Source organism: Indicator indicator, chromosome 15 (assembly GCF_027791375.1).
Source record: "Indicator indicator isolate 239-I01 chromosome 15, UM_Iind_1.1, whole genome shotgun sequence".
Taxonomy (NCBI): Eukaryota; Metazoa; Chordata; class Aves; order Piciformes; family Indicatoridae; genus Indicator; species Indicator indicator.
Window position 1 is genome coordinate 8,542,050 of NC_072024.1, and position 144,179 is coordinate 8,686,228.

The 144,179-nt window shown below is 44.1% G+C and overlaps 1 protein-coding gene across 1 annotated transcript; it reads right to left on the bottom strand.

Moving 5' to 3' along the window:
- Positions 1 to 2,840: 2,840 nt before the first annotated feature.
- Positions 2,841 to 115,530, bottom strand: SYNPR (synaptoporin). The gene is made up of 6 exons (XM_054387304.1): positions 115,498 to 115,530; positions 115,344 to 115,409; positions 32,184 to 32,308; positions 13,413 to 13,611; positions 4,193 to 4,384; positions 2,841 to 3,285 (listed from the first exon to the last, which is right to left on the bottom strand). Exons 1-6 carry the CDS (start codon positions 115,513 to 115,515, stop codon positions 3,019 to 3,021), a joined length of 867 nt encoding a protein of 288 aa, XP_054243279.1. The 5' UTR covers positions 115,516 to 115,530; the 3' UTR covers positions 2,841 to 3,018.
- Between the last annotated feature and the right edge of the window lie 28,649 nt (positions 115,531 to 144,179).

The following is a 144,179-nucleotide window of genomic DNA, read 5'->3' on the forward strand; positions in this document are numbered from 1 at the left end:
GCTGACCTAGTTATTTAACTAACTGGCAGAGATACTTACTAATAATGAAGCAGGAGAGCAATCAGTCTGCCAGCAGCAGTTTCACAGAGGACGCTTGGGTTTACTTAGCTTTTTTTCTTAAATGAGAAACATAAATAGAGTCTTATCCATTTTGCTGCTCAACACTTTGCTACACAGTCACTATTCCCAGTTCAAATAAACTTCCAGTTTCTCAGTGATTGCCAAATGATGTGATAAGACTCGAATCCAGAGGTACATGAAGGAAACATTCAGCTATATTTTCTTATATAACACAGACAGGTGCATGCATCATTTTTGTTTTCACTTTTGCTGCTATCATACTATCTTAATCTGAGGAGCTACAGATCAAGAGTTTTTTCATCCTTCCTAATTCACAGTGAGGACTACAGCCTTACAAGGTAATCATCAGCTCAACAGTTCTGCATGGCAGCAAGGAGGCAACATACCTGTGAAGATCTGACTAACTGGGTAAAGCAAAGGACAAATCTTTCATGAACACATATGACTCTTCCACTACTTCTGCCATTTTTTCAACCAGCTCTGCCCTTCATAAGAAAATCTTATATTCAGACTTAAGAAAATAATACCCACAATAAGTGATGATCTTAATTCTGTCCCCAGCCTTGGGTTAGAAACTGCTCTTTCTCCAGGGGTATCACCTCCTGAGGATTTGAAAGCTGCAGTTTCTGTGCTCAAATGTTGGCACAAGAATTTCAGCCTGTTTGAAGTGCCCAAGTAAAACTCAAGTTTCTAGTCTTCAACATTGGACAGAAAAGTTTGGAAACGGAACCCTGCTGATCTGGATGGAAGAGCTCATGAAGAGAAAACTAGCTGACACAGAAAACTCAATCTATTTATAGTGGAGAGGCTTAGATAAACCAGCTTAGGAAATCCTGATGAAAGAAGGACTATGTGGGAGGGGCATGAAGAACATGCATCCCATCCCTTGCCACTCACACAGATTTCCCTTTCTCCTTGCTTGCCTGTATCTAACCTTTTCCAAAGTAAAAAAAAAAAAAAAAAGAAGAAAAAACCACAACAAACAAGGAACAAAATAACTGAGAGCCAAAATAATTTTCATTGGCCCAGAAATTGTATTTTGCTCACATTTGGAATACCATTTAGATGTTGTGATTTGTTCTCCTTGGAGCTTGAAGATGGCTTTCTAGCAATCCACAGTACTGGGCTGGTCCTACTGCTAGGTGGAAAGAGAGGTAAAGAGGCAGGCAGGTATTAAATTGCACAGTTTTAATTTTGTTTTTAAACTTCTGATACTGACTTTTAATGACAAGTGTCTGTAGAAGTGTCATACCCCACTGTACATTAAAACAATCCTTACAGAAGTGTTGGAAAGCAGTAAGAATATGACCAATAAGGTCAAGCACAGGAACAGTTATTTATCTTTAATAGTTACCTTAGTTAGTTTGCAGTGACATTTTAATATGAACATACTCTGAAAACATGTATTGTATGCAATAACTTTATTAGGGTCAAATAGATATCACAATATAGATTCATCCACCGAGTAGCCATTAATTGGTTACAACAATCAGAGAAGAGACTAAGCTGTTTTAAGCTAAGATGCTTTCAACATTACAGCTCATACAATAAGATTATATACTGATACACTTTGATTTAGAAATGCAGATGATCAGTTTTGATTATTACATTGTGCTTCAGGCTTTTGTTTGTGTCAGTGCTTCCCATATGGTGTAGTGAGGAAGGGCTGAATTTCCCAGGGAGAAATCTGAGCAGGCTACAAGTCTGGCTGTTTTCGGAGGGAGTTTCTCTGAGCCTGGGTTATTTGGTCAATCCAGTTACATTCTCCAGTAGCACCAAGCTAGTGCTCAGAGCAGCAACAGAACAGAGGGATATCTAACAATCTTGAAACAGCAGGGTTAGAAAGAGGGTATAAAGGAATATTTCTGCTTTGTAAGGTCATGACAGTACACGTGGTTTTGATGTTTTGCTGTGTCAAGCAACAGGACGTTTTCAGATAGTTTTTGTATACTGATATCTGCACCTCTGTTATCTTAGTTAAATAAATACCTTTGTAAACATATAACACAGTTACTTGGTCCTTATTCTCCACAGCTCACATTAAAAGATTCACAAAACATCCATAGAAATAGTGATTTATAGAATGAATACTTAGCTGAGTTAAATGGAATAGACATTTGTCAGGTACCATATATACTACTGAATGCCATTTCAAGGAAAAAAAAACCAAACCAAAACAGAACCAAAAACATTTTAGTTACAAAGCATTCAGAACTTGGGTAAGCCATATATTCAACTCTGCAAAATATATAAAAGATGCATACTTCTTTTAAACATACATTTAACAAAACATAGTGGCAGAAGTTGAGAAGTTCCATTTCACAGTCCAGACATCTGATAGTATGAAACTGTTTATCCATGCACTAAATTACAGATGACTAAGTTAATTGAGATAATAGTAAAATCTTCTGAAACAAAAAGGAATAACCAAAACAAATGCTCTGAAGAGTCACAGACAGGCAGTTTTGAAAATTTAAGGTGCAATGTTACATGCATGGATATACAGAATAATCTGTAGAAATAATAGTAGAACACCTCTGTTTTTCACCAAAATGCAGAAGGAAATTCAATTATATTATGCATGTTAAATACTACAGACTTGAGGCTACAAAATGCTTCTACCATCTTAACACATACAAAACTACCATAAAGTTATCTCTACAGTACATACTACGACACTGACTCCAGGTCACCCTCTGTGATGAGCATATCCCCTGTGTCTGGCTAGTCGGTTAGTTAGGGGAAAAAAAGGCCAACTCCAGCCCACTGGTCACCTCCCATCTTCCTCAGGATATGGGCTTAGATCTTCAATCAACACTAAACACTGCATTCTAGTATTAATTTATGTAAAACCCTTAAAAATCTGGCACCACTGTAACTTGAGACCTGTGAAACTCTCTACCTGTGAGGGATACAAGAGCTCGTGCTGTGTGAACCCTAAATTTGATTAGCAAAGGAGGTTGGCCCACTCTGGCTGTAGCCCTGGGACTGGCCATATTCATCCACCTGGCCATAGGAGCCTGGCTGGTTGTAGCCACCGGCTGGCCCATAGCTGTCTTGGTTGTAGCCACCTTGGTTATAGCTGCTGGGCTGCTTCTCCATGGTGTCTGCAGGGTGCCGCTGGCCCGAGGAATGCCAGCCTGTCTCCTTAAACACAAACCAAATGTTGCCTGCCCAGAGGATAAAGTTCAAGTAGCCAAAGACCTAGGTGGGGAAAAGAGGAGCTCGTCAGCCAACAGCCACAGTCTCACAGACCAGCCTGTTACTATAGATCCCACAGGGTCCTGGGAGAAGACAAAGCTGCTCCCAGTCCATCCTTCTCTCAAAACCTGCTGGAAAATGTTCTGAGTTTTGGAGCAAATTTCCAAATTCACATGCCTCAGCTATAGCTAGCAAAGTTGTCTGTTTTCCTTTTTGCTTCCAAAAAAGCAATTAAATTTTTAGGCCAAAAAGTGGGGTTTTTTTTTGTTTGTTTGAAAATGTAACCTAGTCTAAAGCAACTATGGAAAAAAATAAAATGAAAAAAAATCAAAGTGAGGCATTATTTGGTCAGCTGGCCTGGTCAGTAGCCTAGTTTAAAGAAACTGTGGAAAAAATAAAATGAAAGAAAATCAAAGCGAGGCATTAACTGGTCAGAGGGCCTGATGTGGTTTTTTGTTAGGTTGTTTTTTTGCTGTTGTTGTCGTTGCTGTTTTTATTTCTGTTCATTTGGTGGTTTGGGGTTTTGGTTGGTTGGTTTAGTTTTGGTTTTGTGTTAAACATTCTGAAGGCCAGTTTTATATTGGTTTTTTGAGGATTTTTAAAGCCTTCTATAAGGCACAAAACCTTTTCTTCCTAAGGGAGTACACAGAGCCCTTTTCAAAAGCATGGCAGCGAGCAAGTTGAAAGCAGACAGCCCAACCAACGCACTTGGACAGACACTTTGCTTTCTCCCCATCCCAGCCCTCAGCGGATAGCTGTCATGAGTCACGCTCTGCCCTTCCCCACAGCAAGCCTGTACTTCCAGTTAAATCATTTCAGCTAAGTGGTTTGCACCAGTCAATACATGGGTAAAAGAGATGAAAATATATCTGCAAGGTATGGGTGAAAAGTAGTAATCAAAGTGACTTACAACCGAAGTGTTGAGGCTTGACATAACTGGGCTGCGAACAGGCAAGCATTTGTTGGACTGCTGTTTGCAGGCAGACATCAGTAACAGCACTTCGTCTGGGTCAGTCGCAACCTTTACGTCTGACAGTCCTTTAGCCCAAGCAGATGAGCTCACTAGCCACAAGAATGAGAAGACCACTGTCACAATGAAATCCTAAAAGACAAATTAGTTAGAAGCATTATACTGGTGTGTCCGTTGGGAGGAGGAGAGAAAATAAACGAGAGTTTGTTATTTCATGGAAGGCTGTGATTACTGTCGTCACCTAGAGCTCATTTTCAGAAACACATGATCTGCCTTAAAGGGTAGAGCCCTTGAGCTGTCATTTGCATCTGCAACCTCAAGGCCAGATTCTCACAAACATGTGGTTGGTACCCAGGATGGAGTGCTGCCTTGGAAATGTGGCTGTTCATGGCACCTGGCTGATGAATTGGGATCTATTAAAAAATGTAGATGACTGGAAAGGACTTGGGCATTCCTGAGGGCTGGTTCTTGCCCTGGGTACTCCTACAGACAGCCAGGGTGGAATTCTGATAGGAAGTGTTTCTGTATGTGGCAGCATCTTGGGGAGAACCTGAAATTGGCTAATCCTCAGCCATGAGATAAGTTTTCTCACCAGCTACAGGTAAGGCCAAATGTTCCTGCTGAATGAGCTGTGCAGCCACTAATTATCACAAATGAACAAATAAACAGTAAGACTTGCCAAGTGCAGAGACTCCTCAATTCCTCTCTGTCCTGACATAACATTTGCACCTGATTCTCATCCATGTGAAAAGAGGGGAGAAGGGGTAGTGGTCCTTCCAGGATCCAGCACCTCTGAGCAGCTCTGCTCTGAACCACTCTGCTCACTTTTCCCTCGAAAGACTCTCAGGAGCACACACAGGCATAAACTTCTCCTTGTCTTAGCCAGAACAAGTGGCCAAGTGACACTGTTGTTGTGTGGGTTTGGGGAGAAAGGAGGGAGGAGGTGTGATTTTTCAAGCTTTCTTGTGTCTTGCTAAAACAGAAGAGCCTTTCTGCTGTCATATTTCATTCCATCTGTCAGCCTGCAACAGATGGTAGAGGTGCCAAAGTCTAACATGCCACTAACTGCATCGCTGCGTCTTGCTGTCCCACCTCCCATGGGGGCTGCTTCCCCTTCCCCCTTGCACAGTAAAGGTACACATGGAAGGAAGAGAAAACGTTCATTAAGAACACAGTGTTTGAGGTTGCTGCCTGAAGAAATAAGTGATCCCTAGGAAAGATCATTCTCATCTCCCACAAGAACGCCTGACGTTTGGGGATGGAGGACACAAGGCTCCATCACGATGGAAGAGACACCAGTCAAACCAGCTGCACAAGCAAGCCTCAAACAAAGGCTTTCTCTGCTCACACAGATGGGATTAAATTAACTGTGCTTGGATGCTTTCCCAAAGGATACATCCTTCTCTTCTAACAGTGCCACAATTTGTCGTCGGCAGGCCTGTGTCTGCCACTGAGCTTGGAGTTCCTCTGACCTCCTTTCATGCTGCCCAAATGGGCTCTCTTGAAGAGCATGAAGCACAGGAGCTGACAACCAAAGGAACTCTGGGTAGGCAAAGGCACATAGCCCAGAGTAATTTTGCATCTCAGAGAGATTTCCAGCAAAAGAAATGATTGCATTTTATATGTCCTGGCAGTAACTGAATGAGAACTGGACTCCTAGAGGCAACAGCTCAATTGCAAATATTTCCTAAGAATTCCAGCTGGTACAAACACCAGATATTCACTGAGCTGTGGATTATGATGAGATATGTTTTTAATTTGCTATGAGGCTTGACACATATTCTGCCTTTGTGGGGGTACCAATCCCCCACATAGGTTGTGATCAATGCAATAGATAAGGACACATCAGAGTTTTGGGGAATACATATTTCAAGTGGCAAGCAATTTTCTCTCAATGCCACCACACTTTTAGAGTTAACAGATTGAATCAAGCTTTTCAGTCAGGTAGAAAATTGAAGCAGAGACAAACTGACCCAACCTAGCACAATGCAGGAGCTTAAACTTGCTAAAAAGAGGGAAGTTTTAAAAGTGAGCAAAGTTCTGCAAGAAGAACTCTAATTGTTAGTAGCTCCTGTTTTGGGCTGCAAACTACAGCTGGGAATATTCAATAACACTGTGCAGTTGAGGGGCTGGTCCTAAAAGGGCTAAGTATTTTTTCACTGAAGGGTTATCAAGCTTTGGAGCTGGCTGTGCAGGGAAGTGGTTGTGTCACAATCCCTGGAAGTGTTTAAGAGTGTAGGTCTGGCACACAGGTACATGGTTTAGGGTGGACTTGGCTGTATCAGGTCTACAGTTGTACTCAATGACCTTAGAGGTATTTTTCAACCTAAGTGATTCTATGATTCTATGTTATTTCTCAGGTCTGGTCTTCTCCATCTCACCCCATCTTCCAGTCTTCTGCTGACTTCCTCTGCTTCCTTGCTCCAGGGTGTCCACACACACTGAACCTTGCCCAATCCTGCCCTCTCTGCCACCAGTTCCCCTTTTTAAGATCAAAGCCTTTTATACAGGAACACCCCAAAACTGGAAAGTCTGACTAGGTGGAAGAAACACACCAAGCCAAAAGGGAATGGTCACACAGTGGGACTTGGAGAATAAACCACACAGTTCATCCACCAGCCAGCCAGCAACTTGTCAAAAAGCTGGGACAGAAAGGCTAAGGAAACACCAGGACTTTTTCAGCAGGTACTCTCACCGAGGCTACGCTGCCAGACTCAGGCTCTTGCAGGGTTTGTTCCATCTCCTCTGCTCTGTGCAAGGTGCAGAATACATGACTAGAGCAAACCTGTGCCTGCCTGTTTATTCTGAATCTTTGCTAACCTTCAGCTTTGGCTGGAACTTGAACCTCACTTGTTTTCAAGTGGGTTTGGATTTCTGGCTGAACATTTTCGCAGCTCTGGGTGGAACAGAGTTACAAGATAATGACATGCTGAAAATAAAAGTGAATTTCAAGCTAAGCTGTTCTGTGGCTTAATGTCTATCTGGGGAATTTCTCTTTGGTAATTAAAGCCAGTGTGTCTGCATACTAAAACAAATCATACATTTGAATGTTTAATATCCCCATAGCATGGGTGGTTGGTTTCTTTTTTTTCCTTCTTTGAAACAAAGTAATTTTTATAGATGCTCTCTTGAAATGGTGTCTACAGATCTCTTCAGTGTATATTGTTGCATGATTACACTGTACTCCTAATTGCCAAGTTTCTTTCTCAGACCCCAGCTGAGATACTTTGGGTTGCCTACAGGTGCCTTTGGGAAGAAGGCAAAATAGGAACGTGCAGGAGAAAGCACAAAACAAGATTTAAAATATGCTGAATATCCAAGGAGGGAGGTTTTAAGAGCCTGAAGTATGTGTAACAGAAAAAAAAAATCTTGCTGCCTTTTTCAAGCTGAAACTTACTGAGTTTGCCAAAAATACCTTCTTGGAACAATTTTATATATTTTGTTTTAGAACAGAACTGTGAATGACTTTTCTTTTTGTGGTAACTGAAACATTCCTCCTTGCTCTCAAGCTACCAGCTTTTGCAAAGTGTCTGTCTTTGGAGGGGGCAATCACTTAGAGTGACTTAAGTCTCCCAAGCACAATTTGGAATCCTCCAGAGTCCATCACAATCTCATACAGCCAAAAGCATCTGCAAAAGCTTCTTGTTGGCCCAGAATGGGGACATGTTTCATCTGCACTGAGGAGGCTAGTGGCTTCAGCAGCCCCTGGAGTGCTGTAACACACGTGTCCTCACACACCCCCTGTGCCCTGCACTGCCTCCCAGCCACTGCAGTCCAAGTTTGGCATGACAGCCCTGGGCTGTTATGTTTGAAAATAGGGAAAACCTCAGCTCTGGCCTGGCTGGAGGGCACCTGGTATCCCTGCAAGGCTCACACTGCCTCCTCCCTTGCTGAACTGTAGCTGCTGGCCAAGTCCTCAGCTTCCACACAGAGCTTTCAGTGCCACTTCTCAAACATTTCCACCCACTAACACTGATGCTACAAAACCTTTTGACTTGACAAAACCTTCTCATAGACTTACAACATAGAAGGGAGCAACTTCTCAAACACCAAAGCCTGTAACCCTCCCAGCCAGAGCTTGTCTAGCCCAGAAGCACTGCCAACAGGTTTCAGGGACAGCCATGCAGGAGCAGAGGGATCTTTATCTGAGAAGGGGCAAACGACTCAGTGGATTTGCTTTCAGCCACAACCAGTCTAAAAATTCAAGAACCACCCCAGCAAGTGCCATAGCTCCAGCCTGGGAAAGTGGCCAACAGCAGGTTGCTGCAGGCAGCAACTCCTTCCTACAGTGACATTTTAGCTCTTTCTTTTCGTTTTGAATGAGGTCCCACCCCAGATTTCCTGACAAACAAAGCTCTGAAAGAACGACATGCTTCTTTCAATGGTGTATGGCCTTGCAAGCTTGATTCAGTCAGTGATGTGCAGAGCCCTTTGGGAATTACCAGCAGGTACAGCAAGGTCACTGTGGCTTGTGTTTCAAAAAGGAGATGACAACAGCATCTTTGAAACACAAAGATTTGAAGCAGCTCTTTGAAATACAAAGAATTATTCAGGTTATTCACCATTTCATTTTTTAACTGCAAAGGATCCAGTCTTTGTTTTACATTTTTTTTCCCATTCTTTTCCTATCTATATTCCAGAAAGCCAGACAAAGGGAAGGAAATAAAACATGTTTAATCAAAGACATGTCCAAAGAGTAGACTAGGACTGGACTTAATTCACTTGGTCCATAACATATGTAAAGAACCAAATGCCTTTCTGCTTAATGTGGTTATTCACAGGACTCCAGATGTAACAGATAGATTTCATCATCTTACAAGTAAGCACCTCTATGAACTGTAAGAATCAAGTCAACCACTGTTGAAAGGGAGTATCTCTTTCCAGGGCTATGCCACTCACTCTTGGCTAAATAATGTTATGCTTTTATATTGATTGAAATACTAATACAACGATTTACATTTCTACATGAATGCGTGTGGGGTTTCATGATCTATAACTTCCCAAAGAAAAATCTGAAGGTACATAAAGAGTTGACAGAGTAAGGAGTTTAAATAGAGTACATATGGGGTGTAGAAACTATGGACAAGTCTGAGTGATGAGTACTGATACACAGTGACTATGACTATCCTTTCCTTTATTTTTCCTCTCCAGAGATATATAAAAGCATCTACCTCTGATACCCTAAAAGTTTAGCACAGGACTAACTATTGGGTTGGCTACTCTCTGCTTGCAAGGAACTGCAAATGTAGAGATCTGGAGCAGGGCATAAAGAGAGGTACTTGGGGTGACTGTCCCAGGTTGTATCTCATTTCTGCTGGCACTGCAAACCAGCAATGCCTCCCCAGGGTACATGATGTTACACTAGTGGAAACTGGTTTAGGTTGGTCTGAAAGAAACAGGTATACTGAAAACTGGTGAGATTTTGTGCATCAGATTAATTAATATCTAAGTCACCATCTCCATTTAATATATTTAACATGTTTCTGGCTCTTGAGCAATAACCACTCACTTGAGAGCCTGGTCGACACTTGTAAAGTTCTGAGGTGAGCCACTGGCCCCTTGTTGTGTATGAACATCAGGCAGGTAAAAATCACAGCTGTGGTCTGCAGAGCTCAGAGACATTGCACCTGTCCATGAGGTATACAGTCCTTGCTGAACTGCTCCTCCTTCCTTTGGGGATTGGGAATCCAAGGTTCTCTCTTAGGTTTACCTATCTAGTATGAACCTCCATGAATGATCTCTCTCCACAGAGCCAGTAAGGCAGTGGCAGCAGCTTGCTACTGACAGCCCCATGGAAAGGGGTGACTCCCCCTCCATCATGGATGAGTAACACAGCCATGACCCTTTGTGATCAAAAGGGAGATTTTTATCCCCAAAATCTGACAGGCAACATTGGCAAGAGACATGATTCATTGCAGAGTGAATAAAATACACCAGTGCCATCCAAATATTTGTAGAAGGAGTTAACTGCTGCTTCTGCTGGAAACACTTCCTTGCCATGATGTCTCATTTCACACTGAACACTAAAATGTTTTTCCACAGTTAAAGTGATGTTTCTCTGAGATCTCAGCAGATGCAGTTGGGCTTCCCTGTATCTGTATAAAGAAGGTAAACTTGAAATATTTCTGACTGAAATGTTCTCTGCGAGTTTCTTCTGACTTCGTGGTCATTAAATTCTTTACAGTCATGCATTTTGCATCCAGTCAGGCTGTTGCAAGTTGGTAATGCGTTCATGGTGCTCTGACTGCCTGTGCAAAGTTTGTTTGGTTTTTTTTTTTTTTGGTTGGTTTGCTTTTTTTTTTATATTTTAAAATTTCAAGTGAGCTTTGTTTGTTTTTTGTTTGTTTTTTTTTTTTTCCCCTCTCTCCACTTCTCCTGTCATGCTCATTTTTCAGATCCTGAAGATTTGTCAGGAGAAAAGTCAGCCAGCTCTGAGAGGGTGCCACTTAAAGGCAGATGTCATCCCAGACTGAGCAAATCCCAAGCCAAAAGGAAGTATGAGGCGTAAAATGGGAATAGTTTTAAATACAAAATTGTGATCAGGCACTGTAGGAGAAGCAAGGATAGATGAAACTATCATCTTCTAGCTCTCCACTAAGAGATAAGAAATTGGTAGTCTGAAAATGGTGTCTGAAACACAGATCCTCCCTGATGATGAAAAAGGAGCCAGGGCTGCCCAGCCTCCTGCACTGACACATACTGGGGCTGCTGGCTGGACTCAGGCATCCACAAAGCACCTCAGATTTCTGCAGCACTTTTCCTTAAGAGGAGCAATCTCAGGAATGAGACATACTCACACATCTGATCTGATATATGTGTGATCTTGCTGGGCACATCAGTTCAGCATAGCATCTGCCTGGAGCTGGAGGATGCAACGCCTGCCTCCTTCCACAACACCTTATACCCCTGAGGTGAGCCCTGCAGCCATGAAAAGCTGGTTTTCACTCAGTTTGCTCTTGACCCTTGAATTCCTCCTGGCTACAGGTGCTTGTCTTTTCTCTGCCTGGGGCTCTACATCTCCACTGTACCAGAGGGACTCACACTCTGTCCAAATCCAGCTGTGGTGTTGCATCGTTGCATTAGGCAGCCCTCCAGGGAGACCAGCAAGGATGTGGTCCAAGTGAAAAAGGGTCTTTTGTCTAAAAGTACCCAACAGAGAGCTGGCAATGCAAAGCAGATGCTGGAAGACGTGGCAGATGGGACTCTACCCTCCTGGCAAGTGTAAGCTAAGCATAACCTTCAGCCACTTCCCACCAGCACTCATCAGCAGGAGCTGCTTATACTGTAGGACAAATTCAGAAACTCTGTCATATTCTGAGCAAGTTAAGTAATTTTAGCTTGGTTTAAAGACTGGGAAATTACGAGGAGAGGCTTTGGTAACAGACACCAGTTAAATTTGACCTATAGATTCAACTACAATCTATTACACAGAACAAACTCAATCAATGCCATGTGAGTGCTGTAGCGGATTGCACTGTGCATCACTGAAGTCCCAGACAACAGCAACCAGCCACATCATAATCTGACATATTACTGTTATCTTTCCCTTTCCTTTTGCTGTTTCCACACAGGATAATGTCTTTGGTCAGAAGAAAGAATTATTTTCCACAAGGAAATTAAAATGGCAGACCTCTGCAACTAATTTTTTGATGAGACAGTTTGAAATGAGATATTACTTGATAGCAACTGAATCATGCAGAAGCAAGGCACTTTATTTATTTACTGTTCTATAGGGACCTCTTTACCTTGCCTATTTCTGCCCCTCCTCTGTGAAGATTTCCTCTCATTTCCTCACCATTTTCTAGAGAGAGAGGAAAGGTCCCAACAACTCCCAAATGAAGAGGATTAATTTCCTTTGATGTGGAATGAGAACTTTCCCTTCTGTAACAATTCACCAGTTTTCAATTATGCAAACTTCAAACCTCACATCTCTTTGCAGCAGGAAAATCTTTCCCTTAAACCCCCTTGATGCTAAGATTGTTTTCCTGCAGTTTAATCCTTTGCTTACAGTTATGTAGTGATTTCCTGTAACAGGTACAGCATTTCTGCACTAGTGATTTCTTTTTCCTCTCTGTTTGGTTTTTCTGATGCTCTTTTTGGGCAGCTTTCAGTCAGTTTAAAGCACAAGTCTCAGCCTAATGTCTGGTTTCTGTCAGTCAAACATTAGACTTTTCTGAAATCCAGAAGTAATTCTTTCCTTGTGTTGGTCCTCACTAAAGTCCACCTGCCCTCTCTTTCAGTTCCTCTCTTTACAGCAAGGCTTCAGGGAAATATTTCCTCTACTTTAGTCTAACTTTGTGCTTGTGGTCATGGAGATCTGCCCTTGGAAAGGAGAGTGTGAAGCAACCCTACAGCAGGCAGATGCAGAGACCTGACCCAGATTCAGCACAGCAAAGGATCAACACAGACACCCAGCAAGGCCAAGGGTTGTGTCACAGGGTGTGATGCACTGACAGGTAATGGACATCTAGAACAAAATAGATCTCACTGGCTGTACAGTCTGGATTTGTGAGAAAACAAATGCTCACCAGTGCTTGATTTTTATCCCAAGTCTTCACTAACCAGTAAAAAGAAAGCTAAAGGCATAAATGGCCACATCTTGTTGGGTGCATTGAATGATAACTGGAAGGTAAAGAAACTCATAAATCAGTGTGGAAATGCAACCATGCAGGGAGTTCAGGACAATACTAGAGAAATCAGCCACCTAATTCTCCAAAGCAAAATAATTTGACTAAACCCAGTGGTAATTACAATAAGCAGTCTCCCTGGCCAGGCTTTGGTCAGGGGCAAAGTTTCATTTATCTGCTAGGATGATCCCTAAGATCTCTTTTTTACCCACCAATGAAGCTCTGCTGTCACATATGCACAGCTTGGACCCCAATCCTTCACATATTCATCATTTTTGTGACCATCATGACTGCAGGCAGTGGTAGAGAAGCAAGGAATCCCACAAGTACCTACAAGATTAGGACTAAGCTCCACACACACAGAGTTTCTGGTACTCTTGTTAAAAGCTTAAGTCACCATTAAGACTGAGAAATAACAGGTGATGCAGAGATGCTTTGAGCGTCGGGCCACTTGGTTCTCCTAGACCATGCCACAGCCTCAACCACCAAGAGGTTAAGATCTAAGCCTGAAGACACTGCAAAGGCACACTCACAATTAGAGGCCCTCTGTTGTTTTCACGGTACTTGTTCTGGAAGAAGATATAAACCACGGTGGCAGCCAGCGAGTAGAGGAAGGCGAAGACTGCAATGGTGACGAAGAACTCCGCCGAAGAGGAGAAGTCCCCTATCAAGGAGAGCTCTTCTCGGCGCTTGCCTTCACACGTGGGAACATCAAAATTCACTTCATGCAACCTGGAAAACATCCCAAAGAGCATTAGGTGAAGTACAGAAAAAGGAAACTGTTACCAGAATGAAGATGCAAACACGTTTGCTCTGTCTCATTCCTGATCTGCATTGATCTCCTGCTTAGGTAACTTGCCCTATAAGTAGTCTTGTGGGCTGTGCTCTTCAGAGTGGCTTGTACATGTGAGGTTACTTCCATGTGAGCATCTAGGTGAGGCTAAAGACCAGAACACATCTTTTAATCAATGTCAGAGGAAAGTTGACGTTCCAATGGTTTTTTACAACCCTCTCTTCCTCTCTGGGGTTTTGCCATGGCAACAACTGAAAAAGGATAACATGAGAAACAATTTGAGTCTCGAATTCTTACAATCAAGGTGACAGAAAACAGACCTTATCTTCTAAATTAAGGCCATGTAAGCTTCCAAATACATGTGTTCCAACTTCCTTATGTAAAAAATATCTTAGGGCACAGCTACTTGTGGCTGTTAACATGTTGGGCTAAAAGCTTTTAAAAACAAGCTGCAGCAGAAATACACATCTTGGGTGAAAGAAACAGTCTGCATGCCCTGGTTTAAGCAATCAATCAATGCCCTAACATTACATTCATGCACTGTTTGCAATCAGTGACAAAGCTAATAGATCTGTGGTTCTCTCTGGCAGCTCCTGCCAGACATGTTTTTGCTCTAATAATTTTAATGAAATTTAATCCAGAAACAAAAGGCATCCTTGGAGGGGTTTAACAAGACCTGTTGCATGGCCCAGATTAGCATCAGTGGGGACATGGTGTCTGGTGAGGGATCACCCTGTTTTATTCTGTGCAAGGTGAGTGGAGGGGCCAAAGGCAGCAGCAAGTTAAGAGTAACAGCTGAAGCTGGGATCTGGCGCAGCGAAAGGAGGAGGCTTTCTGGGAGACATTCCTCTGCTCAAGGGCAATTAATGTGTTCAACAGTGAGCCAAGTGCAGCAGCAGTCATGAATATAGGACTAAATAAAAAGTTGGGTTCCCAGAGGAAAGCAAAGCACCCGCAATAGAAATCGTAGAGGAAGGATTTAATGGACATTGGAGAGTTGCATGACTTGGCTTTTCCTAGTCCAGACTAAATGTACTCAAATGTGTGGGCAGAACCTTTTCATTGGTGGTTGATGCATAACACTGGTTATCTGCCTTAGGTATTTTGCTCCCTGAGCTTCCATGACTATAGTAGTGGTGGGATGAAAACAAGAACCGCATCTGCCTGGCTCGCAGAGATGAGCAGTGGCTGAGTCGCCTCCCTACACAAACACGGCAAAGTCTGATGAAAACTGAAGACAAGAGACACTCCAATGACCATGATCAATTTCTCAACTTGATTTCAAAGCTTCCTGCCATTAGTGTGCACACACTTATGGTCAAGATTTTTTGTTCTTTCTTAAAGTAGGGAGGGGGGGCGGAAAAAGGGTAAGGAAGATTTTCTAGTGCCTGTCACACCAATTTTGTAGCTTGGAGAGAAAGTGGCTTTGGTTTATCCATTGCCAGGATTATGTAAAGATTTAAAATGTGTGATTTGTGTGGGCATGAAAAAATATCTTTCTCTGCTTTCCTCATGCACAGCTGCCTGGGTGTTGTATTGACACAGCACTGGGGTTCTGAATCAGTGAGAAACTTGGTCCCATTCCTCTTTCCCCAGGTGGATGTAATGCTGTACAGCTACAGGCTGTACTCACAGTCATCTTCAGGTCTTGTGATTGGGTTCAAGACAGGTTTCACCTTCTACCCAGCCCATGGGGCTGCTGTCCAGGGCAGGAGGACACCTGAGATGTTGTGCAGAGCCAGAGCTGGGGATCCCCCTGTGCTCCCTGATCTCCCCAGGGAGATATCCAGACTTTGCAATTCAAAGGTGTTCAAGATTGAAGGGTTTATTTATTTATATTCCCTCTCAAACCAAACCACTTAAGTAGTATTTTCTGGTTCTTAAATAATTAGCCACATTTGCTGTGTTTGAATGACCACACTCAGGTATCACAGCTGCTTTTTAAGGGCTCTGCTGCTGGGTGTGGTATTGGCTTTTCCAGCTGACCTCTGGCCCCTCATGGGAAAGACAGGCTTTACAGTGATAATGGGAGGTCCATGATTTCATGTTACCACCTCACACTGGAAACAGCCTTTAGAGAATTGCTCTGGCCCTCACACTGCTTGCACAAGCAGCATGGAACTCAGATGAGCTACATTAAATATGATCAAATTGCTTTGAGGGAAAAAAAAAAAAACACCACAAAACCAAAAACAACAAAAAAGACCCCGAGGCAAGTCTGCATGCATTTTATCATGTAAAACACATCCTTAGGGTAGTTGGCTTTTTTTCCCTCCCTTGAAATTCTGAAATAGCACATTGGGAAACATGTTGCAAGTAGCAATTCAAACTCCTGTGCATACCAAAGATGAAATCAGAAATGTTTCTATCAAGATTTAGACTGGGAGTTGATGCCCACTCCCTGCCCCTCTGACTGACCTCAGTTACCACAGCCCCATCCAGTCTGGCTACCACCAACACACCAGCTCTTCTGAAACACAGTAAAGTAGCTGAGATCACTTTCCACTTCTATTCCCTGTTTTTCTGGCTTTTCCTTTAGTTCTGAGTCAGAATAAGCCAGAAAAAAAAAGTGTTCATAACATTCATATTAACATCTCACTTGTATCTTCCCAGCAGCGCTTTTGTGGCCAAGCATCTGTCAGGGATACCAGATCCGAGAAATCTTCTTCCATCCAGTTATTTTTGCTCACTTGCTTTTCTTTTTAGATTTCCCTAGCCTCTAAGATGATGTGCAGTAATTGGTGCCTCTTGTGGCCACCTCACCTCTGCCCAAACAATTGAGATCCCAGTTGTGCACAGTGCCCCAAAATAGACCATGATTCAGACCTGTGATGAGATGATGGCAGGGAAGAGAGGCAAGTGAGCCAAGCCCTGGGGTGGTTAGAGTGGATGTGCATTTCATAAGATACATTTAAAATGTTTCTTTAAAGCAGGGGAGGATCAGTGACAGAAAATCCAGTTTTATTAATTGAAACCTCTTTGATCTGGAATGGCATCTCCCAAGAAAGCTCTGATTTTTCTATCAATGTTGCTGAGTCAGGCTTTCTGGGGGCAGGACAGCTTGGTGATGACTCACAAAAGGTTAATTGCCTCTACCTCTGCCTCCCACTTTTGATGTAATTCTACCTGTTCTACTTCTTCCTCTGACTTACTCTTATCTACCCTTATCTCTCAGTCTTTACACCTTGCCTTTTTCTTCAAGTCACCCTTGGCTGATGTCTTCCTTGACTGCTTTTCTATCTCCAGCAACACCTTTGCCTTTTCATTTTGTGAATAAAATCAAGAGCCCCAGGAGTGCCCCTTCCCAGCCATGCCCTTTGCACTTCCTTAACATCTGAGTAGTACTGATGGGCTGCATTAGCAGAAGTGATTTTCGTTGACTGCTGGACAATGCAAATAAGGAACACTTCAGTAATAAATTTACCTAATTAGAAAAAAAAAATAACAAATCAAACAAAACCCAACCACCAAACAAACAAAAAATGACAAACCAAATAAAGCTTTCCTCCTCTGTGTTCCTCCAAAACCAAGCTGGACAGTGCTTTCTGCCTTGTATTGTGCTGAGTATGGTTCTTAATTCAGAAGTAAGGCTGATGACTAAGGAATGTGACCTTTCATCCCATACTCAGCAGAGCAATGCTAAGGTCACCCTTGCTGCTCATCGCTAGTCACACCATCCCCTTCACCTGCTGGGTCAGTTTGCTAACAATGTTCACCATTGCCAAGCCATCTAGGTCTGATTTCCCTCAAATTCACTCAAAATGGAACCAAGTCCACCCAAGGCAGTCAAGTTTCACTGAAGAAATAACAGTAATTAAGGGCTTCTGAGGTTTCCTCTACCATTTGGCAAACTTTCTGTTGCCATGGGAAATGTAATGACAAGACAGATGTATTGTCTAGCTTGACACAGTCAAAAGAGGGCAGGAATGTTTTACAGTGGTGAGAGTTAAAAAAAAAAAAAAGAAAAGAAAAGAAAAGGTTTTTACATTGTTCCACACTAGCAAAGAGCAGATAGGTTTTCAGACACTAATTACCCCTGCTCTGAAAACAATGCATGGAGCCAGACACTGAACAAAGCTACAGCTGTTAGATGTGCGTGGGGAGAGCAGAAGCTGTGCTCTCTCCATGTAAATGTGAAGTTGACTTTCCTTCCTGAACTTCCCTAGTACAATATTCAAGCCACAATTTGCTTTTAATTATAGTCCCTTTTTTTTTCTCCTCTTTTTTGAGCAGCCCAGTCCACCTGATGATCCTTGAGCACAAAAGAGATCAGAGGCAACTGTCCCAAAGACCTGTCTTGTCCCATGTCCACTCTACCAGGAGTCCACCTGATGATCCTCAAGCACAAAAATGGTCAGACCAACTGCCTCAAAGATCTGTCTTGTCCCATGTCCCACTTTACCAGCAGACAGAGGAGAGTATGCACTGAGTGATCTGATCTTGTGTGACTCACAAATGCACACAGGGCTAGTTTGAAACCAACAGAACATGCAATTAATGGCAAGTATGTGCCCAAATATTATTGATGAACCAGCACAGATGTCCCCTCCTGGGCTTTCATTAGTGTCTGGATTAAGTTCTGCCTCCAAAAATTCTCAGTGGGGGTTAGTGTTTCTCCCTTCCTTTACTAGTATGTGGGGGAAAACAGACAAAAAAGCTTTCTGTTTTGGCAGCTTGTCCTGAAAATAATATCTTGTATTGCACTCCCCACCACCCCCCTTGTCTATGAGATGCTGGAGCAAGATCTGCAACACCCACACACGTGCTTGCAAGAATCCAGCGATCCATTATCCTTTCATTGGGCTTTATTTCCTACTCACTTGTTTCTGATAGTCAAACTGTCAGTTGTGTTTACTGTCTGCCAAGCAAGGAGAGAAATACACCACTGGAAATTAGTTACTGCAGGTAGTGCTCACAAAGGAATCTGTTATGAAATGCTTATCTTGGCTGATAATCTCCAGAACAAGGGGAAAAATAAACTTCTACAATATAGCAGTGAAATGCTGAAAAGCACAGAGGCTCTTAGCAAGTCTAACTGCTCTGGTGAGGCACAAGAACATGACAGGGGTTTCAACTACCTTTCTATGGCATATGAAGTACAGGTCTTCCTTTCAGTTAGCCCAGGAAACATAGCAGCTCCCTCATTTCAGAGGTCTATGCTGATGTGCTTTTACACAGCCCCTGGCCAAATGCCCCTTCTTGAGCTGCTAAGTATGGATTTCTAATAGGTTGAGTGGAAGAACACTAATAAATGGAAACCTTTCCTCTCACAGCAGAGCTTGTCATTCCCACAAGACCTCCCTAGAGATGTTACCTGCATGAAGAAAAATGCTTTAAAAATAACCTTTAATATTCAGGTGAAAGCAGAAATCTGCCTGGAAAGGAAAGATCTTTTCTTTAATACAGTGAAGGCCCACTGATTCCCAGCACTCTTCTTAGCCTATTCTCAAGGAAGAAGCAATGCACAAAATGCTCCTCCCCTGCAAAGAGCATTTCCCCTGGCACTGGGCATCCCCACACGCTCAGTGCTAAATCCTGGCTATCTGGAAGGCTGCCCACACAGCAGTGATAGGCTTCCTTCCAGCTCTTGGGAGGGTGGATGTAATCTCTGCAACTTTTTCCTCTCCCTGCCAGATCTGCTCTCTGAAAACAGACTCTGAATGGGAGGAACCCTGCAGAAATGAAGCCACTCTACAAGCTCTCATACACACCATGAACTCTCCTAACAGTTGCCCTCAGTCCATAATTTTTTACTAATTATAACCATTATCCAGTAATTCTTGTAGGATCTGAATCTTTGCACCCAGACATCCTCAAGCTGTTGAAATCAGTTTCCTTTTGAAGCAGCCTGTTAATACCTCATTTGATCTCCTTGAAGCTGTTAATGCTGAAGTTCTCTCCAGCCTTTCAAAGTCTAATAGTTTACATTCTAATAGAGCCCTGAGGATGTGTTGGTACTAGCCCAGCAGTGGGACAGCAGATACCATGGAGGTGACTGGTCCCTTTGATGCTCTGGCAAAACCAGAGTATTCCATCCCTTTGCTAACACAGCAACAAGACTGTTTCTCACCTCGAGCCTGCTCTCTAGCAGCTTTTTCCCAAGATGAAGGAATTACCATTTACTTGAGCATTCCTGTCTCCCACCTTTCCCACCACCCATTTGCCATGATGTACATCCCAGGGTTGCCTGTGTATGCACAGCCATTCAAAATTATGAGGTGCTTAGCCACATTTCCTAATTGTCCCAGCAATTTTCCGTATCTCATTCTATCCACCCTCAAAAAGCAACACTTCCTCCAGACTCCATAGCATCCAAAGGTACCTTCAGTAGCCTCCTTTCCTCGGTCTCCTCCCCTTCCAGAGCAGCAGCACATTAATTTCTATCACATACCTATCCCTACAAATCAGTGCATTTTTCTCTGTAGGTAGGAAACAAAAATAAAAATCTCTGACTCATCAATCCAAGCTTGGTCTTTTGTTTCTTTGGTTTCTAAAGGAAGAAAGAATACAGTCTGGTGATCAAAGAGTATTTGAAAGTATTTCACTTTGAACTTCTGTCCTTTAAATGAAACCTCCCAATTTCTTGTAAAGAATATCCCCAACCCCATCTCTCTCTAGAATTATCCAACACTATCAGTAGTTTCACACAAATATATACTTTGTCTTGCAAACATTTCTTCCTAACTTCTGTCTTGGACATTTGAATATCCCAAAGATCTCCCCTTTGTCACAGCTGCCTCAGTAGCTTATACTCATTCAAACATATGTCAAGAGCAGCATCATCAAAGCACCCCAGAAGATGTTGCTGGGAAGCTGACTAGGAAACCTGTAGCAACCTATATTATCTTCTGGTTTATTTCCAACCAGAATAATGGAAAAAAAATATTTCCTCCCCTCATATTTTCAATTTCTTTACTTGTCAGGTTCCCAGCCTTCACTTACACAGAGCTGTTGTGCAAACATTTGGGCAGTACTATTTTCCTACAGTACTGCTTTTAATAGGACAAGCTGTCAGCCACAGTTGCTGTCTCAACATACTACACTGCGTGTGCTGCACTGGAAGAGGCGATAATTCCCCCAGCGCCAGCAGCTCGGAGCAGGCTCCCCATGATCCCTACCCAGAGCATCACAACATGCATGTCCTCTGCTCCATCACTTTCCACCTCTCTTCTGTCAACACAGCTAGTCAGAGGTCCTCTGAGGTGTTCAGGTCTTCAGGAAGGGACTCATAGAATCGTTAGGGTTGGAAGGGACCTCAAGGATCATCTAGTTCCAACCCCCCTGCCATAGGCAGGGACACCTCACACTAGATCAGGTTGCTCAGAGCCACATCCAGCCTGGCCTTAAAAACCTCCAGGGATGGGGTTTCTACCACCTCCCTGGGCAAACCGTTTCAGTGTCTCACCACCCTCATGGGGAAGAATTTCTTCCTAACATCCAATCTGAATCTACCCATTTCTATTCTTCTTCAAGGATGGGGTCTAAAGACATTGGAATAGGAACAACCCCAGCAAAAGTGTGGACAGGGCACTAGTATCATATCTACCACTGGAGATCACTCTTGCATGGCCTGGTCCCAGTGATTGTGTTCACCAGGCTCTTGGAAATCAGCCTGTGCAACAGCTTCATTACACTCCCAGGGAAAGAAACTTCCCGGCTGGGTGCCAGCCACAGCAAGGAACCTCCCCAGGCTGTGCACGCAGCGGCAGTGCAAAGCCTACGACTCTGCCGTAGCACCAAAAAGGAAACCAAAGGGCTCCTTATAGAACACGCGCTCGCAGAGCTGAGTGGGTGATCCCAACCCCACTTCCAAGCCTACAGCCAGACCCAGATTTATCTCTTGAGATATTTTCACAGCTCTTCTCAGAAACACAATTTTCCTCAAAGACATGCTCCACTGGTCTGTATAAACCCAAACATCTTCTCAGACTGAGCACTTATATTCTTTGTAGTAAGAGCTGGTGGCATGGCTCCAGTTTCTCTTCACTGAGCTTCCTAGTCAGTGGGAAGCTTAGCTACTATCTCTGAAGGAAGGTAACCCCTCCATCTTAGGAAATGTCATTGTGTCCATAGAACACCACAAATTGGGAGGCCTACAAATGCCACAAGGAAGTGTTTGCATTGCCACACTGAAGATTGTCCAACATTATTCTGTCACATCATGAGATCCTGACTGAAAACATGGCTCTGGTGTTCCTCCCGCTGCCCTCTTCTCCAGACAGAGGAGCTTCCAAACTAACAGACTCCTGTCAGAGCAGAACAGAAGCTTCCATTTGGAGGAAAAAACTACAAAAATCTGAACATGTAGAGATATAATATAAAGAAAAGAAACTATAAAGCAAAGGTCTAAAAACCAGTCATTGAATCTACTGTGAACATTTCCAAGAGGCAGGTGTATCAAAGCCCTTGGGCAGTGCATTTGAATGGAGCAATGTGGGACCACTGAGCCACTCAACATGCTCTGCTACTGCTCACATTGGTTTGTAACACTCACACTACCTCCAACCCACCTTGCTTTCTACAATTCCATAGGCTATGAACTCTGTGTAAAATCAAGCCAAATTCTTGGGCATCACTTCTTGTTCAACTAGAACCACCTGAAAACATAAATCCTTTGCCCCGTGAGAAGCAGAGTTCGTATACAGTTCAATCTAGGTCTATAAACCCTGAAAGCAGCAGTTTTACCTCCAAGACCAGCTGAGATAAATTCAAGAGCAATTAGAGAAGATGCAGCACTGTTTTCTCCTTTGTACTGTGTTTTAACATACAGGCTTTTAACTATAATTTCCCCAAGTATGTTCTCCTAAGGTACTTAAAACAATCAATTTAAAGTCCTCTAGAGTTTCACATCATGACTGCAATAAAACTCCCAGTCAAAATATTTTCATTTGAAGTACACCTCAAATGCTTTTCTCCAGCAGCACACAGGGCAGAAGCCACAGCAGATCTATGGGCTTGCTTATGGACCTATGGACAAAGAGCCATCACCTTCACACTAACACATGAAGTGCTGCTTCTGGGAATCCAGACAGGACAGTGAGAGGCACCTCAATGAGTGGGGCTATGCTGGATGGGTTTGGATGCTCACCTTCTCCACAGACTAAGAAGAAATATTACATTAAATCCTTGGCAAATAGGTTCATGCAGAATCCAGGTGTGAGAAGAGACCAAAGACATCCTAGATATCCAGTTCCCTATGGTCCTGGGGAAACCTCCAAGGCTGCTGTGCAGCAAATGTACATTTGGGAGGAGGACATGTTTGATTGTCCCCTAGCTGGGTGACCACACACTGCCTGGGGATGAGATCAAATGCCAAACAAAGCAAAGCCAAGGGGTTTCTGCTTTGGTTGCTTCTGGTACTGGCAGCATGAAAATGTGCAAAAGGAAATTTGCAAGGCAAGTTGTAAAAAGTCTGACTTTCAGAAAAAGTCTTTGTGGCAGGCACAGATAAAACACCATCCCTGCATAATCCCACAGAGACTATTCATGAATATATATTAAAAATGCAAATTGTGAAAAAAGCTGCATATATTAACAAATCCAAAAGCGACTTCCACTTTAAGAACAAATTCTGGCTAAAGTATTAATGAAGAATTTTTCTGGCACCAAAACAGTGTGAAGCATAAGATACAGCCTCTATGAAGCAAAATAAGCCAATCTGGATTAATGCCATCCAAATGCATCAAAAATCCATTTACTGTGAGTGCCAAAAGAAAAGCCTCTACAATTTAACAAAGATTTAAGCAGCAGCATTCTCCTTTCTCTGCAGGAGATACTATCTCCAGAAAGTAGATATCACTGTCCTTCCCCATTTACTTCCCAGCCAGCTGTGTCTATGAGCTGTGTTCATGCAATGTTTGTTCATGTCTTCTGTTATGAACATCCAACAGCTGACCAGTCTTAAGAGATGCAAGGAAAGCCAAGCCTCCACTATGACCCCAGTTCAACACTCCAGGTTGTGTGTCAAGTTATAAGAGATTATAAAACTATAAAGTAGAAGCTGAGGGATGTTAGGGATAGTGGCAGCTGAGAAGACCTCAACACCTGGAAAAGTCTGCTGGGTAGCTGCCCTGTGACAAGCCTAGTGGCTGGAGCAACCAGCCTCTCCCTGGTTGTGCAATGGACTGGGGACTTTGCAGTTTTACAGGTAGCAGCAGTCAGACCATCTCCTCTGACCTACTCATGCAGCGTATCATTGTGTATAGCCCAACACAGCAGTGACAGGAGTAAGAAAGACTTTGCCACTTACATAGCCACCCTTGGGCTTGCAAATTGTGGGGGTGGTGAATGACTTTTTCCTTCAGAAGACAGCACATTGATTGTGCTAAGGACCACATATACAGGGTCAGCTTCTAAGAGAAGGTGAAGATGTGTCTGTATCAAATTTCTGGTGGTTTTCTATAGATCTCAGGCAGGAACAAAGCATCAAATGACTGGAAGCATCATCCAGTCTCTCACTGGGGGGGAAGGGGGACTTCCGTCTATCCAGAGTTCAAACAGAAGCACAGACTGGCAGAAGCAACAATTCTTTGGCCAAGTTAACAGTCTCTTAAGATTTCTAACAAAGTGAATTTTGAAGACTGTAATTGGGGTCAGGAAGAGGTCCTCAAAACTAAAAAAGCCATGAAGTCATCCTTATTTTTATCTGTTTTAATCAGACCAGTGATGTTTTCAAACTCTCTGAGAACAGGAATTGAATTACACATTTTGCTCATGGACAGCTGCTGCTGCAGACCATGCCTGTCCAAGCACAAAAGCACATTTTCTCCCATTCTAATATCCTTTTGGTCTAGAGAGAGTATTCCCAGAGCCAGTGTGGTCCTTGAAGAACTGTGGACACTGGAGAACACTGATGTTCAGATTTTAATTACTTCAGTAGCCTGCAGCTATGCACAAACAAAAGTCCTGTCAGAACTCTGAACTGTGGCAGTCACTTTCCAATAATTACAACAGGTTACAAAAATGTGAAAGGGTTTTTTCCTATTAAAAACTCAGATTCAGTCAAACCCGAAAAGAAATATCTTTGTTCTTCACATCTGGATCACCTTTTTGCTGACCTAGGAGACAATGTAAGAACAAACAGCTCAAACTAAGTCAATAGCTCATTGATTAGAACACTTAACTTGTCTATGTGAGCACCACATGCAGGTTGTTTATGAATTTGCTTCAGTACAGAGACTTGACCAAGGTCTCTGATGCCTTCACAGTCAGGGAAGCCATGTGGTGGGACCGTACTTTAAATAGCTGTGATATTTAAATAGCTCAGAAAGTTCTGGTGTTCATGTCATTATGGAATAAAATCTTTTTACTGGGTTTCCATTAGAAAAAAAAAAATGTTAAGTTTAAAAAAATATGGAGCTGCAATTTTCTGGACATCCCTACAAATGATCAGAATATATCACTAATAAAAAAGATAATGTATTTCCTAGTGAAAAATACATCTTCATACTTCAGTCTGCTTTGCATCATTAAATCAGATAAAATATGAAGGGACAAAATACATCTTCATACTTTAGTCTGCTTTCAATCATTAAATCACATAAAATATGAAGGGACTTTTGTGAAGTTACCACAATTAGAGATATATGTATCCTGAAAGATCTATTTCCTGAATTTTTCTCAGCAGGATACAACCTCAGGCTCCTCACTCACATCACTTCCAGTATCCACTAACAACAGTTAAAACCTAAAAGTTCTTGCTAGGCAAATCTATTCAACAAGAGGCCAAAACTAGGTATAGAAAGCATTGTTGAGATCAGGGCTTGAAATTCTTGTAAAAGACACTAAAAGCTGAGAGAGTGAGTGAGTGAGTGCGTGCTAAAAGGTGAGTACTTAAAGCCCATCTTAAAGAACCAGTTTATATAATCAGAGTATTGATGACAATCTCCAGATTCACTGATGTATTACTGAAGACCTTTCCTTGTCAGTTCAGATGTTAAGCCCAGATGTGCAGTGCTAGATGAAAAGGGACTAAACTGGTGCCACTGTTGTGGACCACCCAATTGCAGAACCAGAAGGGACCACTGTGACCATGCAGCTTGTGCTCTTTGCTGAACTTCACCTGACCGTCCCTACAATTCCTGTTTGTGCAAAGACTTTTCAAAAGGCACCAAGTTCTGATCTAGGGAGTTTCAGGATGGTGATTGCTCCCTTCATTAAGCTGGAACGGGTCATGCAGAGTTTAACCAGAGCCTCTCACCTTCCTGGGAGCTCTGCCAAACCTGCCTGGGAACTGGGGCATCTACATTTTGGCACAGAGCACACCTAAAGCTAGTGCAACTTCTGCTGGCTTGCTTTTACTTTTGTCTGCCTACAGGAGTGTTATGACATCTCTATTTGCCTTTGCAGAAGGGGCATCTTCTATGTGATGAACATGTGTAAGATAAAATAGGGAGTTTAACAGACCAGTGGAGTTTATTCCTTCCTATCTCCACCCTCAACTTGTACAGCAGTCCAAGACAGCTGGGAGAAGAGCCTGCCATGGTTGTCTGAAAGTCAGCATTGCAGGCTATGACTTAGTTTCAAGGCTTCCTATTTATCAGCAGCTCCTGGTCTCCCAGCCTTAATAGACATTTATAATCTTTTGGACAAAATGCTTTCTACTGCATTCTGAAGCAAGATTTACTACTAATGGATAATAAAAAAGCAGGCTAGTACACTCTGGCACAGAAATGTGCTAATATTAACTGAGGCTTTTTCCAAAGAATGATAGTTCCATAGCACAAAGATTAGCTACTTTCTCCTTAATTATCATCTGTACCTTCTATGTAGGCAATTTAGATCTGGCTGTCATATTTCAAATAAAAGACCAGCCTCCCCATGGCATGCAGATGAGGTACATACTTTAAAGGGTGCTTGATGGGAATGTCTTTATTCAAATGAGACGCTCAGAGAATGAATGAAAAGCTCCCACAAAATACAATTTCCTTTTCCTTCAGAAGCAAGATTAGTTTAAGAGACAGTTTTACTAGCACACTGGAAAGATACTAACGGGTGATTTAAAATAAAATGGAGAACAACATTTGTTCTGCTCACTGCTGAGATACAGACATGTCTTTCACCAGGCTCCCACATTAACACCACCAAGCAATCCCATTTTGTTCTACCAGTAACTATGGCTCAAGTCTCCTAACACTTATTCCCATATTTACCTTCACCATTGGTTTTGGTGCAACTGGATTTAATTTTTAACCGTGAGATTATCTGGGCCAAGATTTCCCAAGAAGGTTGCAGGATGAATGGCACATGAAAAGGCAAGAGACATTCCAAATGCATTCCCATGCAGCATGGAACTTATGGATACCCTGTGTATGTTAGCTGGGCTAAAGCACCTCCAAAAGCTAAAGGTAAAAAGATTTTAGCTGAGGATCTGTCTCAAGACTTAACAGACAGCAGAATGATGAGATTGTTCCAGTACCTGAAAGGTGTTTACAGGAAAGCTGGGGAGGGACTTTATACAGAGGTTTGTAGTGATAGATGAGGGGGGATAGCTTTAAGCTGGAAGAGAGTAGATTTAGACTGAGTATTAGGAAGAAATTCTTTACAGCGAGGGCGGGTAGGACACTGGAACAGGTTTGCCCAGGGAGGTTGTGGATGTCCCCTCCCTGGAAAGAGGATAGGTTGGACAGGACTTTGAGCAACCTGGTCTAGTGAAGGTGTCTCTGCCCATGGCAGGGTAGTTGGAGCTAGATGATCTTTCAGGTCCCTTCCAACATAAACCATTCTATGATTGTACTGGAATGCTCCTCCTCCATTGCCCTGCAAATTGGTGCAGCCCAGCCCCTTGACTCCTGGTGCTCAGCCCTGTATCAAGGTCTGAGACATTCCTCCTTTGGTCAGGACAGGGATTTGCAGAAACAAGATAACCACAGAGAAGCAGGTGAGATTTCAGCAGGTAATATCTCTGGCTGGCAGCATGCTGCTTGTCTGCACAGCACAGCATCAGGAGAGCACTTCTGCTATGCAAAGTTTTACTGAAATCAGTAGCTGAAGAAGCCCAAACATTTCAGTGCTGCTCTGTCGGTTAGAAGAAAAACATGAAGGTTGTGACATGAACAATTATGTAGGAAAAAAAATCTTTAGTACAGACTCAGTATGTCAAGCCTGACAACTGAGCTGGCAGTCAAAAAAATCTGCTTTTAGGAGAACTGGTTTAAAAGCACCTTAAAACAATGAATACCAGCAACAAATACGTGCAGCATAGGTGTACTATTCATCCATCAAAGTGAAACTAATGAATAGCAAAGTAGATGATAAAAATATTGCTGGGATCAGAAGAAAATAATAAAAATAAACAAATAGGACCTTCCCTGAGACCCTTACTAAAGATAAATAATCTTGCTTCAGGGCACTTGGATAGCTGACAAATCTGAGTTGAAAGGGTGATGGACTGTGAGAGAAGCAAATAATTCCAAGATGCTGAGGTTTTTTTCCTTCACTCAAGGAATCCTTACTGGGGTGAGGGTCAAGCTGATGATCATCCTAATGTGTGCCAAATTTACAATAGATACTGTACCAAGCACAGATCTTAATGTTGAGGAAAACTGCTAGTGTGGGATCATCTTTTTCCGTATTTGAATTTGTAAAACTGTTGAAACAGATATACAGACATCCAGAAGAAAGGCTGAATCATGCTTTAAAGTATGAAGAGGTAGAGAACTCCTTTGTGATAAAAAAATAGAGTCAGGCCAAAGGAATGAGAAGAAACTTCAGATGATTATTTGAAACAGCCTTATGAATATCATCCTGGACATGTAAGAGTTTGTCAGGATATGTAGGATTATGGCAGAGCTCCAGGAGCCACTGCTGGGGGGGCATTCGGGTTTGGGTTACAGGTTTCTTTGCATAATACAGGGTGACTACAGGGTCATGGATGTGGGTGGCAGGAAGTTTAAATGAATCTGTGTAGTTGTAGATGGACGAGCATCCACCTTGCCACGTGTTCCAGAAGAGACAGTGAGGTCAGACTGGATTCAGTTACTCAACACTCATGCTGCAGTTACTGCATCCCAGCAGTGAGATCCCACCACAGGAACCCTGGCACAGGGCAACCCTCAGATGGGGAACAGCTCTGCCTCCCATATCCCTGACACATCACAGCCCCAGACAGGGACCCCTTGGGATCACATCTCCCAACCATGCAGAAGCACCACTTCACCAGGTAACTCTCTGATGGTCTTCTCTGGTAATTAATGTGCTTGTCTGTACTTCCCCACTCTTCTACTTTTTCAGTGGGCAAATGAATCCAGGTCTAGAATTAAACTGGGAAAAGAATATGATTCTGGCAGAAATGAGAAGCAACCACCTTGTGCAAGGTATTTCTTTGGTGTTCCACAAGCACCTGCTGCCAGAGTTAAAATGGCAGTAAGATAATGCAGGAGTCAAGCACAACTACCATCTTACCATAACTTTAAACTAACACTAATTCTTTCTTGACTTTAACTGTACTCTTAAAAACTCCCTGTCTTCTGAAACTAATGATTACCCTAAGTAATTTACATTGCTTGCTGGAGACTTTTGCAAGTTGCATGTTAAGGCTGAGAAAAGTCTCCCTAAGAGGGTATGGAGATACTCTTTGGTTTCCAGCATTCTGTAGAGCTAACTGCTGTGGAGTGCAATGCTTCTTCAGTACATTCAGGACTGGCACAAGGTTACAGGAATCACTGGTTTGACACCATCTTGGCAATTGGGTATGTTTTAATCACATATCCCCAGGCCCCTCCAGCACTGGTTTTGCCCTCCTGCATCCTCCTCCTTTCTCTAAGGTGGCCATGTGCTTCTGGGGCCCATCATAATTGTGATGCCCCCCGCTTCCAGTTGGCAAAACCCCCTCCCCATTCTGATCTTGCCTTAAAGGGAACATTTTCCAGTTCCTCCAATCTCATTTCCAAAACACCCAAGTCCTCTTGCTTTGCCAAGCTGTCCAGTTGAGCCTTACAATTTTGTTTACTTGCTTAAAGCCCTTGATGCTTTGTCATCAACTAGTCTTGTAGCTCAACTTCCAGGTGAAAACAAAACCTCAAGCTCACAGCAACAGGAAGGAAAGCAGCTGGTGGCATGGCTGAGGGCTTTTTTTTCATTTCAAGTCATGCTGGAAGGCACAGCTCATAAAAAGCAGTGCTCAGGTATTCAATTGCTTCAGTGTCACTGCTGACAACCACAACAGCACTGTGGTGTCAGATGCTCCGTAGCATCTCTCCTTCCACCTACACCTCCCTCAGCTGTCAGCCAATAATCAGAACACTGAAGGCATTTGAAAGGAAAATGCCATGTGAATATAGACTTATTTAGACCTGCATGCAAGGTAATTGGTAAGAAATTCATCCTACCTACACAAAGCCTACATGCCTGTGCAGGCAGATGAGTTTCAGGATCAGTCTTGATGAGGGAGCTTGAACTTCAAATGTCTGCTTTTTCCAAGGGTATCAACTGCTCTAATATGAGGTGTTACCTTTCCCAACTAATCTCACTTTTGTTTTTAGAGCATCCCCTCTCTATTCTTTGGAAGGAGCCCTGGAGAAAAGCAGAAAGAGCAAACTCAAAGGAAGTCACAGGAATATTTAGGCAAAACAGTAAAAGTTCCAGTGGTAGCCCTGGGCCAGAGTTTTCAGGCAGCCATCTCCTACCCCATGTAGTCTGTACATCTTTGGACATTTTTCATATGTGCCTTAGGTTTGGATGCAAAATTCCAAATTGCACAAAACCTGAGTATCTTCATGCTTCTCCCAAAGCACCAGCTGGCTAAGTGTCATCTCCCTTCTCACCTGCAAATTACAGATGTGTTTCCAGCATGTGGCCAGCCATTCCCCTGGACATGCCATGCACCCTGTCAGTGCATACTCACACCACCCACAGCTGGATGTCACACACACAGTTCAAGGGCCAGCTACAGCCTCAGCTGGATGCTTTCTGCAAATAAACCCTATTTGGCATCAGCTTTCCAAGATGCTGGAATGTTGCAATTACTCAGCAATTATTTCCAGTTTTCTAATAAGCAAGACTGTGGGAAATCACAAATCCAGCCACTGGCTTCTAGAAACAATGGTCAACATCTTTGGTAAAACACCAGTTGCTGGCTACTGCCTCTCCATTTTAATAGTGTTTTACATAAAGTACTATTTTATAATTAGGCAAACTAAAAGGTCTTTACTGTAGGGTGTACTCTGTAATGACTTCTAGAGAAATGACCTATTTGGAAATGAATCACATTACAAATTCACATAACTCAATTTTCAGGATCTCTCTCATGCATACTAAGCAGAAATGAAAGAACACACAGACAAGCTCAAAGCAGAAAAATAAACATTTGTAACAGCAGGAAATGTGCCTCTTTGGAGTAATAAATGTGTGTCAAGGAGGAACAACAGTTCAAGGAACCAAACTCAGTTTCCACTGTTTGGAAGCTGCTGTATTGTAGAACATGTTAAAGCAGTAGATGCTGTTACATCTGCTCTGTGCACAGCCATCACAAGCAAAACAGCATGTGATTTCCCAAGGAAGGAACATGATTTTAGAGTCATAGTGTACCAGACTTGAGATTGGATTATGTATTCTTTTCCTAATCATCTCAATTCCTTAAAGAAATCACTTATACAGAAGTGAAAGGTTTCTAGAGTGGATTTAACATATTTTAAAAACAGCATACTCTGGATATTCTTTTGAAGTGGGTTTCCAAAATGGCACGAACATTTACATATATACATATATATTTAACCTCACTACAGCTTCCAGACATACTTAAACAACACTAAAATCTGTTTCCCTCAGTCACTAGGTTGCAAGGTTAAAGCATTCAGGCACCAAGAGATACAGACAGGCAATTAGTAGAATTTTCAAAAACATTTCAAAATTATGGTTCAAACTTGTTTTATCTTTTACTTTCCCTTCCCCATGAAGTAGCTCTTCCAGGTCCTTGCTACTCCAATGGTTGGCAATCCTCCTTCATGTCCACCTTAGTTACACCACAGTTAATGGATGCTTTGTCTCTATTTTTGATTCAGGTTGATGTGTTTTTGTTCTTTTTCCTTGCCTGCTCTTTTCTACTTCCCGTGACTCCCTGAGGTGTCCTGGCCTTTAAAGGGCACTGCATGGCCACAATTTCTCTCTCTCCATAGAACTCCCATTCTCCCATCCCTTGTGACGTTGGAATGTGCTGCCCAGGGAGGTGGTGGAGTCACCATCCCTGGAGGCATTGAAGAGGGGATTGGATGTGGCACTTGGTGACATGGTTTAGGGGTCATGAGGTCTTGGGTGACAGGTTGGACTTTGATGATCCTTGAGGTCTTTTCCAACCTTATTGATTCTGTGATTCTGTCACCCCATCCACACAATTTCTAACCAAATTCATCCATCCTGCACACCCAGGGCACCAACACCACCATGAGGAGAATTCAGGAGTCCTAGATCAGTGCTCAATCAAAAGCTGCTATAAATGATGGGAAACCCTGCTGGGGAAAGTGGGCTTCAGATCAGCCTCCCTGCACATGACCCACCACGACCCAAACGGAGTTACCTGAAGGGGTAGGCAAAGGCTATGTCAATGCTGAAGTCACTCTCTGACTTGTTTGCACAGTCCACACTGAGGCGCAGCTCTCCCGAGTAGCCACCGCATGTTGCAAATGCAAAGATTGCAAAAAGCTGTCAAAAACAAACAACATTTTTCATTTTATTTCGTTTCAGCAACCACTACAAGCAGATCCACGCAGCAGCTCTCACTGCAGCACTGGCCCCCTCAGGTCAGCTTATCCATCACTGTGCATTCAGATCATTACTCCATACATTACTCCTGAACCCTTTCCCAAAGCAAATGAAAGAACCACAAAACTTGAAGCTCTGTTGCTACATGTAGATAGAAACATCACCATTTGTCTGTGCCAGGCCTCCCCTCCTGTCTTGAATCCTCTAGGTTTCACAACCTAGGCAGCTATTTAACTCATCCCACTGACAGGCATGCTTTGATAAGGAGAAGGATGAGTACTGACCAAGCATAATGAGCTAGCCTTAATCCAGACAAAACACTGGCAGAAGAATTTATAAGGAGCAACCAGGAATAGCAATGGCAGCCCAAGACAGTTCAAGTGGCTGCCATCCCATTACACAGCAACATACAGAATCGTGCTGTCTCTCTTCCATCTCACGTGTGACTCAGGGAAAAACACAAAAATGCTTCTATTATTTTTCCTAAATCACTACCATAAGCCAAGGTGGATATCAAGGTGCAGTAAACTGATGCTCAGCCCAACAGAATAAACAATAAATCAAGACTTAGGATAAACTCAGGCAAACCAGGCAGGAACAAAGGGCTTGGGTGGTTCTGATAACAAGCCCATATCACAAATGAATCTTCCAAGAGGAAAAGGTGAAAGAGAGTGTGCAGGCCAGAGACCCATTAGCATTCATATTTATATCAAGGGTTGAAAGAGGGGAATATGAAGCAGGCACATGTCTTAAAACATCATCGATGCAGGCTTCTTTGTAAGACCCTGAGCAGAAGTGGTGACAGTTTCTTTATGCAGTTGTAATTTAACTTGAGGGACAGGTTAGATTTTGTTGATTGTAGAACTGCACCTCTGAAGTAACCCCACCAGCTTTAACAGAGTTACTCTGAGATGTACAGTGGGGCAGATATGGGTAATGACAAGTAAGCACCTGATCCCAGTCACAATGAAATAAGCTAAAATCAGGAACCCAGAGGAAACAAACAATGCACACATGTGGCAATGAAAGCGTGTTCTTGAAGACTGAAACATTACACAGTGAGCAGATGTAATGGCAAAATAAAAGACTGCATGAGTCAGTAAAAGCAACACCAAAATATAAGAAAAAGAAAAAAATAGACCCATCCTTGCCACAGAATGCTGCCAAACACAGCACTAACCTGACTTCTTGCAACACACAGCATGAGCAAGGCTAGGCATACCAGCAGCCTCCATGAACTTCCTGTCTGCATGTGCATCTCTTCCCCAGATGCAACCAGGTTATAGGGATGACTCCTGAGCACTGGGGCAGGGACCCTTTCTGGATGCAAGGTGACACACTGAGCACCATGGACCACAGAGAGCAACATCCTGCTACTCACTTCCAGTGGGACCAAGGCATATCACCAAGAATAGATTTGCAAAGGTATTTAGGTGCCCAATGATAAGAAAAATTGATAAAATCTTTGATTGAATCAATTCTTCATGATGAGCTCATTGAAAAAGAGGAAAACTGAATTTCACTGTGAAATGACTTGTTAAATATTTGCCATGAAATAAATGGGTTTCTACTACAATATAAAGAGTGTTCCTTCATCCTAAATGAGACACTTCCTCTACAGATACAAAAAGCTTATGCACTTATATGTAGCACAGCACTGAATATCAGTATTAATCATCTCAGCTTATTTGGTGAGGAGATGTCAGAAAACAATATATTAAGGCTAAGAGGTGAGTTTAGTGCTGACCTGCTTTCTGGCCTAATTAATAGAGTTGCAAATGCAAGTGTTTTGCAGCTCTACCAGGAGACACAAAAATTAATGCAGTGATACATAAAGAGAGAGCTGAAGAGCTGTGGAGTGAGACGGACCTGCCATAACAGAAGAGCCATCACCTCTCAGCTGCAGCTTTCAGCATAGGAACAAGCAGAGAAAAGATAGGCAGCTGAAATGCATTTCATCTAGTGAAGTACTGGAAATCAGCATAAATGTGTACCACCACATTTATCCACCAATGCCATGGAGCCATGCCCAAAAAACACAACTCAGGCTGTTCCTTCTCATGAAGGATCTTCTCCAGAATCCTAGTTTTTCTTCTCTCCTGTTGAGTACATCTTTGAGAGTGAATTCAGGTGCCTGAAGTCTCAGTCTCTCAAACAGTTCAGATTGAGCCTTTGCTCACCCTTTAGCTTCACATTCAGCTCTTAACCAGAGGCTTTTTCAGATACTTTCACTTGTTCAGCAAACCCTTCAACCTCCTTCCTCTCCAACCACAACCCACCAGGGCTGCCCACCAGTTTCCATCCTTACTCAGCACACACTCTGCTACAAGCACCAGGCAGCACCCACAGAGCAGGTGGGAAAGAGAAAAGGACCCATCTGGAGATTTTATACCAAACTTCAGCTAGTCCTCAGCCAACCCAGGCTTGGCTCTCAGCCCTGGCTGGATCAGATGCTGCTAACGGCTGGGATTGCCCAGCTGCCAATAATGCCTGGCTGGTCCCCCCAGCTGTGTGCTGGGGCCATGCAGCACCTTTCAGAAGCAAATTTGTGTTTTGAATTGCAGGAGAGCAGGGTGAGGGTTGTAAATAGATGCTATTTCCCTGGGGTATCTCACCAAACAGCAGCATAATTCTCTCATTCAAGCAACCATCTCCTCCTACCTTTGCATTTTTCCCCTATTTCCCACCCCCCCCCCCCAAGTTTGGTGCTTTATGTTGTCAGTGGAGTGCCTGGTGCCATAAGTCAAGATTTATTTGTCAGGTTTTGTGCACACTGTAATTCTGTGGCAGTTGCAGGAATGCTGTAAACACCACTGTATTTTATTATGGCAGGATTTGTGTAAATGGCAGTTGTAAACTCCATAATGGGAGCTTTATGAGCCAGATTCAATAAAGCCTCCATCTGCAAGATGATTTTATTGAATCTGGCTTCTCTGAAATTGAAAAGTTTATGGAGAAAGGGAAAGTGTTTCCCTATGTTCCTATTTACTCTTTGCCTATAAATCCATGCTCAGGGCTGCTCCCATCTGTGGTTTGCATGTGCATCACTCTTCCCCTTCATGTAAGATAAATCTCCCCAGCACAGTTACCTCTGGTTGTCACATGGCTGCTCAGCCCTGATGGCCAGTGCTGCACTTGCCTTCCCTGGAAAAACAACATCCAGGAGAAACTTGATGCCCTTGAGGCAACAATCTTTGCTGCTCTGGCTGTGGCAGGCTGGTTCTGCCCACTGGCACAGGAACAGGGCAAAGCCCAGCCATTCCCTGTCACCCTGTCCCTCCTGCAATGGCAATGCAATGGGGAGGTGGATCCCAGGAGGATCCTGCCTAGACCGTCAAGGGAAATGGAAAACCATAGAATCATAAAACCATAGAATGGTTTGTGTGGGAAGAGACCTGTCAAGGTCCTCTGGTCCAACCCCCTTGCAGTCAGCAAGGCTTTCTTCAACTAGATCAGGTTGCTCAAAGCCCTGTTCAACCTGACATGGAATGCTTCGAGGGATGGGACACCTACCACCACCTCTCTGGGCAACCTGTGTTTCACCACTCTCAGCCTGGATCAATGGTCTGTGTTCAATGTGAGTAACACCCCAAGCAAACATCCCACTTGTTCCTTGCACACTGTCGAAACAGTTACCAACCCACCTGATGAAGCCATTACATGAAGGAAGGAGAGGAAGAGACATTATTTGTGCTCCCTGGCATGAATCAGAGCAATGCACATCTTCTGTGTTCAGTCTGCTCTGGCTGGAAGATCACCCTTCCATGTGGTTTCAGACACATACCATCTAACAAGGCAGCACGTCTCTGAAGCTCACAAGGACTTTCTGTGTGGTGATAAACCCCCCATGCCCTGCTCCTGTTATGGTGCTATTCCCTCTGTGACCTTCTAGCCTTGGCCTGAGCTATTGGTGTCTTTCTCTAAAGGAGTCAGGTGAATCCCATGGTCTAACTTAACCAACAGAACTTACACTTATTATGGCATTGTGCAACAATAAAACAGCCTCCCTTTTCAAATCAGATGAGCTTGTTTTAAGGATCAGTTGCTTCCTTAGCACTTCCAGCAAAGCACATGCTTTCACACCAGCTCAGGGCAGGCAAAGGTTCATCAGCTGATTCACAGATTCAGCTGGAAGTCCTCCTTCTCCTGCTGCCAGGTTTTCACACAATTGCAATGGAACCTTTGATTCAGTATTCAGGAGCTGTTGTTTATGCAGATTTCAGATTCAAGGCTGGTCTCCTCATTTCCCAGCCCAGCCATCCCTGGTGGCTGGTGGGCTTGTGGCATGCAATGCCCTGGGGGAGCTGAAGTCCCAGCTGTGCCTTAGACAGTTGGCAGCCCCTCTGCATGTGACCCTGGACATCACTCATCCCACCATGGAAGGGAAAAATGGGATGATTTCCCATCGCTTCTCCGTGTTTGGCTTTCCGACAATTCTCCTCACTGCCTGCTGAGCGACAGGCTCGCCCTGCACACCAGAAGAAGGCAGAACAGTTCTTGACAAGATGAGTTAAAAGGCTTATGTAGAGCATGTTACAGCTAAAACATCCTGTTAAGAAGATATCACTGTCATTTAAAATTGATTAAATTTTTGCACAGGCCACTTGCTTTTTCCAGGAGCACGCCTGCTCCGTGCAGCAGTCTTTGGCAGCTTGCTGGCCGAGATGGAGCTGCCCTACGGATGCACCCCAAATCTGTCCCTCTACAAAGAGGAGATTCCTGCCCTGCCTGAAGGTTCCTCAGATTTCTCCAGGATGGTGAGATCTTAAAAAGAAACCATGTTGGTCTTGCCTGGTGACCAAAGAAAGGCTGTGAGGGACATGTAGCTCACTATGTGGGTTGGTCTTCAAAGCTTTCACTTGGGTTTGTGGGAGGAGTGAACCCACTGGATGCTTTCCCAGAGAGGTCTCCCCCAACCCTCTACTCCTGCCCTAACACTAGAAAGCTGAGGGGAACTCCTGACACTGTTAAAGAGCAACCTGAAATATTTGAAACGCCCACCCTTTTATTAGCCCTTTTACAGGTTCAAAGTGTTTTACAAAAGACATCTTTTTCTGGCATCATTTCTGGATGTAAGATTTCCCTTTCTCCCCATCATCATAACAAAGGCACTGAAAAAACACTTGCCAGATGCTGTATTGCTTCACACTTTCCGCTGCTCACTGTGGCCAGCGTACTCTGAAGCCAGCCTCCAGAGACGTCCCCCCAGCAGGCAGCATCACTCACCCAGCAGAGTGTCTCTCTAAATTGGGATTATTTATTTATAGAGCAGAACCAGTAATTGAACATTATTATTAAGGCTGTAAAGGGAAGGTTTGAAGGCGCTAAATGACTGTACAGGAAAACATTTACAGCAGAGCTGATGGCCCAAAACATGTCACCAGTGAAGGATTAGGAAGCACTCTCTCCTCCAGGTCTCTGCCTGCTTCTTTTTATAAAATCTGGCACTTTTCCTGCACGAATCTGAGCTGCAGACTTCCTGGAATCACTTCTCCTACATACAAGACTTTGTGCACTGGAGATTATCAGATTATTGACTTTGGGATTCCTAATTATATCAACTTGACTGGTTGATGAATTGGAGGTGGATAGCACCGCAGCTGATGCAGGGCTGGGAGGGTAGGCAATGACTAGCAGGAGTCATTTTCCTCCAACAGCTATACAGGGAGAAAGGTGAAATATATTCTGCTCCTGCTGAGAAATAAGCCCTAAAGCAACTGTTCACTAATTGCTGGGACTTGGTATGCCCCCTTAAAAACAAACAGCAGCAGTGCAAAGAATGATTTTGTGCCTGTCCAGATCTGTTCTGCAAAGGGGAGAAGGCCCAGGGATGAAGGAACATCTCAGAGTTTGGGTCTTGAAGAACCGCATATGCCCCCTCTGGGGAATGCTCTATGTCTGCCCAAACATCAGCTCTAGCAGTGTCTCAGGTTTTAGCACACTGCTGAAGGACCTTTCAAGTGACTGTTCCACACCAGGAGGCACTTGCCAACCACAGGCACCTCCAGGTGAACACATCCTGGGATCTGGGAAAGGGCTTTTGTTGTCACCCTGCTGGAGCTGAGGACATCCAACCTGTCCAGATCTCACACAAAACACCTCATAGTTTCACTTGGCCATCAGATTGAATGTTTCCAGCAGCTGGGAATGGAAATGCAGCTATAGCTGGATTGGAGGAAAATTTCTGCATCAATAATTGTGTATGGCTACACACTGAACTAAGCCCGTGGGGCCCTTTCTTATGCCTGGCATGTGCTAAGGATGCCTGTTGCTGGAAAACATCAAATCCTCCAGCCCTTGAGGCCAACAGTATCCACCCAATGCCAGCTGCCATGTCCTCAGCCACTGCCACACACCTGGAGGAGACTACCCTGCTCCAAGACCTCCCCACTCAGCTGGGGTCTTTGCTGAGGAATCTGCTGCAGCAAACCTCTGTTTGGCATTTTAGAGCACCCTGCAGAGAGCAGCTTTTGATGTCACCAGCTGTATGGAAACAGCTGACCCCACAGCAGGCAGGAACCCTGCAGCATCCTCTGCTTAAAGCACAGCATTTCACTTAATGCTTCATGTTTTATTTTTAATGAAAAAAAATGAACCAAACACCCACCCACAACCCAAACCTAATTTGATTCCTAATGGAAAGATTTATGGAAATGAAATTGGGGTATTTTTAGTGAGTAAAGATCGTGTTATAATACTTTGGTTCTACAATAATTTAATCCCAAGAAGATGATTTTCACTTTCTTTCAAGAAAATCTTTATCATTTTTATTCATCTCCCATTGATTATTCTAAAAATCCCATTTAGCTTCACCACATAATGGTATGGGAGTCTTTTCTCATTATATCTTAATAGAATAAACCCCAACTGTATATGAGAAGATTAGATAGCCATTCGTTGAGGTAAAGAACATTGTTCCTCCAGATGGCCAGACAGAATCTGTGTAATGCCTTCCCTATTTATTAAGATCAAAATGTAATGGAAGTTGATGAGATGTGTTTCATCCAGTATTTAATGGGTCAGCCATAAAGTTGAAAGCTAATGCTAAGGTTGGCAGCATGCATGGAAGAGTTAACAGGCAGAAAATGAAGACATATTTAGAGCATCCCTTCTTGAACTCAATGAAATGAAAAGTTGTCAGAGGACAAAGCTTACACAAGTAGGGCAGAGAGGCTGTGCTCTTCCAGCCTCTCTAACCATTTGTCAAAGGGTTGAGGTAATTGAAGACATTTACAAGGAACTGAGGAAATGTTTTTATTTATTTATTGTATAAATTGCTTTCTGCTCGTGAACATTGACAGACTGGCAACGAGTCTTCCATGAAACAAAACACACTGACGCTTGCTGTGGACAGATTTAGGAGTTGCTGGAGTAATTGCCAGGTGTACACTGCTTCATTTGGGATGCATCACAGAGCAGTAGTTTCACCACGTTTACAGCCTGCATCCTTTTTTTCCTCCCCACTTGTTGAGTTGTCTGGAAGCTGCAGCTCTTCCTCTGCAGTCTCCACAACTCTACATTTGTGCTTTCTTCTCTTAAGGAGGTGGGAGCACAAGTTGGACAGATTTGTTTGGATTTGTACATATGATCCCTGAATAACTCATGTTGTGACATACATCACTTAAGCAGACACATGCACTCCTTTTGGGGCCTGAAAACTTTTCCAGTTCTAGGCTGCTGGTAAAAAAAGACAACCACGGTGGTCTCCACCAGGATCTACATTGCAACAGTGTCCAGGGCGTTGCATGTGCCAGCCCAGGATCACAGTCTCTCTCAGCCTGGGTCTCCTTCCTCATGTTCATGTCAGTTGTCCCCCTGCATGTAGCCTGAGGTGTTAATAACCTGAAAAGTGTTATCAAATACTGCATTAGGTTCCCCAAGGAGGTGGTTGAATCCCCGTTCCTGGAGGCATTTAAAAGACACAGAGGTGTGGTGGTGAGGGACATGGTTTAGCACTGGACTTCATAGAGTTATAGTTGGACTTGATCTTAAAGGTCCGCTGAAACCATTCTATGTTCATATGATCTCATCAGCTGCTTTGGCATCAATCACCCATGACCACTACAGGCAAAATGCAAGGAAAACCACAGTCAGAGTGATGTTCTAAAAGGTTATTGTAATAACAGGTTAGGCTCATCAACCCTGTAAACACTCAGATTCAAGCATGAATGTAGTTCTGTTCCTGTTCCCTCTTGAAAACACAGGTTTTGTGCAGGCTTTTCAGGCTGATTATATGGGATTTATTGTGTAACAAGTGTAAAGATTTAATTATTAAAACCAAAAAGGTTGGAAGGCTGCTCATTTCCTTGCTCACTTGGTGGGTTTAAAAGCATCTGGAATTAAAATGGGCCATGATCTAACATAAACGCATGCATGATCCAAGTGATTACTAAGTAGGATTTACTTCCTCTACACAGGGATTTACATTATGGCTGAGTGACATCCACACATGGGAAGCACTCTGAGAAGGCAAAGTGCCCCCAAACTTGTTGTCACTTAAACCCCTGATGGTCAGTACAGCCTCAGGGACTCAACAATAGTCAAGATAATACCATAGCTACTCCACCACAGCACTAGGTGGTAGAGGACCACAAATCTGTCTTGCAAATGCAGTTGTACAGAATACACACACCATCTGACTGGGGCTGGGGCTGGGACAGGGCACTGCTCCCAGCCAGGGAGTCCAGCCCAGTCTTCACCTCTCCCAGCACCATCACCAAGCATTGCTGGGCAAGCCAAGGCTCCTGTCAGCACTGTCTGATGGCTGTGCAACTGCTTCCTTATCTAATTTGTGTCACTGTTCTTTCCATTAGCTTCAGCTTCTTTTTCCCAGTACTACCTGTTAGGCCTGGGCTCTGGTGGAGCATTTTCCTGCTCTGATGACAGATGCACAGAGCAGAAATTAGAAGTGGGAGCACTCCTCTGACAAGAGAATGCTCCGACAGCTCAGTCCCTGCAGCGTGATACAGCGTGGGGCTGCCACAAACCCCACCCTGGGTCAGCACTGACTGAAAATGATTATTACTGGAAAGGCTCCTGTCCTTCAGTCATGCTGTATTATTTATGACCTAATGATTGCCCATTGACTAGCAGGGATTATACGTTCTCTAAGATGTTTCTGGGTGACTGAAAGGGCATTAACCTCATTATTTTCATGTCCATGCTCATCAGAGGCCATTAGTAGCTTCCTCTTCTCTCCTTGTGCTGATGCATAGCTATTTGGTCTCTCCTGCCTCCTCTCTGCCTGCCCCACACACATGCATGCCTGCATTCAGCTCTGTCTCCTTTCTCAAGCAGATTTAAGGAAATGGGTGAAAATTGTTTAGCTTGGGAAGGAATTCACAAAGCCCTTGGGATTAGTAATCGGGCACAACAGCTTTTTGCCATGAGGATTTGAGAGTGCTTTTAAATTACTAAGAAATAAGGCTTCCAATCCCTCTTACATACCCCGCAGCATTCTCTCAGATGGAGGATGGCTCAAGCCTCTGTACCAGAGCCATGCCTTAGCATCCCATGCAGGTGGGACCCAAAAGCCCACTGGCTCATCTCAAACCAGTTTTAGATGGAAAAATTCCACTGGAGCTGGCTCTGACCTCAGCACTCACCTCAGTGCAAAAGGATGGAAGAAGAATTTGCTCCTGGCTAACTATCAACCCACATGGTAAAAATAAATTATTTTATAATGATTAAATGGATGGGCTATAAATGAACGTTTGCTTTGCTGGGCTCTGGGAATTCACAAGGAACATTTTGAACAAGAAACATTTTTAAAATTAAAACCTCTGTCTCTTTTTCTGCCACTCCTCTTACACTCTGTCCCCAGAGATAAAACTGCTCTCTTTCCCCACACTTAATCACAAATGCAACACTTGAACAGGAACACTTTTTAGGAAATGCTAGTAACAGTGTCCTGAAATGGAAATTTAAAAAGTATTCCTTATCTCACTAGTTCTTGACACACTTCATCTGGAGCTTAAGTTGTCCTGTTTCCTCTACATCCCCTCCCTTACTGTGCTACTCTATACCTCTTGCCTACCTCTTTCATTTCATTTCCTTTCATTCACATTCCCTGCAATCCACAGCCATATATGCTTCTGAAGGCAAAAGAAGATAACAAAAAAACTTGGCAAAAACCTTGCCTGAATGTTCTCCTTTTCCATCATGGTTCAAAATATTGAATTCCAAAATAGCAAGGTATCCTCTCCTTTCTCTCTGCAGCCAGCAGCTGCTGTACATCTTCTATGCTACTTCACAATGTACTTCAAATCCTCCCAGACCCCAGAAAAAAAAAAAAATAGGCACTTCTACAAAACCAATAATGCATCAATATGGTTTTGGCTGTTGCAATCTTTGTATCTCCGCTGCTGGAGATGATTCTCCAGCCTTTTTCATCTGTAGAGTCAGGCCTGTGGAATAAAATCAAGGCCAATAAAATAAGAAAGTGAAGCAAACACAAGCAGAATGAAAAAAGCAATTGAACACACTACAAATTCAGAAACTGGTGAAAGCTAATTATGGCCACGCTCGCTGGAAAGATGAGGACACAGCAAGGGAGAGAGACTTATTAATTATTTGTGTTATGGTAGCACTTAGAAGCCCCAATCCTTTATCTGGGACTAGCTGTGCTATACATGGCAAACACTCTAATATATCTTTGGGTAATTGCACACAGTTTTAAGAGAAAAATGTACAAATGCTCTTTTCTTTCACCTTCAGCAGCTTTTGTTTTTTAATACTGTTAAGAGAGTCCAAGTTCACCAACAGTCTCATTTAGAGCAGCTTGTGGAATGGTTTCATGGGTCAAAGAACAAATAACTCAGCATGAGGGCACTCTCCACCCATAGCTGGATGGGGCAAACCACAGCAAAGCCCCCAAAGCGGGCACGAGATACATCCACTGTCATCCCCATCCACTGGCTCACTGTTGCCAACAGGGATGTTTCATCCTCATTGACTCTGTGCAAGTTTGATTGCTTTTCTAATTAAGATACATTTTATGGTAATCTACCAAGCCCCTTAGACTAAATCACTCACTTAATCTGTTGTTAGTGCCCATATGTTTACAGCTTTCCAGCCTGCTGCAGCATATTTGCTTTGCCACGGCGCCGGGGAAGTTTAGTGACAGATGAGCTGCTGCGCAGCCGTTCCGGTGGCGCAGAGCCTTCCCTTCCACCCAGATAGCCTGTGCAGGCACGGAGAGACAGCCAGCCAGCCAGCCCCAGCTCCCAGCAGCTTGGAGAGGAGAGGAAAAACACAGCTCTGGAGAGACAGCACCCCATGCTGATCACCTGTCTTCTCCTTTGTCTCTAAAGAAGGGCTCAGCACATCTTTCTCATTTTCCTTTCTTTTCCTTCCCCCCCCCCCCCCCCCCCCCCCCCCCAAAAGGAGAGGTTGCACATGACAGGAGAGGAAGGCTGAGAAGCTTCAAGGTGTTGTCACATCTCTGGCCCCAGTGCTCACTTACTGAGGAGTTTCACTGCAGGTTCAAGAGCCCTGAGAAGCACTTTGGGTGAAGAGGAACAATCACATTTGTAAATTGTGGTTTGGTCAGGCAGAGTCTGACCCTCCATCTGCACTGAACAGTGAATTAAATAAAAACTGAGCAAGTGCTCCATAGTTCTGCTGACCCTGCAAGACCAGGCAGGAGTGTGTGTCTCCAGCCCCAACCTCAGCTGCAGCCCAGACACGGTAATGGGCCCTTTCCAACTTCTTCAGGGTTGGCACTATGCCACCACATGCCATGGTAATTAGCTAAATGCTTCAGGCCTGCCTGGGCTCTCTAGCAAACCTTCTTTCCACATACAGGCACACATATGTTGTGCTGGCAAGCAGTGGCTTCATGTCTTCATCATACATCAGGCTGCCCATACCATCTCTTGATCAAGGAGCAGGGATGTGATGAAGGAGCAGGGATGTGCTGCACAGGGGATGTAGCTCTTGCCTGTTCCAAATCCATGGTTCCTCACACCTTCCTGCACCTTTGCATCCCTCAGTGGTACCCACGTAGGCAGAACCCCAGTTCTGCTCAGATCAGCTGGGCTGAGACACCAGCCCACCACACACAAACGTGTTGTATTTCTGAGGGAGTAACCCGTTACTCTTTGAAACAACTCCTGCTCAGCTTGTTGAGGGAAAGAGAGCCCAAGAGAAAAATCAGGAAAGACCAAACTTTAGGTCAAGTTGCCATCTGCCGTTCTATGTATGGGGAAATAGTCTCTGAAAAAAATTGGTCATATAGTTGTACAGGAACTCCTAATCAAGAGTGACACAAAGAATAGAACACCACCTGCCATCACTGGCAGTGACAGGCAGTTGCTGTCCAACATCAACACAAATACCTTTCCCCCTGTAGAGTGTCTATTGATCTGAAAAGGATTAAGGGAGGTGAGGAAAGTACTCATTAAGTCTTCCAGTGGCTTGGCTAAAAAAAAGAGCATCTGGCATTCAGAAAGAGCCAGATATTTAAGAAATCAATTTTTTAAGAGTTTAAGGAATTTCTCTAGGAACTCTTTGAACTGCTAGAGAAGCAGCCATGGAGACAGGTCTCAAAGGAAAAAAAAAGCTCCGTAAGATGCCTCTAAAAGATGTTTCAAAGTCCTTTCAACCCCTGATGCACCTGCTAGAAAGGGATATGACTCCTCCATCCCACTTGCACAGATCTTACATTTTCAGTCCTGGAGCTTGTGAAACATCACACTGTGACCCTATCCCTGCAGCTGCACCAAACCTTGCTTTACACATCAGCTTGAGGTCACTTTGCAGAGAGGATATCATGTTTCTGGGGAAGTGATGGAGGCCTCTTCAAGGACCATAAGACAAGTGGTTGTTCAGGGTACTGGACTGTGGAGAAGCTACCCTCCAACCTGCTACCACCAAGTAGCTGGAGATCAAGGAGCACCACACATTGCAACTCTAGGCTGAACACAAGCTAACAGTTGGAGAACTGTGAACATTGAAGACTTTTGTATGGACAGTATGAGAAGCAGGGCAAGATCTCCTGTCTCCCCTAGTTTGTCTCAGCCATATGCTATAGAGATGGCTTGTAGGGCTGAAGGGATTGCTTCTGCTCAGTCACAAGCTCCACTGCCAAGGGAAGGTCTTGCAGTGGACTTCACCACATTATTCATTTTGTCCCTTACACCTGGTGTCCAGTGACCTGCATCTGGGGACAGGGATGAGACCTTCCTCTGCCTGCAGCCAAACCAGCCATTCCCTGCCCACTTTTCCTGCTTCAAATCTACTAACATGAGTTCAACTGGCTTCCTTAATAACCCACAGCTCAGCTTTCAGGGCAGTTTGGCACCCCTGCTGTGATGAGTTATGTGGCACAACACCCTCCAGGCCTTTAGTGTCCTTGAGTAGGAAGAAGGAATTGTGCTCCTTGGTCCATGTTGCCCAGCCCCTTCCTCTACCATTTGGAAGCCTGCAGGGTCACCCAAATATGTGCTTTGACCATCGTTCTTCTCTTCACCTGGAGGACGCTGCACTGAGCCAGACACCACAGATTGGCAAAGTTAGAAATACTTAGTATTGTCCTCAGGCAAGAAGGATTATGCTTAGAAGGTGTATAAGATATGCACTGCTCAGACACCTGTGCCTTCCTCAGCTGAGGAGCTAAACAACTGTGAAACATGCAGGTTTTGTTCTGTGCCTTGTGCTGTGGCACACGACACACTTTATGGTCTCTAACACTGTGTTGCACACAAGCTGGTAATAAGTAGATATGGTCCTGAGGAAGTGGTAACCATGCAAAAACCAACAAGCCTCTGAACTGGTGTCTGTTTGTGACATTTTCAGGAACCCAGCACATGGGCTTCCCTGCACAACGCCCTGTGCCAGGCTGGCTGCCCAAGGGATGCTGTGTGCCGGCACTAGCTCCTGTCCAGCCCTGGCACAGCCCCTGCAGAGCTGACGAGCCCACTGTGGAGGGGCACACCACAAAATATTCCCATCAGTTGCTCTATAGGCAAGAGAAACCATTCCATTTTGAAAAAAAAACCCAGGAATAATTAAATGGGTCCAAATGACTAAGCAGTTATTGACAACCTGAAATTTGTCTCTGGAAGAGTTTATTTAGCTTGAACTAGCAGACACAGTGTCCTCACCTTCTCCACTCTTCTAACACGTTATTAAAGTACACTTCATATATCTATTAGCACACCCTGCTATCATGAGTGCACACAGGCTGTTCTGGGTCTAATAAGTTGATTTTCTGAGCAGGTATGAGCTTATGCATGTTCCCACAGCAGCTCCAGCTTGTGCCGCAGCTGGAGTTTTTAAAGACTTCTCCAACAACAAAGAGATAGACTGCAATTGGTATGATTCAAGTATGAAAGAACCAAAGTGCCAATAAATTAATCAATGTAAGGCTGCAAATTCAAGTATTTATTATGTAGTCCAGCAGTATTACAGCTATACATCTTGTTTCCTTCAGCTGTACCATTGCAATCACTGTCTTGCACTGTCTGGAAAGAGCACACCAGGAGCTGTGACGGGGAGACATAAATAACTGCACCTCACTGTTATTTACAGGTAACAAATTGGTCTCCAAGTTATTCAAGAGTGCTGAGGAATGAGGCTGCTGAGCTGCACAAAGCAGAGGCAGGGAGCAGAAAGTCAGAGCAACAGTCTGTTCACCTGTATTAATGATGTTACACTCTGGTGCAAGCTCTTTTCTTAATTACTTTAAGGATTTTCTTTATTTCATTAATACATTTTGATGAGGAGCATGTTACTGCCAACCTGTCATACTTCAGATTGATCTCTCTGAGGCAAGATGCAGTCAGATATTCATACTTCAGCTTGATCAATATTAAATAGCTCTTATTGATCTTTTTACATCAAATATTTCTGCACTATTCTTGAGGCACCTTTGACTTAAAAATGTCAGAAGAAGCATGATAAATCAAAATTCCTTTTCCCTTTAATCCTCACTCTCCCTGTTTCTGCTGTAAAAATGAAGCGCAAAACAAGTTTTCAAAGCAGGCACCCTCCCTCTGCAAAGCAAAACACAACCCAAAAATATTTCAACGTAACTAAAAACCAGGGAACAGTTGGGCTCAGCATGAGAGTACAAAGAAACCAAGCCTAAAAACAATTTTGTGGGCTTCATGATTCCTATAAAAGCCCACTTCTCCCCCAGACACTACAGTTACAGAAATAAAGAGAGATGCAGATAACTTACCGGAGCAAATATCACCATACACATTTACAAAAAGATTTATAATCCAACTTGCGTCTCCTGAAGTAAAGCAAGGTTTGTCTCATGCTAAAAATAAAGGCTCCCAAAAGCTTCTCACAGAGGAGAGAGAGAGGGAGAGAGAGGGAGAGAGAGAGAAAGGGAGGGAGCGAGGGAGGGAGAGCGAGCGAGTGAGCACCAGCTCCTTGCCTCGCTTTTTACGAAGCAAATAAGGAGAGCAAGAAAATCAATGCTGAGAGAAAGTGAGATGATATACCAATCAGGCAGCAGCCTCAGCCTTATTTGCAGAAGGATGGCAAAATGCTCATGTTATTAGACAATGACTACACGTAGCCTAAGTAGAGACAGTGAATGCTCTCCCCTTGGTGAGAGGCTGATTGCTTTGCTGTGGCGCAGGTACCACCACAGCAGGCTGGGAGATGCAGCCCCTTCCTCCCCTCTGCTAATGCAGCATCACCTTAGTCCTCATGCACGCTCTGTGGGAAAGAAACAGTTCACAGTTTTGGCCTGAAGTTGTATTAAGCTTAAAGACCCTCCAAAGCTCTGACACTTACAAAAGCAGTGTCTCTTCATTGCTGAGTTTGGGGCTTGTTTGACTCTTGTGTTTTGTAATGCCTCTCACTGCATCTCAGAAAGGTGCCCCACAGCTCCAGCAAGGAGCCTCTCCAGAATGGGGAAAAGCTCTCTCAGGTCTCCCATACTTTAATGTGCACTGAGCTTGCACAGGACCAGATTGCCAAAGTGTCTTCCTAGAACTTGAACTTTTGCCCCTTTTTGTGTATCAGAGAAAACTACAGGAAACCCACTGTGTTCCCTTGTGCCCAAAAGGAAAATTTCCGTGCTACTAATCCACCCAAACAGAACCTTTGCTGTGTACCCCAGAAGTTTTGGAAGAAGGAGGAGGAGAATGTAGCAGGAGGTAAGCTCATTGCCTTTGACATACAGGCACCTGCTTGTGAATGAAATACATCAGTGGCAAATGCATGTCAATTCTTTGGAAGGATGCCATCTTTGCTTCCCCCCCTGAGCTGTACAAAGACAGAAACCCAATGTCTTGTCACTGCAAGCCTCCTCACAAGCGGGGTTTCAGGTTGGTTCCATGTCTCTGCTCCTCGTTCAGGACTTCAACCTGCTAAGAGCACAAAATGGATCCACAGAACGCTCTCTACACCAGCGCTGGCTGGCGTAACCAAGACTGTGAATCACACTCTGTTATTTATTTATCAGCCCTGGGTTTGTCACTGCTTTCTCCTCTTCTTCACACACTGCACCAAGTAATTTCAAATACACGTAATTTAATGGATGAGACACAGAATGAACTTCCTCTTTTATTAGGAGACAGAAGTTGCGTGCCTCTACACTGAAACACCTGCTGGGTGACATCAGCTCTCTACAGAGCAAAACTGGAGCACAACTGCTTTTCCCCGGTGGTTTGGGATTTACATTGTGCAAGAAGAGCTGGAATTCACTGGCAAAACCCTGAACACAAAACCGAGGAGACTGAATTCGTCTCGTAATTTGATTTATCTGTTCGGGCTAGAACTTGTAGCGCAATCCAGGCAGACAGGAAACTCCTACAGCTCTTCATGAGTGCTGAACCACCAGGCCCCTTTCCCACAACCAGGAGCTTCACTGACACACTGATAGATGTCACTGCTGACAGTGTGACCCCTCATTTCCAACAGGTACAGCCTGGTGCTGTAATGAGGAGACATTGTGGTGCTGAGAGATTTTTCCAGGCTGAAGCACCACTCTGTTGTTCAGTTCATTTTAACCTATGTGAAAGCATTTGCCAGCTACTGTGCGTGTTGCTCAAGTCCTAGCCACAAAGATTAAACAACTCAGCATCTCTGGAATGCAGAGCTGGGGAGCATTTGCCTGCTGCAGCACCATGAGCAGTCCTATGACACCTTATCCACACAGTAACTACACACTGTGGCCACACTCGTACCACAAAGTCTGCAGTAATATCTCAGCATTCACCTGGTTAGTGGTGGCCAACATGTTTTCCAGCCCAAGGACAGGGTTCACACATCTCACTCCTTCCTTGTTGTCACTAGAAAAGACTGAGCAGCGCAGACAAGGCTTGGAGGAAGTTTTGTAGGAATAACACAGACTCAAAGAGGAACAGCAGCCAAGAGCCAGCAACGGGGAAAGGCATCCAAGGACCACACAAAACTTAACACCCACTGCATCAGCACAAAGGCTGATGTTGGCTCTCCCACATGGGTGGGAGAGCTCTTCTCCAGTCTTCAGCACCTGGGTTGCTCCCACACGTTGGCGGAGGATGGCACAAGGATGCTCAGCCTGCCTGAGCTCTCCAGATGATACATCTCATTACTCCTGGCCTTTTTCATTGCGTTCAGCTCTCCAGCTGGCACTAAAACTCACTGGATCTCATGGTGACCAGCTTTTGTGCAAGGTGTGACAGTAAGTGAAATGCAAACACCTTTCATTTGCATTTTCCAGTGAGATAATTTTATTTTCCCTTCCCACAGCCAATAACTGCTGCTACTTAAACTTACTAAAGTCTCCTTTTGAAGAGGTCCCCCTTGGAGCTGCTGTGCCTCAGCCCTCTAAGATATGTATCCACTTGGGCACCTGTGAGGGATGTGGGGATAGAGGATGCAATTTCAGCCAAAGTACAATGGGTTGCAGCAGGCAATGACATGTCCTGTTGCATAGCTTCTTCAAACAATGTACAGAACAGAACAGAATTAACCAGGTTGGAAAAGACCTTCAAGATCACCTACTTCAGCCTATCACCCAACACCATCTAATCAACTAAACCATGGAACTAAGCTCCTCATCCAGTCTTATTTTAAATGCTTCCAGGGATGATGACTCCGCCCCCTCCCTGGGCAGCACATTCCAATGGCCAATCTCTCTTTCTGTAAAGAATTTTTTCCTGACATCCAGCCTAAACCTCCTCTGGCACAGCGTGAGACTGTGTCCTCTCGTTCTGTCACTGGTTGCCTGGAAAAAGAGACTAGCCCCCACCTGGCTGCTGCCTCCCTTCAGGTAGTTGTAGACGGCAATAAGGTCTCCGCTGAGCCTCCTCTTCTCCAGGCTAAGCAGCCCCAGATCTCTTCAGCCATTCCTCATAGGGCTTGTGCTCCAGGCCCCTCACCAGCCTTGTTGCCCTTCTCTGGACACATTCAAGCAACTCAACATCTTTCTTGAACTGAGGGGCCAAGAACTGGACCCAATACTCAAGGTGTGGTCTAACCAGTGCTGAGTACAGGGGCAGAATGACTTCCCTGCTCCTGCTGGCCACACTATTCCTGATACAGGCCAGGATGCCATTGGCCTTCTTGGCCACCTGGGCACACTGGTGGCTCATGCTCAGCCTACTGTCAACCACTACCCCCAGGTCCCTTTCTGCCTGGCTGCTCTCAAGCCACTCTGACCCCAGCCTGTAGTACTATATGGGGTTGTTGTGGCCAGTGTGTAGAACCTGGCACTTAGACGTGTTAAATCTCATGCCATTGCACTCTGCCCATCTGTCCAGCCTGCCAAGGTCCCCCTGCAGAGCCCTCCTACCCTCTAATAGATCAACACCTACCCTGAGCTTGGTGTCATCTGCAAACTTACTGATGAGGGACTCAATCCCCCTGTCTAGATCATCAATAAAGATATGCTGCAACATGGGCTTTACAGGATAAGGAGATCAAAGCCTGCTGGTCTCTTTTCCCAGCAGGTGACACACCATGAATGCTGTGGATTAGGTCTATTGTTGCTGAAATGCAACGTGTCAGTGTTTACTGACAAGGCAAAACACTTGTCGGGCTGCGGCAGACCCTGCAGCACTGCAGCCTGGTGCTTCCCTCAGTTTTATTAGACTCCTTTTCAAAAATGCACCTGAAATACTGAACAGGGAACTCAGGATCACCAAGTATAAAACCACCTGCTGACAACACCAGCACTGTTCTTCCCTGTCTCCCTCTGTGCTCTGTTGGAGCTTTCCACTTTTGAATAAGTTTGAGTTTCAAACCAAACTAAAAAGGTTTGTGGGATTTAAGCCCCAAATCCCTTTAGATACTACTGAAAACCCTTCAGGTTTCTGCCAACCTTGCCACATCACTCAGAGTCAGAAAAGATTCAATCCCATCCTGTACAAGGTTCATGGCCAATGCAGCTAAAAGGGATGCAGTGACATCGGTAATGGTGGTGGCTGCAGCCTGGAGAAGGAATTCTCTTCCCCGGGCACAGCAGCAGGAGGCACTGCAAAAGGACAGCATAAGACAGGGCTGCCCTTCTGGGTCCCCCTCGTGCTTTGCTGTCTCTTCCCATGGCATCCAACCCATTGCAGGGTACCTTTGTCCACATAATGGGAACCCCAGAGCACTGTCTACACTTAGACCCCCTCATTGCTGCATTGCTTTACTCTTATACTTGCTTGTGTTACCCTGGGGGCCCTATCCATGCTTGCATGGGTCTATGAAGATTTACAGGTGCCTGTAAAAGCCCACACTGCATGGTGGAGAGGAAGTTTTATTGGGCTTGCCATAGAGGACACCTGAGAATGTGTTTTTACAGTATCATGGTCTTCAGCTCTGCCTGAAGCCACATCACACCCACTGCTCACCCTTGTCAGGCTAAAGCGGATGCACACAGCACCTCCACAGGCCCTTGGGACCAATGCTACTATGTCTGTGCCCACCCCACATTTGGAGGAGCTAATTAATAACACCAAAGCATCCATCCCACCTGTGCTGCTGAGAAAACATCAATCAGGGCAGCAGAGGCTGTGTGAGCAGGCTGGAACGTGGCAGAGGGGCTGGAGCTCCAGCCAACCTGAAACTGCTGCTGCAGATAACCCACCAGCCCAGGAAATCTGAAGACAAGCTGCCCACTTGCCAACAGAGATTTTCACATTTCCCTCTCGATCTTTATTTAATTTTGGAGAGACAGAGAATTAATGAAGTCTGAGATATATAACTAGAAACGATTTGTTTTTCTTGGGGAAATGGAACATTTCCTAATGAACCTCCCCTCCCCCTGTGCCGTTCGGCTCAGGATGCAAATATTGCCACGAGTTTATCAATCTGTGGCTCGTTTCACGCAGTTTGCAATGCTAATGAGTAAACCAATTTTGACATATTATGTAAGCCAGTTTCTGAAACAGAGATTCTTGGCAGGCCAAATGTAAACACAGACACCCTCTTGCATCCAATTTAAATGAGCATGTTGCTGAAAGCACTAAGGGCTTGATTCTGTGGACTTATTTTCGATTTACTCCACTGAAGGAAAAAAAGAAAAAAGAGAATTAAAAAAAGAAAAAAACAGCAAAAACCTACCCTTCAATTCAATTACTGGTGCAGCAGCAATTTGCAAATGGATCTAATTTTGTAACAAGGAAATGTGCTGGAATAAGCTAATGCAGGGTGGTGACTCAAGCACTGTAAGAGCATCAGCACAGCACACGATCAGGAACACACATGCCTTTTCAGATGGAGATGACAGGTCTCCTCTGCCTCATCCTCCCAAGACAAATTTAGGTCCAGGTAGTGCCCTGTGGGTTGGTGATCAACATAGAAGGTGATCCACACAGAAGGTGATCCCTTTCAGCCTCTCTTCTCTTCCACCATGGCTTTGCAGAAAGATGTTGCCTACCTGGGCAGCAGGCAAAGCCCAAGCATTTCAAGCCACGTGCTGCCCCTACTGCAGTTACACTGGAGGTGGTGGGAACCCAGGGCATGAGGGAGCATTTGTCTCAGCATACACTGAAGCTCTTCACCACACTAGTGCATGGCCAGGTGTTGAGACCCCATGAACTGCTCACTACTTTGTCTGCCTTGGCAACTGGCCTCATCGCAGAGACAGTTGGACACCCTGAATAATGGATTATATCCAGGTTTTAGAGACTATGATCTCAGGACCAGAACGACATGTTGGAAGGCAAGTACACTAAGTGGAAGACTGCAGTGATCAGCAGCACACCTTCCAATGTCTCAGGGATGAGCTGAAGGTCACAAGCTCAGAATTAAGGGTAGGGAAAAGGAGAAGAGATGCATTTTTAAAAGTCTTGGGAAAAACAAAGCACAGAAAAAAACAACCTCCAAAACAAACAGCAACACATACATACACAAAAAAACCCTAACCAAACACAAAGCAAACAAAAAAACACCCAGAAAAAACAAACAAACAAACCAACCCCCTCCACCACCACTCTATCAGAGAGATGAACCATATTTTATTAAAGAGAGGAAGGGCTGGAATCAAGTCTTTCATTTTCACTTTCCCCAGTACCATCTGGAGCATTTGCATCTGCCAAATGCACAGAGTATTTCTGTCGACAAGTGGAAATAAATGGGGTAGCAACACACCTGGAGGTGGCCTTTGCCCTGCTAATGGCTCTGGGCATCTCCAGAGTGTTTTAAAACTAAAACACAAGTGTGAAGTTAACTGTGATGTTCCTGCCATGGCAGAGAAAAAGAAATAAAATAAGAGATATGCTGCTGTGAGGTCAGGTATACTGCCACAGAGTGTATTTATTGCGTGTGTCAAAGATCCCACCAGGCACCAGAGCTGCAAAATGCACCCCCTCACACTCAATCCCCTTCACATCATCAGGACTAGGATACCATTTATCATATCCAGCTTTTATACATTACAAAGTAAAAGAAAGCAACAGGAAATATACTTTTAGCCTCCAAGCAAATATCCCATCCTGAGTTTTCGATGATGAGAGCAAACCTGAGAGCTCTTTCCTTTGTGCTGTGAAATGCTTTCAAGCTCTGATCATAAGCATACAAAAAGCCACACTTTTGCTGGCTCATCAAGTTTTACCCTCCAAATCTGGAAATACACAGTTGCTAAAGTAAGTTTTACAGCATAAGAGGAAACTTATTGCTGTCTAGACACAGAATAGAAAAGGACAGTGTTTGAAAGGAGGGCAGCTGACAAGTAAGCCTCGCTTGGGATGTAAGTGACAGGGAGATGAAATGTCTGTATGTCCCCAGCCTGCTGGCATGTCAGCACACATCAGAGTACCACAGAGGAGCAGCACAGATTGGGAAAAGACACCTCGCAGACCTGAGGGACCGTGCAGATTCTTGCCTGAACTCATACAAACCCAGCTCTTTCCCAGCTGATAAACACCTCCTATCCCATCCCAGAGCCCAACACCAGATCACCACATTGACTCCCATCCCATAGGGGAGTTGAGTGCAGCAAGCAACCAGCACACAGACTGGTGCACCACAGCATTTCTCTTCCTCCCTCCCATTTGCCTACATGTGGCACATGTAACAGGCAGGCAAAAGAATGCTTCATTTCTAACATCTCATTTTTCCTGTAATTTTGGATGATTTGAAATAATTCCTGTGGTGAGAAGTCCAGCTGCTACTCGGCGGGGGGGAGGGTCAATTTGGAAAGCCCTCATTGTCCATTGAAGCATCCCCTGGATTTCTGATGCTCCAGAGTGTTACTGCCACCCACTTATTCTTAGTGCTTTCTGCAGCATTAAGTCCTGTTTCTGCAGGTCTTAAATACCAGACAGGAAAATCATATAAAATAATAATGTGAAGGCCAAATGTGCATGGAATGGATGATGAAACCAGCATGGAATAAAAGAGAATCAGATGAACTTCTATTGTAATTTTTATAGCTACTTAACAGGAAGAATGAAAAAAAATCTAATTACTGTCAACTGTAACTTTTCAGCTACCCAGCCAGCAGCGCGCTGTTATTAAACTACTGTATAATTGCCTCTTTTACTCTGCTTCCCACAGAAGTTGTGTTATTTCACTCATAGTTAAACTCATATTATTGGCTTCATAACTAATCCTGTCAATCGAAATCCCTGGGGGCTGGTGGAAGGATAAAAATAGCAAGGAGCTGTTTCTTCCCTCAGCTTTCTTTCTAAGCCTGTTTCTGCAAGTACGGGGGCTGCAAGCACCACTGCCAGGTGAATGCTGCTCCTCCAGCTCCAGTAAAACACAGAGGAGTGGGACAGGTCCTTCCAGCACACAATTTGGTCCTTCTGCACTGTCCTGGACAAGACAGATCCTGTCTATCTCTTCCTCTCAATGTAAGCAAGATAAGATACTAGATGTTGCCTCACTGAACTCCACCTCCAAGTCCATATATGATCACCTACCCTGGGATTTCATGTCAGCAGTTTCATGTCAGCGTGTGAAATAGTTCAAAGTGTGTGGACACACATAAAGTGTCCCAAACACCAAGTGCTGGGATAGTATCTCATACAAAACCACACCAAGACATGTCAAGCACCAAAGATGCACTGAGGTATTTGCTGGGCTCTATGACCTTAAGGGTCTTTTCAAGTCTAAATGATCACGAGATGAGCACATTTCATCTGTGAACTTAGGAGAATGTACAAAGCACCAGATTTTTACCCATCTAAGTTTTGTAAGCTCTGTCTGAATCCCTGCTTGTTCCCTCTGCATTGGAGTGACATTCCTTGTTAATGCTCAGCATGATCCTTCCCTAGAGATGGCATTGGGTTTACTGCAGAAGACCCTGGCAGAGTCTCTTGCCAGAGAGCATGTACAGCACATCCTCCCTGGCTGGTGAGATGCTCCCTTTGCCTAGTACACAGCATGCACAGTGGGGCAAAATGCACTCTTCAGCTCAGGTTTGGAATGAGGTAATAGGGATGGAAGGGGTGAGGGAAGATGGATTTGGCCTCACACCAAGACCTACTATCCCTGTCTCTCTGGAGACAACAACCCTGTGCTGGGGTTGCCCTCTGATGGGCATGCATGGAAATTGCTGAGAACCAGTAAGGAACAGACAGAAAAAAAACACTTTTTCCTAAAGTGGTGTCCCAAAGGGAGGGTCTGAGGTGACCATGCCAGGAAGGAACCAGCACCCTGCATGCACCCAGACCAGTTCTGGAGTCACACTTGCACCCTGCTCAGCCACCACTGGAGCACGTCCTTGCTTTGCTGTTACTGATGCACAGACTCCAACAGCACAAAACACACCAGCACACTCACTGCATCACCAGATTCATGGGAGAATCATGGGATTCAGCTTCTGCTGAGGTGCTTTTCCTCCTGGAAAAGCTGCCAGCCTGCCTATTACAACAATACCCAGGTGATAACTGCAGCAAGCTATGGTGCTGCAACCTTCACTCATTGTGCAGCTGGAGCCTCGGGATGGATGGCAGCAGTGTCCACCAACCCAAGAGTAAGAAAAAGCAGAGAAGCAGCTTAAAAATGTGAAAAATAAATTAAAAAAAAATTGTCACCCTCTCTGCTCACCCCACAGCAAAGAGGGACCAGCCTCAGCACAACACTTTTCAGCCACATGGAAACCATGTCTTCCTTTGGAAGCCTGAGACACCCTCAGGGTTAAAACATCCCTCTGTGCACACTGTAAAAGCACAAGTGTGCTCAGTGCAACCCTCTGTGGGAGCACAGCTCTGCCCTGAGCTGGTTACTCCTTCCTCCCTCCCCATCACTGAATTTGTTTCACTGTTTGAGACAAGAGGATAGAAAATGGTTCATGCCATTGCCTGCGCTGCCAAGTGGCACCACAGTGTCCTAAAAGTGTCCTTTAGGAGCTCTCCTAAACCAGGAGAGCTCCAGTGTCCCCAGTTACTGGGGCTTGGGGATGAACCCAAGAGTCTCAACATTGCATATGACCACCCCCCAGGAAGTGGTCCTCATAGCTTGCAGATGACAACAGTGCAAGAGGACCACCCTGAGGCCTGTGAAACTGCCTTGGCTGACGCAGCTCTCAGCACCCCTTCAGATTTAAAGTAAATGTGGCCTGATGCACTGCTAAATTTCTCACCTATGGTGTTTGTGCAAATGAACCCTCAGGCTGATGGATCTCCTGATCCAGAAAGCAGCAGAGACCCAGAGAAATTGTGTTAAAGCCAAAGTTACCCCTGGTGATGGCTCTGTCACTGAACTGCCAGCCTCTGTCTGGCAGGCAGAGCCCACAGACTCCACATCTGTGCCAGACACAAAAAGGATGAAGGAGGGAAGCATCTATGTATCAGGGCTGCAGCAAACCCATCAGCATGACAGAACTATTCCTGTGTCCAAGTACAGGACAACAGAAGAGTAAAGGGCAAACAAGAAAAGCTGAACTAAAAATTCCTACAGGAAAAAGTGGTGTTAATGACATGGAACACAGAGAAGCTCAGAGCACCAGAACAGATAAGGTGGCAGGAGCCAGCCCACCGCTGCTCAAGGTGACAATGTATATTCCCTCTTCAGATACCCAGCCAGGTCCTCAAGGAGAGCATGGCAAAGCAATCACTCTTACAAAGAGAGTCTTAATATTAATATCTAGATGAACATCCTTTGGGATCAGTTCTTCAAAGCCTCAAACACTGCTGGGAGCTCCTGATTTTCTTCCATGTCCCCCAGACTCTACTGCTTGCAGTGTGTCCATTTAGATGTGTCAGCTCTTCATCCTCAAAGAAGAGATATGAGTCCCAGACTATTCTGTGCTCCTCCCAGTGTGGCACAATGTGTTTCAGCATCATCCCATCAACCAGCAGCAGATCCTTCAGGAGGAATCTGGAAGAGGAAAGCATGGGTAAATCAAGGCCAGCCCAGCTTTCAACATTCTGCAGTGGTCTGAGCATGTAAGAAAATGTGTTCATGGTTTCACTACTCTCAAAATTTAAGTACTATAATTAAAGTGTGAAAACTTATTTCAACTGACTAGTTAGCCAGAGACAAAAAAGGGAAAAACCCCACATTTCAAAAACATCTAATTAACAGTGGGATTTTAGATGCAAAAGATTCATCTTGCCACCTACTTTTTGATTTAACACAGTTGAATCAAAAAGGCCATCAACTTCCCTGGATGGAAATAATTAAGGAATGCAAGGGCTGTTGTGCTTGCAGTTGGGGAGGGAGCCTTTCCTTTGGGAAATCTTGTGCTCCAGAAGCATTAAACCTACCAAAAGTTATCAGCCCAAGGCTTGTTCCCAGATGTAGGGAACCCACTGTTGCAGTTCCCTCAGATCTACTCTCCTACCCCTGCCACAGGACTACATCTATTATGGGAGCAAAACACAGCTGCTTCTGGTGAGTGTACACCATGTGAAGGGCATGCCCCTGTGCCTGGGGCCAGCTGACAGGAGCCAACTGCATGCACTCCTCTCACAATGCAGGGCACTTCCCCTTTGGCCCTGTGACAGATGCACTTCTAGTCACACCCAAAGGAGCAGGTGTGACAAGACCAGGGACCACTGAAGAACCTGCATAGGGAGAAAGCAGCTGGAGGAAGATAAGGGGCTGGCCATTTGGTGAAAGATTACACCTCTCCAACTGATGCCCAGGCAGACAGTGCAGTGCAAGACCAAGAAGGTGGCTATGCCATTGTCCAAGACAAGCTATTGAATATCATGAAGATATCTTGTATAGTCCAAATGCCCAAAAAAGCAGTCATGCCCCTGACAGCAAGTAACATAGCTGATGCAAAACCCAGCAATATCTTACCTGAATCATTACCAAGACAGATCTTCCAAACATCAGCTTCAGGAAGGTCAGGTGGTGAGGTATTGTGTTTCCCCTGTAAACGAAGGGGAATGGTGTATCTTCACTGAAAGTGTTATCAAGCCATGAAACAGGCTGCCTAGGGAAGTGGTTGAGTCACCATCCCTGGAAGGATTTAGAAATTGTGCAGCAGTAGTGCTTAGGAACATGCTTTAGGGGTGGACTTGGCAGTGTTAGCTTGACAGCTGGACTTGATCTTAAGGGTCCTCTCCAACCTAAATGATTCTGGGTTTTAAGTTTCATGTTAGGCAGCCACAAAAGTGCTTTAGGTGGACCTTCCCTGTGGATCACAGAAGGCTTTCCTTGTCCAACCACCAACAGGTTTCTTTGCAAATCAGCTCATTAGGCTGAAGCCTTTGCACATTGTTACCATTTCTTGAAGTGAGGAACCCCCACATAGAGTACATAGTGGGTTTGCATGAAGACACTCTTGCACCGTGCATGCAAGCTCTTGCCTGCTGGGTCTGAATGAGTCATTTCCAGTAAAGTATTCCACAAAAATCTGGGTGTCCATTGCATGTTGTTGGGAATTTATGCAGATTTATTCTACGAATAATCTTGACAAATAATGCTAAGAGTGAATTCGAGCTGAGACTGTCTGAGATCGAAGGTGCTAGGTTATCAGACACAGTGGGTGGCATGTTAATGAGTTCACTTCTTAACTAGTGGGTCTAAGTGAAAGGTTGGATCTACAACTGAAAGAAAAAACTGAAAGAAAAACTGAATTTAAAACACATCAGCTATTTCTGAATAAATCTGCATGTGGGCACTTGTTTTATCGCAATGCCTACATAAATATGCACGGAGCAACTGTTTCAGAGCAGTCCTACGTATGGACAAGGCTGTAAAATGGATTTTTTTGGGAGATCTAAAGACTAAAATCTTACAAAATCACTGTTCCCATTAATTTTAACTCTCATCATCATTGTTCATTTCCATAAGAGGACAAGGGAGAAGGAAAGCATCAGACAGGCCTGGAAGTCAGCGAAATAAATTCAGAGTTAAGACGACTGCTTGTCTCACAGTTGAGAAAAGACAGCAAGAGATGGAAGAATAGGTGTAGATCCCAACTCTGCCACAGCCTGTTTTTTTCAGGATGTATTTTTTCCACCAGACACACAGAATTTCTTTTTACTTCAACCAAAACTCTTTTTTCCTGAGCCGTTATATCAAACCAGTTACAATTTTTGCACCGTTGTAGATTTTTAAAAAATTATTATTATTGCAATTGTCCTTGGTTTTGTGGTTTTTGGTTTTGTTTTGTGTGGTTCTGTTTGATTTTTTTTCCCTTTTCCCTTAAATAAAGTACCTTAGAAAATGTACTTAGAAAGTACATTAGAAAATGTCGTTCATGTTACCCTCTGGATGTGAATTGAGCTATTCCCAACAGCTACTCAAAAAAAATGCATAATCACCATAATTACTGGTGGCATCTAATTAACATTCAGCTTCCTCCCTACAGCAGCTACAGCTGGACAACCCATTTATTTCCACCTAAAACTAATGCTCTCCTAATTATTTTCCGTCACACTAAGCAGCCCACCTGTGTCCATCTCTGCCGACATCTCCGTCTGGCAGGGGAGTGAGAGGGCAGAGCCAGCCAAGCGAACACCTCCACACGCAGCGAGCACGCTCAGCCTGCCACAGGCTTGCTAACAAATGCTCCAGGCAAACACGGGGCCCTGCTCCCACTAATTACACAGCTGCTGGCTCTATTAGCTTCCTTGAAGAAGATTCACCAAAAAAAAGAAAAGAAGAAAAAAGGCAAAGGAGCTGCCTGCATCGAATGTAAAATACTCGCTGCTTGACACCACTGCTGGGGCAAAGGGCTGCAGCCACACTGAGGCAATGAGTGCTCCAAGACTGACCACATGGGAGAGGGCAGAGGATAAACAGGTCCATAAAACACATGTGCCTTTTGTTCCCCAGGAGGCTGGGGCTATTTGCCCTTTCCCACGTCCATGGTCGCCCCTGACCATCCAAGGTACTGCAGCTGAGCAGAAGGGCTCTGCATATGCACGTACCGCCTGCAGCACGGGCACTGAAGGCCATGGCTCAGTCCAGCAGCTACCAAAATGTACTCCCATCAGCCAGAAGGTCTTGGGGTCAGGCTGGGCATGCTGGTGGTCCCAAATCCTAGCATGGGCTGGTGCTGGTGTCTAAGCGATGGCAAACCCTCTGCCATCACCTTTGTTCTCCTTTCCTGGCCACTCTGTAGCAGCAATGGGACCAAAACTGCTCAACCTAAACATTATTTTAAAAATACAGACAGGGATTAGATAAAGCAGCCTGGTTTTGTGGACTGCCCAGTATCAGGTGATCATTCTGAACAAACTGAAATATGCATAAATCCAGTCTGTTTCAGTCTACTCCCAGTCCTTTTCTGTAGCTGTTTCTGCCCCATCCACTGATCAGGCAACTTTGTAATTCTCTTTTATCCTCCAGACATACATCGCCTCTCTGGTAGGCAAAGCAGTGCCTGCTGCTGCCACCTAGATGAGCTCCAACTCATTAGCTCTCTGTTTCTTTCCAAAATTGGGCTGAAAACTTATTTTCTCTTTTGCCCACACCTTTCCATTTCCCCTTCTCTTTGCTATTATCTCTCCAATTATGTTATTTCACCTGTAATAATGATTGCAGGAATGATGTTCTGCAAAATTACCTTTTATCTGCATTTACATTTGAGCTTTCAGCACTACACCAGCCAGATATATAAAGGGGAACAAGGGAACTGCCAGCTACCAGGGGAAGCTCTAGATTAACTTCTCCCAAACTCAGGAATTATTAATGCCTCTTTCTTTCCCTTCTCCTCAGCTTCCATTTGCTATCTGTAGTGTGAACCTCCGTGGGCACTAACTGCTCAGCCCTGTCACCTACAGTCACAAAACCCACAGTGACACAGTATTTACCCTCAGTCAAGTTTGGTTAAGACAGGTTCAAGAAATTCAAAATCTATGGGGAGGAGGAAGGAGTGCAGACAGAATGAACTTGCAGGCCTCACTTGCTTCAGAGATCAATGAGAAAAATACAGCAGATCAAAAGTTGTCATAGATGGTAGCCTGAGCTTCAAGGGAATATATAAAAAAAATAATCCATGCTGGTGGGCTGTTTATCCAATGGTGAAGTAGTTATGATTTTTATGCCAATATGAGAACTTTAACTCCCAGTTAAGCTCAGAAAGTTCAGCATCTTTAAACTCTGCAAGAATTTCCACCCTCACAAATATCCACCAAATGGTAAAATGCCTCCAAATTGAATTGTCCAGCCCTCCCCAACAAATTTCCAGCTCTGCAAAAGATGATTTCATCTAGGGAGCTGACTTGTGAAGCATTTTAGACAAGGCTCTAAGCAGATGATAAAAGTTTATGAAAATCCCCTAGCTCTTATCAGGGCAAATCAAGCTAAGAAAGAACAGGGAATTGAAGTCTCAGCATTTCATAAATCAAAATGCTGCCTAAGTCTTCTGCTGCCTGTCCAGAAGCACTTGTGGTAGAAGCACTAACTGCAAACTAGTATGTTTTTCCTTGCTATTTTTCGAGAAAAGAGTTTCAGAGTTTTCACAAAGATGCTGCTCTCCAGCCAGCAAAACGTTGCTAAAGTTGCCCAGTTGTACCACTTGGATCTCATTTACCTTCCAATGCAGCCCAGGTTTGCAAACACCTGCTTTTTGGGCACACTGCCCTGCTCAGCCCAACACTAACTGGTCTCAAACCTCCTGCTGCACATTGGTTCTTCCAGGAAAGGTACCAGAGGGCATCAGCAGGGAAAGAGCTCTTGCAAACCTCAGAGGTTCACAGCCTGCCCTGTAGAGGATGAGGGGTGAAGGTGTCTGGCACAGTGCAGCTCCACCACCAGCATAAGGATTCAGCAATGTTGACAACAGCATGACACATCTCAGGTTCAGCAGGCTTGGCTCCTTCATGCATGCTTCCATGGCCAAAGAGGAGGTGTGGCCTCTGACAGAGGCTGTCACTGTCAAGCCACATATAATCTGTTGGTCTAAAGAGCAGGCAGTGCTTGGAAATTGGGGAGAATACATCAGAGCAGAGCAAAGCATGAAGCATGAAATCCCAATGGTCCCCCAGCCCCTGGCTAGCACTGGCAGCTCTGCATTTCAGCTGATTAGACTCAGGTCTGCGGGGCTCTGCTGGTACATTCTGCCAGCACACACCAGATCTCACCCTGCTGTGCTCACCTGTTTCAGTTACCAATAAAGCAGAAGAAACCAGCTCTTCCCTTCCTCTCACATCAGCCCTGGACATGGCAGGCTCTGTGACACAGTGCCTCACTGTGCAATCCTCACTTCTCCAGCTGCCATGACTTGTTTGTGAGCACTGGGGCTAAGGAAGCCCGATGGAGCTGAGCAAGCCCCATAGAGCTGCCTTCCCAAGCCTCTCCACTATGGATTCTCTGGTGTCACATACGTTTCCTCTGCAAGGAATGGCAGGTACTCTACCCTCAGCAGTGGCAGCATTTGAATTGTGGAATTTCCTTTACTTTTACAAACGTTCCAGAAATGCAGACTCATTGAAACCACATCATCCCAACTGAGTTGAAGCTGGCCAGCAGGTTCAAATGTATCTGTATGCTTTACCAGGCTGTGGGGAACCAGCCAGCATGCAGAGTTGTGACATTAGCTGATGCATAAAGACAGAACTTGGAGAAAATAAAACAAACATCTCCTTCAAACTAACGACCCTCTCCAAAAGCCAAGGAGGTAGCAACCTATCACTTCGAACCTCAGCTAACACTCACCTGCATTCCTAATTGCTTTTTGTCTCCTCTTGAGGCAATTAATGTCAAACCCACTCTGTCACACTTTCAGTTCCCATTTTACGGGCACAGGGCTCTGCACTTGGATCTCAAGCTTCTGTGCTTACTCTTTTTCCTCTGCAAGGCTCTGCAGGTGTTTGTGCCTGGGCCTGTGTTTTCTCACCCCAATGAATTCATTATTTATGGGACTGAAAGAGCAAAGCTGCTGAAATGGTTCTTCATCACTTAGCACTTCTGCAGGTCTCTCAAAGGCATAATAAACATTATGGGAAAGCAAATATCAGACTCGGCAGGGCTGCTTGAGTCAAAATAGAGAAATGAACTTGCGGGTGCTGTGCAGAGTGTATCCAACACATGCCACACTCCCCTGACTGGAATGCAGCTAAACACCTCCTGTCTGGAAGTTGCCAGGTTCCAGCCATTCCCAGCCCCTCTGGCACGATGCCCAGAGCAGCCTTGGACTGGCACAGGTCAGTGTGTGCTCCAAGGGATGCTCTGGGTGAGGCATGCTGGCAGGATCATGGATGTGTTCGGTTTGAACAGATTTGGTAAGCGGCACTAGAGGGCAGAGCTGATTACCCTCAGACAGCTGAGACAGGGATAAAAACTCATGACTTTCAAGCAGCTACTGAGTTCTCCACAATCCTCTCCAACACCAAAAGCCTGCTAACATACAAAAGCCAGGCAACATATTTCCACTCAGAAGTGACAAGCACAGGCATTAATGAGCCAGCATTTCCTTTCTTTGACCATCTTGACTAAGACTGGGAGACCTCCAGGTGTGGGATGACCTCTTGCCATCACCACAGCAACACTGCCAGGCAGGGCCAGCCCCAGCTCCTGGCAATCCAGGGTGCAGAGAGCAATATAAATAACCTCTGCAGTATGGAGAGAACAAAGCCTCTTTTCTTCCCATCACTGATGTTGATATAAAGGCTTTACTTGTCACATACACCTGAAATTACAAGCCGCACTGATACTGCACTGCTTAGCTTTGCTGCTGAGCATCTGAACAGATGAAAACCACTTCCAAACAGACAAAAAAAGCCTTCCAGTCTTTGATCAACTTTGGTTACAAGCAGACAACCACAGTCTGTGGGAATCTCTATAGGTAGGCAAGCAGGACTGTTTGAAGATGCATCTACAGCAGGATCTACATTCCAGAGTGCACATCCATCAGGCATTATACACCTTCTGGACCTCAGCTTGCTGCACCTCATTCAGGAGAGCTGGGGGTACAGTAATTCCCAAACCTGACACACTCACACTATTATGTGCAAAGGTTTTTGGATGGCATACCCTTGCTAACTTTTTTTTGCACTTTGCTGCAGTGACCATGGTACCAACAGCTCCCTAAAACAAGAATGCCGTCCCCAAGAATCCCACTCTAAACCACTCATAAATCCTTTTCTCCTTATTTCCCCAGTGGACACAGTGTGCTTTTCTTTATTATTATTAGAATCAGTCATCCTGTGGGCTGTGTACTGCTGGGAAGGGAAAGAAAGGAGTTTTGCGTCAGAAAGTCACTGTTTGTTCCAGAAGTCAAGCAACTCCTTCATGAAGTACCACACACTACGCTGTACCTGAGCATCCAGCTCCACTGCCTACAATGGCACTTCGTAAGAAAACCTCTCCTGAGAGGAAAAAGAAAAAGCCTGCAAAACATAATTCAAGAGCAGAGTGCATTAATGGCTTAGGCAACAGCACAGAATAATGCTGGCTATCTTGATAGAGAGGGAAAAAGAAATAGGAAAAAAAAAAAGAAAATAAGTCTATTATTAACATTTAAAGAAAAGGAAGAAAATAATAATGATATTGGTTTCAGGTCTCAGTCATGTTTTGCCCCTTGCCACAGCTATTTTATTCCACATCTCTGCCTCCTAGGCACATCCTGTGTCTCCTTCCTCACAGAGGAAAGGCAGCACATTGACTTATTTTTGTGTAGTATTTGTTTCCAATCTCATCACAGCAAAGAGGGTTGGAAGAAGCCTCAGAGCAGAGGCCAGGCAGCCCTTTGCCCCACCGCAGGCAGGCTCGGCTCCATCTTTTCTGGCAGATGTTTGTCTAACTTCTGACCCCAAGGAACTATGACTCCACAGCTTCCCAGGGCAAATCTATCTCAGTGCTTCTCATCCTCATCTTAAAGTTATGTATACCTTAATATCACTTATCCTAACCACCACAGACAGAAAATTGCCCATTCCCTTCCATTCTGAAGCAGCCCAGGAGAACCCAAACGCTACCATCTCATATCCTTGCAGTTATCTCTTGACAGCAAACAGCCTCAGCCTCACAACTTGTTTTACCACAAACTCTACTCTCAGTTCCTTTTTGCTGTACACTTCAGGACTCTGTTTCCTCAATCTTTCTTTCTTTGAGGATAAAGCCCAAATTGGGATGTTTTCCTAAAGTCTAACCACCACAGAGCAAAGCAGAAGGAATTACCTCACCTCCCCAACAGGCAGACTTCCCAAGCCCCAAAACAATTTTGCTGCTTTGCAGAACACTTGTTGCTTCCAATCTATGAAGCACCGTGTTGTGACCAAATCTTTTCCTCAAAACTCCCATCCCTACAGAGTCCTACCCTAGGCAGTGTTTGTGAAGCTGTTCCTGCACCACCCCAAAGGATGCTTTACACAAAATCCAGATCCAGATATTTTCTTAACATCAAATTCATCCCCTAAATTACCTCAAAGAGCAGCTTATCTTTTTCCATTTGCTACATAAAAAGCCCAGTCAGAAGGAACAGTATCATTTAACTGCCCTAAATTTCTCAGTCCCCGCACTGACTGGTCATTTTGGCTTGCCTTTTGTACATTTGCAGTCCTACCTCAGGTATCTCTGCACAGGAATTGTTTGCTCACATGCTGAGAAAAAGGCCCCAGGCAAGGCTGATCCATACTAGCATATCACCTCTTCAGCTTGCATCCACACCAACCACTGGGTCAAAACTACTGCTCCCTTTACATGATTCTACGACTCTCTTACTCCCTTAAAAGCAGTGGCTGAACCTGACTCTGCAGATGTAAGAACTGTTTCCTGAAACTTTGAGCCCTGTTGGCATGAGCTTACTTATGCCTAAGGCTTTCAGGGTTTGGTGGTTGTATTTCACACTCACAAATCCCAAACTCAGGTCAGGTGTGGGTGGGCACCTCCTCAGCTCATCAATCACAGCTCCTACCAACCTGACTTGGCTTCATCAAATGACTGTGCACAGAACAAGCAACTTTGGGTTTGTGCAAAACTTGAACAACACTCATGCAAACTTCCTCTGCTCCTTCCTGTGTCCTGAACACTTTGGCATGCAGAGTTCAGAGCTGGGCAAAGAGCTAAGATGGATGTTGTCCCTGTTCCCCAAACAGCTGCTAATAAATCGATTCTGAAAAGCAGCAGCAGTGATATACTAACGTTAGATACCTTTTTTTTTTACTAGCTGCATGGTCATCCTTCAACTTGTGACTGTGGTTATCACACACTGGTGCTGGAGCACTGTGCCAGGCTCATTTAACTTACTCATTATCTCCAGGTCTGCTTCAAAGTCTCATGGCTAGGGCCTGAAAAACTCTCATTTTTTATAGAAGCTGACTCCAAATTACAGATCACTGAGGGGGAAAAAAGCTTACAGAAATCTAAAGTGATAAATTGCTTATGAGTAATAAATCCAAAACCCATACCAAAGGACTAGCTTGCTACCAAGGAGAATACAAAATACTAGCCCTCTGCATAAAAGGCAATTAAGCCAGATGAGGTTTAGGCATCCTAACAAAGATAACATTCCTCTTATGTTAATGACCACAACTAAGCCTGGTTCCAGAAACCCTCCAGGTATTTTAGTGTGCAGTATTTTTTGACTCTAGCCCAAACACACTTGCCAAACCTGCCTGCATGCATTTGCAGCAACTCCTGTGGTGATTGTGCAACAAAATATCTGATTTTTCACAGACAAATTCTCATGAAATTGCAAACACACAATGAACTTCAACAATTTTTCAGGGCATGCTCAGCATTTGTTGGGCAATTTAATAAGTGCAAAGCACCCTTCTGGTTACTGCAAAACTGTGGCCTGTCATGAGGTAATAAATAAAACACATACAAATTGCTGTCTGAGGAATATGAATGACCAAGGCCAAAGAACACCAGAGCCTGGATGGATTTCAAAGCAGAGCAGAGCTGTCAAGAACCAATAGCAGTAAACAAAGGTCTTCAAACAATGTAATGCACAAATCTCTGTGTGTGTGCCTTTGGCTTAATATATGAGCATGTTAAATGTGACATGTATCATACATGCTTACATGCTACTTAGGCATAGCTGGCCATCCAGGAGAAGCTTGTGGAAGGTGACATCCAGGTGCCATTTCACACAGTGGTTTGGGAGCAGACTATGCCTGTCCTTGTCTATGCCCACAGAGGCACCTCTCCCAGTGCCTGCGGATGCAGCCAGCACTGCACCCCAGAGTGGGGAGAAGGACCCAGCCTGGGGTCTCTGATGGCCTGGGTCTGCAGGCTAGGGAATGGGCTCTTTCTAACCAGCCTCACAGATGGGTGGGCAGCAGATACATGCAAGCAGCTGTACAGTCAGGATGAGGTGGGACAGGTGGTGGTCAAACTGAGCAATGGCCTGGGGCAGTGGGGATGGGTGGTGGGAGCTCTCTGGTGGGTCATCAGCAATCAGACTGCTCTGCTGATGCCCCAAGGTTGCTTCCTCTATGGTTTCTCTGCCTTGCACCTCCAGCTCACTACTTCTTCTGTCTCACATGGCTGCCAAGTACTTTTTAAGAGCTATCTTATCAGTTAGGGAAAAAAACCAAAACACAACAGGTTTAAAGACTATCAGCTGTGACATTTAAAATCTGAGAATCACCTTGTAGCTGCAAATCCACATAACTGACAATCCCATTTTCTCCTCTTCTATAGTCCAAGTGTTTTTAAATTCAGGCATACCAGCATGTTGCACATGAAAGAAATAAAGTCACTTAGTTTATAATACAGCTATTTTATTCTCTTCTCAAATATTGGCAGAGTTTTGTGTAACTTTATAAAACCTCAAAATGGAGACTGAGATCAAAGAGACTGATTTCACTAGATACCCTAGGTTTTATACACCTCTGCAAAGTTCTACCATTGCCTGAAGATGTTTACATGCAGGAAAGGACTTTATGTTTCCAGCCTGCCAGTTTCAGTTAAGACTAATAATTACAGTTGTAAATGGACTGTTCATTTTCACCTGAACTGTGATTTTAACACCTAGTTTGGAGGTGACATCTTACTCTTCACAGAAACATTCAGGTTGGAAAAGACCTTCTTACTACTGGACAGTTAAGAGCAAAGTTAGAAATATTTCTATCAGACAGGTCACCTACAGGAGAGGACATCAGGGCTTCTGCTTTGGATTAACTCAAACTGCAAATACTTCACTGCACCTCGAGAAGGAAAGAGTGGGAAATAAGGCAAAAAAAATCTCTAATCCTATATTTATTGCAGCCAGTCATGTAATATTATGCTACAGTTTGCTGGATCCCTCCCATAAGGACTGGGCAATATTCAGTCATATTTTGCAGTACCTGACTTCAAACATACACAGAGTTAAACAAAGCTTTGTAAAGAGTGATACTAAGGGGTGCCAAAATGAGTGCACTCACCCAGCTTTGGGGGAATCAGCACTGTTTGTGATTAAAACTAGCTGCACTGGGCTCAAACGGAAGTCAGATTACAGTTTTACATCCTTTAAGTGCTGGGAGGTGATGGGGAAAACATTCCTGTGGCATATGATTTCAGGCAGCCCTCTGAAATAACCATGGCACTGTAAAATTAATTACACTTGTTTCTTCTTACACCATCACACGTAAAAAAAAAACCCCAAACCAAACCTCTAAAACCAGAGTGTTATATTTTCCAAGCCCACAGCTAAAGCTCTCTTCTGCCAGCATGTTCCCACACCAAAGGTAGGGAGTGAAATGCAGTTCTCATGGGGGATACTGCCCAACCTGGGGCCAAATATCCACATGCTGGAAAATAAATCTCTGGCTTCTTCTGCAATGGTTTTCCTTGTTTCTCTCAACTTGATTATCCTGGAAGGGCAGAGTTAGGTTACTATCCACTTCAAGCCAGGGTGGCTGTAGTGACCTTCAATATTTTAGCTAATTAAAGCAATAGAGTAAAGCAATTTTGCTTTCTCCCCCTCCTGGAGGTCTAAATCTGAGAAAAGGTACAGCAGTTTTGAAACTGCCAAGTGCAGTATTCCTGGAAACACTGGCTTTGCTGCTTGTGGGGTTTATATTGATGCCAGCCTGCTCTGCTGTGGGGGCCCCTCAGGAGTGCCCTGTGGGGTCAGCCAGAGGCATGGCCAATGCTCACTGCTCCACATAAAACCAGTCCTAGAGGCACTTTGTGCAGAGGAACGCGTGCAGAACTCTCACATGCTATCAAAGCATGCAGTTCTCAAAAACAACAACCCCTCTTTGAAGATATTTTTTCTGTTAACCCCCCCAACTTATTAATTCTCCAGCTCTCTGTCCCCCCAGGTATTCAACAGCCCCCTGAACAGAAGGCTGCACCCAGGCTGGAGCTGGTCAGGTGCACAGCAATTTATTGCAAGGAGATCCAGTTCCACCAGGAGGTGACATTCACCCAGTGGTGAGTGATAGTCTCCAGAGCCTGCTTGTCAGTGTTCTCTTCTGCAGATCTGCCTTGTTCTCCCCAGGTTTCATATCATGGAGGTCAGCAGCTCCTGTTGCCATTAGGGTAAAATCCTGCTTCATTAACCCTGGTCCCAGTTTGGGTCTTATGGAGATAAGTGTCAGACCAGAGCTACTTCACACAAGAAGGTCAGGTTGGATGTGTCACTTGGGGCACAGGCCAGCATGTTTTGGATGTAGTCTACAAAAACAAAGACACCAAAAACCCCAAAAGGTGCCTCTTCCACAGAGCTCACAACAAGCAATAACTCACTGTAGTTATTTAGCTATTTTTTTGTTGCTATAATCCAGGCAAAGTCACAACTGAGTCCTTATGGTGCTTTGATTTTAAAGCTCAACCCTGGTAAACAAGTTGGCTGAACTAAGAATACAGATAAAGGCAGTGAGAGGATCTTTCCTCTGTTAAGAGCAGAAAACAGGTTGCCTTGAAAAGATTAATCACAAAACTCAGTGTCTCTTTAAGCAATTTCTTTCCAAAATTTTGTGAAGGATTTCATTTCCTCTTGAACTCAGCATGAAAGCAGATATTACATTTGGGTTAAAAAGCACCAGAAGTAAAACCAATTAAAATTTCCTTGTCACTGAAGACAGAACTGACTGGGGATAACAGCCTTCCAGATTTTCATTGATGCAGTGATGAAACACAAATATTTATGAACTGAGCATTGCCTTCAATATCCTTTGGAAAGAGTCCTTTTTGTGCTCCAACTGTGTCAGGATTATAAGAGAGGAGCCTTGCAACATGTGAGCTCTTCACCTTAGATCCCCCTGCAAGGCAAACACCAGCAGCTGACTTTATCACTGTGCAAATCTCTTCTTCATCAGTGTTAGGCAAAGGCAAATGAAAATGTGAGACAGGATAATACCACTCAGTAAAGAAAGAATGAAAACTCTGGAGATAACTTTGAAGTGATGAATCAAACTACTGCACAGAAACATGCAAAGGAAAGCTTTATCTACATCATGTGAATGAGGCTGCTAAAAAGACACAGCCTTGAGCTCCTGACAGAGGAAAAGAAGATCCTCTCATTTACAGCCAAGGCACAGAAGAAATTGCTTGCCAGCATCTCTCAAAGTAGGTGACCCAGCCAAGAAATGAGCCCAGATTTCTCAGTGGCAGTCCAGCTTCATGAACACATCCTTCCTATCAAAGGAAGGCTGAAGAAATGCCCTGGCAGTGGAAATCCATATAAGAAAATTCAATCTACCAATTTAAGAAAATACTCTGTGAAATCTATTATTGCAGGTCAAGAGGAATTTGTCTCGTTGTCTCATAAACGTCGCACATTCCTCATGCTGCTCTGTGTTGCTTCGGTAATGTGCTGGTAGAGGTCCAAAGGGATGTGGAGAGAAATATGGCAATCATGGCACAGCACCATGCAGTCACTCCATGGCATCCTCCACAGGGCAAGCAGGAACAGCCATCCAGAATCAGACTGCAGGACTACCTAACACTTGCCCAGCCAAGAAATGACCAATGATGGCCAGTATTTAGCAAAAGGGGAGGAAAGGGCAAGAAACAGGCCATGCAAGCACTTCTATGAATGAGTGGGTTAAAGACTTGCTTCTTAAAAAGCCTCTTTTAGATCTTCTCTTCCTTAAATCTGTCTGCTCTTTTTCCTGCTTTTCACTTTCATGCTATTATCAGGCATCAACTCCTACAACTTCCCTCAAGTTCCCTCAAATAAAAAGCTGTTCATTTATTTAGGACATAGCTTTCTAAAAGACTGTTCACCACTGCCTGCTATTATGCATCCAGTTATACCCAAGTCTGTAACTGAAGAGTTTTAATTTTTTTTTTACAGACTCTATCACACACTTTTAATGCACAATATAAAAAGCCACTCTGCTTAATTTACCTCAAAACACTACCCTAAGACTGACAGTCATCAACTTCAAACTTGTATCTTCTTCATAGCATATTATTGCCATGAAAAAAAAAAGGAAATAAGTAGCTGGGAGTACTAAACACTTTGAGGGAGGTAATGGGTCTGCATCACCAGACACATTGGGTAGGTTAGATAAATCCCTGTTAGGAATAGTTTAGGCTGGTACTGACCTGGGGCAAGAGAGTGGATGAAATTAACTCTTGAGATCAAAAAAGACATGAACCAGATGAATTGCATGGAAAAATTTCCCATCATGGGACGGGAAAAACTGAGCAAGGAATGACATAATTACATTTGTATTTCTCTACTTTAGAAGGCATCCTGTAAAGCCAAGTGTGGTCGTACTGAAGTGGAAAGAACTTCTTGTAGGAAGCATCCTATTTCCAACCTCACTGTCTGTGTCACATACCTACTCTTACATAATGCTCACAGAGGAGGAGTAGTTACAAACCTGTTTGGAAGATTATTCACTTAGTATCTATCATGATATGATCTACAGTGTGCCCTCAGAAGGCTGTGGAATCCTTTCAAGCACCACCCTGCTTCTACCTATGCATTGGTCTGCAGTGTTGTTCTACTTTCATAAACAAGAATTTGCCACCAAACATGTTACTTGATGTATCTATCTGGGTGATGGATGACTCTGAAGGCTGGAGTGTCTCAGAAAGCCACACCTCACCTGGGGTGGGCTGCTCAGCTTAGTAACTGCCCAGCCCACATCACCTCACAGGGGCCAGACAGCAGCAGCAGCAGCACAAGTCTTCCTGCAAGACCCAAGGGCAAGGTGAGAAGTGCAGCACTTGGCAGGGGAAAAAGGGAATTTTCTGATGATCAGCAAGGAGAAGGAAACCCATTTGATGTACCACACAAAATCAGGGAGTGTGCCTGCAAAGACAAGAAGTTTGTCACAGATGCTTGACAAACACAGAACAGAAAACAGATGTTTCCCTTCAAATTCTCACTGTAAGTGAGCACCGTTTGTACACTCACTTAAAAAGAATCCTACACTAAAATGCTTCTGATAACCACGGAGTCCACTGGAATTCCACTGCACAGTATGATGTCTAAATGTAGGTGGTTGGGAAAAAATATTTTCAGTTATCATTCCCTTGAACTGAATGGCTATGTAACCCCAAGAGATAAGCTTCCCAAGGTGTGAGTGTATGATTGCCCACAGGACTTCTGCAGTGCCAGCCTGTCTTTGGGGAGCATCCTTTCAGGTGCCTCTTGGACAGCCAAGCAGTGAAAAGCTGGCAATGCAGAGAGGTGCTCATCACAGAAAGAGGAAACAATGATAGAGTTTTGCAGGGCAAACCTGCAGCAGCTGCAATGGAGGCAGTGCCATGAGAACAGTGGCCATGCCACCCCCTGCACTGTGGTCATCCTGCACCAATGTCACCAGAGATGTGCTCCCTGTGCTGCTGGCCCAGGGCTAGGTCCAGCCCTGCCAACACCTTCTTCTACCTGCTGGAAAAAGCAGTGGTGAGCAAGAGACAGACAGAGAATGATGCCTGCCTTGTGATGGGCATCAGACAGGGCTTTTAAAGTAGCTTCTTAAACTTACTTCTAGCTTCTCTGATTCTCTGGATGCACATGGATTGAGGGGCTTTTGGCACATATAGAGAACTCAATGAAGGATAATTTGCTACACTCAGGAAGGTGGTGTTCACCTCTGGATGAGGCAGCCTCTACATTGTCCCTCTGGTGCTGCAGACAACTGGATAATTTAATACACCCAGAAGAGAAGAATAAAAGTCTATTGAAAGCAAGAGGAGGCTTCTAAGTGAGTTACAGAGCCACTGCTGTCAAGGAAAGCTGCAGTCACTGCAGATCTCAAGGACAGAGAGTGAAGTTCATTAAAGAGCTCTCAGCAAACATTTTTTCTGTCAATCCCACTCTGGAGCGAACCTCCAGTCTCCATCTACACTGTCTGTACATCTGGTTTCCCTTGGGTATTTCAGAGATGAGCAGCTCTCAGGACAAGGCATTGCCTCCCTGCTTTGCCTAAGACATCAGCACCCTCGAAGCACAGAATCATGCTGGGACAGAGCTCACTTAGAAGATCTGGATCTTCTCTAACCTGTTCCTGCTTCACAAGCAGCAGCAGCCAAGCTTAGTCTGGTAGCATTTTTCTGAGACAACAGTATTGGAACTGGGATGCATCAGGGAAAGACATGTTCATTCTTTCTGTATTCTCCATCCATTGAGACAGTCCCCTCTGGGCCAGGCTTCCAAATATAACACACATGCATCTGTTGGGGAATGGCTGGATGTGATCCTGTCTTTTACACACAGTTGCTTATCTGTCATCAGTCCTCACTGCTATAGAAGGTCAGGCTGCCTCCTTTCTTGCCTGTGATCTTTTGCATTGAACCCCATGCAAAGAACATCCTTCTTCTTGCCTTTAATATCAGGGTGGCTGAAGTTCCCCAGAGAAACATACATTCTGCTGCATGGAATTATCACCCATGGCACAGGTTCAGTTGTGACAGGAGCAAGAGGATCTAAATGTGACTGAGAGCTGTATACACTTGATATAAGGCAGAGCCTTCAAACTGCCCAATATTCCTTTTCTGGGGAGATAAACTCTGGCAGTAGGTGAACAGGCAAGGGAGTGGGGATTGAGACATTTACCACCTTTCAGATGTTACAGGAGAAGAATGTGGGAAATTGAAGGTTTCTTAAAATCTTACAACTCTGCAGGTGCTGCCAAGCCCTGAGCAATAGGAGTTCATGCCAGAGGAGAAACAGGCTGCATGTAAACTTTTACTCTCAGCATCTCCTTGTCTCACTGCACCAACACAGGCTCCTTCCATCACATTAAAATATCACTTCCATACTATTTTAAGTACCATTAAAATATCACTCTTACCCCACAGTACACATAACTATGCACTAATCCATACCTCTGATACCAATGTTATAACAGATGGTGCTCCTCATCATGCCAAAAACCTTTCCCCTGTATTCAACTTCATCAACTTCTCCTTATATGCTAAATTTATGCAAACAAATGCTATTTTGGCAAGTTCTTTTGTCAGCATTTTTGTGACAATGGATACGTACATAATGCAGGGAATCCATCTCACTGAAGAAACAGGCAAGCATTTCAGAGGAAATGAGAAAGATTTAGGAAAAGAATATTCTGGTCTGGAATGACTGTCAGTATCTTCATAATATTATTCATTGGTTCCTTCACTGGTAACATTTATTGCAAATGAAGGGAAAAAAATGTGGTTAAGGAGAAGTAGATAAGTCTCCTAAGGAACATGCTCTGCAAACCACCCCTCAGAGCCTGTTTGCTATCTACACCACACCAAAATACACGAGGATGACAGGGCTGCTTTCTGACGTGAGCTTCTGTAATGCACAACCCTCAGCAGCCAAGCCTCCCTCTTTGGAAACCTTCCAAGGCCCTGATTCACCATCACACACATCTGTAGCACATTAAGCCATGCCATGCATTTGTTAGCTCACAGCTTTGAGAACAGTGTCCCCTATCTCACTAAATAAAATCACATTACTGCTTCAGCAGGCATCACTCTACGGGCTTGAGATTCGTGTTAGTGGAGCTCCTCAGTCTTGTGCTTTGCAAGAACATAACCCTTCAGTCAGGCCCTGAAAAAACAGGCTGCAAATAAAGTTCAGCCTGTTGCATGTGGGAACTGCTTAGGGCAGAGATGTTTGGATGCCCTGAGTGCAGGACATCCTTTCCCTGCAGTGGCATTTCCCAGAACCACCCACAGCTGGTGGCTTTCTAAAGTGGTTCCTTAAACCACAACTGCAGGCAGACCTGCAGCCTTCAAGATGACTCTGTCCCTACTTCTGATGAGAGTGCAAAGCAGAACTTGCATAGATAAGGCCAGATATATAGGTTTGTTTTCTTTTCTTCAAATACACCATGATCTACTGTTATGCAGATTACAGACCCTGTGTACACGTGAAAATGGCTGCTTGCTTGGTCAAAAGGTTGGAATCACAAGGTTGCAGCAGTTCATGAACAAAAAGGCAACATTTATTCTCATTTTGTTAAAAAGTAATTAAAATTCATGAGTTTCATCTATCTGGTGATGCTGCATGAGCTTTTCTGAAAAATATATTTTGTAGTTGAAGTCCTTCACCCGTGTGGTATGACCCTAATAAGTTTCATTTTTGACCTCAAAAAGTCTCTACAACTATGCTCCTGTCACTATTCCCCTTAACACATAAGAAAAGAGAAATAACTGTTTGCTTTTAATACCACTTTAAGGGACTCTTTGTAAATATAACCACCTGTGCAAAATCAGCAAACTGCCTTTCAGAGCACCCTTGATTTCCAGATGATCCAGCTGCTGTGAAGCACAGTGAAACACAAAACCCCCAGCCAGAGAAAGAAACATCATCTTTACCTCTACTTCACTTTCCTGACACATGCATGAAAGGCCAACTTCCAAACCAAAACCAGAGACAAACTGTCAGATAAACATAGCCTTTTATATTTTCGTATTCCATCTAAATAATATACTACAGAAATGAGTTTCAGTATATTCACTTTTACTGAGATAAAGCATTAGGAAAAAAACCAACCAACCAAAAATCCCCAAAAAACAAACCAACAAAACACCAACAAACCAGATTTGGAACAGTCCCAAACATTTAGAGCAATTCTAACAAACACATGATGGGTCACAACAGATACACTTGGCTGGTGTATTATTAAACAAGACACCTGGAATGGCCAATGCTACATTGCCCATTGAAGAAGCCAGGTGAGCTCAAAAAGACATCTCTAAATATTTTAAACAGGGGAAATTCTCTATCAGCTGTTTCTTGGAGGTAAAAACAGACCTGATCTTGACTGGAAACAGCTGTCATCTTCGTCGATGCACAGCCTGAACTGCTCACACATTATTATAAATATGTGTATATGTGAAAAAATAGATCATATTGGGTATGTATTATATACATGCATATATATATATATAAAATCTTATATTGGACATTAGGAAAAATTTCTTCACCAGAAGGGTTGTCAAGCCTGGGAACAGGCTGCCCAGGGAAGTGATTGAGTCACCACCCCTGGAGGGATTTAAAAGACATGTAGATTTAGTGCTGAGGGACGTGGTTTAGTGGTGGACTTGGCACTGCTCAGTTAATGATTGGACTCGATGATCTTAAAGGTCTTTTCCAATCTAAATGTGAGGTGTCCCTGCCCATGGCAGGGGGGTTGCAGCTAGATGATCCTTGTGGTCCCTTCCAACCCTGACTGATTCTGTGATTCTAAATAACTACAATTCTGCATATATTAATAACAACCTGGACTTCATAAAACAATCTTACAGCAGTATGTGCCTCCCCATTGGCCTCTGCACCAATAAAAGAACTCAAGTAAGATATTCTACACTTAATAAACATGGTTACACCACTGTACAGAAAACAGCAAGACCCACAAAACTAGTCACACATCTATTTTCAGCCCACCAGGATAAATAGAAAGATCTATCCAGTACACAGATGTAATGATTTTGATATTACCCTGCCTGGGAAAGCAGGAAGATAATGAGCTGTCACAGCAAGTAACAGTTCAGCACCAGTGATGCAGCTCTGAAGGGTCACAGCTACTAAATAATAATGTTTACTTCAGCATTTCTGTCAAGATCAGCTTGATGCCTCAGGCAGTTTAGGGAAGAACCACTTAGTCAACATACAAAATCCAAACTCATCTGGAGGAAACTAATTAAACTGAGAGCACAGAAGACTTCCAAGATATCAACTAATGTCTGAAAAGATAACTAAGTACAACTGAACTGACTGGCCTTTGGAAAAGTCTCTGTTTCTCTGATCTCAAAACACTGAGGGGTTCAGGCCATTCAAGAAATATGTTTTGCAGTTAATCTCTTGCAATAAAGCTTTCACTGGAGAAGAACATCAGCAGCAGTACTTCCCAAACAATCCTTTCATGTCACTCCTCTGATATAATGACACTATACTTCTAGTGACCAGAAGATGTGATTTGAAAGGATGAAAAGTCACTTTCAAGAATTCTTCATAAATATTTCAATTGTTTCAATTGAAATATTTCAATATTTCATTTTACAGGATTTTGGGACTGGATCCATTTCATTCTTTGAGACACAGAAGGATCCCATCTACAGCCTTGCTGAGACTCTTCCTTTGGCTCTGCAGTGGTGCTCACCACCCTGACCCTGGCTGTTCCTCATCCCAAACCCAGCACTGACCCAGCAGGCTCTGGGGGTGATCAGGAAGGGTGCTTGCACCAAGAAGGGACAGTGACTCCAAACCTTCCCTAACTGGGCAAAAGTATTCTGCTGGTGGTGACAAGTGTAGCAGGCATGGATAAATGTAAGCATGTCGTTATATTCTTTTTAATCATTCCCTGTGTCTCTATAAGATTAGAATCTCACAAGCAATATAAAACTTCAGCATCCTGATCAGCAGAAATAGCATTTAGTTACTCAAAAATACACTGCATAAGAAGTCAGTTGAGCTTAACCTCTGCCACAACCTGGTTTTCCCCAAGATTCTCATCCTTTACAGAAAATACTCCCCGGGTGATTTGAGAGAAGGGGAACAGCCAAATTCAAGCAGCTAGAAAAAGGCATGGATGGTCCTGGGAACATCACCCTGCCTGTGCAGGTAGGAACCACGTCACAGGCAGGATGCACACAATTACCTACCAGGGTGTACCCTGGTACACACTGCAGAACCCTGGAACAGTAACTCTAACGTGGAGCATTTTGCCCTCGTCAGCCAACAGCAGGAAATTCTGCAGAAGCACATTCAAAGGGCAGCTGAATCTGGGTCAGGCAGCAAAGCGCCTGCTTCTCCAGCAGGTCCCGCAGCCAGCCGGGCTGCCACCAGGTGTCACCAACCTCTTGACTAACGCAGATCGGATCGGAAAATGCTCCTCTATCAGCGATTTATTACTCGAGGGGATGATTTTCACACACACCATCACTAAAACCTGAAAATGCGGCCACTTTCCCCTCCAAAACTGGCTGCTGTTTGTCTCTGTTCTTGTACAAAAGTGAAATTTCAGTGGGGCTGCCTCTGGATAACTGTCTGATGATTGCAGGATTGCTACAGCTGCCATCATACAGGAGAGGAAAAACCAGCCCCAGCATTACATTTAACTCTCATTCCCATGACGTTTGTGGAGCTTGGGGCTATCATGTGCTACCTCTGGACAAGGCAGACTGAAGCCTGCCCTAGCCTTAGGAGGAAATTCGGTATTGCAACCTTTGCTTTATTATCAAAAAACAATACATAGAGCAGTTATGACCCAGAATTCCAAAGGGGAAATTATTTGGGTCAATCCCATAATCCCAGCTGAGGGAGAGTTAGCCCCTAGATGTGTAAAGAAAGATATAAAACACAAGAGTTGAAGAGTACCTTGGAAAAGGTGAGTGATAACTGTAAAAAGCAGTTACCTGTCTTGGTGTCTGCAGAAAATGGTGCTGAGACAGAGACTTCCTATGTCAATCCCAAACAACACAACAGTGGGAGCAAAGGAAAGAAAAACAGCTCACATGGGAGAAATCAGCTTTCCAAAGTCTCATATCTTTGTGTAATTCATGACACCTCTACAACTGGCACAATGTAAGAACCAGAGAGAAAATACAATTTACTAATACTTCTGCATCAGATAGAAAACTACCTGAAAAACAAAACCAACCAACCAACCAAAAAAGTAAGTTATGTCAGGAGATAAGGTGTCCCAGGACACATGTGGAGGCAGGGATACAAAAAAGCAGCACCCAGGACTAACTCTGGAAATGCTGTCACCATACTCAATGCCTACAGACATTGCCACACTTTGAAGATGATCAGTGAGGAAATATTCTTGCAGCGTCTTGACACTGCCTCAACATGTGAAAGATACTCCCGGAGGGACTCATAACTCTTCTTATTCCAATTCAAGCTGCCACTGATACAAATATCTTTAACTGGGAACAGACCTTCCTTACTGGTTGATAAGCCCCAGGTCCTTTGGTTGCAGCAAGTAAACCCTTGCAGGGTGAAAAAATTTAACAGCAGCCTTGAAACCTTTAGAATCACATGAAAATTAGGACTTTCTGTTCCATCCTTCCTCTCTCACTCTCTGATTATCCAACTCAACACCAGAGCCTTGTCAAATACCCCAGAATTTATAGCATCAATCTGGCAGGTCCTTGTTTCACCATATTCTTTTGAGATTGTCGCTGTAATGGCCACTGAAGGCACCATTGCTTCAGAAAATATCCATTAGGTTCAGGGAGGATCTTGTCCATATCTTCATATCACAGTGATAAGACAAGGAACAATGGGTTCAAACTGGAACATGGGAGATTTCACCTCAACATTAGGAGAAACTTCTTTACAGTGAGGGTGATGGAGCACAGGAACAGGCTCCCCAGGGGGGTTGTGGAGTCTTCTCTGGAGACTTTCAAAATCCTCCTGGATGCATTCCTGTGCGGACTACCCTAAGTGATCCTGCTCTGGCAGGGGGGTTGGACCTGATGATCTCTTGAGGTCCCTTCCAACCTCTGATATACTGTGATACAAGACAATCCCTGGGATCTGATTTTTGTTTGTTTGTTTTGCAGATGCTTCACTAGACCATGCAGATGCTGAATTTGAGAGAAAGACACAAGACCAAGAATGTTTCCCTTTATTTTCAAGGCACCACTTTCTATGTCATTCCTTCCAGGAATATTTACACTTTGGATGGCTACCAAAGTTCTACATCAAGATCTAGCTAAGGTCTTTATACCAAAGCTTCCAAAAACCCTTCAAGATTTTCAATTGTATTTAAAAATCTGAAAGTTTTCAATTCAATGCAAAGCTGTAACTTGAAATCACTCCAATCTGCATTGATTTCCAAGATGCTATATATTTCCAGCCCAGGCTCACCTGATAGTAATACAAAATCTCAGGAGTATTGTACCAAGTACAAAAAACCCCAACCCAAAATCTCTGGGACAGCAGAGATTTTGACAGTCTGAAAAGCAGACATGCTAATTGCAGGTTTAGGACAGGCATATTAGCTGAATTGTTCCACTAAGATCTTCAGTAGTGAGTGGTCTTGGTGTGTTCAGTTCTTTTATCACTAGGAGTCCCAAATCTTGCCCCTCTCTGGCTCTCTGCAGAGCTGGAAAGACGCTGTATTCTGTACAAGGAAAGGCACATCATGCCTTTGTACCCACGGTATGTTTCACACTGAATATTCTGCTGTGACAAACATAATGCACTACAGAGATGCCCTGTGAGGGAGGCAGAAATGTCCCAGGTTTGGCCCTGCTCCTGCTGTATATAAGTTCAGGATAAGGTCCTTTGCATAAACAGCACTCAGAAACGGCTGAACAATTTTCTCAGTGAAGGTGCTCTGACAGTGCTTGTCTCAAACAAGCAAAGAGAGTTGTGTTCTGCTTTGATTTTGCATCTTGTTATCCCACTTTTCAAAGTGAGCAGATGTGAGGAGGCATTTCACTTTTTGGAGCATTGCTGTATTCAGACTGGGTAGAAAACAACTGCCCAAACACATCAAAGTACCATATCCTCTTATGCCTTAACCTACTAGTTATTGGTCTAGAAGCCATTCCAGAGAACCTCCCCTACTGATTTTTTGCTTTTCGTGCTGTATGATGGAATTCAGCTTTGTTAGCAGCATAAGTAGGGAAGAAGGAAATAGGGGAAGAAAGAAGGACTCAGGACCCCTGGGTTAGATTCCCAGTTCAGAGATCCATTTCCTGCAGAAGCACCAGCACTTGCCTGACCCTTGCATTTCCATGCATCAAACAGAGGTGGTGTCTGTTTCTTCAGCTTGTAAAAGTGGGGAGGATGTTTGGCAGCCCTAACAACAATACTGCAAAGGGTGAGGTGAAAGCCTAACTCACACTGAAGGGGTTTAATTGTTTTTCTCATTGACAAGGCACTGCAAGTCAAGGGCTGTGACAATATACCCTAAATCATACAGGATTACTACATTGTGTCAAACAAACATGTAATTAAGCAGCTTTAATATGTTAACAGTTTGGAATCAGATTAGTGTTGTATTAGGCTAATAGAGTTGGTCCTCATTAATTCAGATCAATTTCTCAACTCTTAGTTTCTTTAAGTTTGGGGTTTTTTTTTAATTAAAAAACGTAAATATAACTCTCAGCAGAATGTGCACTTGCTGCAGGGCAGGATAAATTCATCAAGATATCTAGGCACGTGGATAAACCAAGTGCAGCTTAACTGGTTCAACTGCACAATGCAGAACTAAACCCTCTAATCCCCTGTGATGAGATTTTTGTGCTGTGTGAACACAGAGGGTACCACAAGAGGCAGGTGTCTGGGCAGCAAGATCAAGGCACCTCTTCACATGTGCAAATGGCACTGAGCCCCGTGTGGCTTAACACACCCCAGGACCAGTATTAGAGCCCAGCACCACCTTACACCGCAGAGGTGACAGAGGGAATGCTGCTATTGGAGACAAAAATGTAGGCAAGCAAGGCACAGATACATATAAAACCTGCTACCTGGCTTCCCATACTATCCAAGCTTTAAAAATGGGTCTTTAGGGATCAAATCCATCACGAGAATAATGCTGGGATGTCTGCATATGTTCATCATGAACAATTCCAAATGCAGGGCTTGCACTATAGCAGTCTTTGTGAGCCAGCTCAGAAAGCATCGTTATGTTCTATCCACAGGTTACCCCTAAGCATCACTACATGGAAGCACCCAGCTGAAAGAAGCTGTGAATACTGGGACAAGGCAGGGGCGGCCCAAGGGCCAGCCTGACCTGAACAACACTGTGAGATTTACTCCAGCCTCTCCTAACTCAGCCTACTCTCAGTACATCCAAATACAAAGTGCAGCAGAATGACATTATGTCCCACTAAGGTTTGGTACAGATTTCAATCTCAGAAGTGATTTCTCAAATCCAGACTCCTACAGCCATCCACACATGAACTTTCCACCTAATTCCTACATATATGTGCATATGTGTAAATATATATTCCCCCCCACTACATATACCTATTTTCTATAATCTGTATGTAGATGTATTCAGTATCACAGCAGAGCAGATTTTACTTCTTTAGCTAATCTGGACAAAGCAAAAGCACACATAGAGTCACAGAACTGGTTTGGTTAGAAATAGCCTAAGACCACCATGGCCATTAAAGCACGTCCCAAAGTGCCATGTCCACACATTTCTCAAATACCTCCAGGGCTGGTGACCCCACCATCCACCTAAGCAACCTCTTGCAATGTCTGACCAATCTTTCAGTAAATAAGTTTTTCTTAATATCCAGTCTAAACCTTCCTTGGCACAATTTCAGGTCATTTCCTCTCATTCTATTACCCAATACTAAGGAAAAGAGACTGACCATCTCACTACAACCTCCTTTCAGGTATTCAGAGAGAGTAATCAGGTCAGCTCCCTCTTCTCCAGATTAAATACCAGTTCCCTCAGCTGCTCCTCAGAAGATTTATTCTCTAGATCCTTCACCAGCTTTGTTGCCCTTCTCTAGACACATTACAGATGCAAGCTCTTTTAAGCCAATTCTGTATTGCTTTAGACTCTCAACACATGGAATGTATTCAGACAAAATCAATGTATGCTTTTCTTAAACTGGATCAGTTGTCCACATTTTTCTGTATCCTTGCAAAGAATACACTGATAAACAACAGTCTCTAACAAGACAATTTCTGGAGTTACTGTCTACATTCAAGGTGGCATTCAGCCAGAAAGAGGGAGACTTGATTCATGTTGCCTGGGTACTAGCCAGTTACCCAAGCACCCATAAAGCAAACTACAAGCGTAGAAGTGCCAAGGGGCTAACTCATCCTACCCTTTCTGAGAGAAATCCTGTGGTGCAGAAAGCAGGATGCTGTCATCAGACATGTGGACACCAAAGTTTTATTCATGGCGAGATCATGGGCTGCATCAAAAGAAGCATTGCCAGAAGATTAAGAGAGGTGATTCTATCACTTTGCTCTGCTCTGGTTAGACCTCACCTGGAGTACTGTGTGCAGGTCTGGAGCCCTCAATAGAGGAAGGACATGGACCTGATGGAGAGGGTCCAGAGTAGGGCCACGAAAATGATCAGGGGGTTGCAGCACCTCTACAATGAGGACAAGCTGAGGGAGCTGGGGTTGTTCAGCCTGGAGAAGAGGACGCTCCAGGGAGAGCTGATAGCAGCCTTCCAGTACCTGAAGGGGATCTACAGGAAGGATGGAGAGAGACTGTTTACAAGGGCTTGTGGTGATAGGACAAAAGACAATGGCTTCAGACTAGAGAAGGGCAGATTTAGATTGGATATCAGGAAGAAGTTCTTCAATATGAGGGTGGAGGAACACTGGAACATGTTGTCCAGGCAGGTGGTTGAGGACCCCTCCCTGGAGATATTCAAGGTGAGGCTTGGCAAGGCCCTGGACAACCTGGTCTAGTTGAGGATGTCTCTGCTGACTGCGGGGAAGGTTGGACTGGGTGACCTTTGGAGGTCCCTTCTGGCCTGGACCATTCTATGAGTCTATGTTATCCTCACAACATACCAGGCCTTGAGTTACAAAACATAAATCCTGGTCCATAGTGTTTGTGCTATTGGGAACAAAAAGGCTGCTTAGAAACACTGCTGGGAAGAAAGTCCTGCAAGGAGCCCTGTGTGATGGAATGACACAGAGACGATGAGTTTTGTGCCGAGAGTAAAATGGCAAAATACAGAACGCAAATAGGTTTGGACGGCATCACTTTTTCCAAAGCCTGAAGCTCAGCACTCAATGCTGAAAAGAAAAACCACTTGCATCTGGTTTGTTTATGATGGAGACATAAACAGCAGCCAGATACTTTCTGTTTGCTATCAGGTGCTCATTGACATGTAGCTCACTAAGATGAAAACATTCTATGGCAAAGACATTGGCGAGCGTCCTTGTACCGGGAGAACACAACACTGTGCCGAAGCAATATGGTATAAAGACTTCTCTTCAAATAAATTACTGCTACAACCTGGTAGTAGATGACACATAAAAACCATGGCCACAGGCACTTACCTTCCAGGGTAGCTTCAGTGACATGTCATTAACATATATTAGTTGACCACTTTGAAAGCAAAGAGGAAAGGCTGAGTTCCAGCTATGCTGGCAGACAGCTCTCTGGTGCTGCTCTAATCCCCCTCACTTTCATCGCTTTCTGATGGCCAAGCACATTTTCTCATTTATATCAGCTACAACAGTAGCACTAACACAGTGCTGCACATGGATAGTTTCCCTTGAGAGAGTGTAGGCTCCTCTCAATTTGGGACAGATCCTTTGGCAGGGTGCACTCACTCCCAATAACTCTGCCTTGATAGCCAGCACAGCGTGATGCTGCTGAAGGAGAAACGATGGACCCATGAGAAGACAGCGTGCAAACCCATTCCCCTCCAAGCCCTGGCATTTCTCCCAAGATGACCTTGTGAATCAAGTTTCTTCACAACAGGAGTTACCTCCTTACCTTCCATTTGCAATCAGCCATGCACACAGAGCCAAGGTTGCAGAGCTGCTGGGTCTTCAGTTTTGTCTTCCCATTTCCAAATCCCTCAACATTTCCTTGCTCTTCAGCAGGCAAACCCATGTGTCCCACTGTGACAGCAGTGCCACAGTTTCCTTCCAAAACCTCTCAGCTTCTGCTAACACAGGACAGCAGTGGGAGAAGATATCCTGAGAGCTCACCCATGTGCTGTTGGGACAGCAGAAGAACCATCTTCCCTTCCCATCAACAACAGACCAGCTGACTGCACCTCAAGAGCAATTGCTGTTGATTCTCAAAATATGCTATAGGTCTGTAGTAGCCATTTCCTTCTCCATTAAAATTCAGATAATGTGTTAAGTGATGCATCTGTAAAAGAATGTCCCAGAGAGTTACTACTATGCATGTGTGTTTTCCCCTTAAAACTTTGATTTGTCACACGTAATTGTAGACAGGAGAGATGACATGTTCCGTACAGAAATGTTTAACTTGTCAAAATCCTTGTTCTGAAGTTTTCAAAATGAACAGTTCTTGTTGAAAAAGATTGTGTTACAAAATTTTAAGACACACAAAAAAGAAAGTATAACAAATCAAAATACTTCAGCTGACCAGATATGAGTTTTTGGGGTGGTGTTGTCTTCTTTTTTTTTTTTTTTTTTTTTTTAAGGCAAACAGACTTTCAAGATTTCAACATTTCTTCCTGACTCAAAACAGACAAAATTTTGGCAGTCTTGCCTTTTTTTTTCAGTGAGATGTGAAGGCTGTTTCACACAAGGCTGTGCCAAGTGTCATTGAGAAAGAAATTACCCTCGTGTGTAGGGAGAGGGCAAATTTTTCTCCTCCAATGCCCTGCAGGGTGGTAACCAAAGAAGGAAATGCCTGGCAGGAGCAACAAGGGCCACCCTCCACACCATCCTGTCCCAAGGGCATTGCAACCATCCTGCTCTCAGTTGGAAACAACTGTGAGGGTCACCAAGTCTCCTGCTGTCGAGGAAGCACCTTGTCATCACGCTCATACATTTCTTAATTTCCTACCAGCTTTACCCCCTTTCTTCCTACCATGCTGGCAAAGGAGCTTTATCCTCCCAAAGGGTGCAGTGTTCCTCTAAGCTTCAGTGTGTCTACAGCCACACAAAGTTGGTTCATTAGCTCAAAAACAGCTGTTCTCCCTTTCATGCATTCGAAGAGCAAAGTTATTTTTAAGTGTGCCCATTACACCAGAAAAATCAAAGCCAAGCTCTCTTTTGTCTCCCTCTTGCACAGCAGTCTCTGTTTTTATCACACCAACACTTTTTCACACCACCTCCTGCTATCAGAACACAATTTAAAATCAAACATTAGACAGGAAAGCTCTCCTCAGACACTTCTTTTGCTCTTTTTGTGAGGTGTGGCCCTCCCATCAATGTTTATATTCCACAAATAGTGCCTAACCTCCACGAATGCAGAATATTTCAGCCTTTTTGGTGCAATTTCTAGCAGATTTATCTCCATCTCCATCTCATGATTCAACAAGGCCAAGTGCCACGTCCTGCACTTGGGTCACAACCATGCCATGCAACACTCCAGGCATGGGGGAGAGTGGCTGGGAAGCTGCCCAGCAGAGAGAGACCTGGGGGTGGTGATCAACAGCCAGCAGGTGGCCAAGAAGGCCAACAGCAGTCTGGCCTCTATCAACAACAGCACAATGAGCAGCTGCAGGGAAGTGATTATCCCTCTGTACACTGTACAAGGTGAGGCCACGCCTTGAATACTGTGTTCAGTTTTGGGACCCTCACTTACAAGAAGGGCATTGAGACACTGGAACAGCTCCAGAGCAGGATGACAAAACAGGTGAGGGTCTGGAGAACAGGTCTTGTGAGGAGCAGCCAAGAGAACTGGAGTTGCGTAACCTGGAGAAAAGGAGGATGAGGGGAGACCCTCTCGCTCTTTACAGCTCCTGAAAGGTGGTGGTAGCGAGGTGGAGGTCAGTCTCTTCTCCCTAGTAATAAGTGATAGAATGAGATGAAATGGCCTCAAACTGTGCCAGGGAAAGTTCAGATTGGAATTAGAAGAAACTTCTTCACCGGAAGGGTTCTCAAACATTGGAATAGGCTCCCAGGGAAGGTGGTTGAATCCCTATCCCTGAAGTATTTAAGAGATGCAGAGATGTGGTGCTGAGGGACATGGTTTAGCACCAGACTTGATGGAGCTAGATAATGATTGGACTCAATGATCTTAAAGGTCTTTTACAACCAGAATGATCCTATGACTCTGTTACAATGAATTCAGTTTCTAGTACACTGAGAAGCAGACTAAGCTGAGGATGAGTTTTTCTCAGAAATCAGAATTCCAGCAGTATGCAGAAGAAAGGGAGGTTCAGAGACTCCTAACAAGCACCCCACTATCTGCTCCAGCAAGCTGGCTGTGGGCATCCAGAATCCAAACACCTCCAAGCCCAACAGGACACCAAAAGCTTCTTCCTTTACAAAGGTACCAGAAACCTCATAGGCTTCACACTCAGTCTGGCAAACATGGCTTTGTTTTCCTCATGAGCTGTTCCTTCTGCATGTGACACAGAGGAAATGCAGTTGTGTCACTGCAGCCAGGACACTCATGCTGAGTCCATGAATCCCACAGCCAAACATCTTATCCCACACAGACACAGAGATCGTGGACACCATCCCCAGCCCAAACTCCTCCTTTCAGCACTTAGGTGTATTGCTTGAGGACACAGAGGTGCTAAATCATTGCTTTTAAGACTCTGCCATCTTCAATAAATCAGATGGGCTCTTGGTTTGGTTTTGTATTTTAGAAGGGAGAAGGAGAGAGGCTCTGATATTGTCAAGCACCCTAAAATATCCAACAGTGTCAAAATAAACCAGTTGCTTATCCATACCAGAAGCTTGAACTAGCATTTTATTTGTGTTTATATACAATGATGACATTCAAGTGAGACTAAAAATGAAGTACTAAGTATCATAGTCTCAAAAGTAATGTTTTCTAGGTAACAAAGCATTCATGAAGACAAATCTGAGTCATCATTTCATTCATACTCAAATCTGAGGGAAGGAGTTGGCATAACTGACAACTCCTTCTTTTTGACATATTTGTAATTTGCCTTACAAAATTAATGCAAACAGAAAGTAAAACTGTTCATAGAGGATCAAGAAACACATGATCAGTGTCTCCCACTTCCCTCAGCTGGAGGCAACACATTCCTCACAGTATTTATCTTCACATTTCTAAATTATTTGCTGTTATTATTGGTATTTTTTCCCATAAAGATATGTCAGGGTATTATTTCCCAAATTACTGGCTTCTATTCTTAGTTACCTGCAATTTCCATCTCCCATGAAAGTCAGGGCAGGCACATGGAGCTGAAGGCTGGAAGCGTGAGGGACTGCTTGCCCATAAATACATGGCCTTCAGGATGCCACGGCTCTGGGACTCCTCCAAAAGCACACCATGAGAGCTGCTGACTGTAGCAATAGGGTTGAGATCAGAGAGTAGGGAAGGGAAACTGAGTCATGGAGTAGTGACTTCACAGGGATGACCCAGAAGTGGAGGTGGGTAAAGCATTCTGGCCGCTGACCTGACTAGTGCCTTCTGGTTGTACAATGAATACACCAGCCTGCACGTGCCTATGGCCCCTGCCAAGCATACTGCTTAAACAAGTGCCAGGCCCATTAGAAGATGCTGTTTGGCATCATGTTGATGTGCCAATCCCATTCTATATTTTTTTAGAGATATCTGTGATTTCTAGCTCTTTCCAGGCTATAAGGAAAGTCTCACTATGGCTATGATGGGTATGTGTCAAGGAAAACCAGCCATGTAAGCACCATTATACTATGAATATGTAGCAAGTGCTGGTATGCTTTGGTGTAAGCCAGAGGGAGTAGGCAACCAGAGCGTTTGGATCCAGATCTTCTGCCTTCAGGTACTGGCTTTAAACACTTCACAACACTTAAAGCAGCACAAGGATCCCACATTCAGTTCTGAACTTCTCCCTAACCTTTGTGGTGGCATTAGCATAAGGCAAGGAGACATATTTTGACTCCCATCTGTGCAAATCCTCCCCGTGCTGCAGAATCAACATTCTGTCAACCAATTATTTTATGCTGTATCACAGCACCGGGGCGGGGGGAGGAGGGGAGATGAGGGGGAATCATCACACCTACAATCAAAAGAGCAAGGTTTTGCAACACAGCATGTACTAAAGATGTCTGTCTTAAGTCAAACTAGCAGCCATATTTTATTCAAGAAGCATGTAAACAAATCTGGCACACTCATTATGAAAAAAAAAAAATTGTGTACCTAGCATATTCATCACATTTCAGATATTCCATTCCTCCCTCCCCACTGAGCTCCATGGAGACAAGTCAATCACAGTTAACCATCTGGTAATCCTTAGCCCAGGCTGTGCAGCTGCTACCTACCATTTTTAATCAGGGCTATGTCTTCCATTCATGCTAAATAGGAGGCATGAACAGCTGCTTGGCCAACACTTTCAAGCAAGCTCTCTCTCTCTCTCTCTTTAGTATTCCTGGCTTCTCTTCCTTTCAGCTTTACATTTTGCCCATGTTTAACAAGCTTCCAAGTGAGAAAAAAAAAATAAAGGGAAAAGAAAAAAAAAAAGTAATAGTGAAACAAGAGGAAAATGCTTCTGATCTTTAAATCTTCAGAGGGTCTATCTGCTCTGAACAAGCTCCTGGGGGTCACAGCCTGCAGTCACAACCTCTGCCTTTACAAACAGTGAAGATCAGTGTGTACCTTTATATTTTTTTATCTACAGAGCCCCACAGAATGGCTCTCCACTGCATGTTTCAGGTAGTGAAGTGTCAAGGTAAAACGGATTTAAATTGTGAATATAAGGATTCAATTTTAAAATAGGCAGAGAAATTTCTCTATCTTGTACAGAAGGTTTCCTGCAGGTTTTTCTGCATCTCAGCAGCCAAGTAGAAGCCGTCCTGCCTCCAGGAGATGCAGGGCAAGGACAACTGCCAAAGGATTGTTAGCCCAAATTATCACCAAATCAGCCAATCTCACCTGGTTTGCTTGGATCCCGAGGAGCTGCTTCCCTGTGAACCATATCTTAAACCTCTCCAATCATCCAAAAAAATTTTATAGCAACCAGCCATCTTTTCTAGAGATGTAAATATCAGCATAGCTGTACCCCAGCTGTGATGGCTCTAGAAAGCAGCACGTATGCTGCTCAGGTGACAGATCCCAGCCCAACTCCACACTGGGCACATGCAGGCTGTCCCTTATTCTCTCTTGCATGCACAGAGCAGTGACTGTGAATGTCTTAACGATAACACTGCCAATGACACGTTGCTGCTAAGTCAAGAAGACGGTCATGGTGATGCCGCCTAGAAGAAATGACTCAGAAACAACCAGTACACAACAATCCAGCGTGATTTCCACCCAGATTTTGCAGGTGTAGACGCTGAGGTAATAGTTGAACCTGTTTCTTTAGGCAAACTCCTACAGCAAAGGTTGCTTTTGTAGACTATTTATTTATGTGTGTTTTTCACTGAACTCTTCCTTCAGCCAAGAGACACATTACTTGCAGCAGACTTTTCAGAAGAGCAATCTCTGCTACACAGCCACCATAGGCACACTTTACACCCCAACACTGTTGCTATAGATAGTGGTTTAACACTGTGTGGTGGGTTGAAATTGCCCCCCAAAATCAAATTGCCAGACTAGCTCAGATGAAAGCAAATGAAGTTATATTTACAAGCACAACTACAATCTAGAAATACAGAATGCAATGAATATGTACAAAATATACAATATTTACATACATATACAATTTATAAACAACACAAGTACCCCCCTGGACAAAATCAGGGGGCTACCAACAGCTTCCTTCCTCACTCCCTTCCCCCCTGTACAAGACAAGAGAGAGAGAAGAGCAGAGAGTACTTAACCACAACAAAGGAACACAGCCAAGGTCAGCAAGCTAGCAGAAGCACCAATTAGTATCTGCTAGAGTGAAGAAGTCAAAAAAAAAAAAAAAAAAGTTAATTTACCAAACTAACTTTATGCTGCTTTTCAGACCCATGGGATTATTTAGACCTTATTTTCCCTTTTACATCCAATGGTAATTTATTTGCATTCTATGACTTTTTGCTCAAGATATGTGGAAATTTTGTCCTGGGCACAGCCTAAACTCCCACACACTGTGGAACGCTGTTATTTGCTCAACACAACAGCAGACAAAACCAACATGAAGGTAACACTGAAAATAATTATAATAGTAGTAATAATAACAATAATAATTATAACAACAACAACAGACACAAGCAACAGCTATTAGAAAACACTGTCTTTATTAATGATGTGTCACTGGGAGGTGAAACTTTGCATAGGAAAATAAAATCATTTAGCTTGCCTTAAGAGAAAAGAACCAGAGGATATTTTCAGTATAGAACAATGCATAAGGGTTAACAAAACCATATGCTCCTCCTAGGGCACCATGATATCTGCATTTAACTTCTAAGAGTTTGCCACAAGTAAAAAAAAAAAAAAAAAAAGAAATTACATGACAGTATGGTGTTTGATCTTCTGGAGGGAAAATCCCTCCAAAACATGTCAGAGCAGATTTTAAGAGAAAACAAAAAAGGTCTAAAAATATGGTAGAAGGACCCTGTGAAAAAATAGCTCTAGGATAACGAGTGCCATCAAATCGATAAGGTTCACTTCTCTTTTCGGTCTTTATGCATACACACACATAAAATTACTATAAACATTCTGCTTTAATGGCATTTTAGTAGTTCACAAGGGATAAAAAAGATGTCTTGACTGCCGTATCTACATGTGCAGGTTCACTTCAACTCTTCCATCAGTCAGAATGGATTAGCAGTTCTTTATGTTTCACTGTTATAGATTGAAGAATAAACTATGAACCAAATGTTAGTCCTTTGACAAGTCTTGTTTCAACCAAAAAAATGTTCCTCATGAGTAACACACCAACCTGTGTATGTCTGTGATGATCAGGCTGAGAGCAGTGAAAATGGGGCAAGAAAGGAATCCAAGGAAGAAAACTGGCCAGTGAAAAGCACAAGTATGGAGGATTCCTTTGCAGGAAAAATGGTGCCTCATAGAATGGAACAGTTTTCTGCTGCAAAATAACTAAATTAAAATGGAATTATGTGCTGCACAAACTAAAATGACCCTTGCTGAAGACTGTCTTCTGCTTGTGGGTCAGTATTCCTAGCCTGCAAATTGTGTATGTTCTCTGACAATCTCTGATGAAGCCTCCCCGCTGTGCATCCATCCATCCAACAGAAGTGAATAAAATCTAAGACAGAAAAGACAGTAAAAGCCAATCAAAAGTTTACATATGCTAACCACAGGCAGCACCACACTAGAGGAGTAGGAAACCATGAGAGCGAATAGATTTTATGGTACTTGCTCTGACTGTGCCACCAGCTCTGCAGACACCACTGAGAACATCGATGCTCTTTCCAGATGTGGCGGAAGCTCAGGCTTAGTAGCCACCACATGCCAAAAATGTCCAGAAAACCCCTTCTGTGACTGAAACAAAGACCAAGAGATTTCCTTGTTCAGTGTAATGCTACAACATTGCACAAAGCCAAGCTTTGTGGCCAAAATACTCTCAGATATTATCCAAGGCAGCAATGATGTAGCCAGCAGTTGGTATTTCTGGCAGAAAAGGTGATTTTTTGACTGCATTACTGCACCACCAAAGTGGACCATCTTTTCTGATAAGGGACCATTTCTCTGAGCTTTTGATTGCACTCTTGCAAGTCAAGTGATGTTACCCCTTCCCCAAGCCAGCAACATCTCCTACAATCAGGAAAAGCTTATGGCACCTACACCTCTCGATCGGCAACTGAAAGCAGTGAAGTGCAATTACCTCTCAGTGCAATTAATAATTCAGTGTGGAGCAAGCCCTGGCCAGACACACATCCACAGCTGCAGAGACTCAGGATGGCTACATGCTTCCATACTGGCATGAAAAGTCCAGTGTGCAAAGAGTGGATGTGTTGGGACACTGAGCACAAAACCCATGCAATGAAGGGTTTGGATTTAATAATTTAACCTTGTAGTGCTGTTTTGGTTTTTTTGTTTTTGTCATAAAATAACACCTTTTTGGGAAAAATCTCATTTTTAGTGAGTGTGGTCCCAGTAAGAGAACACACTTCTTCCTCAGATTTACTCCTGAATAAAAACCAGCTTGCCATCTCTGGGGGTTGAGATAAAAAAAAAAAAAATATTATGTCCCTGTATTCTGCACTGGTGAGGCCACACCTCAAATACTGTGCTCAGTTTTGGGCCCCTCACTCTAAGAAGGGCATTGAGTTGTTGAAGTGTACCCAGAGAAGTGCAACAAAGCTGGTGAAGGGTCTAGAGAACAAATCTTACAAAGAGTGGCTGAGGGATCTGGAGTTTAGTCTGGAGAAGAGGAGGCTGAGGTGAGACCTTATTGCTCTCTATGACTAACTAAAATGAGGTTGTAGCGAGGTGGCTGTTGGTTTCTTCTCCCTAGTACCAGGTGATAGAACAAGAGGAAATGGCCTGAAACTGTCCCAAGCATGGTTTAGGTTGGACATTAGGAAAAATTTATCTACCAAAACAGTGGTCAGGCATTGGAATAGGCTTCTCTGAGAGGTGGTGGAGTGACCATCCCTGGAAGCACTGAAGAAACATATGGACATGGCACTTCAGGACATGGTGGGCTTAGGCTGACAGTTGGAATCAATGACCTTAGAGGTCACTTCCTTCTAAAACAATTTTATGATTCTATACACTGACAGACGTGAGCTATAATAATTGTTGTGGTAATAATTTTACGTTTGACTACTTCTCCCCCTAACCAAGAATACCAGTTATGAAACATGGACTGCAAGAGAATTTCAGCATCTTCAATTAAGAGAATGAACTAGAAATCTGGGAAAATAACTTGTGACTAATATGCAGATTTTATCAGCTTGTGGATCGGAAGCCCACAGTTTGCTGGAAGTTGTCTCCTTTTTGCTGAGTTTCCTCAGATGAAAAAGGCACTTGTGTTCTCTCACTGAATGCTTTGCCTCAGTGCCTTTTGCAGCATATGCTCAAGTTTGCAGTTGCTATTGATAGAATGGGAAAGAATTACAATTCTTAAGATTTCATATATTAAAAAAAAAAATTTAAAAATGATCTTTTAAAGTGTAAATTCTGCAGAATTTAAATTATAACTCAGATATTCACACTCAAACATCAGTCCTGGAAGCTTTCTGTTGCAAAATTTCAATAAAGGCTGCTGTGGGTCTCACTGGAGCTCACATACATGGATGAAAGCTGGCAAAGACAATAAAGCAGTAGAAGTGTTCAGACAGTCGAATGTCTAGTGAGGCACTTGAAAACTGCTAATTTGGAAAAGGACAGACATGTGACTTAGAACAAGAAGAGCTTGCTCTGTGATCATTAGCTGAAACCCTGGGAGCATCCATGGGATTAGCAGAGAAAGACATCTTAGCAAGAGGGCACAGGCTGGGAAAGCAAAGGATGTGAAGGATGCCCATTCTCTGTGTACAATTTCAGAGCAAGCATTTCTTGAACTCATCAGCCCCAGCACCAAGGTATGGGAAGCTGAAGTCATCCATCATAACCTACAAAAAGGACAAAAGTGGTATCAAACACAATATTACTCCTGAAGGACTGGAACTTACAGAATCATAGACTGTTTTGGTTTGAAGTGACCTTTAAAGGTCATCTAATGACCATCTAAAGGTCATCAACCTCCTTGCAGTAAGCAGGGATATCTTTAACTGGCTCAGGTAGCTCAGAGCCACAACCACAAAATTACTCTCGACCCTAGTTTTCTGCAGGGAACAAACCCTTGCTTCCATCCCCCCCAAAAAGCAAAATAAATAACAAAACCTAATCTTTTGCTGAAGTGTCAAGATGCTAATGCTGCTGGACTCTGTGACAGCAGTAGATTTGGAACCCCTGTGGCAGGGACAACCACTTCTAGAGCACTACTCCTACCCCAGGTGTTGGTGCAACACTGGGAGTTTGGGGGAGAAAGTGCTCAAGATGGTGCACATGGGCCTAGCAGACAGAGCAGCTCTGCCCCTACCATTCCTCACCTCTAACTCTACAGCCACACCAGAAGAGATGAGAGACTAAATAGGGAAGTGCAGCAGGGGCATTCCACTGCCCAATCCTGTTTTCCCTTCTTCTGCTCTGATTTGAGAATTTTGCAAGACGTTTCAATCAGAAAACGCTAGCTATGCCAAACTGAGATCCCATCAGTGTGCCACTGTAAATAGCTCTGAGTAGCAAAACTGATTTCCATGTTATTAGGCATGCAATAAAGCAAAGGCACCACACATAGGAAATGTATACATCTAGCTATAGAAATGCCTTTGTCACACTCGAGGGCTATAATGATGAATTATACCTGGAAACAAAATTTCCATTTCCTGGGCTCTTTCCTAAAGCATCATCATATGGATACAGATATATGAACTCACAGAATCTCTGAGATAAGGTGACTAAAGCTATCACAGTGGGTATGATGGGGTAAGAAAGGTGATACTCTCACTCAGTTAACAGGATACATGAGAACATAACACAGAAAACGTATCCCTAAGGAGTGTGAAAATGCATTAACTCCTTGATGCTCTTCACAATCCATTATCAGCTACAGAAGGCAGGCCGTAATACCCAAGTCCCAAGTGTCAAAGATTAAAGACAGCCATAATCAATTTTAATTACATTGTTTCATCCACCATCACCCTGCAAACAGGCCCGGAGACAATTGGATCAAGAAGTGAATTCCCATCAAGTGCAACAAGCTCATGTTCAGCAGGATAAGTTATCCCTTCCTATGGCTACAGAAAAAGAGTTTGTTCTCAGCACTATTGGGACAAGACCAGTTTTTAAACTGGCTCAGGCTGCAGATCACAGCCTTGCCAGCCACTGCAGCCCACAGGCTCGCTGCAGAGGGCACAGCTAGCCGAGCGGCCGCAGATAGCTGGCATACCCACCGCAGTGGTCTTCGTTATATCCAGCATTGGAAGCATAAAGCATTCAGCAACAGGATATTTTAACTCCTAAAACCAGTCAATTATGCTTGCTGAACGAGGCTGTGTGACTGGGTTGGTAAGCTCACCAAAGGAATAAGAGTGAAACAAAAGCCCTGTTTAAAATAGGTCGCTCCTTTAGAAAATGTCGTAATTACACACTGCAAAAGCATTTGCATGTGCAATGAGTAATACATGTTTCTTGCGATGAGAAAGCCTGGAAAAGCTTAATCAAAGCCTAGCTTATCAGCAACGGCTAATTGGCTTCCATAGTGCATCATCCAGCAGAATCTAGCATTAGTGCAAGCTTCGCCAACCATTAGTTGGCAGAAAATCTCAATTTATTTTGATAACAGAGGTCTTACACCTCCAGGGGTTTCCATGACCACATAATCAGGTGGTGCATCGGTGGCCCATCCCATGCCCTCCAGTCAGCATCACCCAGCTAATCAACTCGACAGCCAGAAAAGATGGGAACTGACCATGATGCAAAGAGCAATTTGGGAAGGAAGAAAAGTACAAGGGTGATACATAATGAGTTGAAATCTTTTTCTTTTTTAAAAAAAGAGAGTGCAAAGTAGAAGCTAATTAATAAACTGCCATGAGTAATGCAACCCAAAAATGCAAATAATGATGGACTGAAGTTTTCCCTACAGCGAGCTGTCATCTCAGTTTGTGAACTGGAAGGCTGATTTCCTCAGCGTTATGCAAAGAAATGGCCCTTTTCCCCTTTTATTTAGGCTTCATATTTGAGCTGCTGGGTCTTGTTTACACTGAGGTGGGTTTGCTGAAAAGGAATAAACCTAATCCTTCTCTTCCAGGGCATGACCTGCCTCTACAAAAATGTGGTAATATTCTGGGAAAGCATACCTTAGTAATTCCAGACTCAGATTTCCACCAGGATGCCACCATGACAACAAACGATGAGATCTAAAGAAGATCAGACCTTATGAGGGGGGAGGTTAAACACGTTTTATATAAGGATGAATTTATTCTTTCAACACTTCATCTGAAATCATCCTACATCTATGTCACAGCTTGAAATTGTTGTAACCAACCTAGTAGAAAATATCATGAGATATCATTGGATTGGTGCCAATCAACAGTTAGGAGCTATGACCACAATTTATTGCCATACTAAATCTAGTAATCACGAAATATTTTGGCCATTTCCTTTCAGTGACTAAATCAAGAGTGAAGTTCCAGCAGGATCACCTCTAAGCATCTTGTGGCTGTTCACCACAGGGACACAGCACAATATCTTCTTGTAGTCTCACATAGTTATCAAAAAAGCATGTATTGTACAGTGTAAACATAAATGAAATGGCTCTGAAAGCATCATAGAAGCATCAATACAGCACCTCACTGCTGAGAAGCTGAGCTCATTAGCACTGCCCCATTGACAACATCACATCAGGATCCAACCCATCCCCTCTTCATGACACTGTCTGGTGTTGAGTAGGTCCATCAGCTCATGCAGAGCTGGCCAAGACATATCTGAATGACGCATGGTGCATGGCACACTAGCCTTTATCATTCAAATCACCCAGCTAGGAAGCTCCAACTACAATGGTTAAACACAAGCAAAACAATCTAATTTTGTGCTTCAGAAGACCAACTAAGAGTCCCCTCACCATCTGTAAATCCAAGTGCCAGACCTGGGTGATTAGGACGGCGTGTTTCCTAGGTGATAAGCCTTTCATTTTTCTGGAAGACATTTGAAATAGAGCATAGGAAGATTAATCCTCCCCAGAGAAGGAAGAGTTCACTGGCTAATTTCTCTTGCATTTAGATGTAATAATTAGGTGTATTGATTCTTCTGCTTTGTTCCTTACTATTATAATGAAATAATTAAGACAACTTCAAGGAAATATTTGAAAGCTCTTTTCACGTTGTCTCTTCAAACACAGGCCACCTAACACTCAAAGGGAAAAGCAAATGCAGACTCTTGCCTTATTTATCTCCGTAATTCATCAGGCACCAACTTCAGGCAGCAAAGTGCTGCCTCAGGCTTCACTCCATTTGCTGCCTATCATGACTATGAACAGCAACACAAATGAGATCCATCTGGTACGATCAGGACACACATTGCTCTGCTAAGCTCTCACAGTAGTTTGTTGTCAAGGTGGGACTGGAGAGAGGCTGACCTCCTCCAAGAGTTATGAAGAAAAAGCAATATTTGTAATTCCCCTTGAAGAGCCTCGGTGTAGTATTCTTTCTAAATAAGATGCAAATGTTATTCTAGTTCAATTTTCTAAGTTTAAGATTCTTGAAAGATAATGCTGAAGTATCTGCACTGAAGAGCACTTATGATCTCCATTCTTTCAGACAGCAGCACAACCAGGTTTTTCAAATACAAGTATGAAATTACCCATTACAAGTATGAAATTATCCATGAAGAGCTCAGTTGTTGCCCTACATCCACAGGAGAAAACCGTAACCCGGAGACAACTGGGTTTGGAGCTCCCTGATGGTCCTCAGGGATGTACAGCTTGCTTGAATGGATCAAGGCCTGAATTACATATCTGCATGGATACTCAGGGAGAGCCAAAACTGGAACAACTATCAGAAGGATGAATGAAGATATTAAACATGCAAAAAGTTCTGAGAAAAGCCACTTAAATTGAAAAGGATTTTCTCATGTCTAATTCAACATTACTAATTTAACAACTGATAAGAGTTCTCTGATCTCTCCAGCATTTCTCAGATTTAAATAATTTTCAGCAATTTTCAAATAAATGGCTTTTAAAATATTAATCTTGTAAAAACACAGGGAAATGCACACGCATTTTGACACAAGCTTGCTTCAAAAATACCACTAAGCCCAGGTGACACAAAATCACCATCTCCCACCTGCTGAGAGGCAAATTTGATGACCAAAAAGATCAAGCTCCCTTCCGCAAAAGCATACAGATATGCTGTCCTGGGATATGACTCCACATGGGCTAGACTACTTAGGTCCAAAGTGACACCAAACTTTCCAGACATGAGACATTTACTGCAGAGTGTGATCTCTGGAGTATCTTGAGTCTCCTCCACCTTTTCCCTTCATGCAAAGCTCACTCAGACCCTCGTGACTGATGCTGCTTTGGCACAGTAATAGCTATCAGCATTTAATAGGTGTCTCCTGTACCTAGTGGTCACTTTGACAGCAGGGGTCTGCTGTTTTTTCGTGACTGAACACTTCAAACAGAAATCTTAGATGTGGCTACCTCTCAGGAGGAGGAAATATCTGAAGAATGTGTTTTTTTCTGATATTTATATTCACTTAGAAATGAAGGGTGCTTTATGTATGACTCACATCCATGTTTTTCACTTGTGATATTTTTAAACTCTGAGATCCAGCACTGACTGGAGTGCAAAAAGTGTGACTTTTCTCCCATCTTACCCCAAAGCGCCTTTCAGCCAGGTGCAGGTGACAGTAGGAACTGAGAATGGATCATCTCCAGGTTTACTAAGAAATAGTTTGGGGATTTATGAATTTCAGTCATATGTGAAAGCTAAAACCTGGCAGGTTTAATGGAAAAGAAATACATAGACACATCTCCTATGAGAATATCATGTATATTTGAAAAGAAACAGAAAAAAACACCCAGAATAAGGGCTCCATTTTCTCCCCTCCACCCAAGAGTACCTTTACAGACTAGATGATATCTAAATTAGAAAAAAAAAAAAAAAAAAAAACAAAAACACCAAAACAACAATACCCAATTCATTAAATAACCTAAGGAGATATAGCCTCATGACAAGTGATCCAATGTAGATTGTCTACATGAAGTTCTTCCAACTGCACATCCCTTCTCAAATTCAGCATGAGGGCATCACAGAGAAACCCAAGCCTGTCACAGCCACATGGTAGGGGCTGCACTCACAGTGTTCAGGTCTGAAGTGTCTAGACCTCAAAGAGCCAGAAGAGGCAGAAAATAAGCACAACAAATAATGATAAAATAGTTTCAGTGCTTTGAAACTGCTCCCTGGAGTCTGGCTTCTCTTTCAGCTTGGAGAAGGCTGAAGGGCTCCTTGCTGGAGCAAGGCTCACCAGGAAATCTTGTTGGTTGGGCTAAAATGTCTTTAACATCAGGCAAATGTAAATGCTGCCTTTCTTTAAATACAGTTTAGTTCCTTTAAAGCATTATTCAAGAGGCATAAATGCCAGCCTCAAGCTCAGACACACACAACTACATGTTCAAAGGAAAATCACAGGCAAGATTTTGCTCTGGGCAGAAGGATTTTGCTATTGGTTTTGCAAAACCATTTTTTTCTGCAGAAGCCAGAAAGAAGAGGAAAGTCAAGGCAGAAGAACCACGGGAACAGTCAGAAAAACAATCAAATCTGGAAACTTGAGAAAATGGAAGAGAGGGGGCAGCCAGGGGGAAGGAGGCTGTGAACACAGTGTCCATCACTGGACGTGGGACTGCACCAGATTCATCCTTACTGCCAGTGTGAATAACCACAAGTGCAGCACCAAAACATCTGAAGCTACTTACTATTATAAAAGAATTAGCCTGAAAAGGTCTGAAAATTTGTCTAACAATTCAGATCAAAAGGGGTAACATTATCACAGAGACCCATTCAGTGTGCACTGCAGCTCTCCAAGTGACATGGAATAGTTTTCTTTGCAGTAACCCAGAACGATACAAGATAGAGAGCTTAAATCCATTCCCATTCAGATAAGTTATCTCTTCCCTTCCCCACCAGCAGCTTTTAAAAGATGCATCTTGGACTTACAGCACTGGAGGGGTTTTATCTTCTCTGATTTTTAATTCACTGCCATCATAAAGACCTTTAGCAATATACAGTGTGAAGAGCACTTTCTCTTCGGATTGCCCTGCTTTGAGCCGGTTCGTACATTACGGTTACTTCATTACTTACATTGCATTACACAGGGCCAAACGAAGCCGCCGCTCACCTCTCTCAGATGTGCCCTGGGGCCAGCACAAGCCAGATGTTTCCCAGGGCCCCACATCAGGCAGAAAGGCTGGGCTGCCTGACTGCTTTACCCCAACTGCCCATCTGTGGTGTCAAGCCAGACAACATGCTTCTTACCCTCCTGCTAGCTTGAAAGTGGGGTAAATCAGAGAAATGCTGCAGATGAGGCAGCCGCATCATCAGGATAGACTAACTGTGGAGTGGCAATTAGCTAAACAAGTAAACAAACCCCCGAAATTTACAAAACAACAAAAAAATCCTGTTTGTGGGAGGCATCCAAATTCTGTTACAAAATCACAGAATCAACCAGGTTGGAAAAGACCTCAGAGATCATCAAGTCCAACCTATTACCTAACACCACCTGACAACTAAACCATGGCTCCAAGTGCCACGTCCAATCCCCTCTTGAACACCTCCAGGGATGGTGACTCCACCACCTCCTCGGGCAGCACGTTCCACTGGCCAATTACTCTTTCAGTGAAGAACTTTCTCCTCACCTCGAGCCAAAACTCCCTTGGCGCAGCTTGAGACTGTGTCCTCTTGTTCTGGTGCTGGTTGCCTGGGAGAAGAAGACCAACCCCCACCTGGCTACAACCTCTTTTTAGGTAGTTGTAGAGAGCAATAAGGTCTCCCCTGAGCCTCCCCTTCTCTAGGCCAAACAACCCCAGTTCCCTCAACCTCTCCTCATAGGGCTTGTGCTCAAGACCTCACACCAGCCTTGTTGTGTGTTTTTAGTGACCTCATGTGTGGTTTTAGTGACAGTTTCATCAGGAGTTGAGGGATAAATTGCAAGTTTAGCAACCATGTCCAACCAACACACGAAGTTTTTGCCCTGTTATTCAGTTACTATCTAACAAAATGGCACCTTGGCCAGAAAATCCCATGGGTTTTCTTGACATGTTCAAATCAGAGTGCTCCCACAACTTGTTGCCTAATTCCTGACCACTGTTTCTTCAAGACATCTTTTTCCTGAACCTTTCCCATCTGTATGTTCTACACGTCGGCTTCAAACATCATGAACAATACAGGTGGTGAAAAACAGACTGCAAGAAGCTCACTTTCCTCGTTGATGGCACCTGTGCTTCCTTGGTAAGGCAGAAAGCTGATGAAATGCCAGGAGGCCAGTCTACAGGGAATATGAGTGCTATATGTGGCACGTTGAATCTCATTTCCCTGCGTACCACCATATGGAACAGAATCTCAGCAGCATCAAACGTTTACCTAAACTCCATTAATGTCTTCTCCAAGCCAATATTTATAGCATACACACCAGTAGCTGCTGTCAGAGTGTGTATAAATGTTAAACTGAACTGTTAAAGAAACATAATGACAGATGTAGAGATGCTGAAGAGTGCAATCTATTCTAATTTATGATAATTTATTTCCATCATCTGGAGCCCTATTCAGAAGAGAAAGCTGAATGCATCCCAAAAGGCATCACGGGATGGAGTGTAAAAATCTCCAGAAAAAAAAAAAAATCTCCTTTTAAACCAAGCAAGAGTACTCTTGTCCTAACATCCAGGACATGCTTAGCAATCTCTCTGTGCAGAAGTAATACAGATGTGGGGTACTCAAGCCCTGCCTCCAAGCAGCCCAATGACACACAGGTTTTATTGCAAGCTGGGAATTGCTGGGAACTGTTTGTCCCAGGAGAGATGTTTGATCATTGCTGAGTCACTACTTTTGGGGGACTAAGCTGTGCAAAATACATTTATTAGCTCTGTCAGATCCTCTTAAGCTGCATCAACAACAAACACTGCATCCACGGGTGGCAAGAACTAATGAGCACATAGAACATTTTGGGTTGGAAGGGACCTTTAAAGATCATCTACTCCAACCCCTCTGCAATGAGCACAGACATCTTCATCTAGAGCAGATTGCTCAGTGCCCTGACCACACTGGCCTTGAACATTTCCAGGGATGGGGCTGCCACCAATTCCCTGAGCAATCTGAGCCAGTGTTTCACCACCCTCATTCTGAGAAATGCCTTCCTTGTATCTAGTCTAAATATCCTCTCTTCTAATTTAAACCATCACGCTTTGTCCTGCTAAAAAGATTGTCCCCATCTTTCTTACAGGCCCCTTTTAAGTCCTGAAAAGCTGCACCAAGTCTATCTCTACTCCAGGCTAAACAACCCCAAATCTCTCAGTGTGTCCTCATAGCAGAGGGGTTCCATCCCTCTGGTAATTTTTGTAGCCCTCCTCTGGATGGAAAATTGCTTTTAAAAATGACTGAATGATGCCATGGTGACCTATATGATGACAGAGAGAGCTTTATTTAACATCTTATCATCACAAGCTGTGCTCGATCAGTTGTGCCACAAGACCCAAGCCCTGTCCCAGTCTCCTGTTGCTGTTGTTCTGCTACAAAAACCATGACAAAGGGGATGAAAAAAAAAGAAAAGCAGTGACAACCTGCGGTCCCTAAAGTGGGGAGTTCAGTCAGGCCAGAGGCAAGGAGCTCATTTTCACAGCATCAGCCCTCCCCAGGACGCGCAGTAGCATGGGCAGAGGCAGCAGGCGGCTCTGTGCCGCGTGGCACAGCCGGTGTCCCCTGCATATGTCGGCCTGCCGCGAAGCCAGCTCCTGCTGCCTGCCAGGGCCTCGCAATCTGGACAGGCACAGATTTAGCGCTGGAACAGGCGTCCTCTCTGCAGAGCTGCCTGCCACGAGTGATAGGCTGCAACGGTGGCAGCGGGAGCGCACACAGCCCATGGAGCCAGCCCAGCAAAACAGGGAGGTTCACCAGCACAGCCTGACAGGTCTCTGCTACATGCACGGTGCAGCCTCTTGTGCAGCTCTGAAAAACTCCATGTCTGACCAAAAGAGGGCTAGGCATACAATGTGTCTGCCACATGAGGAAAGGCTGAGAGAATTGAGTTTGTTCAGCCTTCAGAAAAGGCGGCACCTTATCATCGTGTTCCAGCATTTAAAGGGTGGCTACAAAGGAGATAAGAGAGCGCCTTTTTACAAGGAGTGACATGGAAAAGATGACAGGTAATGGGTACAACTTACTTCTGGAAACATTTCAGTCAGACACTAGAGGAAAATTTTTCACAACAAGAGCAATCAGACATTGGAATAATTCCCCTAGGGAAGTGCAGGAGTCTTCAACACTTGACACTTTTGGGACCTGGCTAGACAGGATGCTGGGTCATCTTGTCTAGACCACAGTTTTCCCAAGAAAGGTTGGATCCTTGAGGGGTCCTCTCCAACTTGGTGTTCTTTGATTCCATGAATCAAAGCACAGACTACAACACCAATATGCACAACCTGTCTTAAAAATCAGACAAAAAATTTCCATCAAAATAATTTTCTTCATTTTAGACTCACTCATCTTTTTCAAAGAAAAAAAAAAAAGAAGAAAAAAAGATTTAATCTCTCAAAAAATGTTGACCGTTCTTTGCAAGTTCCAGTGCTATGGGCTGTGGTGGGCCTGTTAAGCTGTGTGCTACTTCATACCCACATTTTGCCTGCCTGCATAGAAAGCCAGCAGCCTCAAACTGGGCACTTGGCAGGGATTAATCAATATACGTGCCCAGTCAACATCATACAGCGTTGCTTCTGCTCTCTGAGGGGTCAAACTTTATAATTATCCCACTTGAAATGGATTCTGCTTTGCAGTAATAGCTCAGCTCCTGGCCTCAACCCTCTCAATGAGTAATTCCATCAAGGAAACTCTTCTTGCAGCACCATTCACCGAGGCAGATTAAAAATGGGGAAAGAATATGTTCCGAAAGAAGCTCTACTGATCCGTACTCAGGAATAATCTCCCTGTCCACATGCCTTTGGTCACCAGTTGGAAAAGTCAGTTTGCAGTGGACTCAGTGCTTGGCAGTATGCAGCTTTTGCACTTTTATCCATACTCAGATACATCCTTGTGTCCATGTGCAAGACTGGAACAAAACGCTGCTAAGGCACAACAGCAGACACTCTGTATATCAGTTGCTGAGATCAAAGGCACACAGCAGCAAAGAATTTAATTAAAATGTTCAAATTAAACAGGAAGGCATCCATTGTTTAATTTTTTTGGCAGGCATGGTCTTTCAACCCGGGGCCTAATTCAACTCCAGCATGATGACTGCCCTTGGAGATGGCAATCAGGAGAGCTCTGCCAGATTTATCGGCCACTGGATTTGGCAGTGGGGGAATCCCACACTTGCTGTGGCTTTCAAGCACAGTCTCTCAAAAAGCACTTGGAGAAGCTGCTCAACTCCAAAGGACAATTGTTGCTATATAGGTATTCTGCATTGATAAGCCTATTTCCAGTGTCAATCTTAACCCTATTGGGCTGGATATACTCCACCATGGGCATCACTCCCCCTTACAGATCCAACAAGAAAGTGTGACCTTGCCATGTTCAACCACTTGCAGCCACCACTCTCCTCATATAAAAGTTGTTTTTAATGGGGTAAAAAAAAGATGCAGAGCAGTAGGGTTTTTTGGTGTGTGCAGAACAAGCCCTGCACAATTTGCAGCCAGGGTAAGCAACAACATGGTTTTAAACTTGCACTCAAATGGGTGATTTGCCTTGCTTTGAGCATAATTCCAGCACACAGCCAGAGAGAAGATTATTCTTAGAACAGTTCAAGCAAGGCTCAAGTTTGTTTGTTAAATAACTGTAAGATACTTCCTGGCATCCTAGAGTATTTTGATTTGGATGTTGAAGGCAGCCATCGCCATAATATGGCCCACAGGGAGGCTGAACCAAGAAGCCAGTGGTCTCCTTGGTTTTTGGAAGCCTAGCAAGTAAGACTTTGCTACTTCTATAGCATTATTTGAGGTGCCACAGAGGCTTTTTACCTAATATTAGGAAGATCAACAAATGACATATCAAACATGGGCCCCAATACAAGAACACAAAATGCCAAAGGATTTGAGCTGAGGCTTATTACTCCAAGCCAAAGCTCTAGTACTTCTCATGGAATAAAGACCAAGTTGACAGGTCAGAAGTTTTGCAAGACAGCCAAATCAGATTTCTGACATTGGGTCTGGGGCTGTACACCTCTCATCTGAAAATGTATAATGCTTTATTTAAATCCTCCTGCTCCATAGTTTTTCTCATTCTTCCTTAACACAGGAACAGGACACTACCTCCTGCTTGCACATCTCAGTGCCTAGGATGCTTGTTGGGGTCTTCTTAGCAAAGATGCATCTCCAGTCCCACAGCAAAAGCGCTATGGTCTCTGACCACTCTGAAAACACCCTCACTAACTTTTGGCTTGTGATGGCACTGCCAAACTGGGGCTGGGGCATCTGCACCAGCACTTCTCTCAAACAGAAGCCCACAGAGCTCCCTCTGACCTTTATCCCAAGCTCCAGGCTGCAGCACTTTCTGCTCCCCACAGCATTATCTCAGCATCTCCCACGGGCTCTCTCTCTGACACAGCCTTCTCCCCAGATGCATTTTGGAAAAGGCACAGACAGAACAGATTGTTCAAAGAAACACATTTGTTTATCCTTTAGAACATCACAAAGAAAGGAAAGATAAACAATAAAGACCAATGAGCATATTACTTCAGCCTTCCTGGGCCATTTTGCCTGGGTGGTGCACATACCCCACTGCCTTAAGTTGCCTTCCTCTCCACACTGAGGGCCATAACATTGTTTCATGCCACAGACAGCTGCTCAACTGGAAAACCCCCTCTCTTGAGGGACCACATCAGTTTAATCCTAGCAGCATTGTGAAAATACTCAACCATGGCAGCAACCAAGCTGTCTGGTGACAGATCCCCTGCCTAGGTGTCACTTGCTACAGCAAACCACCAAGCCTGACAGGCTCAGGAGCTCTCACCTCACCATGAATTTCAGCTTACATCTGGTCAGCTTGCAAATGCATGCAAATACTGCATATAAAAAAAAAAAAAAGAGAAATCTTCCAGACTGTGTACTCATGGATGTGCCCACACTCATAGGCTGGTATTGAGGCAACAACCCATAATTTTTGTTTATATAAAAGGTGCTTATGGAATATTTCCCTAACCGAATGCCATTACCAAACCCTTTCAATGCCGTAATGTGTATATACAATTATTTAACCTCCCCATCATTTTAGGCAATTTAACAATTTCCTTAAGAATAGGGACCAATATCAACTTTTCTAACTGACTGAAGTATTCTGAATGGAAAAACTCTGCTTCCAAAGATAAACCCAAGAAGTCTCTACAACGGCCAGAAGACAAAACTGTGCAAATTAAACAAAGCAAAAGCTTACAGTTTGTCTATATTCAGTATTCTTTTGCCAAAAAGCAAGCAAGCTGTCACCTTAGCAACTATGTCACACTTTGCAGCACATATGCCACTTTGAACAAACACCTTGGAAGCAGCACCTCCACACTGTATGTTCCTTTCCATAATGTTCTTTACAACACTTTGCAGATTCCCCTCCAAAAGCCATTAAGATGCTCTTTGCCCAGCTGCCAGGCTGGCCAGCTAGCCAGCCAAGTGCTGTTTCCACACTACTTCCCAGGGCTGCAATACTCCTTCACCACTTTTATTTGGTGCCAAGGAAAAAAGCTTTGCTTGCAGAGGTGTGGCATTGCTTCCCATCACCAGCCCTGCACAGATCTCAGTGTTACCTGTTTTCTGCCTCTCCCTTTCTCCTGCACCAGGAGGAGGTCCTATCTCTTGGAGCAGTATGGAGACTTCAAAGAGTGATCAGGAGGTTTCCTGCCCCTTGGGATCACACTCAGTGCCACGAATCCATATTAAATCAGAGACCACGGGATCCAAATGATGAAAGAGTTTTATTATAAGCACCTCCAAGCCTGTCCTCCCCTGACTGCAACATTTGAATCCAGAGATGTCAACACTCAGGGCTTTTACTCGGGGCTCCAATTATGCAGATGCCGATTTACAGGACTGATGACTGAAACAACTCCCTCATAAGAATTGTCAAGGAGACTTTAACTGTGTATGTCTAATGACAGAACCCTCTATCTCCATGCATCTTCTTACTAGTTTGAAAGTCAGATCATTTTTGTTTTTCTTTTCATAGAAACCTGGTTTGCATATATAATCAAATTTAGCATTAATGAGCCTCTCTCCTCATCTTCTATTCCTAATGCTTCAAACAGCCACATTTGGATAGTGGCAGCAGATTCTGCCATCAAGAAGATGGCTTACCACAAGGGGATTTTACCAGTTTCACCCAGAGATCTCCACAGAAGTATGTAACTCCAAAACCCCCTTCACTCTGGAGCCCTGCATTTCAACTGTGTGTGATAATCCCACATAACTTGTTTGTACTAGATCCCACTTAGGCCTGCTTAAGAACCATAAGGATTTAAATTAATTTTTAGGTGACCTTTTAAAATTAACTCTTCCATAATTACAATCTGAGCCTAAGAGAAAAATAGAAGGCACTTTTCAGGTGAAAGATGACATCTATGTGCAATGTGGTCAGGCACTGCTGACCTTTTCTCCTTTCCTCGATGCCTGTACCAGCATTTATGCCATTTTAACAGCAACTTTTTGATGGGACCAGATTAGTGGAGTTCTCAGTTTCCAACAAGATGTGCACACAGATAAAGCTGCATGTGAACAGCATGCAGAACACCACAGGATCACAAGACAGACTTCCTGTTCTTTCACTTGTGTTCAGGGTTTTCAGTCTTTAGGGCTTCCATCCTTTTTCTGATGCCCTGATCTAAAAGCATATAGTTTATCAAAGCCAAAGGTTTCAGAATCACAAGACTCCCAGAAGTTAAGACTTTAAGGCCACGAGGTAAAATACCATGTAGGCACTGTTACTGCTTCTGCTGCCTTTTATCCCAGTCCCACTGACAGTGACATATGGTTTTCACATCTGTCTTCAGCAAGGCTACAAAAACTTTTCAGATCTTTCCTATCACACAACAGAGCCTGATGCCTAACAGCAAAATCTGCTTTCCAGTTCTTCCTAACAAAAGTAACTTGTCCAACAGAGTTCCCCACCTGCAGATTACCAATGCCCCAATGTGTAGAAGTTCTAGGTCCAGTGACAAAGATGAATCAAGTCTGTTCTCAGGGCTTGGGTGTGTTCTCTGTTGTTTCACTGTGGCAATTTTTGCCTGTCCAGAGCTGCACTGTATTTTGCATGCATTATGCTAAGCTGCCTGTAAGAAATCATCCAATTAATGACAGCTTACAGAGAAGGTTTAGTTACATGGTAATTACCTTTCTAATATTAAAATGCCATGGAAATGGATTTAATTTTTTTAAAATTAACTGGCACGTGTTTTATTGACCTGACTCTACACATACAACACCTTTGAGGGGAAGTAACTGGGAGAAAGCTTTCAAGAACAGCTAAGTACCTACATGCCAAGGCAGGCATCACAAGAATTGGCAATACCTTTTTTAGATGTGTTTGTGTATCTCATGTACTAAGATGGATGGAACCAGCATTAAATGCAGCATCTAATCTTGGCATTGCGTGAGGAACATCACCAAGCAGAAATATTCTTTTTATTATGGCTTTTCTTTCAATATGAGAACAAAGACCAAATACTCAATTTTTCCAGCCTTGCATCCATGAGAAGCACTAAGTTTCAGCCATCACCTCTGCCCTTGCCAGAGTAGACAGCAGCCAAAAAGCAAATAAACACAACCAAATGTAATGAAGACTCTCAAGCAACTGTAAAAGATCTCAGGCCCATAACACACTACACAGAGGCACACTACTAATAACATGCCTCACACAAGAATTACCTTCTTAATACTTTCTTCATTTATTTTCAGTACCTTAAGAAGTCTAGTGTTTTCTAGGGCATACTTGAAAGCATGCACTACTTATGTCCATTCATATGCATGCAAATATAATCCAACAAAAGCGCTCCATGGGCAGATGAGCAATCAGCACGGGGACAAAAAACAAGACTTATTATCAATCTTTCAAGATTCAGATTCTCTTTGCCTTCCAAATACACATCTGCTTGCAAGGCAAGGGTGCTAACCCTTTTAGAATCTATGCAATCAAGGCAAGCTGACTCTTGCCAGGCTGACCACAGCCTGGCCTTTTTCCTGGCTCACCACTGAAACGATGACACCATGATGGCAAGGAAGAAAAGCAAAATTAACTTGGTCCATGTACACAAAGATCTTTCAAACCACCTTGCAATTGCTTTGTCCAGTTTCCACCAGAAATGAATGAGGATTTGTTGCCCAAATGCCTTGCACTGCTTCTGAAACCTTTGGCACATGCTATGGAGACGCTCATGAACAGTGATGATCTGCAGTCATGCACAGCCTGGAATGTATTTTTTCTGCACAAAGGCAATAGTTAAAACAACTCTTCAGACACACTCAGGTTCACTGAACATCCTAATGTCCACTTCCACATTGTCCTATCAAGAAAAGCCCCAGCACATTCAAAATTTGTCCTGCCACATAAATGACTTACATCTACCCTCTAAGCTCTGGCTTAGAGCTACTTGCATGGCCTTTGTACCCAAAATACCCACATTCTGCTGCACCTATACCAGCCTGGGCAGGGCTGCTAGCTGGTAGGGCAGCCACCATGTTGCATGGTATTTCAAAACAACAACCTGCAGACAATCAGCAAAGCAATCACAGTGCCTCTCAACTTGCAAACCAGTGGAGTTTCTGCACCTCTGCTATTCATCAAGGATTACATGGAAAGATGTTATGGACAGCACTGCAACTCCTGTTATTTTACACTGAAACTAGACCCACGTCAGGTTGCTTTGGGTCTGCAGAAGGCAAGCAGTTTGTGGCAAATCTCTGCAAAGATGCACCAGAAGTAACTGCAAACCTCTGACAGGTAGCCACCTAATTGTATGAGGAGGTTCATATGCACATCACACTGCATGGGCAGAGTCCTGCTTTTCACTTGATTTGCTTTTGTAGGCCTCCAGAGAGAAGATGACTAAACAAACTCACCACCACTGCTTGCCTTGCTCACTTATTGCAGACCCAAAAAAAGGCAGTCTTAAGACATCCAGAGATCCATAAGACTGAAATTAATCCAGGGAGACGAGTGAATGTATTTCTTCTCTTTAATCTTTCCTTATTCATTACTGTTAGGTGCCCATATAGAAGAGTCATTTCTCAAGTGAAGTTGTAATAGTGTTTGTGACACTGCAACTGGTTGTAGTGCCACAGCAGATTATCATGAGAAATAAGCTTCAAAAGGACACCCTCTTCTCATGCAAAGATCTGTGGAGTTACAGCCAAGGGAATAAAGAGGAGCAAGAATAAACACAGCTTTTAAACAGCTTTTCCCTGCCCCCATCATACGTTATGAAGCAAAAGTTGACTCAAAGCTGGAAATACCCAGGGCCTATCTTGTACAGCTGCATGTCGTTTTCCAAGCTCAGATTTGTGACCCACATGCTCTAAGTACACAATTTATTATCAAGGTAGAGTTCAAAATATGCAACTCTTGCTTAATTGCTACAAGTCATCTTTGGGTTTTGTTTTTTTTTTGGGTTTTTTTTTTTTCCTTTCCCTTAACCTTTCCTGGGTCTGAGCCAATGTTGTCTCTTAATGGCTTCTAAATGAAATTTCTTGGCTGAAAATAAAATTATGAAGTACACAGGAAATGCAAATGAAAACATATTACAGTGCTGTGAACATTCAGAAGAATAAGTCTTATCTCAGCATCTTCTGTCTGGGTGTTAGGTGACAGTCAAAGCAGAAGATTGAAGAGGGTCAGATAAAGGCCCTGGTCCTCAAGACAAAGGTTCATGTCTATGCCAGAGTACTGAAATTTGCACTCCTGTAGATCAATTTTGCAACAGTTACAGTTTCACATCTGAGAAACCTACAGCCACCTTAGTTGTCTGCAGACTTACAAATATTTCCACTCCTTAATACACACATTGAAGCAGCACCAATGTACAAGAAGTTTACTAATAAAGACTTGCTGACCCCTGAGCCTGGGTCTACCCAAATCACCTAAAATACAAGTGCAACTTCAAGGCTGGACTGCCTGGATCAGATGAGGATATTTTCAGTCTGTACCATCTCCACCCTACCAGCCTTTCTAAGGAACCCCCGTACTCTGCCATCTATGCTGAAACACCACAGAGCCCCCCACCCTGAGCACAAGAACCATCCAACACCCCAGAACTGCTGTGTCTCCAGCTGGGCTATGAACTTTATTTCTTTGCAGATGCAATCTAGGACTCAAGAGGGAGGTATTAGGAGGTGCCATGAGTAGTGTATGGGCTATAGTATACAAACAACAGAGCAGAAATGCCATTTTCCCCCTTCTCAGATTGCAGGCAGGGCTTTCCCCACCTGTGTCCTACCTGCTTGATTTTCACGCTGGAAATCCAGAACAGGGCTTTTTGTGAAACATGCATTAAAAAAAAAATCGTAACTTTTCCAAACCCCTCTCTTTTAGATGACAAATAAACCCAAAAGAAGACAACATTAAAATTACTTGCACTTGCTTTCCCAAATGTTAAAACTCTATAAAACTGGGGGTTATGATTCAGCTGCCACATCACCCACAGGACACTGGTCACACCCTCTGACAGGTGATAACTGTAAAGCTCTGAAAAACTCATCAGCACTAACAAGAGCAGGTTTAATAAATTCCACTGTCACTGGCACTTCTTGCATAAAACCCCCACTAACACATCATGTAACACCTGAAGTGAAACAGCTGTAAGTCCAGCAATTAGCAGCATAATTTGACTGTTCTGATCAAGTGAACCAAGGGCTGGTAGGGATTGTGGAAGTGACCACAAAATCAGCGGCAGCATTTGGGGTTGGTTTAAAATTATAATTAAGCTGGTGAAAGAAGTCTGAGGGAGAGATGGACACTTAATTGAGATGAGAGATGGTAGACAGAGGTGAAGAACAGTTAGTAGGCATGGTGAGAAGGAAGATTGGAGCAACAAGATGAGGTGCCCAGAGCTGGAACTTGGGTGATCCAAAACCTGTTCAAGTATATTAAAACAAAAACAAAAAAAAAAAAAAAAAGAATTCTTCCATGCTCTGAGATACCATACACTAAAATGTGTTTACTTATACATACATGTCAAAGGGGGAAGCAGTAATTTCTCAGACCATCTCAAATGTTAACACACTCTGCACTCTTCTCCCACATTCCCATACTGCCAAGGACTGACACACCTCAGCTGTGCCAGCCCAGCTCTGTTTACATCCAGCCACACGTGCATGTTATATATATACACAACCAGGCCATGTGCAGATACAGCAGCCAGGAGAGTTCTATATGGGGCTTCCAACCACGACAAAGGCAGCTTTTATATTCAGCTGCTGGAAGAAGTTACAGACCTAGGAAACTGCCAAGAGAAAAAGAGTTCCCGCTTGCTGTCCTGAGGATGCCAACACACATAGGGGAATAGTTTCCTCGAAGGGCACAGCCTGTGCCCACCAGCCCAGAGCCTTTCCTGGAGGACCTTGCTTCCCAAGTACCACCAGACACAGCTTCACTAGGCAGATAGCCAAAAGACCGATTTCCAGCAGCTATTTGCCATGGAAATAGCTTTGCTTCCCGTTCTTCTGCTCCTCGGTGAACGCTGCAGAATAGTTGAAGCACCCTCAGAGTGGTATCTGCGTCTCAATGCCTGGATGTCCTGATGTCTCCTTGAGGCAGGAAGAGCAGTACCAGGTGGGTTCCCAGGACCTCTGAGTGAGGAACGCAAGGGACCTCGTCCATCCTTTACATGCAGATCATGCTGCTGTGGTGCCACCTTGTCCCAAGCCCACGGCACCACCACATTCCCCCATCACCCAGCTCAGCAGGACCCGATGCTTCGAGGCACTCAGTGGAGGAGAAGAGCTGCTGACTGCCGGCAGGGACTAGGTCCAGGGCGAACAGCTGCCCCCGGGACGCCGAAACAGCCTCTCGCCAAGCCCCTGCGGCCGGGCTGCGCGCAGCGGGTGCGAACATGTGGATCAAGGCACCCGCAAGCGTATGGGCCCCCCAAAATACGCGGCTTACATAATTCCCCAGCCAGTCAGCGTTAGGAGAATGTGATTAATCCTCCATGACATGTTCTGAACTTTCCGTTCAGAGAGGCTCTCTCCTCCCGCAGACCTACTGGCGATGAATGTCATTTGACCTGCAGACTTCACTACGAATGAGCATCAGAGCAACAAACAGTGACATTGCTCCGCAAACCAATTATCTGCCTCCTTCCCCGCTCGGCCCAGAGACAAGTTTACTAAATGCATAATGAGCATTTTTATTTTTTTTCCTTGTTTAAAAAAAAAAAAAAAACAAACACAAATAATCGTTCGCATCCAGCACAGCGCGGGGAGGGGGGGAGGTGGGCAGCAACAAACCAAGCCTTCAGCTTGCTCCGCGGCTACCTCCCTGCAGGACGAGAGTCCCGAGGGTCTGCTCCTCACCCCCAGCCCCGCCGTGCCCCCTATCCCCAGCCCCTCCGTACCCACCGTCGCCGTCCCAGCCCAGCTCCCACCTGTTCCGCGGGGAGCGGCGCCGTGCGCGCACTTTGGGAACAATCCCCTCTCCTCATCCCACCCACAGCCGAAGTGCTGCCCCAACACCCCCGGGACTCACCCACTCGAGCACCCTGAGGAAGGCCAGCGGCTCCTTCACCACGCGGAAAGTGCCCGCGGAGGCGAGCTGTGGGCAGAGAGAGGAGTCAGCACCGCGCCCGCTCCGCGCTAACCCTCCCCGAGTCCCCTCATCTCACGCATCTCTCTCCCCGCACCTGGTCCACCGCCTCCATGGCGCCGCAGCCCCGCGGAGCCGAGCGGAGCGGTGCGGAGCCGCCCGCCCGCCAGCCGGGGATGCGCGCGCTGCCCCCGCGCACGCCGGGCGGAGCAGTCGGGCGGGGCCCCGCGCCCCCCGCACCGCCCTGCGAAGCCGCCCCGCACCCGGCACCGTTGCCTTTTACCTCTCACAGGCAGTCCGGCACTTTTAAAATCAATGCTAATTTTGGGCGTTTGTTTAAATAATTCTTTTATTTGGGGGCAGGAAGGAAAAGGGAAAAAAAAAAAAAAGAAAAAAAAAAGAAGACAGCAAAGTGCCTCCCCCCGCGCCTGCAAAGCAACTGGGAACGTTCCCGAGGGAGAGGAGCTGGCACCACATTGCACCGTGTCCCGCCATCCCCTCTCGCTGCCCCCCCGCTCCGCGCGGCAGCTCTCTCCTGGTTTCCGAGCAGTTCCTTGACAGCAGAACAGCGGTTCCTCTCTTGCTGTTGTCCTGGCCTCATTTCCCAGCATGGCCTTAATAACTATAGTACATCCTGGGTGGCATAGTGTGGCAGGAATAGTGATTCCCTCTGTCCATCTGTCCCTGTGCTGCCCTTGCTTGCTGACAGAGTTTCCATTTCCTTGGGGCATTATCACCATCAGGGTTTTGTGATGGAGCCAGGTCCTGCCCCAGAAAAGGTTCAGGAAAGCACTGAGGGCATAAATCCATCACCCTATTTCAGTCCCGATTCTGCAAACATTTGCATATTCAACTTAGCTGCCACCCTGACAACCAGTTGTGCCACCAGAAGGACACCAGTGCTCAAATAGGATTTGGGCCTTAAGTAGGTCAGAGACAGCAATATCTGCCTAAAAAAAATACCTGAGCTTTTATGCCCTATAAGGAATCAGCCATCTGCAAAAGTTTAATAAGTCAATTAGTTTTGCTCAGATTAAAGCTCTATTAAAAAAAAAAAAAAATCCAGATGAGTTCTTGGAGTAAACAAGAGGCATGTGTGGGGGGGGAATTAATTTCTGAAGGTTTCATTTGAATCTTAGGCAGAGAATTTTATGTTAAAGCCAGGGATCTGCAAAAAAACCCAGGTGAAGTCTGTGGTACCAATGGGAGTAGGTCTCTCTCTCTTTTATTTTTTTATAAAAATAAATAATCTTTTTTAACCCTATCGAAACCAGCTTTGAGGTCAGATTCATAGTTACATGTCATTTTTTCTTTTCCAAGAAAAAACAACCCCAGTCGTATTTTGTGTCCTCCTTTCTTTCTGCCCTAGGGAAAAAAAAAATTGAGAACTTCTTCTTACAAAAAAGTTACGAACTTAGGCTTATTTATTTGTTTAAATAACCTCTAGGAAACATAAAACACTTCTGAGCAATTCTAGGAACTGCCTGCTGGTGGCCCAGTGCTGTGGGAAGTAGAGTCCCTCCCTTCACAAAGGCACAAGTATACAGCCACCCTAAACCTCCAAAAGGCATAGGGTGACAGGGACACATAGTTACCCTCCCTGACCTTCATCCAGAACTTCACCACCTGGTGCAGAGCTGCAAGGCCAGGTCACTGTGAGCCACCTGCTTTCAGCTTTTAGACCTGAAGCCAAAATCAGTTTGGTTCCCAGGAGGAGCACACTAACTCTGCTCCCTCCTGCAGAGACCTCCAGTTTTGGTGTCCGATATCAGCCTCTGTTAGTTTACACCAGCACAAGTAACCACAAAAATCTTGGCTGTGAGAGGTTTCATTGCTCGTGGTTTGCCATGACTCTCATGTGCTGTTTCCTTTAGTAAGTGTCTTTCATGGAGAGACTTAAGAGCTGTGGATGTATGAAGTAGTTCAAAAAACCTTCTGAGAGATTAAAGAGAATACTGAAACATTTAAGAAAGGCATAGCTGAGCAGTAGAGGGGGATGGGGAAAGTCTCTTTTCCTTAATTTTGTTGGCAGTATGTTCTGGAAAAAACATAACCCAAATCTCCATTGGCTGCCATGGAAAACCAGGAGCTTAAGTCACTCACCCTTTATTAATTACCTCTTATTATAATTCTGAGATCTTTAATATCACTTAAACTTCAACCTTCAGAAACAGTAAAAGGCAGAAAAATTAAAGCCTATATTCTTAAGAACTTCACCACTGCTTGGTTGGGCCCTTTTGAAAACTGGGGTGGTTTCCCCACTGATGTCTATCTCAGCAGCATGCTTGGCCTTGCAGGAGCTTCCTCATGCTGCATTTTCCATTCCCTTTTTGCCATCCCAGCTGTGTTTTGGCTTGGTGTTCTTCAGTGCTTGGCCATCTCCGCCTCAGCTCTCCCTTTGTCTGGAATTCTTTGGAGAATCTTGGCAGCAGCTTGATTTTGTCGTCAGTGCTCAGTGCCTTTTCTGGCTGTTATTAAGTCTTTCAGATGGCTGTTTGCCATGTTGAAGTACAAGTGCTAAGGGTCTCTCATTGGCTGCCAGTTAGTTCAGAAGTAAGAGCTGCTCCTTCCTGTTCTTGAGCCTCCTAGCACAACTCTTGCTCTACAAGTAGAGAGGCAATTACAAATATTCACCATGAATGAAAAGTAGTCTGAAGACACCAGAAGTACTTCACAGGGACAGGACCTCACACTCTGACTGCCTCCCTCAAGACAGGAACCTCTCAGTCTTTCATTTCTTTAGAGAGGGTCCACCAGTGTTGTAGGGGAATCAGTAACATCAGACCTGCATCACTGCTGGGTATTGAAGTCCCCCACAGGAAACTATTGCTTTAGTGCTCTTCCCTCTACAGTTTGGAAACTTAATCCACACAATCCAGATATGGCAAGTTTCACTGCTCAAGTCCTTATTTCAGGATTAGCATCTTGTCCAGCTACAGGCAGTGATTTCTTTCCTGTTTCTAGGAAGCACGTACCCTGATTTTTCATTTGGGTACAGAGTGTGAGAAGCTTCCCTGATTAATGGCAAGTGTAAGAACTACAGCTGTTAGGCGTTCTATATCAGCAGGCAAAGCATCAAGAGGTGTCTAATTCTTACCTTGGAAAGCTTTTTTCCCCCCAGAAGACCTGTCTTAGGCTTCTGATCTGCCTGAACTTGTATTCTGGTAAGTAATTTCCCTCAAGCCTCAAGTCAACTAAATTCAGCTTTTTACTCCACACCCATGGACTGTATATCAAATGTAAGGAGCAGATCAATATGAGCATGACTGTGCCAGCATCACTCCTAAGCATGTGGCTCAGGATCAAATTATTCCTGTGGGAACAGAGAAAGTCATTGCAAGAAGAGGATGCTAACTTTGGGGATGGCAGTGATGCTGTCCTTGCCCAGGGCTGCAGCAGGCAGAACCATGCCAGCCTTAAGGAGCAGAAAGAGGACAGTGTGGATATGTCTTCACTTTGGACATCTCAGATTTAAATCTAACTTCCATCTGCTAACAGGGAAATGGTAGGGAATGATATCTTGTTCTCCTGGACTGGGCATTAAGTGTAAGGCAGATCTACTTACCTACAGTTACATATGCACACTCACCTACAAAAATAAAGAGTTGGAAATGCTTTCTCCTTGCACATGGCAGGGCACAAAGCCTACACCCCATGGGTCATCCAGGCTTCAGCAGCGAGGACCAGACGGTGGGGTCAGCCGGTTTGAAGTGAGTTTAAGGCAACTGGTGATAGCACCAGTGCTGGGTTTTCTGTGAGCAGTTGGGTGTGGAAATGAGGTCTCACACACGTCCTAGGAGGACCATATGGTGCTTAGCACACCAGATTTCCCAGCTCCAGCCAGGCCTCAGTCTCACACTCTACCTGTCACTCTTCTTAAGATCCACACTGTCGAGGGTCATTTCATCCTCCCGGGGTCTCCATCAAATTTGTTCACCATACATTATCCCCAGGAGAGGAGAGCTTGGTGCCATCTCTTGGATCTTTCTGTTGTTTTTAAAGCTACCAGCCATTTTGATTAGGTTACAATATTTTCCCCTGGGGCTGTATTCAGCATCAGGGAGCTTTTAACCTTTTCCTGGCACGGAAGAGTTCATTCTCCCATCCTAATGCCAATTACCAGTCATTTCATGGCTTGGCTTCATTTGTTTGATGTCTTCACTCTGAAATTTAACAAGAGACAAGCAACAAAATATGAGGCTTTGGGACAGGCAAGAATTGCCTTACATGTGACCAGGAACCACACGTGGAGATTCATGGGATCTGTCTCTTAGGTCCCAGCCAGCTGCTGTAACACGTTTTACAGCACCCCTAAGCCTCCCACTTCATTCCATTTTCAATTTCAGGGTTTGCATCCTTGCCTATAAATAATCCTTAATGAACCTCATTTCCCAAAGAATCTCTCTTCCCAGTCTTCCTTGTGTCCAGAAGATAGAACCAAACAGGGTTGTCAATCTGCCCCTCCATATGTTAAGGTCAATAAACTAAATTATCACAGTAGTGGAGAATATTCCACCTTCAGAAGCTGAAAAATGTCTGCATTCAGAAACCCACGTGTGCTTATTTCAGAGCAAAATAACTTGGAAAAAAAAAAACCCTGCCTGTTTCCATATGTTGCTGATAGACAACAAAAAGTCTTCAGGATTCAAATCAGCAGAGCAACGAGGCCATTGCTCGTTAAGCTAGAGGTACAGAAGTATTTTTAAAGGGAGCTTTGTTGAATCAGCATCTGTTTTTTTCTAGCAAGTTGCACAATTTCTTTAAGCAGGGTTATTTTCAGAGTATGGTATGAAAGTAATTATGGAGCACTTTCTAAAGGTTCAGTAATCAAGGGAAGCAGCCAGCTGTTTGGCTGCACAGCTGAGCTTGACCAAAAAGTATCATGCCTACAAGTCAAACTATCTTAATAAAATTACTAGATCTCACACAAGGCTTATGATTATTTCTCACCTGATTTCTACAAATAGCTGCAGAAATCATCTTGAGTCTTTCTCTTTGGATTTCAGTTACATGACTACGAAATGAAATTAAAAGTCATATTATTGAAAGTCAGGTTTTTCCCAAGTCCAAATGGTTTGCCTGACTTCACCGCAACCCTTCTTCCATGTAAAAAAAAAATAAAAATTAAAAAGGATCCTGATTTGATTTAAAAATTAATCAGTCACTTTTCTTCTTTTCCTCCTTAATCCTTCACTGACATCAAGAATTGTCATCTTTGATCCTAGCTTCCTGAGCACATTGTCTGGCTTTAATCAAAAGCATTCTGTAATTAGGTTCCAGCTAATTTAGCTTAGACTATTTAAGAGCAAAAAAAAAATCACCTTGCTTCCTGGTAAAACCCAGCTAATTTTCACAGGAGCTGAAGTAGCTTCATTTCAGAAATATATTGTTGGCAGCCAAATCTTTCCCTTAAAAGCAGGGGGGGGGGGGGCAGCTATAATTTGTCCTGGGCATTTTGAGGATGATTTTGTACAGAGGAACACAAAGAGCACGAATGAGCGTGAGAAGCACCGCTGCAGTCAGATTCTGTCTCTCTCCAAAAACCTGGGTCTGGAGCTCTAGAAGGGACACTGTCAGGGCTGGGATCCTTCAAATCCGACCTACTTTTCCATTTCATTCTTTACCAAAGCAAATGCTTAAATGCTAGATTTTTTCTTTCTTTCTTTCTTAAAGGAGGAGGGGAAATGTCAGTGCTCTGGCTCTAAGGTACAGATGCAGAAACCAGAGCTGCTTTGAGGTTACCACACCCCACATGGAGATGATGCCCTCAGCTGTCCTAGCCCCATGCAGGTCACATCTGCACATCCATGCTGTGCCCTGGCACAATTCCCGTTTAGGTCACCAGAACAACAACAAAACCCTAAACCCACCTTGCTGCTGTTCTGCCTGAGAAAAGCTCTTTGCAGGGTAAGGGATTAGAGAATTAAGACTAGGCATTAAGACTAGTGGTGGGAAGGATTCACCTTGCCAGCCCCAGGATTGAATGAAAAATGCTGCAAACCCAAACTGCTCCTCAATACTGGGATAAAGGACATGGACACTACTCACATCCTTAGAAAGAGTTCCTGTAGGCATACTGCATGCACATCTCTGTATCCCAAGAGGTATTTCCCCTGTAATTGCCTCACTAGGTAAGCATCTATTTGGCTCAGTCTGGATTAAAGCTCTGTAGTTTGGCAGCTGATGCAAATCTCCCAAAACACAGACTGGAAAACCCAAACTCACACCAACACAGTTTTGCAAGTTGGAAGACATTTTTCACAGCTGGCTGTTTAAGATAACTAATAAAAATGCAAAGGTTAGGAACCATCCTAACCATCATCACTCCCTAGGTCATACTCATGTATCGCTCCATGCACCCACAGGCCAGAGCTGGTGCCCCATCAATAGAGAGCAACAGCTGCTTCTTGAAACCCCTACTTGCCTTTTTACCCTGCTGCCTGCTAGTCTGAGCTCTCACACAAAGCACGGAAGGAAAATTTAGTCTCTTCTCCAGCCAGGGAAAGTTCAAATTCTCATTATCTGTTCTGGAAGGCTCCCCAGGCACAGGACTGCAGTTGAGGCCAGGATGAGAGACAAAGCTACAGCCCAGGCAAGGTCATAGGAGAAAGGAGATGCTCCAAATAAGATCAAAATACTCAGTAGGTTCCCCTGGTGAAAGCCTGACAGTGCTCTCATGGCTGGCACTACAGAGAGTGACTCACATGCGTGTTCTTGCAAGAAGCATCTGATTAGGATTTGTGTACACAGAAGATTTAAGCATGGCACTGGTGCCTGTAATCTGCAACAGGATTTCAAGAAACTTTTAGTAATGAGCAGCTCTCTACTTTGGGGGGATCAGAAACAATAAATAGGCTAGAGAACTGTAAATTATGGGAAAGCAAGAACCTACAGATCTCAAAAGGAGACTGTCTGTAACATCCCTGAACATCAGCCCCCGCTCTTGCTCTCCTTGCGGGCAATTCACACGTTATCTTTGCTTTCCTCACACCAACTACAGTTTTCCTAACTGCTTTCCCAAGCTTTGGGGCTGAACAAGAAACAGTGCTATAAACATTCATGTTTTAGTAAGGAACTTTGCTGGATGTAATTGGAAATTATTAGCAACATGAGTAGTTTGCCAGCAAGTGCTGAAGTAGGATTATCAGTAGCATCTCAAAATAGAAGATTTATTACCTGCCATAAAGAGAACACTTTAAAACAATAGATAATCCCCTCAAAAAAAAACAACTGTGGATTTTTTTCCCCATAACAATTAACATAACATCCTTTCTCAAGCTAAACTTTATCTGAATTTCCTTCAGCTCTGCAATCTGGCTAAAGCTGTTGCAACAATCAGGCTGGATACTGACATACTATTTATAGCACTGTTGAGAACAGCTGAAATCCATTCCCTTCTCCCAGGACTGTTTTTGTATTTGCGGGGTTTTAAATTTGTGTTCCATCAAATTAAAAGTAGTTTTAAAAAAATTAAAAATTTTGAGACTGCGTGGAATGATTAAACCAGAAAAAAATAAAATTAGAAAAGAGAAACTTTTCCTGCCCATTACTGTCTGTTGAGTTCATTTTTCTTTGCAGCCCTGTGCTGTGCAAGGCAGAAAGGAGTACAGCTCAGCTTTCTCCAGCGACGAAGTCTCCTCTCCCCATCAAGGACCTCCAGGTTCTGGTGAATCCTCATTTCAAACACGGACTCAGGTACAAGCAGGTAAAACTGGGCTGTGCAGCTTCACAGGTGCCCACAAAGGTGGAGCAGAGCCTGGATCCTCACAATTAGGCAAATCTTGGCCACGTGCTCCTCAGCCACAGAGTCTGGGAAAGTTCCTCCTCCTCCCAGTTTATCTCTGAGACAATCTAGTTCCAGCTCCTGAAGCTCATATTTAAGCACCATGAAGCATAGAAAATCAGCCAGGGTATTTTTCCTACTTACCAGACACCACCCAGTTCTCATAAGGGTAAAAATTACCTTTCCCATCTCATTAGAAATACCATTTTAGAGTTGTCCAAACACCCACAGTTCCTAAAACTGCAGGGAAAGTAACTGTCTTGTTTTGAAGAATTCAGATCCTGCTTCTCTGCTGGAAAAAGAAACACCAGGGGACCCTGGAGGACAGAGAGCAGGTAAAGACCCCTAACACAAAAACCCTGGTGAAAGGGTGTTACCAAACACAAGAAACAGCATGAGAACCAAAGTGGAAAAGTAGGATGGAAAAATAACACAAAGGAATTAAACCCCACAAATATAACCACAATGACAATTAAAAAGAAAAGCAGACACAGCCCAGCACAAAAATCCCAAACAGCTACACTTGAGCAGAAAACAGCCAGGGCTTTGCTGGAGGGAGGGATTATATTGAATCAACCCCTCCCAGAGACATTATTAAGTCAATTAGTGAGAGCTGAGGAGGCTATGTATAGTGAGGGGTAGCTGAGGGGTATTTCTGGGGTTTTTGTGGGGGCAGGTAATGCTTTGCATAAGGCAAGAGTGGTCGTATACCATGTTATTCCAAAGTCTGGCTGCATCTGCTGAGCATCTCCAGGTTTAGTCTTCTTTATAGCTTTATGCTTCCTAAGAGAAATAAGTTTTATTTCCTTGCTGAAGGTCGTTTTTGTTAGAAACGAGAACACCTTGAGTTTTGAAACCTTAAAAATAAATAAATAAATAAGTAGGAGTAGCAGAAGGGAATTCTGCAGCATCTTCTTCCTTTGTATTCTTCTTGAATTTTATCACCTCTTGTCTCTCTTCCTCAAACTTTGGCTTTTGGCTATATTTCCTGCTGCATTTTTCAGAAAAACTTGAAATCCTGCAAGGACATCTCTTCAGGTGCAGAAAGAGCTGGGAGCTATGGCAGCTCTCACAGCATCAGTCTGGGAGATGGAAAACAAAGGCTTGAGTCTCTGAAATAACTTATCTGGGAGAAATGATAAGCTTGGGCTGTCTGAGAGCATTTGGTAGGCCTGAGGAAGAACGGGAGGCTGGAGAAAATAAAGAAGGTTCTTTTCCCTGCAGGCTGTTGTCAACAAAAGGCAGTGTTGTGACATTGCACTGCTTTCTCCAAATCTGCCTTGGCAGAAGCAACTCCCAGAGCAGCCTGATCTTTATGAAGGCCATATAGTTTGCTTCAATGACCTGTATACACCAGAACTCCCTGCAGAGCAGCCCAGTACATGTACATACATGTATATTCATACACATACTTTAGCAGGTGACAGACCTACCACTTAAAAGGATAAGTGACTTCGTGACAATGTCTCACCTTAGTAGTGTTATGGGGGACACATGACCAAAAGACCAAACCAGCTGTTCTAGCCTTAAGTAGAGAGCTCAGCAAGTGTGACTAGAAGGACAGAATCTGGCTATTAATGTGTCACAGAACTGTAGAATCACAGAAGGGTAAGGATGGGAAGGGACCTCTGGAGATCACCTAGTCCAACCCTTTGCTAAAGCAGGGTCATCTAGATCAGGTTGCACAGGATCATGTCAGGCTGGGTTTTGAAACACAGAGGGAAACTCCACAACAGCCCATTCCAGTGCTCCATCACCCTCAAAGTAAAGAAGTTTCTCCTGAAGTTCGTGAAACCTCCTGTGTTCTACTTTATATCCATTGCCTCTGGCCACTACTGAGAAAAGTCCAGCCCCCTCCCCATGACCTCCACCCTTTAGGTAGTTATATGCATTGATCAGATCCCCTCTCAGTCTTCTCTTTTCCAAGCTAAAAGGACAGGCTAAGGTGTCAGAGGACATCTGTGAGCCAGCAGTACAATATGGCCATGAAAAGGCAGGCACAGTTATGGGCCCTCTCATGGGTGAGGATGAAGAAGTGTTCGTACCCCTGCACAATCTGGGATGTTGTGTGAAACTAATGGCCACCCAGGAACAAGAAAGGTAATCACAGGGAAAGGTGCAGAGAGGAGAGTGGAAGTGTTTAGCTGCTTATCTGAGCAAAGATAACCTGCAAGTGAGAATTACTCCTATCCAAGAGCCCTGAGTGTGCAAGCATACTGAAGGCTCAAGTTCCAGGCTCAGTCTCTCTTGCCAGAAGCAGCAGGTCCCACACCCCTACTGCTGGCCCACTGGCCAGGAGGCTTGAAATCAACCCCTGTCTTTGTAAGTGCATCCCTGTGCATTCCTGGATAAGCACCATGGTGTGGGAGCTGTGGATCTTTTTAAAAATGGGTAAATCAAGGCTTCAGGAAGCAAACTCTGGTACTTCCAGCTAGGGAATTTGCCACATGGTTCTTCTTCACTCCTTTACTTCCAGTTTTCTAGCAGCCATCACTGATGTAGGAGCAACCCCACACCTGTGGGGTTGACAGTTTGGTGCTAAGGTTTCAGTTCAAACCTGAAACTGAATCTGTCTGAATTGGCTCCTGACAGAGGGGTGTCTTGGGAGAGCGTTAAGATGATCTACTGAAACTTGGGCTGTTCCATAATTTCTCCCTGAGGATGGATCTGACAGTGCCTGCAATGTTTAGACTGAAGGCTCAATTGTGTTTTGACAACAGTTTTCCCTAGTGTGATGGAGAGGAGTGTGTCTCAAAACCAGTTCTGCCCAGGCTTGAGTCTCAGAAGTATTTAATAATCTGGGATTTTTATGCTCTATAAATAAAGCAAAAGGCTCATGGGCTCCCCAAGACAGTTTCCTTCCTCCTCCTGATTTAGCCAGATTACTTGCAAATCTGAAATCCAAATACATGCATGAGAAAAGAGGAGTGTTACATCCAATGCTCTGCTTCCTTGTGATGTTCCTGCCCCAGGGGACAGCAGGGGCTTACATTTGGGACAGCAGTAACCAGTGTGGTTGGGCTCTTTTTGTCTCCGTCACAAGTGAAATGAAGGGAAAGGGGAAATAAGTGTAAAACCTGAAGAATGCTTTGTTAATCAATGATTTTTTAATCCTAAAATACTGTAGAGCTCTCAGAGAAAGTGGATGATTGTATGTGTGTGTACAAGTCCTCAATCTGGTCCTGTTGAGCTGGAGGAAAAAAATTTAAGAAAATCCACCATGGACAGGTAATGGATAGGAGGAGCAAAAGAAAGGACACCTCCAGCTGAAGTGCTGATCTCCCCCACAAATTCCTTACTCATTTTCTGAGCATGGGGGCCTTGAACTTGCAGGAGCTGCTGCCTCAAACACAAACCCTATGAGGAGAGGCTGAGGGAGCTGGGACTGTTTAGCCTGGAGAAGAGGAGGCTCAGGGGAGACCTCATTGCTGTCTACAACTACCTGAAGGGAGTTTGTAGCCAGGAGGGGTTTGGTCTCTTCTCCCAGGCAAGCAGCACCAGAACAAGAGGACACAGTCTCAAGCTGCGCCAGGGGAGGTTTAGGCTGGAGGTGAGGAGAAAGTTCTTCATGGAGAGAGTTGTTAGACATTGGAATGTGCTGCCCAGGGAGCACCTGAAGTGGAGTCACCATCCCTGGAGGTGTTCAAGAGGGGATTGGACATGGCACTTGGTGACATGGTTTAGTGGTCATGAGGTCTTGGGTGACAGGTTGGACTTTGATGATCCTTGAGGTCTTTTCCAACCTTATTGATTCTGTGATTTCAGAAGAAAAATCATGGTAACTGACATGAAAAGCCTGATATTAAATACCTTCTTACTGGGACTTACTAAGTTATAAGCAAGGCCATATCTTTACAGTGCCATATTAAACACTACGAATTTAAATAATGGGATTAATTAAAAAAGATACAGGTCAGGCCATTCATGCTTCTCAAAAAAATATTTCATAACAAGTTCCTTTCCTTTGATGTAGAAACAGTTGACAGCTTGCTTTCTTTTACAATAAAACCTCTATTGCCACAAACCACCACACCACTAAATGAAAACAAACAAACAAGCCCACAACAATTAAGCCACTGAATGAATAAAAATAGAACATTCTTTGTGGGTTTAGATTTTTTTTTTTTTACTCTTGACAGTAACAAAAATTATGTGCATATAATAACAGGAGGAAATAGATTCTGAGGAAGATTTTCATGGCTCTCAAGCTCAGGATATCTAGTGCAAAATCTGCTCCATGCTGTTCAGTGCAAACATGAAAGCAGAGGGATTTAGGATTGTTTTGTTGTCTTTCATCTAATTCTTTCAGAGCAACTCAGTTCATTGAGAGGAAATCCAGGGTCATATTTCTTTTATAAAAGCAAAACCTTTAGGTCACAGGGTAAAATATAAACTGAGGACGACTGATAAGTGATAAACATTTCAGCAATACGTGTTAAAGAGCATGAGTTTTGTGGTCTAATGTGTCACTTCTTCAATGTTTGAGCTATTTTTTCTACATTTCATAATCCAGATGGAGTACAGTTCCATTTCACAAATCAATATTTGTGAATGGACAAAGTTTGTTCCCAATCCTCATTTATACAGAAGCCTTTCCACACCTTATCGATAAAGCAAAAAGTGCCTAAAAGTAAGAGCAATTTGCTGGCACAGCATAAAGAATGCAGCAGGAATAAGGATCAGAACCCAACCCTTACCTAAAATGCAACAAAAGAGAAACCTGCTTCTGTTCCTTGATGACAGGAATAATTTTTGAAAATAATAGCCTGATTATATTCATATTCACATATTAATCTGAGCTTAGGAAAAAAACCAACAACAAAAAAACAACCAACCAAACAAAAAAAAAAAAAAAACAACCAAACAACCCAAACCCAAAAGTCATGATGAAATTGGAAATCAGGGAAGCCTAAATATTTTACAAATGTTTATTTATTTATTTATTTATTTATTACGGTGCTTTTTTTTTCCCAGTGGATATTTTTAGGTAAGTTTTCTGTGCGTTGCCATCATACTGCCCTGACATGCCTGGCAACACGTCAGTTACCATCTCCATTTCTCTGCTGTGTGGCCATACCCAGCAGGGCAGAAGGGGAGGTTTTTACACTTCTGGTTTTGAAATTCTTAGTGGGCTTGGGCTGGCAAAGAGTAAATATTGACAAGTGTCCAGATACTGATAAAAGGATCTGGGGAGAAAGCTGTCAGTCAGGTACTTTGAGTCAGTGACGTGAGCTCCAGAGGGGATGATTTTCAAACCACTGGTCTGAGACTGAGCACCAGAACCAGGTGCTGAGCTCACCACCCTTCCCACTAGTGATTTGCTGCTGCAGGGCTGGGATGTGCAGCAAGAAGTTGGGGCAAGCCAAATTTCTACCCAGGGATGGTCCATTTAACCAACAGAAAGTCCTTTCCTGGCTGCATCCATTCCAATGCAGCATAAGGCACTGAAGCCACCCAGCTGCCCTACTCCCACGGTCCCTCCTGAGGGATCATTGGCCCAGAGGATGCTGCAGCACCCGCCTGGGGCTGCTTGGTGCTTTGGGGCTGGCAGCCCAGAGCAGCTGCACTCAGTCTCGTTCTGATCCTGCACAGAGCTAAATCTGGAACAAGTCCTCTGAGATCAGCAGCATTTCCCTTGCATAAAGCCACTGTCCGGGAAGGCAGATTATCCCAGACCAGATGTCGCTTTCTGCAGCCGCTGCTGGCCCCTGCACAGTGTGGGTATGGCTGTCTGCACCTTCCTCTGCTTTTACTGGGCTCTTGCACTTATCCAACCTTCAGCACAAGGATCCAGGAGACCTTGCTATCATTTCTTGTTTGCCTACTTTGTTTTTCAGGAGCTCAGCTTCATCGTTCATCACCACAGGCCTGGCACCTGAACAAGTTTTGCTAAAATAAAGTTATAGTCAAACTTAGGATACTCAGGGACAAACATTTTTTTTGCAGTCTTGAGGGGTGATATCTTCTGTTTCATCAGACAAAAGCCTGGAATTCTTTCTCGAGCCACCACAACTGTAAGCATCATGAGGCTTGGGGGGAAGGGGGGTTGGAACTAGATGATTTTGGGGTTCCTTCAAACCCAAACTACTCTATGAATCTATGAATCTCTCAGTACTTGAGTGTGCAGAGCAGCCCATTTTACACTTAGCCAGACACAATCATTGCATTTCACCTACTATCCCTAGCTCTGGTACTGGCCACACACAAAACCATTTTCTGGTGTTGAACAGACCCTCCAACAGCAGCAAATCACTTAGAAGTCCCAAGCTCCTTCCAGGGGCATTGTTCTACTGCTTCAAACAATGTGAGCAAACGAGCCTTGTACCTCTCAATGCCACTATCTGGGCAATCCATCTTTTCTTCCTGAGTAAAGGAGAATCTTGCCTCGCTCTACACCAGCATGTGAATTTCAAAGCTGGCTGTATTTAACTCTGAGTGCAGTCTTGATCTTGTGCTAGGAGTTGAGGAATGGAGAACAAAAATTCTGTGTTTGAAAGCTTTGCCAAGACAACTAAGTATGTACTCCATGTTTAGCAGATCTGATATTTGTTTTTCTTCATCTGCATTTACCATGGGTAATTCTGTAGTTCCTGAGGGAGAGAAGATGGTTTTGTAAGAACTTTCGACACAGACCAGAACACATGCTCTTGTAGAGGAGCCCTTGAATTTGTACAGATAAAAACTTCTTCCTAAACATCTGTGCAATCAGACAGACTGACACACACAGTATTGCGAGAAAAGCAAAAGAGAGAAGGTGATCTATTCATGACTAGATTTTGTCAAGATTTAGAGATAGCAAATATGTTTGCATGTCATTTACACATGCCTAGTCCTGCTCTAATCAACAGCATAGCATCTGGCCCTGTGTTCTTCGGAGGCTTTGAAGAGCAAAGCAGTTGTATATCAAATGAACTTCCCTTTTGCTTCAGTTTCAGATACAGGAGGACATCAAAGTAACACCAGGGATACCAAGTGGCTGAAGCATACATAGTTTTTAATTGTACAGACTCCCTAATCACACTGTGTATATGCTTTCCCTGATACATTTTGTAGCTACAGCATGAAAAGCTTGCTTTGGAGATCTGTTGTGAGGGTAGACTTTAATTTGGGGCAGAGAGAAGTAGAGCAGATATCTGTGCTCCATCACATAGCTTGAGTTTCATTGTGAACAAAGAGAAATGGAACAGAGGTCTGTGCTCCACTATATAGCTAAAGATTAATTTGGAGTAGAGAGAACAGTGGTTCTAAGCAATGTTTCTTTTCCTGAAAGTTCATGCCCATTGTGGCAGCTGAGAGAGGCAACCTTTCCTCATGTTCCTCCCATCCCTGCTGTACCCTAACCATGCATAACCTCAAAGGGAATGGAGCAGGAATATCTGCTATTCTCCTCTGGCATATGTCCTATTTCACAGCAGGAGTTTAATGCTTAGACACAATATTTTTCTATAACCCAGCATGAAAGTCAGAATTCCCAGTGCTTGCAATTACTGGACACCTGAGTGAAGAAACTGCAGCTGATAGGATTAAGAGTGGTGCAGGGTAAGTGGCACGCAGTGACCCGTGGAGACCTCAGAGCAGTTCCAGGAGCTTATTTTGGCAGCAGGAGCAGGGCTGGGTGGCTGGAGCCCTGCTCATTTTACCAAGGCAAGCTGGGCAGTGGTAGCTGCTGAACTTGGCACGGATGCAGTACTGCATGCTGCAAGAGTGGCTTTGTGCTGCATCTAGAATGGATGAGAATGAACCCAGAAATGCTGGTGATGATGCAAGTCCTGTGAATTTCCTGGAAGCAGGGTCAGGTCTCTGATTTCCTGCATTAGTTCAAGCAAGACACTGCATCTTCAAGCTGCCACTGAAGGAGACAACCTAGGTTGTCTCTTGTGCTTATAGATATATCAATATGATCCCCAGAGATCTCATGTGATGTGATAATATGCTGCTGGTTCTGGGAGCCATAGCAGGTGTCTCCATAGTGAATGAGCAGCTCAGTCACACAGTATAAATGTCAGGCCATGCCAGTTGTGGTGCTCCTTTGGAGTGATTTTGTATGTCATGATAAAGAGCTATGAAAAACAACCCAGTTATCACACATCCAAGATAACTGGCATGATTAGAGTGATCACCTGTAACATATGAGAGCTATCAAAAGGCAGAGCACAACACAGCACACACAGTTAAGGGTCTCTGGCTTCATCTGGAAAATAACTGCGAGGTTTGTGCTTCCCAGTGCAGAAAACATGGTTTCAAGCACAGAGGAGGAAGGATCTTTTAGATATGGTGATGCCTTTGAAGTCTGGCTTTAAGAATAAAGACTGATCATGCAAGTGAATATACCCTGAAACCTTTGCGTGGCAAGGAAGACCAGCATTGATTCTCACCTGGGGCAGAGAGCTTTGCCTGCCACTTCATGCTGTCAAGTGTCAACTCCAAGTACGGTCTGGGTATTTGGGTTTGTCTTTCACGCAAGATTTATATAATACCTGGTGCAAGGGGATGCAGTGAAGGCTCCACGATGGTGGTAGCTGGGGGAGGCAGAACTGGGAAGAGCTACAGCCCACCTACTTCATGGCACAGGAAAAGTCAGCAGATGTGAGAAGCCTCTGCACCCTCCAGTCCTGTATCTCCAGCCAAAGCACAATCCAAAGAGGTTTCTATTTCAGTCACAAGGAATAAAAACAAACAAACAAAAAACCCAACATAAAACTCCCACCAAAACCAAACAACAAACAAACAAAAACCAACAACAACAACAAAAACCCCAAACAACCAAAACCCACCAGTGTCTTGAGAAATAAAGAAAAAATTAACTTGGATGACCCCCGGTCAGTAATTTGAATCCAACTGGTAATCACACCTGTTACACAGCTTTCAGTGGTCACCACCAAACAAAAGAATATCTGCAAATGCCAGAAATACCTGAGCAAAAAAATGTATTTTGAAAATCACTTTTGCTAGAAAGATGCACAGAACTGGCAGCCAAGGGGCAGCAGAGCTGCCTTGCTTCAGCATCTTCTTCTTAAAACTCCCTAGTGCCAAAAAGTTGCTCACTGTCCTTGGGTAGTTGGATGCCTCAGGGGCTTAACTGTAATTACTGATCTAAAAGCTTTTTCAGGAAAGCTGTGATTATAAGAAGTCTGTAAACTTTTCTAGCTCCTTAGTCCTGTTTTAGGCTGTAGCAGGTAGCTTTTGGCCTGTCCATTACATGTACAGGCATTCCCAGATGTTTTTCAAGGCTTCTTTTGCACCTTTTCAATTTTCCTCTTACAAAATGCAAACATTTCAGGAGTAGCAGTCTGCTGCACAATAACGCACCTCTCTTTCATTACAGAATAACCTGGACTCATAGCCTCACACCAGGCAGAGTCATGGCCCTGTGAGGTCTTGTGACCTCTCTGTGGGTAGAAATATCCTTTCAGAAGCAAAATCTGTATTCCCTCGCAACAATATTCAGCAATCAAGAGTTTGACTAGCTCCTAGTGTTTCCAAAATGGATGGCATAATTAACTGATTTAAAGCCTGCTGCAATCAGGAGTGCACAGTCAATGAATATTCAAGCTGTTCTCATTGTTAGGGATGATAAAGAAGCATCTTTTCTTTAGGTGGGTTAGTTTTTATTGTCTAAAGAGTCATCCAGAAGATGGTGCCACAGTTCTGCCTGTGAAACGAATGCCAGCCCAGAAGAGAGTCCTTGCCCGAAAATTAATACTTCATGGAAATTTAAGAGCAAACTTATTTTCAAGGGCAGTTCAGAGCTCCAAACCTGACATTTAGTCTGTTAAGGCTCTTCCTGAAAACTAGGGCAATGTATCTTCATTGCTTTTGCTCTGTGTCACTCCAGGCAAGGTCAGCCAGCACAACAAGGAAGAGAAAGCCCATCCCATCTCCCTGTTCCCTTCTGAAAAAGAGACAAATCTTTGGGTATTTGTTAAACTGCTCTTTCTGGGTAGCAGCAAGCCATCAAAAATAATAAATGAGGACAAAATAAGCCTCTCTCTGGATGCTTTATGAGGCTTCAGTGGAAGTAGGAAATGCAGCACAAAGAGAGTACATAGCTGCTTCTTTTGGTTAAGGAAAGGAAGAATTGCTGAGGCTTTGTGTCACTAATGAAAATGGTGATGTCAAGCCTGTAGATCCTTGTAATCAGATTAAATAATCTGATTTCCATTTCACAAAGCTTTGCTCTAACATAGAAGGGAAAAACGAAAACTGAGATTGGTATGAAGCAAAAATCTTTGCTCCTACCAAAAGGAGGCATTTAATTTTTTCTTCCATTACAGTTTTCTGTTGTCTGAGGTCTCTTCTCTGTAGCTCAAGCAATTTGTCATCCGATTAGTCTGATGAAGCATAGAGAAGTCATTTGAACTGTAAATTTTCTGCAGGCAAAATAAAATGCAAACAAGAAGAGCTTCCTGTGCCTGCCAAAGTGATGATACTCAGAATACAAATAAGAAAAAGCCATGCTGACAGCATAAGCTATTTTTGTATTCTGTCATTGGCTCCCGGGCATGACAGTTTGAACAGGACCGCATCTGTATCCCAAACCCAAATAAACCATGGAGTCTTAAGTGAAGTCCGTGTCTTACAGAATAGCTGTTTAATCACAGTGAAAGGATCCATTGCAGGAAGGATGAATCATGAGGTTGATTCACACTCAAGCTGTACGTCTGTACATTTACTGTTTGCATCAACCCGGACAGAACAGCTGAAGAGAGGAAGGCTTCCTTTCACTGACAGCAGTATTGCTGTGCCATGCAAGGGAAGCCAGCAGGCTCTTTTGTGCTGGCAGCAGGAGCTGTGGACACTTCACATCATGGTTTGATACTGGAAATTTTAGGAGCCTATGTGGAAACCCAGCTTGTCGTGGTGGCTGGGCAGAGCTGCATGGGCATCTTCAGGACATGGGTCCTCTGCCACCCTCCTGTGGTGACTTCCCAGCTTCCCTAGGGTGACTGGTTTCATCACTCAAAGGTTACCTCCAGGGCAAAAGCTCACCAGAGGATAACTTTCACTTGGATGGTCTGAATGTAAAGAATGATAAAGGACAGAAATGAAGAAGGATGCCAGGCTAGGTCTGTCCTTTTCCACAGCCTTAGCATCTCTCAACTTCACGTGGCTGCTCTGTGAAAAACAGCTGTGGCCTCTTTCCCTTCTTTAAAACCTAAGGCATTTAGAAAGCACAAACTCTTTTTCAATGCTCTTAATCTGATTAATTATTGTACAGACATATGTCACGGACTCAGCACCTGCCAGGATGCACTTAATGACTTAATGGCTAATTGCAATAATATGTTGCTCTTATACTCTGTTTGCCATCTCTGGACCTCACAATCTTTTGGGAGGTCAGCAACATTAGCAACAGTCAAACAGATCTGGGAGGAGCACTGCTAGGACTGTAGCTAGCAAATGGACCATGCAGTCACATAGAGGTCTTGTGGCTGAAAGTTGTTCCAAAATAGTGCTCTGGAAAATGTTATCGGAGCAACAAGAGACCTTTGTGATGCAAAGAAATGGCTACTTATGAATTTCTGGAAAGCTATCTTTGTTTTTCTAGATGAGCATCAGTGGGGGCCTACCATCAGGGGATGCTTTACAATCCAGGCACTTAATTTACTGAACTAGAAGGTGGTGCTGATCTGTACAACAAATCACTTTGCAAAGCCAGGGCCTTTTCTAGGTTTGCAGACAATCCCACAACACTTCGCACTTCAGGAAACCTTCCTCCTCCACCTCAGGAGAGCTTGAGGTAGCTTCCTGCTGGGGTTGAGTTCAGCAGCCATCCAACCTGAACAAACCCCCACGTCAGTTAAACTGGATGTAATAACCGAGCCCATCACCACATTTAAATTTAATTCTGCTCCTAATCATGAAAAGTGGCTGAAGGCTCTGCTTCTTTCTCCCCTCACAGTCCCCAGCATTTGCTTGGCTGACTGCTCAGCAGCTGCTTAGGCCATGTGGTTCTCTGGCAACTGTGGGATGCTCAGTCAAGTAGCAACTTGAGTGGCACCAACGGCCACGTCGTGAAGGGATGATTGATAACCTGATTGGAGCCATGACTGTGTTTCCACCCACGCTCGCTGCCAGTCCCTTTCAAGAGCGAGACGCCTCTCTGCCATGCTTTGCTTTTGATGAGTGAGTACAGCAAAACATGCAGTGAGATGAGTCCATCAGGCTTTTTACAGCTTTGGACAAGCCTGACTAAGACTTTCTCTCAAGTTTGCTACTGAGCAGCATGTTCAGGGATACTCTCAGCATGTGCCAAAGCCAGGAACTCTGGCACACTGCTTCCCACCCTGGATGTAAAAGACTATACAAAGCCTTGCCTGGTGAGGATGTGAAAGGGGCAGAAGATGCTTCCTGTGCCCTGGGTGAGTGACCCAAATATGGAGAGTCTGATATCTGTGCTCTCCCCAGTCCCAGAAACCCTGTAAAAATTAGCAGAAGCAGATAATTCCCAAGCAACTCTTCTATTTTGAGAAAATGGGGCTCCCTGGTAGGAAAAAAAAAAGTTGATCAATGGATTTTTATTCTACTTTTTTACTGGAAATCTGTCCATAGGAAGAAATGAGAAATTGGGAGTTAAACAGATCATTGCTGGTGCTGGTGACTGGGAAAATCCTGTGGTTCAGAGATGTCAGCGTTGCAGTGACTTAGCCGGCAGCACAGTGAAGGCTTGTGGGAGAGCTCTGAACTGTAAATATGTCCTTGTTGAAATCCACCTTGTTCAGGTTTGAAAGAAGGGAAGGAAAAAAATAATACCCAGATTATTAACATTGACTTTTGTCTTTTTCATTAGGACTTCACCCTGCATGAGAACAAAAAAAGGAAGGCAGAGCTAACGTCATGGATAAAATTGAAGCCCAAACCTGATTTTCATGCTCTATTTATTACAGTAGATCAGAGGTTTTGTCTGAGATCCTTGGGAATGTAAAGAACAGTGAGTTTGTTAGAGCATAGCAGCAGTTGCATATTTTCTCCTGCCTCAACACAAAACTCAGCTGCTTTCTCAGATTGAACTGGGTCCTCCTTCAAAAACTAACCTCAGAAATGGAGGTCCTTGATGCTGGGTGAGAATTTGATCCCAAACGCCTTACACATGTGCCTGTCAGCTGTGGCTGGTCTTCAGAACAACTGCTTTCCCCTGCACTGGAGGATGCATCACCACAGGTGCTGCAAGAGGCCATATCTGGTACTCAGACAGTACCAGCACCAGGCTCTTCAGCAGTGAGGACACTAAGGGAAATCTTGAGCCACCTGGAGAGTCACTGGGGGTGTAGGTATGCCATCAGCATCAGGTATCTGGTAGAGCCATGATTCAGTGCAAGAGCAGCAAACAGGCACTTTGCAGAGCTGCCAGCTGCAGGCAGGCATTGTGGCAGTCTAGAGGGGAGGCACCCAGGCAGAGTGCCTTCTGAGCACCTCCCCTCTCTACCTAAATGCACCCAGAAAGAGGAACCCTGCTTCTTCCCTCCAGACAGGAGCTTTCCTCAGGGATGCTATTGGTTTTTGGCTGCTGTTTCAGATGTGTGGTAGCTTACTGGCACAGCAGTTCGGCACATGCATCCACTCATTTTCTCTTTCCAGGATCCAGCTGGGAGCCTTGGGGGCATTAGAAATCCTCTAACACAAAAATTAAACCAAAAATCCCAGCTCCCAGTGAGAGAGCTGTGCTTTGAGCCTGAGCTTTGTCTTTCAGAGAAAATGGCCTCACTTAGCACGTTATCAGTGAGAGCATATAGGCTGTGTGCCAGCAATGCTATCCTCTTGCTATCAGCTGTGTGCTGCATTACTCACTATGCAGTGGCCTTTTAACAGATTATTGGAATTATATTGAATTTCAATGGTGGTTGCTGGAGCCTGCATCACTTTTAGGCCTGCTCTCTCTGCCTTCTGTTGAATCTGAGCTGGCCAGCACATGGTGCTGGTGCCAAGGCAGCTAGAGCATCCTTCTAGATGCGTGGCTGCTGTGGTAGCTTTCCATGTAAATGATCCACCAGAAAAGCTGTGTCCTGAATCCAAAAGCAGCAAGACTGTCATGATCACTATTCAACAGAAGTGAGTTTTGGGGTTTGGTAACAGAGTTTCAAGTTTGTTTGTTTTTTCCTCCTGTGAGCTACTTCATGTTAAGATAGAAAAATCACTGGATCTTTTCTTGAGGTATCTGAGTTCATTTGCACAGAAGTAGGTTTTAGATTGATATTTCCTTAAATGAACATAACAGAAGGTGAGGAGGAGATAAAATAATTAACAAATTCAATCACAGAATTGCTTTCACAGCTCTTCACAGGTACATGAGAAAAAGTACCTCACTGATGGGAAGACTGAGTATGCTGATGCTAATAACAAATGTTCTTGGGTCAGTTAAGTTTAACCTAGGAATCTCTAGCTAGAGATGGAGATGCTTTCCCAGCTGGACAGGCCCTTTCTAGCAATGACAAAGAACCATTTCTTTGTTGATGGATCCGCATGTGAAGGAGGGAACATGGCTCATGAACCACATCAAGTGTCACTGGAAACTTTTCACCTGTGGAAGTCTTGTAGACATTCTCATTGCTTTGTCCTATGAAGATTTCTTGAGTGTACTTGAAATGGAGCTGTAGGGACTTGCTAACAGCAGAGCCTGTTCTCTACTCTTCTCTAGGTCTGTAGGCAGCATTCAGAAATCAGAACACCAAGGGTCTCAACTGTTTGTCAATTCCTTACCAGCCCTAGGGTTTGTAACCCTGGACAGCACTTCAATGCCACTAACACCATCATTCAATATCTATTTACTGTTGTGACAGTGTTCATGTGCTGAAAAACACACTTGAGGTTTCTAAGCTTGTACTTCTTGCTATGGGTTACACATCTATCAATTCAAAAGTTTATTTTTCACTAAGCTTCCAGTAGTGGGAAACTGCATTTGTAAAGCTGGACTCATGCAGCCTGGGCTGTGCTGGGGTCAGGCTAAGGGAATGGGGTGGTTTGCAGCATCAGCTGGAGCCAAAACCAACCATGCTGCCTTTCACCAAGCCGTATCATTTGTAAGCCCCTTACACAGCACATAGGGTAGATGCACTCTCTCCTGTGAGGCACAGGCACATGCTGCAACTTTAGCTACATTTCTAAGTGCTCTACAAAATAATTGTACCTGTATTATACTAGAGCCTTACAAACCTGACCTCACTTTCTGTGAGGAGCAGCCATTTGAAATAGGGTTACTCAGAAAAAAAACCCCAACCTCCCCCCCCCCCCCCCAACAAATTCGTACTTGTTAAATCAACTGAATTTACTGTTGCAAAGAAAGCAACCGTTCCTAATCTTCTCCTTAAGCAAGTGTAACCATTTTGTCCAGTCTGGGCTCCTCAGTTCAATGACAGGAAACTACTGGAGAGAGTCTGGTGAGGAGCAACAAGGATGATTAGGGGACTGGAACACTTCTCTTTGGAGGTGAGGGTTGGAGACCTGGGGATCTTTGGCCTGAAAAAGAGAAGACTGATAGGGAATCTGATCAATGCATATAAACATCTAAAGGGTGGAGATCATGAGGATGGGTACAAACTGGAACACAAGAAGTTTCACTTGAGTTTAAGGAGAAACTTTGTTACTTTGTGGGTGGCAGAGCACTGACACAGGCTGCCGAGAGAGGCTGTGGAGTTTCCTTCTCTGGAGACTTTCAGAACCCACCTGGTGGTCATGCTCATGGGCAACTTGAACTAGGTGACCCTGCTTTAGCAAGGGGGCTGGACTAGACGAACTCCAGAGGTCCCTTCCAATCCCCATCATTCTGTGGTTGAGAGAGGTGCTGTCGAAAATGGCCTTTTGTTTGCAAAAGAGCATGACATCGGTACTCTGAGTGTGACAGGTCAGTAAGAAAAGGAAAGACGTAAATATTTAATCCTCCAGTACCAGTGATTCAGCTGCGTTTGCCTGCAATTTGCGGAGCTGCCACTTGATGGGGCCGAACGTCTCTTTTTGCTAGAGCCGCTCCCCCGCGTTCCCACTCCGCGAGTGGCTGGGCTGGGGTTGCAGCTCTCCCACCCTCTCTCCTGTGGAACCCATCGCACCACTGGGACTCTGAACTTCATCCACAAACCCCGCTGTGCTTGCTTGGCTTCCTGCTGCACCAATTCATGACTGCACATAAAATTGGTTTCTAAAACTCTCTGCCCAAGGAAAAAAGCATCACAAATCCCACAGCTAACGACAAACCGTAGAATCAGATTGGTTTAGGTTGGCAAAGACCTTTGAGATCATCTAGTTCAACTATTAACATGGTCAAACACGATCAAGTCCCACTAAACCATGTCCCTCAGCACCACATCTACACATCCTTTAAATACCTCCAGGCACAGTGACTCCACCAATTAGTGTTCCAGGGCTTGACAACCCTTTTGATGAAGAATTTTTTCCTAATGTCCCACTTAAGCCTTCCCTGGCCCAACTTGAGGCCACTTTATCTTGTTGTATTGGTTGTTACTTGAGAGAAAAGACTGACCCCCCACCTCTCTATAACATCCTTTCAGGGAGTTGTAAAGAATCAGTCTTCCCTGAGCCTCCTTTTCTCCAAACTAAACAGACCCAGTTCCCTTGGCCACTCCTCATAAGGCTTGTACTCTAGATCTCGACACGTCCAGCACCTCAATGTCCTTCTTGTAATGAGGGGCCCAAAACTGAACACTGTATTTGAGGTGTGGCCTCACCACTGGCAAGTACAAGGGAACAATCACTTCCCTAGTCCCACTGGCCACACTATTTCTGGTAAAAGTGCTGGTATGGAGCATTTAGCTCTTTTAGACAGGTCAAATGGCCTCACAAAATGTATATTTGTGGAGACAACTTCCCCAAAGATGCCAGGGGAATTTGTTTTCCCAAAGTTATTTGCTAAGTATGTCTAAAAACTTCTATGAAAGCCTTGCCAGCAGATCAAGGCAAGTTCTTTTCCCCCTACCCTCAATGCATCTGTTGTTAAAGCCTCCAGTTTGGGGTTCTTCTGTTGAAAAGGGCTATGGAAAAATAGAAGAGAGTCTCTTGGAGGGGCTGTCTGCATTTAGCCCATATCTGGTGCTTAACCACAGTATCACCCAATAACCCCATCCAGCAAAGAAGTGGAATAGGGAAAACGATAGCAAACCCATGGGATGAAATTAAAACAGATTTAACAAAACAGCCAAATAAATGCCAATGTAAATTTAAATTAAATAAAATTATACTTAACCTGGCAAAAAAGTACAGTGGTCATGAATGAGAAGACAGTCCTTAGGAGCAGGGTCAAGATCCTACCCAGGAAGTCTCCCTTTCCACCAGACACAACATTTATGGTCTAGGACACACCTGTAGCCAATTTGGGGCAGCTGCCCTGGATGACTCCAAACTGCTAATGATCTGCAGCCCATGGCTGGCCTAGGATTCTTTCCCAGCTAAACCAGACAGGGACAAAGTGTCAAAAAATCATAGCTTGTAAATATACATCCAGGGGCTGCTGCTGAAAGCAGCTGTTGTGCTCTGCTCCCTTCACGCTGGATCAAACAGCTGTGGAGTCATGAGATACCAGCTATGAATTTTTATGACCTTATGCTCATTAAAACTAATGTAAAGAAAGCTGTGAGCAGGAGAAGAAGGGGAGCATCCAACCCCAGGCCTTGTACAGCTGTGCATGGATAGCCCAGGAAAGCCACACAGTCAGGGAATAGGATTCCAGTTCTGCCCTTGTTATTCCCAGCAGAGCCATGATTTTCCCACCTTAAACTGAGGTTTGAGATGACCCCCTTTGGTCTGGCTTCCTGCTATATCAGCACCAACTTGCAAGTATCAGAAGGCTCAGGAGTAATTTTATCAATTCAGAAGCAATTTGAGTTCTTTTTATCCTTTGTTTTCTGCTGAAGGAGACAAACAGGCTGCAGAAAAGGTACAAGGGCACTTGGCAGTACCTCAGTCTGAGCTGGTGGCCAAGTCTGAGGCTCAGACATGCTCAATAAAAAGTCAGTGTTTCTTTACAAGTACCCTAATCTAGGTTCTCCTTGGCTGAACTGGCAAGTATATGGAAGTCATATGACATGTTAATAAAGAATAACCATCTGAAGACTTGAAGGGAAAAAAAAATTAGACCAGTGTCTGTGTACAGGTGAGGTGTGTAGGCTTTGGGAGAGGGACTGATTTTGCACTCTCTTTTAGTACTTCCATGCCCTTGAGGCGCCATCCTGTGCAGCATTCATGGTCTGTTTAAGAGTGGGGGCCTCAAACTCTACACATTACTTGGCATCACATTTGGAGCACACCACCCAACCAGGCCACTTCACTGCCTGTAGAGAAACTCCCCTGTATTGTGCAAACATGCTGTGTGCTGGCAGGCAAAGGAGTGGTGCTAAACTGCATCAACTCTGAATATGAGCTTAAACACAGAGCTCTTTTCATAACATCAGAACCGTCTTCATGTGATGAACACAGAGAAGTGTAGCTCCTTACCAACCCATGGGAGGAACGAGGCGGGGTGTCAACAGCACAGCTGGGCCAAGGGGCCACAACTTGCTAGGGGTGGACTAAACATAGGCTCTTTCCTGCATTACATGATCACAGCTACTTGCAGCCAAAACCCTTTAATTGCTTCCACCAATTTTTATCACCTTGAACTGCTCAAAAGTGAATTGTGCTGAAGCACAAAAGAGAGGTATTAAAGAAGTTGTGGTCTCTATCAGTCAAATACAGTAGCTTATTTGTAAACCAAGAGAAGTGTGGCAGTTTAACAGGCTTGGGCATCTGCAAATTGCTTGCTGATGGTGTCCCCAGGGGAGACTATTTGGTATGATAATTAAGAGAGGATTTATGTGAAAACTGGGCAATGGTTTCTAAAAGTTGGATAAAGATGAGAAATCAGCATCTTTTTAGCACAGTATCAGGCTAAAGAGATGGTAAAAGGGATTTTCCTCAAAGAGTGGCCCAGGCTTGAGCCTGTTTCATGTAGTAGCAGCCTTTGCAAACAGTGTGTGCTAATGAAGTTTAGCAAGGAAAGAAAGCTGGAGGCATTTTCACCACAGAGAATGTCTGTCCACTGGGGAATAAATATGGGATGTAATTTAGTAGAACCAAAGCACCAGGTAATGCACTTAACAAGCACTTCTGCTGTAAGTCAAGGGCTTGTTATTTGGAAATTATTGCTCTCCATGTATCTGTTACTAACAGACTGAGAGATATGAGGTACGGATCAGGGAAAGAAGATCCAGGGATGTAGCAGCAGAGAGTTGCTTCTAATCCTAACACAGATCTAATCAGATATTGGTGGGCCCTCATCTCAATTTGTTTGAGGTCCTGACTGGAAGCATTAGCTTGCTGGGGGCTATGAGAAGGGTCTGTAAGTTCTTAACTGCTTTAGCCATGCAAAACCGAGGCTCTATATACGGTACTCAAGAAAAGAGCCTCACACAGCAGCCCCAGCCACAAGCTGCACAGTGCCTATGGGACCTGCTTGGCTCAGAAGACAGCTCCTTGCCTCAGCAAGTGGTGCAGGTGGTGACAGGCAGCGTGGGACAGCATGCCACAGCATGGCATATCAACTTGCCTTGCGTCACCAAGCACGCCTCTGAGTGATGCTGAGACCTGAAGGCTTTGCTGGCCATGGGGCTGTGTCCATCAGGGAGGCTCCTGGCAGTTTGCCAGCACTGGAGGGGGGGGGGAGGAAGTGGGGAATGGGAAATTAGGATAACTGGCAAAAATAAGCAGTTGTAGATTAAGTACAAAAGAACAATATTTGGTTGATTAACTTTCTGAGACAGTGAGATTGCTGCAGCTAAAGGGGCAGAGCAAGTGCCTCTTCCAGACCACTCATCTCCATCCCCAGGTGACAGGGGTGCTATAGGGCCTTCAGACACCTGTTGCATTTGCAGCTTACACCACTGTTTTGCTCTGAGGGTCCCTCTGTGCTCCCCTCTCTTCAAATTGTGGAGCTGAGAGGGGAAATCCTCCACAGGGGGTGAACACTGCTGTCTGTTTGCATCCAGCTACAAGAGTAGTATCTGGGGAGTTCCAAAAGCTGAAGCCCCTCTGGTGGCTCTGCCTCTTCCTCCTCACACTCCTCCTCACTGTGCTGGCAGCTCTCAGTGGCTGGACCCTGCCTTGGGGAGCAGGAGGGATGCAGGCAGCCTGATGGCACTGCCAGCAGAACTGGAGAGGCTCTTATCAGTGCAGCACAGAACCCAGCCATCCATATTCATGTCATCTCCAGTCATTTAGATTTTCTCTGGGTTTTAGAGACTTAGCAGAGGGATTCTCCCTTTGAAAGAAAGACTTCAGTGTTTTTCCATTTCCTTGATACAGAAACAAAGGATTTTCCCAGACATTTTAGATACACAATGGTCTGCTTGCTACCATTTCTGAGGCTGACCTAGTAATAAGGATATTTTGAAATATATTCTTGACCATGTTATTCCAGGAAAGGGCTGTTGAGTGGTCATTGAATGGGTGTCAGGTCGTCCAACTGGCTTATAATGCTTTGAAGTCAGCATAGGCAGTCTGAGGGGGTGCCTATGGGAGTAAGTCTCACCTGCATTCATACCATCATCCATTGCCAGTGCTAGTGGGCTCCCTTAGTTGACTGCAAACATTTTTCATCCTTCAAAACATTCTTAAAATGTCCATTGGATCTTATGGTTCAGAAAGCTTAAGAAATTTCAGACAGAAGTACTCAGCAGAAGGATTGGAAAGCAAAACAGAAGAGCACCGAGTTTGGCTATTTCTTCAAGTGCCTTGATAGGTCACAGCTCTTGGAGTAGTCTTTGTCCTCCTTCTCACAGCAAGCTGGAGAAGACCTTTCTTGCCAACCAGAAGGATGCATCACTTTTTAGGTGTCCTGTAAGAGCAGAAAATGGCAGCACAAGAGAGCATGCTCCCAAGTGTCTGGCATGGGGTGCAACTTGGCTTTGAAAGATTTGGCACTGCACTCAAGGAGATATTAATTACAGCCAGTGCCACTAGAGCCTCTGCTTGCCTGTGCCAAGATACAGGCAAGGAGTGATGCCAACCATTACAGA

Bases quoted from the DNA above. Each gene is read 5' to 3' on its own strand.
- SYNPR (XM_054387304.1), bottom strand. The intron at 32,309-115,343 runs GTGAGTCCCGGG...TGTTTTTGACAG, and splicing joins TCCTCAGGGTGCTCGAGTGG to CTTTTTGCAATCTTTGCATT. The intron at 4,385-13,412 runs GTGAGTGTGCCT...TTTGTCTTTTAG, and splicing joins ACAACAGAGGGCCTCTAATT to GATTTCATTGTGACAGTGGT.